This window comes from Ochotona curzoniae, unplaced genomic scaffold (genome assembly GCF_017591425.1).
Source record: "Ochotona curzoniae isolate NIBS_2020 unplaced genomic scaffold, NIBS_Ocur_1.0 contig_50, whole genome shotgun sequence".
Classification (NCBI taxonomy): domain Eukaryota; kingdom Metazoa; phylum Chordata; class Mammalia; order Lagomorpha; family Ochotonidae; genus Ochotona; species Ochotona curzoniae.
This window is the reverse complement of record NW_024466446.1, coordinates 3263991-3408169: the sequence shown is the minus strand read 5'-3', so window position 1 is coordinate 3408169 and position 144179 is coordinate 3263991.

The window sequence follows — 144179 nt, the reverse complement described above, 5'->3', positions numbered from 1 at the left end:
AGAAACAAGTGAACCCACAAGCCAGGTGCCCAGGCCTGAGTTCATTTCATCCAGTCCCAATTAATGCTTCTTTAGGGTGGCATTTTTGACTGTTCAGCCAGCACCTGGGTCTTCATACAAAGACAAGACAAAAATTAGCCCCAAGATCACAAACGCTTTCATTCATCATGAATCCATCATTGCTTGGTTCTACCCATGGTGAGTAATCACCGGGTGCTTCCCAACGTTCTGTTTGAGAAAAGAGCAGAGCGTCCTGAGCTCCACCGTATGTGTGCCTGTTCACGTCCTGGCTACTCCAGTTTCCATCCTGCTCCCTGCTTGTGGCTTTGGAAAGCAGTAAAAGACAGCCTAAAGCCTTGGCACTCGCACCCTCATGGGAGACCCAGAGGAAGAACCTGGCTCCTGCTTTTGGATCAGCTCATCTCTGGCCATTGAAGCATTTAGGGAGTGATCCAGCAAATGGAAGAATTTTCTATATCTCTTTATAAATCTGCCTTTCTAATAAAAATGAGTACATATAAAAAAGTAAGAAACCATAGAGCAAATTGGGCAAAAGAAATGAGCAGATATTTCTCAAAAGAACAGATTCAAATGGCTAACAGACATATGAAAAGATGCTCAGGCTCCCTAGCCATAAGAGAGATACAAATGAAAACCATGTTGAGGCACCACCTAACTTCAGTGAGACTGGTCTCAACTAACAGCACCTGCTGGCGTGGATGTGGGGAGAAAGGCACCCTCCTCCACTGCTGCTGGGAGTGTAGGCTAGTACAACCACTGAGCATTTTTCATCTACTTATTTACAATCTGTATGTCTTTATTGAGTTTTCCTGTTTTTCAGCCAATGCCTGATAACTTCAATATCTTCATTTTTGGTCTGTTTATATTGTTCAAATATTTTTTTCTTATTTTTTGAACACATGGTTTTATTTTGTAATTTGTCAATCTTAAACATAATACTTGGCCCATTTATTTAAAAAAAATATGGAGCTCTTTTACATCTCGGCAGTTGTTATCTTGTTTGGGATATTCTTTCGCCTTTAGGAGATAATATAAAGAATGATAACCCTGGGCCACACTATATTGATACTCGATTAAAGCCGGTGTTCAGTCTCAGGGAAGACAAGTCTGGCCCTTCTTCCCAGGGTGCTGCCAATTAGAGTCAGTATGTAAAAGTCTGGATTTACTCTGCTCCACAAAAAGTTGCCAATTGGACTTGCAGAATCATTGTTCTCCCTACCCTGCCAGACCGCCTAGGGATGTGCTTAGCTTCCCAGCCTCTTAGCTGGTGCTTTTTGCTTGAGTCCTCGCCATTTGGCTTCTCTGCTTTCAATCTTTTCAACTCCTCCGTTTCTTAGCTCCTGGACCGTATGCATCTTGAATCAGCAAATACCCAAAGGAGAAATGCTAGCCAACTGCCAAGCTTGTGTCCATGTTACTGTGTGTTCCAGAAGCTTGGATCCCAAATCACTATTTTCTGCAAAGAGTCCTATGCCTTCAAGAGGCACGTTTCTTACCTTATTTAGCTTTTCTTAGATTTCTCATCCCTTATCTGATCTTAATTTATTATTGAACTAGCAGTTCAATTTCCTTCAGCATCAAATTTTAAATTTGATTCTATTAAAATGTTTTATTACTAAAGCAAGAGTTCACCAAGACATCTCAGACAATCTTGTAATACCTGCAAAAATCGAACACATCTATAAACACAGACACAAGGAGGATGCAAAATTGCACCCAGTCCCGGCGCGAGAGGAAGGATGGAGCTGAAGAACTGGATTGATGTTTGCATTTTATTTCATTTATTGATTCAAGTTTCTATTGGGGCCATTTTAGCCAATGACTCAGTCTATTTCTGTGTTACTTTGGGGGAATTAAAAGGCAAGCTTGTTTTGTGAAAAAGCTTATTTTGTAAAATCTGTGCATGAAGTTTTAATAATATATCTTCAACAAACTTCTTGGAAGCTCCTTATATTGGTAGCTAGGAGAATACCCCGTGATGGGCGTCTCTCTCAACACATGTGTGAGACGGGGGCAGTTATTATTCTCTCACCATTCCAATCGTATTGCTCCTTAAACCCAGAAAACTTTTTTTTTAAAGATTTATTTATTTTTATTAGAAAGTCAAATATACAGAAAGAAGGAGAGACATAGAGAAAGATCTTCTGTCTATTGCTTCACCCCCAAAGTGGACACAATGGCCAGAGGTGAGCTCATCCTAAGCCAGGAACCAGGAGCTTCTTCTGGGTCTCCCACACGGGTGCAGAGTCCCAAGGCTTTGGGCTGTCGTCCACTGCTTTCCCAGGCCACAAGCAGGGATGGGAAGCAGAGCAGCCAGCACACAAACTGGCATCCATACAGAATGCAAGGTGAGGGCTTTAGACACTAGGCTACCACACCAGGCCCCAGAAACCTCTTAAAGAACGTTCCCTCCAACTGTCTAATTTTACAATTATTCATAGTATTTACATATTCTTTTCTCAATTACAATGGGATATTGGAAGGTCAAATTAAGTTTGAATTTGATAGGCCTTCACTCTCACATAGGCCTATCTGTAATTTTCAACTGGTTTTTTTTCTTGCTCGATGCCATCAATGTTTCTAAATTTGTAAAGATTGTGTTGATTTCTGAGTGATCTCCCAGTAAGAGAGAAGACAGATCTTCCCTGGAGAAACACAGGTTAGACCTAGGAATCAGAGCAGTGACCATAACAACACACTTCATTGATGCTCTACATGTAACAAACTCAGGGTGACTGAAGAAGAGGAAGAAATCGCTTAATTAAGCTTAGAATCATAAATTCTTTAGTTAAAATAAGTGAGAGAATGGCATAGTTCTTATTTCAAGTGCTTATAATTCTGCTTAGGTAATCAATATAACATAGGAGGAGTTTTCAAAAAGTTTGTGGAAATGTGCATTATTTTTAAATCCCAGGCAATCAAAGTAAAAGTGGACAAATGGGATTGCATCAAGCTAAGAAGCTCCTGCAGAACAAAGATTCCCTCAACAAAAAGCGAGCATCCCGCGGAATAGGAGAAATATATTTCCAAAATGTACCTCTCATAAAGAATTAATATTCAGTATCTATAAAAGGCCCAAGAATCAAAACAAAAAAAAAATCTGCTTCAGAAATGTGAAAATGACAATTAAAAGCACTTTTCAACTAATGAATATGCGATGTTAAAAAAGCAATGATGACATAATAGAAGAACATACTACTGATAAATCTGAAATGTACCAAGATGCAAGACACAAGCACATACACACCACATCTTTTTATGTATATGACAATGGTGACAGGTGTGAGCGTAGTAGGGAATTAACGTTTAACATGTGCCAACAACTCTCCAATGGCTTTAGTTTGCCTCACTCTGAATCTCTTTCCTCTCATGCCTTCTATCAAAATTCATGATAGAAGTTAATCAGCTGATTCTCTATTATGTAAGAACATCACTTCACATTCAGATAAACACACATTGTAAGACTGTACTCAAGGACAAAGGTCAAATAACTGTTTGCATTAATAAACGCTTACCGATGGGGCTGGAGTGATGCTGCAGCAAAGTTGCACCAGCATCCCATCTCGATGTTGATTTATGTCTTGGCTGCTCCACTTCTGGTCCAGCTCTCTGCTTTTGATCTTGGAAAGCAGTGGAGGACAATTTAAGTCCTAGGGTGCCTGTACCTTTGTGGGTGACTTGGAGGAAGCTCCTTGCTCCTTCCTTCATATCAGCTCAGATTTGACCACTGTGGCCATTTGGTGAGTGAACAGGTAGAGGGACGATTTCTCTGTCTCCCCTCTCTATAAAAGCCACCTTACAAATAAAAGCAAATAGATCTTTAACTTTTTTAAAAAGAGGCCTTAGCACAGTCAGTACATTCATATGTCGCTTTCTTTTCATTTTAATACTGTGTACACCAGAGTTAATTTTTATTATAACAGACGAAGAAACACAGCTGATAAGTGAAACAGTAGATCTTAACCCCGAGGACCAGATGGCCAGTGGTTAGTTGCCCAATACTTTGAAGATTCCAGGAACTGAAAGCCCAAAAGGATAATACATAAATCAATGTTTCAGAGAACTCCAGGTCCAGCTTAAATTGTAATTATTTTGAAGTGTTCCAAGTAAGAGAGGTTTAGTTGGGTCAAGGAGTTTTGGAACAAATTGAAACAGAAATCTGATAGAAATTAGACTTTGGCCTTTGGCTTTGAATGAGCATCATCAAATGTTTTGCCAAATGCAATAAGAAAAGTTGTCTCGGGCAACTGGCAGACAAACCATCAATCACCAGGGCACCCTAACCCCAGGGACATGAAAGAGCCTCGTAGGGCAAGCACCCATTCCAATTCCTGAAGTCCCTCCAACATACCTACCTCCAAAGGTCGCATGGAGTACCACTGTTCTCCACACTGACTTGACAGAGGCCCGGTCCCAGACATTCAGTGATATCATGAATTTTCTATAGATGACATCATGTGGCATGATGAAAATAAGTGTGAATTAATCCTTCTTAGCAACATGGACTCACATGAATGGAAGTTACTACGACTGAAGCCCAATGAACTCCATAAAGTTCCCTGTCATTCCAACATTTCCCGAATTATAACACCTAAGATCTCCAAGTGCGGTCCTCAGGGTTGTTAAGTTTGTAGGGCAAGGTTTTGTATTAATGATGGAGCAAATTTGATACAGTGTTCTGACTTTAAAAATTAAAAACTGAGATGGGTGGGCACAGTTCGTCAGTTACCCAGTTCTTTTATTGCTGAGTCTTCCTTTCTCATACATCACAGCATTTATATTACTATTCAATAAAGGTACTTTTTGCAAGATATTGGCCTTGGATTGCGACATAGAGATGAGATAAGCACATGGCAAACACAAGAGAGGATCTCCTAAGCATTGAGAAAAAGGAAAATGTAAGTTGACCTTTAAGAGGTCAACTATGAGATGAAGACACTTTCTATTCTTTAATTGAGAAGGGAAAGACAGAGCCACCTGTGACCGTCCTTAAATTATGCTTAATATCCCGGGAAATAAAGGTATGTTGCAGTGTGCATTTCTACTCTCAAGTAAAAGGATTCCCAATGAATCGGTTGAATACACCTTAACATTGGATAGGTTTTCTACATTGCCTATACCAGCACCGTGATATACTTCAGTGGCAGAATGTTGGACTTGGGAATGATACTGCAGGCCTATATGATTGTAATAATATGGTGGAATGGAAAAATAGGTGTGGAAGATGAGGAGGGAATCCCTCTACCTACAAAACCATATCATAGAAAATCATAATAAGATTAAACATAGCCATTCTAAGTAGTGAAAAAATGATTACACTGGCAATCATATAGGTACACAGAAAACAATTTCTAGGTGATACATTGGTGAAGAAAATGCACATTCTTATATTGTGAGCATGCGTGACACTCATAGTGTCACAGAAATGTTTAAACATTTGTGCATGCCAAGAGAGCATTATAGAAAAATGAGATTATTTGTATTTTAGTGGTGCTATACTATTTTTAAAGAAAATTAAAAGTATCCTGTCTCTTTTTCATTCTTCAAAAATTCTTTGGATTCCAAAGTGTGGTTTTAGGTTTTGTGCTTGCTGTTAACTTTACCTTTATTTTTCTTTCCTGAGAAATTATACCCAATTTGCTTATTATAGGATGCGCCAGGCACCTAATATCCACATAGGTACAAGAACATGTTACAGGAATGAAGACACGAACACGGCTACAGGTTAATTACTTTGATTGAACACTAGATTTGTCCATTTCTAACCCTGTACACATGTTTTCACTTTAAAAAAAAAATTGGGGTGAAGATTGGCTATAAAACACACATAGAAAAATTCACAACTAATACTTCTGATATTTAGACTGCTCAGCCTCAAGAGAGCATAATTTAAACAGATGCAATTTATTATAATAATTAAATTGCTTATTTGGCCTTATATTTTTAATTCAACATGTATCTTTATACATTAGGAGAACACCTTAAAATATTCTTACAGAAATCAAACTTTAAAAATGGGTGCTAGAGCAGGCACAGTGGTTCCAAAGGCTAATTTGCCACCTGCAAGCCCAGCATCCCTTATAGTCACCTAGATTCTCCAATGCTTCACTTCCGATCCAGATCCCTGCTGCTGGCCAGGGATAGCCACAGAGAAGGACCCAAGTCCTTGAGACCCCGCACCTAAGTGGGAGACCTGGAAGAAGCTCTTGGTTCGGGTTGGCTCAGCTCCAGCCACTGTGGCCGTTTGGGGAATAAGCCAGCAGATGGAAGATCTTTCTCTCTGTCTGTCCTTCTCTCTGTAAATCTGTCTTTCAAATAAAAATAAATAAATATTTTTGAAACAACTTAGGCATTTTCTTTTGGTGGAAAAAAATGAAATCCTTATATACTATTTTCATAGTATTTATTTTTCATAAATTTGTTGAAGTACCTTCATATTTGCGTTGGTTAATTTACCATTAGTCTCTCTGCCCTCCCCTAGCAGAAGAGAGATTATATTCTGCAGCTTCAAAATTTCATGTCCCCAAGACTGGAAACTGAAGGCAAGGCCCTGGACTTTGGATAATTCATCAAAGTGACAGATCCAACCACAGATGTGGGAAGGGCCATCAACCTTGTTTTGTCTATGTACACTTCTACAATTCACCTTTCATTGATTTCTCATTTTAAACTTCCACAGCAAAGACAAGATATTAATCAAAATTAGCATAGGGCAACTATATGATACACATGTATTCCAGATGCATTGAGACTATTAATATAATCATCTATTGCTGGGGTCCGCGCAGTGGGTGTGGATGACACGAGGGTGTGATGAGAACAACTCCCCTGTGCGGCAAGGCCCGGGGGAGTTTCCAGCTGTGTGGCAAGGCCCGGCGGAAGTCTCTCTGACCACCCTGACGCTGTTTTACCCCCTGGCTGCATGGACACTCAAGCACCCCACTAAGAATTCTGTAATCTATTGAGGCATTGTTTGCCCCTGTGGGATGGCTTTTATCACCAACGTGAGCTTGAGAGTTAATGTCATTGATAATGTCTTGGTGAGTGGGCCTTTAACTGCACACAGGAGCACAATTAAACCCATGCCATTTCTGGACACCTTATTGTGTGCATACCCATTGCCCTGAAATCGGGCCCAGACATATTAGTATGCTTTCTGGGAACTGGCTTGAAAATATCCTAAATATTAATACAAGTGATGGGAGTGAGAGCTGAAACTGCTATGGCAATAAATATAGTTATTGTTATCTCAAAGGCTAGCCTGTCTTTGCAATTTTTTTGGAACATAGAAAATGTAATTGTTTTAGCTGCTTTTATAATTTTTAGCTAGAGGAATTAAGGATGCTTTTATTAAAGAAAAATGCTTTTGATTATTGTCTTATTGTTTATGGGGTTGTAGGGGTCTATAGTTGTAGGGAGATTTAACATTTGAAGTTTCTATTTTAGATTTTAGGTTTTTTCCCTTATAACCTATTTTCCCATTAAATGATGGGTAAATTGTAGAAGTAAAAATGTGGTGGGAAAGTACTACTGATTAGCAGATAATCGCATGTGCCTTGGCCTTGGAGTCCTGACTGTTGCTCCATGGCTACTGTTGAAGGATAAACAATAGCTTGCTTTGAAGAATATGAATACAGTATTTTACAAAATTATCTTTAGGAGCACCTGCTTAGCCTTGAAGTGCAGACAGAGTGACCAAATGTCTGTACATGCCCCCATAATTTTGAAAAGAAAAAAAAATTAGAATAGTTACTTGTGCAGAAGCTTGAGAAGGGTTTTGAGTAAATAAAAAGGACAGTTTTTTCCTGAGCTGTTGGGAGAATGCACCAAATGTCTGTGTCTGTGTCTTTCTTTATCGCCGACTCCACGCACCCTTCCCGAGCTCCAAACTCGGCTGGAGCTGGACTCCGGCAATCTATGCTTGATAGAAACTTATAATCAATAGGGCTGGAGTCTTACTTTTATCTGAGAAGTATTTTAAAAGGATTGGAAAAAAATAAATGATGTCATTATTCAATCTGAAAGTTTCATATTAATATTTCCATCACCTTCTTTATCTGCCAAGTCTTACAATAATTATCGATGACAATTGAATGAGCATACCTTCATTTTGAATATAACACTAGTGTCCAAAACCCTCATGATTTTATAACTGTAGTTTGGGGGGATTTTTTTTTTCTTACACTGTCATCCATAAAAATCAGGGTTATGCACTGATAGGAGCCAGCTTCATAGAATAGAAATGAAAAATGCAAAGCTGATAAAATGCAGGGATTTTTCACAATGTAATGAGAAAGTATTTTAGGACCTTAAGATGTTATACATCATAGGAGACATCAAAAGTCAGCTGAAGCCAAACCATCGCCTTTCATCCATAGATAATTAAAATGACCCCAAGTTTCAAGACATAAGTCAAGGATTTCCAGGAGTACAGCAATCTTTAACAGCTCACCTTCAGGAAATTTTCTTCTCAACCTGGGAAAGGTGTTGAAAAGGAGCTTATGAACCAGGAAGAGAATTTAATGGGCTCTTAACCCATTTCAATTGAGGTGCAAGATGTGGGATTAGGAAATGGGGCAACTATTTAAGTCTCTTCATTCTATTTCTCACTCAGCTCAGAGTCCAGCTAGCAAAGCGCTGTCACTTGAAATTTCATGTGTGTTGCCTTCACTCCGTGCAATGCTGAACTTTCTCATGCATGAGAGTCCCCCATAGATATCTCTAGACAGGATAAAATCTCACTTTCCTACCTGTAAATGAGTGGATTGTAGCTATAGTGAAAGGAATGGTTATTAACATTGTAACAGGGTCAGAATATAACACGGAGCGAATGTTCCTGCTGGGCTGAGGGTGTATTATAATTAATAAGCCTACTTAAAATTGTAAAAAGGTTAATTTCTTGACCTTGAGTATGTTTAATTGTTACTGACGTGTGTTCTGCTAATTAAACATGCCTCCTCGATAATTCTATGAAGAAGCCGCAAAGCTTTTAAGACTCCTGCTAATCCAGCTCCCTCTGCTTGCCTGTTTCTGATTTGTTCATTTTAATGTACCAATTATGCGATTTAGAGCAAATAAATATGTTGTGAAAAAATCTCTCTTCTGAGACTCCGACGCCCCCAATGTTTAGAATCAGAGCAATCTCTTGTTTTAGCTCAGTTGCTCAACTTCTAGAGTCGATTAAAGGATTAAAAGGCTGCTTTATTGAATTGTGAATAAGCAGATAAATATGGAGTTCTCACCATCTTCCCTCTAAATTCTCAAGCACTAAGTTTCGCTGTCCTGAACACATCAAGCCAGGAATGAAAGCAGTTAAAAGAGAAACAAACTGCTATGTAAATTTTAGTGAAGAGGCCATTCCAAATCATGTTGATGCTAAAGCTGGAAGAAAAGGAATTAGACTGCTTGCATTAAACACTGTGGCTTCCGTCAATAGCATAGCACAACTCAGAAGAACACACTGTCCTGTATCTTTTTAAAGCAGTGAACTTTGGACAGGACTGCAGTGGGTCCCCTGTCATTTTTGTGACCTGCTTAGCTGTCCTGCGTAGTTCACTCTGTAGTCTCTGCTGAGGCCCTTGTTTCCTTCTCAGGATAGGAAGAGAGCTTTGCTTTCATATTTCGCAGCAGAATGGATGGAGGGCTGCAGAATCCTCACACGTTCCCAGATCACCTCGCAGATAACACCCTTTCTCGCCACCTAGGTTTCACGGTGTACCTGCCTGCCCAGTGCCTATTTAAAAAACAACCAAGCAAGCAAGCACTCATTCTTCTACGGTAAGTACGGTTGGAAAAATGAAAGATTCCTGGGCAAGAAAACTACACAGCTACGGAACCAATATGGCTTGATAATTAATTTAATCATCTAGTGTTCTTTTAAATTTTGATTATTCCTAACTCAGCAACCCTAAGAAGTCTTAATCACCTTTAATCCCAGGAACCACAGGATTTACTGAATAAATTTTACTATCATTTTTGCACTTATAACTTCTATTTTTAAACAAGTATGCAATTGTACTCCTAGCTACTTTACTTTGGCATTACAGCAAGAATGTTCAAACAGTTCTTATTTTAAGGTTACCCAGCACTGGATGCACAAGGTTATAGATGTCATAAATTTTGTTACTGCAGTGTTGTACAATGAGATTTTTTTCTCCCCTGGCCTCCTGTGATCACATACAACATTGCTCTTATCGGCCAAATATTAATCTGTCCCAGTAAAGCAATGTATTGTGATAGTTTTGATAGGAGGTATCTTTTAATATTTTGTGCAGATAGTCCCAAACAGGAAGTTGTCCGTAGCTTTCCCAATGACAACTAGAATGTTGTGGGTAACTGTGCACCATCCATCGAAGGACTAATTGAGGTAAGAACTGAAGTTTTCCATGTTTTTTTTTTCTTCCTACAGGCAGCCACTAATTCCAAGGTTACTGGTTAGTGTTCCTAAACATCTCTTCTCAATCGATAGTCCCTGAATTCCTATGAATGTCTTTATTTTGCAACTATCTCCCTCTGCCCAACTCAATGCCAGAATATACATCGAGCATCTCAAATTATATCTTTCTTTCACATCTGCATCCTCTACTAATATATATTAAGTTCTGCTTTTTTTTCCCCACTAAATCCTCCCCTAGGAAGCTTATATCTCTACAACTGCATAATATCAATAAGTAAAAATTATAGTTAATATAAGTGAACAGTCACTCAATGAATGGCCTTTATAAGTGCAACTCAGCTAAGGAGCTCAAGACAGATTTTCCCTTATTTTCTATGGGCCATATAACCTCGAATGACGTAATAGCCAAAGTCTTTGTGTTAAGGCACCAAGGAAAATGGACTCAAAGTTAAAGCAGAAGGCGATGTGATGGCAGAAGCAGAGTTCAGAGTCAAGCACTTTGTAGATGCCAAGGAATACAGGAAGCTTTAAGAAGTTTTAATCAGGGGGCAGATGTGAGAGAACATTTTCATGAACCACAACAGAACATCTGCTACTAGATACATTTGTAGAGAAGAGCTGTTTATCTAGCTCAAATTCTGGAGTCTGCACATCCAAGACGGGGCAACTCCACCTTGTAAATTTCTGGTGAAATGGGTTGACCCTTGTGTGGTCAAAGAACGTAAGGACAGACAGGATGAGCAACAAAAGGGAAATGGAGGCTGTGTGGCTGGGATTTCACGTTTCAATTCTGAGCAAAGTTTTCACCCTTTCCTGAGGGAACGTCATCTCCGAGGTCCCACAGCTCCACATCGCAGCATCAAGTTTCCACGTGAGTGTTGCTTGAGACAAACCATAAGTCAACCCCCTGCCAAAGAAAACAGTCTCTGTAACCATGATCCAGACACAGCCACCCTATGGGGACTGTTCTTCTTGGAAACTCAGAGAGGAAGGTGAGCTATTAGAAGCTTTATGGACACAAACTGAGGTGGTTCCTGGCTGTAAAATCTCCAGCCACGTTATTGAATCAGCAGCTCTATTCTCAGATTCTGTAGCAGCTGAATTATGGGACCGAAGTTGTTCTACCGCAGCCAAACAATATTTCTCTAACTTTTTTGAACACGATGATGTGTAGCTCCCACATTAAAATCTCAAGAGACTGCATTTTTTCCCCAGGTGTATACTTACTTATTATAGCAACTGAAAAGATGAGGGGTGGGGGGGAGGAAGTGAGCCAAAAGGGAGTAACTCATAGCTATAGCCACAATTCAAAACAGAATATTTGAGAAGTTGTAGATTTACTAGGTTCTTTTACGACTTTCTGCTATCAGGCTGTTTTCATCATAAAAAAAAAAAATAGCATTAACTGAATACCACTAAGACACACTAGCTCAAAGTACTGCAACACTGAAGAGCTGTGGAATTTTTAACCTGAGAGGCTTTCAGCAAAGGAATTGCATTAAGTGGGGCAGCAGCCTAGGCAGCCCTGTTTTCTTGTTTGGAAAAGTCATGGCAGTGAACTTCTGCTCCTTTAGGACAGGAAAAAAACGAAGGAAAAGGCACATTTCCAGGCACTAACACTCCTGCCTTATTGCCATCATTAGCTCCTGCAGTCACTTTGGGAGAGATGACCCACAAGTCCCATAGATGTTCTATGTAAGTTGTCAAGCAACAGCAGTGTCAGGATTTTTGTCAGACAATTAAACCTTATGCCAAGCCAATTCAATTTTGCTGCTGTTTTATTAAGCCCTGTGCAATGAAGAGAAAAAAAAAACTGTTCTCTGTGGGTAAATCCTGAGTTTCACAACATGTTTCTTAATACAAGTGTCTTGTTCTGCTATTTTGATGTATTCAATATCCAACAATGAATTTCTGGGGTCATAAATCTACAGTGATAAAATTAATCCTATTGCTGAAGACAAATAAATATTTTATTGCAGTTTTATGAGCTTTTGTTCCCTCTTCACTTGCAAGTAGATGTTGTTTAGTGGTACGGAGAGATTTTGCTTCTCTAAAATGTATTAGAAACAATATAGCAGCAATAGAATCCATATCTACCATGCTGCTGTGCACCCTCAAGATGCGAAATTCAAGTGCATCTCCCTCTAAAAACATATTAAAAATATCAACAGAAAATATCCAACATTGAGTCAATTCAATTCATATCCTAAAATTTTTATATTTCATTTGTGGACACTGATTCTATCATGTAACAGTTCTTTGTTTTATTTTTTTGTTTGTTTTGCTAATTTCATTTTTGGTATTAGTGAAACTTTTGAATCAAATAAAAGAACAAAGTATAATAAACTAAAAGCTCACTAAGACATAATTGTTTTTGTCCTCAAGAGTGCACAAAACAAACCCTGGAGTTCACAATGAACATATTATGTGGAAAACTCAATGAAAACGGGGTTTGCCAGGGCTGGGTCAGGGAAACCTCCCAGGGCAACGTGTAACTCTAACATTGGTGGCAGCTTCTATTTCGTTCAGTTGCCTTCAGAAAGTCTTGTGTGAAGACACAGAGATTCGGTATGGGAAAAATCAAGTCATTGCTTGCTCCCACATAAAAAGGAGCAAGCACAGCCATAGAGAAAGAATATGACTTATCTTGACAATATTTTAAAAATCAGACCAGTACTGGATAATCTGGCAGTCCCTTATGTGGTACCTTTTTTCATTACAATATATGAGTTACTAGATACTATACCAAAATTCTGCCACTTGAGACCAAATTCCTTAGACTTCTATCCTGCTAGACCATGCGTTTCCAAATCGTATTCATCAGAAAGCACCAAAAATGTAACAACCCCATTTATCAAGCCCTCAGAGAAGCCTATTGTACTAAAACATTGCTTTATATTTTTATCAAAAGCTAAAGTAGAAGAATAAAAAATACCTTTTCATACTCTAGGAATTAAAAAATAATGATTTCATTGTTTCTAATTAATGTGAAAATTATCTGATATAAAATAACAAAACCAGGAGAGTTTACTGATTTTGAAAAAAGGCGTGTTTTAGAAAGAACAAAAAGATAAACAGAATATGAAGAAAGACTTTGTACTAAAAATCATTCATGATTCAGTCAGTAATCTGTTTCTGTGAAAGACATAGAAATATTCAACAGGAATGCATTTATTCATTTAATGAATATTATTAGTCACTATCATAGGCTGAACACAGCATTTAGAATTGATGTATGGCAATGGATGGTCTGACAACTATGTTCCCTAATTGCATGAAACATGTATTCTAGTGATGAAAGGCTTGCTTAAAAACTGAACAAAAAATATATTAATATAAAATTACAACATGTGTTGGGTACCATGAAAGGAAAGAGAAGGTGGCAAAAGAGTCTCGTAGCAGACAAATTTTTCTATATTGACAGCAACATGGGGCTAAATTTCTAAGCAAGGCAGGACTGGGCAATTTTCCCAGGAATTGAGGAGGAAAATGAAAACAGAAGCTCATTTAGTTATCTTAGATCGTGGAAATGATTGGTAATAGTAACGAGATGTATTTCATTCATCTTGACTCCAATGATGCCTTGGGCTTGAGAACACGAAGTATGCAAGTGAAGTTATTACCTGTATACCTTCTGGTTCTAGGGAACACGTTCAAGCAAATTATTTTAAAAGAAATTGGAATGAGTGTCTACTATAAACTCTAAAAAAAATCAATAAAGTTATTGACATAAAATTATAATACTGATTTTACTACACATTGGTAATAAATGCATTTCCCATTACCCAGACTATCAAGGGCATTACCAATCCTACATTAATTAATTTATCTTAATTCCAAAAGAACACCAATGGCTACCAGGCATTTTAATATGAAGCACAATTGTAAGCAAGCACACACGCATGCACAATTATTTTAGACTGCTTTTTTTGTAGTGGCTTTTACATTCATAGCAAATCATCAGTTCCAAAACCTCCTTTCTGGAAGATGAAACTGTTGCTCAAAGAGGCTAAACACGCTGCCAAGTCATTGCAAACATCTGAAGATAACCAATGAATGCAAAACCACTCTCCTTCTGTGGTCATGGCTTTCTTGTTGTTGTTGTTGTTGTTGTTTTAAAGGTTTATTACTTTTTATTGGAAATGCAGATGCGCAGAGAGAAGGAAAGACAGAAAGAAAGAGCTTTCATTCACTGGTTCACTCCACAAGTGGACACAACGGCCAGAACTGAGCCGATCTGAATCTAGGAGCCAGGAGCTTCTTCCAGGTCTACCATGCAGGTGCAGGAACACAAAGCTTTGGGCCATGCTCTACTGCTTACCCAAGCCAAGCAGCTGAGAGGGAAGTGGGGCAGCCGGGACACAAATTGGCTCTCATATGGGATCCCAGCTGTTGCAAGATGAGGATTTAGCCACTAGGTCGTTGATCCAATAAGTACATTTTGAAAGAAAAAAAAAATGAAGAAAAAGAAATACTTCTGGGATATTTTTTGTAAGCTACATCTCTGCTAGCAAACTTTTTGTATTCTAATCAATTCAGTCTTCATTGCACCCCTTGTAGATTGAAATACCATTAACTTTAATTTCTTTTGAATAACCAAAACCCCGAAAGAATAGCTTTCTTAAATTTTGGTGTTTAAGATTGAGCTGTGATTGCAGTTAAGGCTCTTGACTTTTAAGCCAATACTGTTTTTAATTAAACTCGATGGTCTCTAAATCACCTTCCTGTTAATCAGAAAGGGCTATTTCATCAAAAGTCCATTTCCAATTCAACTCTTGTGAATACAGAAGAATTAATATATTTCCAGGTGACAATTATGTTACACGTTAGATATCCAAGTTCACTGTCACATGGCTTTTAACTTTCTCTAGATAATACTTCATACTTGGTTGTATTAACCCCTTTGTTTCTTGTTTCCCAGTTATCCCTGCATTACGGGGGCTGTATGTATGTACATACGTATATCTACATATATCTGAAATCACTGTAGATATTCATGCTAGGAATTACCCCTTTTGCTGCTGACCCTGGAAATGCTGCTTGTGTTGCACCATTTAGGATGAAGTTGAGCTCTTAAGGCCTGAGAATTTGGATGAAATAATTTTAACTGTTGAGTGATCTTATCTGCACCGAAAAATACCAAGAATAATTGGTCAAGAATAGCATCAGAGAACACTTACACTGGCTGGATTTTGCTGCTCTGAGTAACCTGAACACTACCCATCTGCTCTAGAGAATTACAATTTCTGATCCAAGACTGATGGGGACTGCATTGTCTCCAGGCATTGCTTGAAATTATTATCGCTGTTTGACAATAGTATGACCACAGGTGATGGAGGCCTCGCTGATGCTATCGCAGGGCAGCACCTCGCTTCATTTCTAGATGGAAAGTACACCAAGAGAAGCTTCTCATTTCATAAACCTTGAGTCTTACACTCAGTGCCAAACCCTGTCATGTCAGGCCATGTTCATTTAGGAGCAAAGTTCATGCTTCAGAATGAGGGCTGGATTCAGTGATTTCCTAGATTAAATTTCCTCTTCAAGGTTTTCCATTTGGCCAAATCTCACCAGGAAACAGAACCTTAAGGGCAAGAAAATATGTAAGACCAAATGTCACTAGACAGAATACATTACCAAAACTGAAAATTCCAGAATTAACAATGCAACACTTCATCCTGTACAGAAACACAAATAAAATGGACCCACCACTGCGAACTGTGAGCAAATGGCCTCACAGTGCCCCTAGCAAGCACAGCAAATTCCTCTTTACAGCATTGCTCAATTGTTATTATAAATCCAGTTCAAAAAATATCTTAAATCTCAACCAAGATATTTCTTGCTCCTAATCAGTACAGGAACAATTTGACAAACTATTGAAAAAAGTTTGGTGTTACACACTAACGTTAAATAAACCAACCAGCGTAATACTCATTGGTTAGAATCTGTCAGCATTTACTCACATCACTAATTTCTTAATCACTCCCGATTTTTTCCTTTTTTCTTCTTTCTTTTCTGTAAAAAAAAAAAAAGGACTTAGTTATCTTAAACCCATAGCTAATAAATGCAAAAAATGAAGCTAATAGAATCCAAGTTGTTTTCTCTCTTCTGGAAACACATGATCATCATCCAGTTCTTCCTATATTTTGTAAAGGACTAGCAGAACTTTTGCAGGCTATTCATCTTTCACTGTTTAATTGAATGCCCTCTGCCTAGTGTCTGGTTCCTATTCCACTGTCTTACGTAATGGACCTGCTCACATTTTCCTTCTGATTAAGAATAAGAAATGGTTTCAGGGAGTGAAGATCACAAGGCATTGCAATTTCAGTTTTCAACTTGGATGTGTCCTGAGCTGCTCATTCAGGTCAGTCGAGCTTCTAAATGCTAATTTCAGTCTGCTGTAAGTCATTACTCATTCTGGTCCTTTTTCCCTGCGAAGCTGCTGAAGGTGATGAAGGAGGGAGAAGATTTGTGACAACTAGAAGACAGAAGTATAACACAATACTGTTCAATTTCAGGAAAGTCAACAGAAATGTTAAAAATTAGCTAACGCTCCTGGGTGTTATAAAAATTGTAGGGTGGAAATAATAAGTAGATGACATTTGATTAAATATTTAATTAAGCCAAGTCCATACAAGCTTCATTTTGAAATGCTCTCTGTGGAATGATGTTCCACCAAAATTCAGTACCGAATTTTTAAAAACAATTCTTTCCTCTGATTATATTAAATGGCTTACTGATCAGAACCAGCGTGACAGCCAATATTACCTTGAAACCACAAAATCATATGCTATGCCACTAATTATTAGAGCCAGTTTTAACAGACAGGGTGATGTTCAGTGTACGAATTTCCCCTGCTTATTCAGAATATTGACTTATTAACATTTTGCCTTCTTGATTAATTTAAATGGCCTTGGAAAGGTTTATTCGTTGTACTCAGGGAGTAAAATAATTGCATTATAAGCTTCTCTTGCCAATGCTGACATTCAAGAAAAAAAATGCAATAGAGATGATGTTTTTCTGGGCAAAGTTAGGTCTGAAGGAACACAAGGATATGCAGGGTTAGATACTGAAGCTTAGGGCTTTGGAGTTCTAGAAAGTCCCTGAAGGAAGACCTAGCAACTTGCTACAGCAGGGTTCATTCCAGAAAATGCACTCACATAAACAAATTAGTATGGCAATGCCTATTTCCACTGACTCAGTAAACATAAGAATTCCATAATTCAAAGTCACTTAAAAAGTGGAGAAAGGGATGCATGAATGAAAACACTAATCGTTTTTTAAAAATGTGCTATTTTTTATTTGAATGGCAGATCCTATAGAAAGAGGAGGAGGGACAGAGGAAGGGGTCTTCCATGTGCTGGTTGACTCCCTAAATGTCTGCAATGATCTGAGCTGAGCTGATCTGAAGCCAGATGCCAGGAGCTTCCTCTGGGTCTTCCACATGGGTGCAGGGTCCCAAGGACTTGAGCCATCTTCCACTGCTTTCCACTACTTTCCCAGGCTATTAGCAGGGGACTGGATCAGACATGGAGCAGCCAGGACATGAACCTATGAGCACATGGGATGCAGGCACCGTAGACAGAGGATTAACTTGCTCTGCCACTGCTGACACCCTGATTTAGAACAGCATTTTAAATCATTTTAAAGTGAAAACTTTAAATCTCTACAAACACACGTGCAAGCACATAACTCAAAGTGTGTGGGAAATGGTCTCTGAGGGAGTCACATTGTTTCCTCGCCCACATCTGCTGCAACCCGTTATAATTCATGTATTAAATGCTCATGACTTCTGCCAGCTTGTAATTTCTGCAGGACAGCATACTCATGCTGTCTGTGTGCATCACAGATATATTTGAGACAATACAGTTGATTCATCATTACTTGGTGAATCGGGTTAAGCTGAAATAAGTTACTAATTATAAAAATCACTACCCAATCATTCAGCAAAGAGTAGAATCAGAGACTTCCATAAGTAAAATGAAGATGGATATTTTGTACAAAGAAGATTGATTATGTGGTTTTTATTTTTTAAATTATTGACTATTTCCCAGCATATTAATAATAGTTAACTGAGTCCACATTTCCCCTCCACCTCAAAAGGGCGGGGTCCATCCGTATACACCCAGCCTTTCTGAGCCAAAGCTTCTCTTTCCCTTTCCCCAAAGTGCTCTATACCTAAATAGATTTTTGCTTTATTGTAAGCAAATAATAAAGCACCTTTATTGTACAAATCCATATTACAGGAGCTATATTGTGAAGAGCCATTGACCTATAGATATTTCCGGAGCATTTGACACTCAAACAATTTTCTTGGTGCCTTCACACATGAGACATTAAGAAATAAAAAAGCATAATTGCAAGCTTGAAGCATGATCAAGCAAACAGGAATGCAAACACAATCAAAATAATGAAATAAAGGCACCGAACAAAAGAATTAAGAAATCATGTGAAGGCGGATGAAGTGGTCTGTGTCTTGATTAAGAGGCAGGTTCAAAGTTGGCCTTCTGAATCCGAGGAGAGAGGATTTGAATTAGGCTCTTTGTGTACCTGTGTGGGGGGTCTTACCCTGTGGCTGCTCCTCTTAGCACTGTGCCAGAAATAGGCTGCGGGGATCTAAGCAAGCCATGTGCAACTTAGTGTAGGAAATGACGCAGAATTGCTTCCAGTGTAACCAATAAAGCCTCAAAAGACGGGAGCCACTGAGTCAACATAACAGCACAAAATGCATTGCCCCAAAATAAAAACACTGTAGACAGGAACACTATCTATACATGAATCCCAAAGATGGAAAGTATCAGTGGTAAAATTGGGGAATACAAAATAATGGATGTTTACCTACTATGGGGTTGACCGTTTTAACACACACCACACACACACACACACACACACACACACAGTTCGCTTCAGTGTTAAATATTATGAAATAAAATGCATGAATGCCTAGAGTTCAGTTGAGATTAATTTTGAACATGTAATTCTGGTAGAATTTTTTTAAATTTTTATTTATTTTTACTAGAAAGGAGACTTACAGAGAGAAGTACATGCAAAGAGAAAGATCTTCCATTGCTGGCTCATTGCCTATTTGGGCACAACGGCTGGAGCTGAGACAATCCACAGCCAGGATCCAGAGGCCTCTTCTGGGTCTCCCTGGTGAGTGCAGGGTCCCAAGGCTTTGGGGCATCCTCGACTGCTTTCCCAGGCCACAAGCAGGGAGCTGGAAGGGAAGCGGGGCTGCCAGGATTCTAACTGGTGCCCATAAGGGATCCCAGAGTGTGCAAGGTCAGGACTTTCTCTGCTAGGTGAGGACTTAAGCCACTACCGCTAGAGCAGTAGGCAATTTTGTTTTCTCACCAATGATATTTTGTCACTTTTTGCTCATAACCTATTCTTAAATTGTCTTTCTACTGTGATCAAAATGTATAAATATAAATAATTATGCTGTACAATCTGTACTTGCCGAGAGAGTAAGATTATTGGCCAATTTATTTTTCATCATTGATACCTGTTGATATTTTATCAGTGATCTATTGGCATGTAACAAGTCAATGGCTAATGAGTATTAGTCATCTGTTGTCCTTTTAAATCTAATATGCCTGTGTATTCACACAGACACAGAAATCTACATTATATTTAATCCAATGAAATTTACTCAATTACTTCAAAAATAAAATACTAGCACCATAATTGAATAACAAAAATATAATTCACTATTTCTTAAAATGTTTTCTAGAAAAGTTAGTTATTGGAGCATAGTGTAAGAGTAATATAAATTCAGAATACTTCCCTTCTGGAATGTTGATCTAGTGTTTTTTCTTAATAATTATTTGAGGAAATATGGGAAGAAATGATAACCACGTCTTATAACCTCTTTGTCCATATGGTATTACTGCCTATCAAGTTAAAGCTTTTCTGAAGCAGCAATCAATAGAGTGATGACTTGAGATAATGTTTATTGGTCATCGCGGATCGATTTAGCTTTTTGATCACGATGAATGATTTAAGCATATTTCACGTGTGTGCATGCTTTCTCGCTAGAAATTAAAGCAAGTCATGACGCATGCGTCCTTCCAGCTCCTGTGCAGTGCATCCTCTGTGTGGACTGGGAACCTGAAGCCTGACATGAAAGTTTATGACAGAGTAACATTGTAAAAATGTATTTTTTATTTGAGACAATTTTGCTATAAAAGCACATTTCAGTCCTTTAAAATAACAGTCGGAAAGATTTACTGTATCAAATGTAAGTCTCACACCTCAGTCAGTGGTGGATTTCAAACAAACCCAAGCAGCCGAGCTGAAATTGACTTTGGAAATCTTTAACTTAGTTTGGCCCCAGATGAACACTAATTTTTTTTTTCTTAACTTGAAAAACCGCGCTTATCATGCAGCCCACAAGCTCTTTGATTTACATTTATCTATTTTATTATCCTCTTCGTATTGGCAGGGACAGGAGCCAAGTCAGTACTACATTAATCCAGAAACCGAAAAATAAGTGGGCAATATTGTGAATATTAATGCAAGGAACAGCTCTCAATTTTTTTTTTCCACAGCCCAACCTATTTTCCATTTGAACCAATTTGCACAAAATGTATTTAAAAATCAGAAACTTAAAGAGAACCAATTTTCGACTCATTGACCTGTAAATTTGCCTGTGATTGCAGTGCCCTTCTGCTGTGGCAGAGAAAATCAGAGTGGGTGTCTGAAATTGCACATCCCCTGGGGGGGGCATTATCATGTGCAGACAGAGCACTCGGGCCCTTTAGTGTCCAGAGTGGAAATCGGTGAACATCTAGCCAGTTTATGAGTCCCGAGAGAAGGAAGAAATGGATGTCAATAATTACAGAGCCTTGCTCTGTGGGAGCCAGTCTAGCTCTTGGCGAGAATGGAAAGCGTAATGTTTCCTGGATAGCTGTTCTCCCTCCGTCTCCTTTACTCACTTGTCTAACTAAGGCACAGAAAAACAGTCTTAAAAGCACACATACTCAAGAAAATTGAGACAAGTCCAACCCATCGGACCTTGGATTTCATTATCTGTCGTGAATATTTGCTGCTTTCCTTAAAACATAAGATGTACTTATTTATTTCAAATCCATGGTCATGCAGAAAGGGAGATACAGAGCTAGAGAGAGTAATTTCCAACTGCTGCTCCAAAGTGACCATGGTAGTCCCTGTGACAGGGTGAACTCAGGAACCAGGAGCTTCTTCTAGAATTCCTACAAGGGTCCAGGGTCTCAAGCATTTGGCCCGTCTTCCTCCACATTTTGTAAACAGGGAGCTGGATCAAAATTGCAGCAACCAGCTCTAGAACCAGCATCTCTCTGACCGGAGCCATGAAGAAGGTATTTTTTTAAAGGTTTTATTTATTTTTATTGGAAAGTCAGATATACAGAGAAGAGGAGAGACACAGAGGAAGATCTTCCATCCACTGATTCACTCCTCAAGTGACCGCATCAGCCGGAGCTGAGCTGATCTGAAGCCGGGAACCAGGAACCTCCCCCAGGTCTCCCACACAGGTGCAGGGTCCCAAGGCCATCCTTGACTGCTTTCCCAGGCCACAAGCAGGGTGTTGGATGGGAAGCAGAGCTGCCGGGATTAGAACCAGCGCCCATATGGGATCCCCGCACACGCAAGGCAAGGACTTCAGCCACTAGGCTACCGAGCTGTGCCCTTAATACTTTAGCTTTACCCAGCTCTGCTGCCAGCTTTTGGTTGTTGTTGTTTCCTCCTGGTGACAGGGAATATTTTCTAATTCTGAGGTTCTTTATTCTGCTTCTTTCATTCTGTTCTGGAGACTCTCCACGTCGTGAAGGATCCCAAGGCTTTGAGCCATCCTCAACTGCTTTCCCCAGTCAAGCAGGGAGCTGGATGGGAAGTGAAGCATTATGGATATAAACTGGCACCCATATAGGATCCCGGCACTTTTAGCCACAAGACAACTGTGCTGGGCCCTGAAGGATCTTATGTCTATGTATGAATCCTCAAGGATGCACAGGAGCTCCTGACCCCTGGGTTTGAGTGGCAGAGTAGCCTTGGAGGTGTATTTGCTTCAGTTCCAGACTCCAGAACAGCAGCTCTCCACTCCACTGCAGCACCTGCCAGTCACGTGTCCTGGGAGATTTTTTTCTTAACCTCAACCTCCCAGGAAAAATTATTATGGATTTATCCCCTTTTAACTAACTCATAAGGCTTCCTAAAGCACAATCAGTAATACTATAAACCAAAAGATCACACGTCACTTCCAGCAAGTGCCACTTTAGAAAAAAAATATGTCTAATTCTGTAATCAAATTTCTGTATTTTAATCATAGATCTTGTAAGGTTCAATGGCTTTATTCCATGATAGCTATATCGTCATTTTAAAGATGTATTTGTTTATTTGAAAAGGCAGAGAGAAAGAGAGAAAAAAAAAAACAGAAGATACAGATGGAAACCTTTCTTCCACCTGCTGCTCAAAGATGCTCATAACTGAGCAGGCTTGGCTCTGTTGAATCAGCTGCTGGGAACGCGGTCCAGGTGTAAGCACTTGAGCCATCAGCACTGCCCCCAGGGGCTGCTGCTGGAATCGCAGGTGGAACCAGCCCTGAGCAGGTGCACCCTTACACAGGATATGGTCATCCCAAGCAGCTCCCTGGGCTGCTTCAAACGCCTGCATCACAGGAGCACGAATCTTCATGGTGTTGCCCGCCGTGTCTGCCACATGACCCCTTCTTCTCGTCCGCAAACCACAGATCAATTTTTGAGGTTCTGTCGGTGGAGCCTTTCACACCGAAATTCATAGAAACACAGAGCTCATTTGATCTACAAACACATGTCACTCTCTGGAACGTATCTTCTGAGCGGTTGACTTTAAACTCTATCTGAATACGAGGGATTTGTTCACCTGATCTGTGGGATAGCTTACGTTCACAAACATTGCGATGCCCAACTTCCTATGCCCAGATGTCAGCTTCTGTCAGTATAACTTGATACTACTCATTTGGATTTTTAAAGTGAAACATATTTTAGCATAGCAAAAAAAAGAAAAAACCACAAAACACTGACAATTGAGGTTGCAATCTATTTCTAAATTTATAGTCAAATGTCAATACATCAGATTAAACCCTTCCATCAGACTTTTTAAAACATCTGTACATTTAATTTATGCAAACTGTTACATGTTAAATTGTTAACTTTAAAATATTATTCGGTAAATCTGGTAAGCCATTTCACCACCTCATTTGGTTATTTTATCCCATAATAGTGGATCGTTTGGTACTAGAACTTTTAATTATACCAGATATTAGTATAATTATGAATTTATGAATTCCTCACTTTAAGTCTTTGATTATACCTGAAGATTTGAAGAGCTGGAGGAAGTCCCTGGCTCACAGCTTTGGATCAGCTCAGCTCTGGCCATTGTGGTCACTTGGGGAGTGAATCATCAGACGGAAGATGTTCCTGTCTCTTTTTCCTCCTCTCTGTATATCTGACTTTCCAATAAAAATCAATAAACCTTTAAAAAAATACGAATGAAACTTATAGAATTCACATAACCCTTCAGCTACTTTAAAGACAGTGCATCTTATTTTGAGAAGATTTCATATTGTTTTAGTCAAACTCATCCAGCATACTTCCCCCAAATCTAAACTAATGTTTAGCAGGAAAGAGTCTACTCTACATCCCAACTTGCAAGCACTAAAGTGAGCCACAGACAACCGGCTTGAGGAACATGTTTCTGCCGACCATTTGTGAGCTATCTGACGCTATATTACAGTCAAAGGCATGGGGTGTGAGAGCTCAAAGTGACTGCCTGTGCTCCGTGACTCGATTCACATATTCTTTCCACACCACAGTCTTGAAGATCGTCACTGAGTGAGTTAGGATTTTGAAGCCGTAGAATTCAGGTCAGTACGTTACAATAAACCAATATTACTATTCTCTGGCTCTGACAATCTCCCCTGACTGACAGGTGAAGGAGAAGGAAGGGCAGTCACCATTAACTGGGAGTAAATGAAACTGGAATATTAAAGTTCAGTATTATTTGAGTGACTGAACTTCCTGGTACAATATGCTTCAGTTAAGTGCAAGGAAAGATTTATTTTGCACATGACACCACGACTGTATGTATGCAAATCTCCTGGCACAATTGTTTGGCTTGAGTTGTTTTCTTCGTTCATTTCAGTAAGCTATTTGTTCATTTTGTAGAGTGTATGGAAGACGGTTTGAATTTGCCATTTAATTTCCACTAATGTACTGTAGGAACAATGCTTTAGTCCAACTGGAGTGCAACAAGATTCCCCTTGCTCTTCCTGCAGGTGTTCAAATCATGCATCATTAGCATTCGGGGATCGTGCCAGTTTCAACTGTTTTGTCACACACCTTGCTTTTAGATTCAAAAACGTAGGAACATTGACCCATGGTAAAAATAAGAAGAAACTTTACAGGAGCCGAGAGGTAAGTGGTAGTAGTGGGAGGGAGTTGAACGGCTGGGAGGGAGGCAAGGGAAGGGAGCAATACTGATCAGACCGAGGACAGTCTCAGGGGGTTTGAAGGAATATGTGTTTATGATGTTTGGTGAGGATTTTCATATACCTGCTAGCCAATTTTATACTTTTTTTTTTGCCTGTGTTTAGTTGGATCATTGGTTTCTGGCTTATGCATTTTGTGTATTATATGATTTGCAAAATCATTATCCCAATGTTGCCTTTTAACGTGGTTGATTATTTCCTTTGCTGAAGAGAAGATTTTTGCTGAATACGATTTCACTTGTTTTTTTTTTTTTTTCCTGATTTTTGTTGCCTGACCTTTCGGTGTGAGATCTGAAACCTTTGCCACAGCCAGTATCTAGGAGATACTCCTCTGTCTGCTTTTTGTTTGTTGCTGGGATAAAGTAGAAAAGGTATTGGAGAATTCCTCAGAAAAGTCACTTTAAGATTTTATAGGAAGCTAGAAAAGTTGGAAATTTTGTTTTCAATAAAAATTCTACGCATTCTTACAGAAAAAAAAAATCATAGCAAAATTCCATGGAACATAAGTAATGAAATAAAAAAGTATATGAAGGATATTGCATCAAGTCGCTGCTCCTCAACCAATTTTGCTTTCTTAATATTGAGTATTTCCCATCAGATGTAGCATAAATTACCTGGATTTTCTAATATATTTTCGTTGAAGGATGCGGTAAGTTCTTAAGAACCATTAAAAAAAAATGTCCTTTTATATCCAGAAAGCACATTCTGTCTGAATTTCTGTGACATAAAGTAGAAGCAGAATGAGCACAAACAGGTCCCCACCCACAGAAGAGGCTTAAAGCTCAGAAGAGCTTCTGTTGAAGAACCAAGAGAAAAGGACTCATATCAGCTGTTGGGAACCAGAGCTGATCTTTCAGCAGGTAATCCCCTCTGTGAGCTATTGCATCCCCAGCAAGCCCTTTCTCTCTTCCTTCCCCCCTTCCTCCTTGGATTACATGGGTACTCTTGGACTAGCTGCACAGCACCACCAGAACGTGTTATGAGGGTCTGGGTAAAAAGTCTGTCATGTGCTGCCAGTTGCAGGCTGGCCTCTTCAAGTTGCACTTTCTTTCATTTCTTCCGTCAATAATTCACCCTCTTCCTGAACTCCCCTGGCCCTTCTCTGGTTAGGAAGAAGAGGAGAACTAAAGAAGGCAAATTCCATTTGCAGAAGGGAGGTGATCCCACCCTCTTGTGGCATTCGTCTTCTCGATCACATGCAACCTCTTCTAGCTTGGGGCCAGCTTCCCCAGCTCCGTGCAGCTTCCATACCAGAGAGCTCCTCTCTTTCCTCACCGCCTCCTCTCACCGAGTCTTATCCATGGACTCCAAGGCTTGCTGGACCATGAGAAAGAAGAGCACTTTGTAGAACCTCTGCTATAGGACCAGACACATGAAACTGACTTTTGATGAAGACACTGAACCAACAGAAAGAGTAGGCATGAAGATCGTTGCCCCCCAGGCTTCAATTATTTCGAAGACCTGCAGCAAACTTTGATAAATCTAACCTTTCTCTTTCTGGCAATAGCTGATTACACTGTGATGAAAACAAGTTAGAGAATGGAAAAATAATATTTGGGTTTCAGCAAAATAATGAAAATGCAGGGGCTGTGTTTGACTTTTGCAAGGTGAGAGGAGATTTCACATTTTGATGGTGTGAGAATAGGAAGCCTTTTAAAAGGCAGGCCAATCTGTATGATGCATCTGGAAATCAAACTTTCATAGATAACCATAATCACCTCCAAGATGGCTTGATCTTGACCTCTGCAGGGCTGAATGAACCATAACATTTCGTAGTGACACCCATGTAGAGAAGAAATTCTGCTTGCAGATGCAAAGAAATACTATTACTATGTTCAAAAATCTTAACAGATGAGCCTTTGTCTCTACTGAGAGATCAAACAATTATTCTTCAGGGCCCCATTCGGTAGGCTGGCTATTAAAGTTCTCACCTTGTACACACCCAGATCCTAGATGGGTGCTGGTTCCTGTCCTGGCAGCCCCACTTCCCATCCCACAGCTCCGTGACTGTGGCCTGGGAAAGCAGTCGAGGACCCTGCACCTGTGAGGGACCTGCAAGAAGCTCAGGGTTTCTGGCTTCAGAGCAGCTCAGCACAGTCCATTGCAGCCATGTAAGGAGTGAATCATCAGATGGAAGATTTTCCTCTCTGTCTCTCCCCCTTCTCTCTGTATATCTGACTTTCCAATACAAATAAATAAGTCTTAAGAAAAATTATTATTCAATTGAATGCCTGAGATTCAGCATTGCTTTTATGTGTGTCTCCTCTTTTCTCTGAAGAAAAGATTATAGTAGTGAAAGTTAATAGGAAGGTGAAACATACCTATTCAAATGTTACCTTGTTGCATTTGAATTGCAGAGATAGCCCAAGCTAACTGTTACTATGTAAATCTTTTTTAGATTGCACAATTTGTTATCAAAAGCTATCTAGCTCTTTTGGTTTCATGGCTTTCATTGGTCACTCATGAATCCCCGCTTCCTAGAATACCAACACATGTTTATAAATGTCTGCGTGAATGAGTAATTCTGGAGTCCAGTACGCATTTCAAAATATCACAGAGACTCACAAAGGACTCACTAAGCTCTTTGTAGTCAAGGGTTACCAGAGTCAGGCCAGCGCAGTCCCACCGCTCCACATGGAGGACTCTCCCCAGTGTCACGATCATTTTTAATGGAACAGTCATTAGAACGAATCACATGATGGATGAGATTCTTGATGACGTGTTTTATGTCATTTTCCTTTATCTCTACTTTAACCTTAAATATGATTTTGCACGAACATCCTTCTGTTTCCTTCTCACTCGTCCAAAGAAGATCTCTTCCAGTTCCTCTTCCCTCTGAAACTAAACAAAGAACCAATAACTTTGGCTCCTCATTCATCATTCTATTTTGATTGTTTAAAGAGAGAGAGAGAGACTTATCCTATTAGAACATTCTGACAATGTGCACTCTAAAAACTAACTAAAATCTAACAGCGAGGAGAAGTATATTGGATTAAGACACTGTGCTAGGGAAGCAGAAGCGTTGATGAGCCTCAGTGAGAGAAACCCTCCTGACAGGCCAGAAGGACGCGTAGCGCGTGACAGGTGCCTTTTCTGGAGGATATATTCGCTCTCTGAAAGCTTTGAAGTCCTTACCTTTTTCTGGATTAGATTCCACGTGAATTACTCTATCCACAATTAGATAATTAGCATTAGAATTGATGGCAACAATTTTGGCTGATTAGTTTTATCCTAATTTTTTATTCCATTTGACTGCCTGGAAACACCAGAAATATGCCCATCTTTGTATTCATAAAGAATATTGTTTGTGAGGGCCTGGCGTAGTAGCCTAGCAGCTAAAATCCTCGCCTTGAACTTGCCAGAAACCCATATGGGCACCTGTTCTAATCCTGCTAGCCCCACTTCCCATTCAGCTCCCTGCTTGTGACCTGGGTAAGCAGTTGAAGAAGGCCCAAAGCTTTAGGACCCTGCACTCGTGTAGGGAGACCTGGAAGAGGCTCCTGGCTCCTGGCTTCAGATTGGCTCAGCTCCAGTCATTGAAGTCACTTGAGGAGTTAATCAACAAACAGAAGATCTTCTCTGTCTCTCCTCCTTGCTCTATATCTGGCTTTGCAATATACATAAGTAATATCTTTTAAAAAGGAAAAGAATCCTATTTGTGGCTGTGGCTTGTATTCACATGATGAAAACTTCATTCATATAAACAATCATGAATAAAAATTTAACATGTACCATGTGGAGGACAGCATTGTAACACAATTGTAAGCCTCAGCTTGCAATCCTAGCAGCCATATTGAGGTGCCAGCTTCCATGCCGTTGTTCTGCTTCTGAGGCAATTTAGCTGGTCACAGTGGATGATGCCACACAGTGTGTGAGATCAGAGTGGAGTTTCTGGCTGTCTGGCTTCAGCCATGTCCAGTCCTATGCATTGTGGCCATCCGGGCAATGAATTAGAACATGAAAGATCTTTCTGGGTCTGTGCCTCTCTTTCTTTGTCACTGTCTTAAACACATGCATGAATCAAGCTTTGGAAAATAAAGAAGTAGAAATAATTCACATTTTTAGATGATATAAAGTAGTAATACTAATGGGAAAATGTAAATGATCAAATTTGCTCCCAGTTTTACTGACCTCTATTTTAACTAGGGATGTTTTAAATGTCTATAAACATCACTCATCAGTGTTATGAGAGTAGATTAGCTGGTGGTGTTGTCTGGCAATAAAAACAACACCAGTGAAACCAGTATCTATGTTGGTGTCAGTTCCAGTGCAGGCTGCCCCATTTCTAAACCAACTCCCTGATAATGGCCTGGAAAAACAGCAAAAGGTGGCAGGAGTTCTTGGGTCCCTGAACCTATGTGCGGGACTTGGAAATATCTCCCAACTCATGACTCCTGCCTTCTCCCTGGCCCAGCTCCAGCCATTGGATGGAAGATCTCTCTCTTTCCATCTCATTCTCTCTCTCTCTCTCTCTCTCTCTCTCTCTCTCTCTCCCTCTGTGTAAGCTCCAAATTCCAAATAACTAAAGAAATATTTTACAAAAGAAAAAAACATAATTTTCTATCAATTTTAACTATGTATCTTTTGGTCCTCAAAAGATGGTGTATATTATTTTAAAAGCACAGATTCTTATTACTGTAACAATATTTATAATAACAAGAATATTCTAGGCTATCTCTATTTTAAGGCAATGGATCATGTGGCATACTAATATTCCAATACTATCACCTACCTATCAGAGCTCACCCAGAAAGTTACCAATACAAATTCAAAAGCAAATCACAAAATGACTTGCCGCATATAGCACGCTGATAACAATATCCTGGGCCTCTCCCATTCTCAGGTAGCCGGAAATTATAACAAACCATCCTTTTCACCTTTAGGAACCACACTGTCTCTCCTATCTACGGTCTCATTGCTATTTCAGAGAGAACAGGAAATTAACCTGAACCTCATGCAAAAAATAGCGTCACTGACACAGAAGCTTTTGTTTAAAAACAATCAGCTCAATAGCGCCAGGGAATTTGTCACTGTAGTCTCAAATAACCTGCCTATTTCTCACATTTCATGCTGAATCATGAAATGTCATATTGTATCTGAAGCCATTGTGTTTTCAATGGCTCATTTTAAAGCTAAACAAATGCGAAAGAATAGTTTGGCTCAAAATCTATACGCCAAGCTGACTATGGCTGAGCAATCATCATAAAAATCAGAAGACTTGCCAAGTTGTTGGTGTACTGGACTAGTCAGTCTGTAAAACAGAAGTTATACAGATAAAGCCATGCTTGGGGAAAGGCTTGCTAAGAAATTCTGGTGAAGCTTTGGGGATGTCCTCAAATCTTACATGAACAGTTAATGAGTCAAGGCTAATAGTTGACGAATTGGGGCGGAATTCTATCTAATCGTTGGGGCTAGGTGATGGGATTGGTGGCAAGTCTTCAGGTCTTTAGGGGCTTGCCTTCAGAGATGATTCTTTGAAGATAGTTGAGTATTTCAACCAAAAATCAGCTTAGCTTCTGTCTGTGCTGCGTAATTCATCATAAGGTCATGCCTCCACACCCGATTCACAATTTCTAGCCCCCAACCCATACCTGAATAGTGGGCTGCCTGATGAGGAACCGCAAACCACGTACAGTTAGATTTTCCTTCCAAGGAAGCCTTTCCCTTCCCAAGAAGCTCTTCTCAAGCATCTTAGTTAGAATTACAAAAAGAAGACTTCTGCAAATGAAAATCTATTTCATGAATATCTTGAAAGCCTAAGATTGAGACTTTGATGAAAGGCACAGGACTGACAAGTAAAATACAAATCACACATACCGTGTAGTCAACGGGTCAACAGACATTCACTATCTGTACTGCCTCAGTAACACACAGAGCTCCAAAGATGTGAAAGCGGACCAGCTGTGTTCTGTTCCACCCATCCTTGTTTGTGAGAGTCCAGGTAAATGTCTTCAGCATTAAACCATCAGGCCTCTCATGTCCCCATCAACTGTCCTATCATTACCAGGTGTTCAATGTGAGACAGGCGGCCCTCCAGCAGGTCTATTCATCTGTCACGCTATCATCAGTATTTTTTGCTTTCCTTCAGGGTGCATAATCCAACAGTCACTTTCTCCCAAGAGTGAGGTTTTGGAAAAACTTGCCAAGTGCACACTGTCTTGCGGCCTCCTTCTTTTACCACACTCTCCTTCACGTACTTGAACTAAGGACACCTTGATTCGAGATGCTTGCCTCTAATCCTATGATTTTAAAATAAGGCTGCTCCTTTCTTGAGAGGTTTCTGCTGGACCCATAGGCTGGCAAAACAGCACTGAAGCAGATGCAGGTAAATTTCAGAATGACAGCTCTAAAAATATCCTCCCTTTTGTTCGCCTTCCTTTGCCCTGACACGTCGCCTCTGCCCCCCATCATGACTGCTGCAAAAGGGTTTCCAAGCACTGTTCCATTTGCTCTTGTATCCTGGTAGGAAAGGATTGCTCCCAACTCTTCCTAATTCCAAATGCACACTGTTCACACAAAAATCCATAATACTCCTTTTCTGTTCATTTCTGCAGTTCCCACTCGCTGGGCCACATTGAAAAAAATATTTTGTTTTAATAGCAACATGATCCTTTCCCATTTGCCTTTCCAAGTTTCATGTTCATGTCTCTGATCTCATTTCCAACCCTTATGAAGAGATGCATCACAAAATTATGAGAAAGTTCTTTGTGCTTTTCCTGTACCAGCCAATTATTCTAATTCATTCTGTGTGCAAAGGACAAAAAGGAAAAATCAAGACAAAGGCCGATTATGCGATGTGCTCCCAGGGAAAGAGCTGAAGGTAGCTTAGTGTGTTTTAAGGGCTGACAGAAGCAACCATCAGACATTATCATTTTTTCCACCTCAAATTACTGTTTTTCACCAGTCAGACACCTTTCCTTTTAGATAACATTTCCTTTAAGTTCAGAATTAGAGCTGGACAAAACAAAAGGGAAAACATAACCAACACATATGAAAGCACTAACGCAGCCATACAGCTATCATATTACCCTGAGAAAATCAGGTTTCTTTAAGGACACAATTTAGCACAAACCCAACAAGCCCAAAATGACCGCACAGTAGCTCAGAGAGGCAAAGGTCAAAAAGGATTATCGCTCAGCCCCAGGGAACAGTAGCCCTACCCCAAAGAGCACAGGACTTGAAGATCTAGAAGCCTCCATTCCCATTTCAGCTAGTCCAGCCACTGTTGGTGTGATCTCAGTGAACTCAGCAGGTCCTACTTCGTCCAGTTCCATCCTACATCATGCCCTCAACAGAGCGAAATAACAGTTCTAAAACACTGCACATCTTTTTAGTAAAGAAAACAAAAATTATGCCTTCTAACCAAAACTGAATAATTCAGCCAATGGAGTTATAACAAAACCCTGCCTTCCATCTAGATACAGGACAAGTCATTACACTTTTATGAAAATTATACTTCTGGTGTGACTATCAGGATAAGAAACCTTAAAGAAACCTAACAAAGTCAGCAATTATTTTGAAAATCAACTTCTTTCAGTCCATAGTCTAACTGTGACCTGTCCTCTCTCTACAAGGAACTGGGTAAAAGGTTGAAGATAAAGTATAGTATCTGGGGCCTGACATGATGACTCAGCAGTTAAATCCTCACCTTGCACACACCAGGATCTCACTGGGTGCTGGCTTGTGTCCCACCTGCTCCACTTCCAATCAGCCTCCCGCTTGTAACCTGAGAAAGCAGTAAAGAATGACCCAAAGCCTTGGAACTCTGCACCCGCATGAGAGGCCCAGAAGAAGCTCCTGGCTCTTGACTTCACATCGGCTCAACTCTGGCTGTTGCAGCCACTTGGGAAGTGAGCCAGCAGACAGAAAATTTGTCTGCCTCTCCTTCTCTCTGTAAGTAAATCTTTAAAATGGTTTTATGGAGATTATTTCATTCTTCAAATAAAGCATCATTTTAAACCTTCGTTTAAAGAACTGCCTAGATAGGATGGGAAGAGAGGATAAGAAATCAAGTGCTTAACTTCTATAATTGCCAAAGTGCTTTTGTTATGCAATGGATTGGGTATCTTTTAGGGGTCCACCACAACTGGACCTGTGATCCACAGGGTTGCACTACGGGAAGGCGGTGAGACCTCTGGGGAGGTGGAAACTAATGGGAGATCCTTGCTTTCTTGCAAAGACGGCTCACCTGGAGAATTTGTAGACACAGAGTCGGACCTATGAGAGTCATGGATGCTCTGAGCGAAGTCCAAGACCTAGAACAGGTAGCAGGCTATCAGGTGATGCTGACAAAACGGGTCAGGTGAGCAGATGTTCTAAGACCACCCTCCCAGAGGTCTGAAGTGTTAAGACACTAACAGAGCAAGTTCATAATAAATCTGCATTCTGCTTCCATCGACTAGTTGGGGAAAGGAAAGGGTAAGTTTTGTTCTTAGTTGTGTGTGTGTTTTAATGTATGTATGAGTTTCCTTGAATCACAGTGAAATTAAGAGAAGAAAAAGAAATACATAAACATATGCAACCCTTAGAGTGCACAAGAAATTGGTTCCAAGACTCAACCGATACCAAAAGACAAAGAAGGCTGAATCCCTTCTATAAAACCAAATACCTTTTCTATACATTATTATGTAGACTTCGAATAATCTTTAGATGATTTATAATGCCCAATGCAATGTAAGTTCTATGTAACTAGCCATTATACCGTTAGGGAGTGATTATAAGCTGTGCACATTTGGTACAGCTGCAACATTTGTTAAGGACATTTTTGATCTGTAATTGGTTAGACCCCTCGGAGGACACCTGTAGACACGGGGAACTAACTGAATCCTTTGGACACATGAGTTCATTCTGCGCATGTCAAATAAGTTTGTTTTTTAATGGTCCTCTAGCTTTGCTGCTTCTCTGAATTATCAAGAGAGCTTGATGTCTCACTGTTTTCTGAGTCTCGCCTTCCAAGATTCTGATTTAACACTGTCGGAGAGGGGTCTGGGCTTGGGGATTTTTTTTAAAGTTCCTCAGTTGATCCTAAAGAGCAGCAAATCTCTGAACTGCCTATTGACTGCAAGCCAGCTGGTGATCAGCTATCAATCAGACGCGCAGGCTATTCCTGAGCTCTGTTGCTAAGCGTAGTCCATTCTCTTCCTCCTACACGTTTGGTGCTATAGAAGGTGACTGACAAGTGTGGGGATGCTCTGAAATGGAGTAAAAATTCCAGTTAGCTGGAACAAGGGAGCGGACGAAGAAGATGCAGGAACGTGTATCATTTACTTATGGCCCTGAATGTCTGGGTGGAGGCTTTTACAATTGAGTTCTACTCTCCTCTTCAAGCTAACGGTAACACTTGTCATTGATGCATCTCTAAACTCTAGAAGGCCGTAAGTGGACACGCCACCCAGCTTCTGGGTGCTGCTCCTCCAAGCCCACTGCCTTCTCCCAACACACGCATGCATCCGTCAGTGCACTCAAGGGCAAAATAAACACATTGACCTCCGATTCTTCTCCGTTTTCAGCTTCCCTCTTCTCAGAAAGCCTCCGCATTTAGTGCAAGGACAAATGCTTGCCTTCTGGTGAAGAACGGAGACAGTGCTATCGAGAGACTAATAGCTCTGAGAGAGGGCCAAAACCTCTTTTATGAAGCTTGACGCTCAAAAGAAAGTAGTTTCAGTCATCTTGACTTACAAGTCAAACATCCAAAAATAAAAATGGCTCTTTTTAAAAGGGATACAATAAAAAAATTATAAAAGAAATTTTAGCTTTTCTATCTCATTCCAATTAGATTTTTTTTAATGCAAAAAAAAAAACAAAAAACAACCTCATAAGCAGTAAATTCTCCTTCCTGATGATAGGCTATTTCTCTTCTTTCCTACATAACTGGTTGTATTTAATTCTTGAAATAACAACTGGCTAAAAACAGAAGCTAACCTCCTGCCCTAGCGTGAGTTAAATCTTCTTTTTGAGTCCAGTCTTCACTGTGCAGCGTTGGCTTTGTCAACGTGATTATTTTCTCTCTTTGAAATAAGATGCCATGGTTGGTCTTTTCCATGTAGTCCATACAACCAACAAACATGCTCTGATGCCATGTTCGGCTGATGTCCCAGGTACAAGATCGGAGCGCTGGATCAGAACCTGAGCACTCTGATATAGAATGGTGGGATGCCAAATGGCAGCTTATCCCACTGCACCACAACACTGTCCCCCTGATTTCAGAGTGCTGTTTTTTTTTTTAAGATTTATTTATTTATTGGAAAGTGAGATACACAGAGAGGAGGAGAGACAGAGAGGAAGATCTTCCATCCGATGATTCCCCACCAACCCCTCAAGAGGATGCAAAGGCTGGAGCTGAGCCGATCTGAAGCCAGGAGCCAGGAGCCAGGAGCCTCTTCCAGGTCTCCCACTCGGGTACAAGGTCCCAAGGCTTTGGGCCATCCTCGACTGCTTTCCCAGGCCACAAACAGGGATCTGGATGGGAAGCAGGGCTGCCGGGATCAGAACTGGCACATATGGAATCGCGGCACGTGCAGGATGAAGACCTTAGCCGCTAGGCTACCTCATTTGGCCCCATATAATACAATTTAAAGGAGTTTTCATTAAGCTGAAACATTCTTTCACTAAGTAGGTTCACTATGTTTGGACAGAGATGTTTGGAAAAATCTCTGCGTTGCTACAAAGAATATTTGGAGCTAAGTGATGAACAGCCCTGCACAGCAGTGCTGACCCAACTGGAATACACAGCAAAGACAGGTCCTTATCCACGTTACAGAACGCATGGGCCTCCGTAGCTGCTCCCACGACCTTCATTTGAATACAATCCTGTAAACTTAAATATTCTTAATACTCTCAAGCATACATAGCACTTATATTCAGTAGGGATCTGTCAAAATATTATGCTTCTAGTCATTGATACTAAATCATATTTCTTGAGAATCTGGTAGCTTTATGCCTGCATATTGATTTCAAAAACTGTTCTCAAAAATGTAATAATACAAACCTCAGAAGATGATGGTGAAATCAGAAGATCAAGTCCCAGGAACATCAATTAAGAAACGATCCCACACGTCTTGTGAAAATGTTCTGGGGTCGTTTGCTAGTTGAACGGCATTTTTACTGTTAAATGAATAGAGAGATGGTAGCCAATTTTTTTTTTCTTTTACATTCTTACACATGTTAAGACTAGTTCCAGAGTCTGTCACACTGGGTGTCATTCAGAGTTCACCATTTGCCGCTTCACATACCTGCAGAGCAAGGTTTGGAGTGTTTTAGTAACTTGCTTAAAGGCGTACAGCAGTAAATCTGAATAAGAGTTTAATCCCAAATGTGTCACACTCAAGTTTAAGCTATCATTTAACATTAATAGAAAGAGTGCTGAATTAAAAACCTGGAGACCATTTCATGACCTTTGGGTAACTCTTTTTGAATGTGAATCACTTAAACTATGTGAGCCTTAGTTTTCGCAACTCTGGAAGACAGAAGCTAGATAAGCTCTATATGGTGTTCCAATTTTTAAAAATGTTCAATTAAATTTGCCCTCCTGTAATCATTGCCCTTGCAATATATGTATGCTGCCACCAAGTGGCAGTATTGAGTACTAGGTCTTTTTTTTTTTCTAAGTTGGGAATGTGACAGCAAATGCTTGTATCAGGTCATATTTATGAATATCTCTATAGGATAGCATATTACTTAGTAAAATAATTTAAATTGTACTCATGTGTCACATTGTAATACAGTGCAGAAGATTTTAAGTGTAGAAGTTCAGATAATATTGCAAGGCACTATGGGTCTTTGATAATTGGCATTTTGACTTGCAAGGGTGCTTCTGGAAGAGGCTGTTTCAATGCAAGCATAAACGAAGTGTAAGGGCCCCTTAATCTAGCAGTCAGCATTGCATAACTATGCTTTAGCTCACTTTATTTATGCGTACATACATAACATATACGGCTTTATCAATCCTGCCCTTTGAATGGATCAAATACTACTCATTGCAAACAACGTCTGACTCTTTTTTTTCTACTGACTTCAAGTCATCCTCAATCCATAAACAGGTGGTTTCCATAAACCACCTGTGTCTAACTCACCAGTACTGAAACCCCTCTTTCTCTTCTCTCCCTCAAGAGAACAGTAAACAACCCCTATACCCAAACACCTGGAGATGTGCGCATAACTTCTCAAGTCTTCAAAATTTGATACAAGACTTTCAAAATCCCTGCTCCTGCTCAAAGCAATACGTTAAACGAATAGTAAAATAAAATCAAAAGGAGAGTATAATCTGTTTATTCTCAGTTCACACAGAAGCAGCAGCAAGGTGTTGCTGCTTCGTCAAGCCCTATCTCAAACATTTTGACAATGTGGGGGGAAAAATTCCTAAAATCTTAGTTGTGACACACTGGTTTAATGTCACAGTTGAAACATGAATAGTAAGTATTAATGAGTGGATATCATTTCAATTGCTATAGGATCAGAATCTCTGGACAAACACACACATACCCTTACACACTCACTCGTTCCTCTTTGTAGAACATTTCAGCGTTAAAAAGGCTTTTTCATCAGTATCCATATGGGAGCCAGCACGTGAGGGTGAGGAGGATTCAGCCGTTGAGCCATGGTGCCAGGTCTGGATTTCTTTCATATGAATATTTGTGCATTTGCTGAGTGGAATATTATTCCACAATGCTCTTAAGTTCTCTTGCTAATGGAGACAGTTTGATGTTTTTTGGTTGGTGTTGTACCCTGCGATCTGGTTAAATCAAATTCGCTGGAAGAATTCATGTGTTCATTCTTAACATATCTTCTGCAAATAATGATTATTATTTTCCTGTTCCAATACTCTTCTATTTACTTTTTATCCATCATTAGTACATTCCACAAAAACCATATTAAATTGTATTATAATGAGCATTCCATATTGCTCACAATTTTAATGGAATCCAACAAAACTTTTCCCACAAATTTTAATATATCTTTTTAAACTTTAGTTCTCATGGCTTTCAGTATAAGAAATTCATTAAGTAGAGCAAGTACTGCTTAATTTCTCATATTCCCAGAGTTGTTTTCTTAAAAAAAATATTTTCCAAAGTGTCTTAGGAAACATTTATTAATAGTTCACTGGTAATTGTTGTGCTTCAGTAATAGTGGTCAGATTTCTCATATTAAATTGTTATTGAATTTGTGAAAATAAGTAATGTGTAATTTTTAAATAGGTAACCAGAATTGGTTGGCTGAAATGTTATTTATAACGTTTAGACTGTGTTTGTGATTATATGGTCATAATTTAATATTCTTACACTGTTATATGGTTTTGAAAACATATTGCCAAACAGCCCAACTGGAGGCCTGGTCTCTCTTCTCGGCTTGAGAAGCGACCAGCCTCAGCCATTGTTTCTCTGTGTCTTCCATAAATTAATAAATACATAAACTTAAGCACTTCTTAATTCGATTTTTAGCTGAGTAACTGAAATTTGGACTGCTTTTGTTGTTATGTAGTTTTATGTATTGAAGAACTTTTCCTTCACCTTCTGTTTCACTCAAGCTACAATGTACATCTTCTAAGATGCTCTCATTCATCCGTTGTATTAAATCAGTTTATATCTATTTCATTAATTGTGTGCATATGACATCGTTGGGAGCATGGTATTTGTGATTTGCCGTTCCATTAAAATGCGTGAAGATTTTCTTCCTGAAAAGTTTTCATGAGCTTAAGAGTTAGTGTTTGTTTCACGTGCTGTTTGCCCTACAGCAATTTAAACTTCTTAATCGCACAAGTCAAGCATACCATTCCTCGTGTTCCCTTGACCTGAGTCTGAGTAGCTAGCATGAAAGTATCAAGAGTTGTTGGTTTATTATATGCTTCCTCCAATCTTTGGTGGTGTACTTTATGCTCTATTGTTAGATGCATTTCCACCATTCCTGTGTTCATTATTCTGCATCTACTATTGTTTTATCAGCACTCATGATTTCCCTATGCCAGATACGTTATCATCAATTCTGTGTACTCTGTTTTTAATCCCCACATTTCTTTATTTTATAATTCGTGTTTATTTAACATGTCTTTTGAATATTTTATTATATCTCCTATTATTTAAGGTAGGGTTCATTGGTGTTGTTTTATATTTTTAATCCAGTCTTTGGATAATTTATTTCTATTAGCTGTAATTAATCTATGTAGTATAATGTAGCTTGCTTATAACTTTATGCTTTGTATATCTTATGTAACTGTACGCTTTCTCTTCCTTCTGTACAGTGATTCATTGGAAGGATTACTTGAAAATTGCACATGCTAGCCTTTTATTCTGACGGTTAAGGATGGTTTACGGAGATCTTCACTTACATCATGTTTTCATACAAATATTTCAAAAATCAATGTATAATGTCCCTCAAAATAATAGACAAAATCAAATATGATTGTGTCTTCATCTGGGCTCCTCTCACACACGTCATGAAAGATTTTCATTGTAATTTACTGTAGATACACCATTGATTTGAGCTTTGATGTTTTGTGTTTTTTCTTGCACATTATCATCACCATGCTTTCTATATATTTCATGCTATATGTACTTGTTTAAGACATTTTCTTTGTTTTAAGATTTGTTTATTTGACAGGCTGATTGACAGATGAGAGACAAAGAGTATCGGGGGGACAGAAGCTTTGTCCACTGGTTAACCTGCCAGTGCAGCCTGGCCCAGGCTGAAGCCAGCAGCCTGACAGCCGCCCTGCTCCCCACATGGTTGTCAGGGACCCAGAGACTTCTTCAGCCACACTTGAATGTTACCCTGAGAAGACCCTACTATTACTCTGCGCAGTTCTTGCATGACTGAGTTCTCCCTTGGGATTTAGTATTGGTTTTCCATATTTATATATATGCTCTTCTGTTTTCCCACATTGCCCTAATTGGAATTGACGGAGACAATCACAGCTCATGCCAATACTCACTCAAAGAACCCGAGTTTCTCACTGTGCTTTATTTTCATAATACTGTTGACTCTAAACAGCATGCCCCCACGGATGTAATTTCAGACACTAGAGCAAGAGGAAGCCCACATGCTAACCCATCATATATGAAAATATTTGAAATTTGTTAACTGAGGCTTCTATTGTGGTACAGGGTATTGAGTTGCTGTTGGTAATGCACGTGTCCCAATTCAGGCCACCGGTTTGAGTCCCGGCTGTTCTGCTTCTCTAATCCAGTGCCTGCTGATGAGCCAGACAATGAAACAGAAGACGGCCCCAGTGCTGCCTGTCGCTTCTGTGGGAGATCTGGACAGAGTGCCAGGCTCCTGGTTTTAGCCTGGGACAGGCAGAACCATCAGCTCCCTTTAGGGACTGAACCAGTGGATGAAAGATCTGGCTCTCTCTCTGGCTCTCTCACTCTGCCTTTCAAATGAAGAAATTCTTTTTAAACATGCATCAACTAACTAAATGTGTTAGCTCAATTCTATCCTCATATCCTAAAAATCCTGCAAGGGTTGGTTAAATCTTAGATGCCATGAGAGCTAGCCCTTTCCAAGTTCTCATTTGGCTCATGGAGGATAATAAAATTTACAGGGCCCAGTGTGAAATAAAGTAAGAGCACAAGGTGCTTATTAATAAGTTGAGAAAAGTTCCTAAGATATGAAATTTCTTCTCTAATATGTCTCTGTCTCTTGTTCTGTATATTTTATATTTACCACGGAAATAATCAAAAAATTTAAACTAATATAAATCTTAGATCCTCGTATCATTGAATAACAATTTAAATGCAAATATTTTGTATGGTAAGATATTTATATGGCACATTTTGTTTTGTGCGATGGCAGTTTTTATGTAAATATAGGTTCATTTAAATGATATGCAGAATCACCCAAGTTACATGATTTTTATTTTGTGGATCACACATGAATATGTATTTTATCATTATCACAGTAGCAGAAACATTGCACAACATTATTTCAATTCCTTTTTGGTTCATAGGTGTGCATTTGTTTTTCAGACGTACACACCTACCAAAAGCTTCCTTCTTGGGTGATGATGAGCAAGGACAGACTAAATGGAAAAGCGACTACAGCTCAGCTAAAACTCCTTTTCATTCTCTTGCTATCATTTTCGGTGAAAGTGGTTGGTGAATAAAGACAAGTAATCTAAGATAGGCTATCATGGGATTCTTGGTCATTTGCATGTCTTAGAAATCGTTGCTTTCTTCCTGTGCTCAAATTCTGATGCAAATGGACACATTTGGTCTCTCTGGCTGCATCAACTCCTCCGTAGTCACGCGCCTCACACCCTTGTTCTCGCTCTGAATCTCACCAAAGTGCGGTGTTGTTCACTGGGCTACTCGATCATGCTCACGTGTCCTTTTAGACTTTATTTTCAAAGTACGATTGAAAGATGAAATCACCAGCAATATCAAGACGTTTGTGGCAGTCTTCAACCAAATGTGCAACCCTTCCCTAAGCAAGTCTCCTTACTCATGAAATGAGTCCCATAAGCACCTGCTCTTCTCCGACCCGCTGGTTCCATACTGCGCATATTCGCGAGCGCTGTGTCTCATCACCTGCAATCAGCTGCATATTGGCCACCTGTCTTTGGGTAAACAGACTCGGGAAAGAGGACACGCAGGCGCTGAAAGCAGAATAGGGATGCCAGGGTCCCAATCTACCTGGATTATAGTTCAGACACATGGGCTCTGCTTCCTATGTGTCTGTCTCCTGGTGTCCATAATGACTTCATTCAAACACAGGGACATAACCAGAGCCCAACCAGAAATGGACCTCCTGAAGCCCCTGATAAGGACTCCATTAATGTAGCTCTTGGCTGGCTCCATCACTCAGCCAATGTTGTGATTGTTCTTTTCATTGATATCACAGCTCATCATATTTTTAACTTAACCTTTCTCATCATTTTCATATCATTCCAAGTTGCAGTTTCACTATGCTGCTAGTTAGAATGACCATCCATCGTAATTCACCTGCAAGGTCGAGTTCACCTAGCCCAAATGTGACAATGACCATCTTTCCTATATTCTAAAAGATAGGTGTTTCCTGTCCATTGTCATATAATGCTATTTAATTACGAGCCATCAAGAGTTAAAAAGTTTGATGTTGATTGATTTGACACAATATTATGGCTATTTTCAGTTTATTTTACAGCTTGTTTATGTATAGGCAGGAGAAGCTGTAACAGAGAGACAGAGATCTTCCATCCACTGGTTCATGCCCCAGATGTCCACAACAGCCACAGAGAAGCCAGGATAAAGCAAAGGCATACAACTCGATCACACGGGTCATGGCCATAAGCTCTACCCAGTGGAGTGTACAGGATGCTGGAATCAGAAGATGCTGGAATCTGACACAGGATGCAGGCATCCAGAAGAAAATCCCAAACCCTACACCAAAAGTAGGCCACAACATGAAACATTACAAAAATAAAACACCTCTCAAGAATTACATGACGGAAAGCAAGTGTCACATAGACCAAATAATGCCACAACAAAAGCTTTCATTGTCGCTTGTAGGAGATAGAGGACAGCTCAGTGACTTCCAGGGTTAAAACCCTCTCTGGTGAGAAGGAAAGCATAAATTGCCTTGTTGGCTACGACCTCATTTCAGTTTGCAAAATGATTTGTGGAGAAATTATTTTCCAAGAAAGGGATGGCCTTATTTATTTTGTTTTACAAAAATAAGGGGGAGAAAGAAAATGCACCACCTATAGGATGATGAAATACAGTTACAAAGAAAATTGTAAGGGTTTGAGATGGATTATAACCCTGCAGACGACATCAGGGGGGAAAAAGCATGTATTCTATGCACTGCATCGAATCATTGGTTTATAACGTTCTGTTAAACCCGTACAACACTGGAAAGGAAAATATCTCTTTGTTGCTCCAGAGACACAATATTAAAGAAGGACAGTCACACCAATTCATCCTTCAAATCATGTTTAAATGAGCACATACTCAATGCTGCGAACAGACAGGTCACCTCAATAACAGCAAATCGACTTTCTTTTTGGCTAGGTAATTGTAAACAGCTCCAACGCCTGAGAGATTAAAAGGATGTGTTGTTTATCCACTTAATAGAAAACAAGTATGGGATTCTACCACTCTCTGCAAGTCTCCCCCATGGCTCCGGAATTGAAATTTGTTGTTGACTGTATTAAAAATAGAACAGCATTTGCATCCTGTTTCCACTGGGGGTTTAAAGTGCAGTGGTGGTTAGGTAAGACCCAGGCAGCAAGCGGCTCTGCCTTTTTGCTCCGGATAATACTGTTATTGCCTCGGAATTGGGAGTCGGTGCATTAAAAAAGCAGACTACTAATTCTGCATAACACGCGTGTATTTACTTCATTAAGTAGCAGTTACATTTCCCACGCCTTCAATTAACACGGGTTTCATTTTAAATGCTATCAGTTAAGACAAGATGCGATAAGAAAACACTATCGCCAGGCAGGCATTCCTCAAACACGGCTGATTTATCTCTTTGGCAATTCATTAAAATGCAAAATATATTGAAATTGATTTTCAGCACTTTCAGGCAGAAATGTTTATAATAATGTTAATTTGCAAATTTCTTCTTCTTCTTTTTTTAAAACTCTCTGTGCTGTCGTCATCGTGTTTAGCCCAAGGCTATTTTTACTGTGCAGACAGAAAATGAACGGGGAACATTTATTTCTCATATCTTTCTGAAAGACCTGAGATGCATGAAGATATTTGTGCCGTAACAGGCTCAGTCAATCTCCTCTCTCTTTAGTCGCTGTGTATCAGCAGCCAACCATCAGGCAGGCCTGCTGCCAGCACTCTCCCCTGGGTTCCCTATTAACAAACTCCGCCTGCATCCTCAACAGAGGGAGAGATTGCAGATTCTTGCTTTGCCACTGCCATAGAAGAGGAATTATTCAAAGTCAGCCTGATTAAGAAGACATGATATTTGTTAAAACGACAGGCTTGTTCTCTCTCTCCACTGCCTGAGGATTAAACCTATTAAGGCTTAAAGCCAGGAGACAACAGAGCTCTCTCCTCTCTGGCACACGGGTCCTACGACAGGAATTTTTGACACAATTTATGTTAACTTGTCAATGTTCAAGCTGTAGGTACGGAATGTATAAATACCAGGAGCGCCGTGTCCAAGGCACAGCTCATGTAAAACTATGAATTGCCTAAAAAGAAAAATAATAATATTTTCACCTTTAGCAGACAACGGAAGATTTATTTTGAGGAATCAGTCACGTTTCAATTGTTATTTTTAGGAGGAATAAAAAAAAAAAATCCCCATGTTTGTGTTTTCTGGGTCAGTTTCAAGTGGATCAAATTGTGATGAATTATAAATTAAAAGTCCGGATATATAAGCTCTCAGATAACAAGTTGTTAGAACCTTGAAACAGAAGAATCCTAACAACAAACCTTGTTTTTCTGCGGATGGCAGCATCAACAATGTGATAAGGGATTGCAAATGAGCCAGCTGTTGACAGGCCACTACAGTGCATGAGTGAGAGAAGGGCACATTACAAAATAAAAGGAGATTGAGGGAAATATGCCTAGTACCCAGTCAGAGAAAAAAAAAAAAAGCCCACAGAACTCAATTTTTACACATTCCCAACCAATTTAACTGTGCTGGTGACTTTGGGGCAAAAGTGTAGCTTTTGAAACCAATGGTATTATTCCACTTTCAGATGCCTTCTAGTGTATTCAATAGCCCCATCACGGTGACACTTCTTTTCCAGCTCCCAGCTGCCCTCGCCCTACGAGATTGGTTACTGTCTGAGGACTTTCAGAGAAGGATTTGAATGCAATTGCAAAGGCCACACAGAGCGGCTTTCAAAACACCGCAAGCTTAGGAAAGCGGGGTTAGTGGCCCCGGAGGAGTGAGGGACCCGCTTGCTGTTTCTCAATTCACTTCAACTTAATGCACCTTTTGATCCTGACCAGGTGAATTTGAGGCAGCATGGGGTTTCTAATTGATTGACCCCGCCCACCCAAAGCTCTACAGAATGGCAATTATCTATAAATGCACTGTTGATGGCAGCATCTTGATTAGCCCTGGAGAATAGAGAAGCCCTGTGAAAACAGAAACATTTTCTCCTTCTACGGCTGATTAAATCACGGCCCACCCATGAGAGCTCTGCAGAACAGCCAACCTGCTTACGCAGGCCTGTGAGCCAACTGCCATTTTCTGCTCCTCAGGTTTGAATCAGAGGTGTTTGCTATGCAAAGATCTGATTTCGGGTTTCATGTCCTCTTTCCTCAGCCTGAACTAGAAGCTAGCCAACTGGTGTGCTGAGCAGGGCTCTTCTCTTAACCTTAGTAATGAAAACAGTTGCTTCACGGGACATTACAGCTAGTCTATTTAAAAATCCAATCCAGAAGATACTATTACCACATGTTTTATTTGCATTTTTCAGATAAGGTGCCTCACCTCTGGCTGCAGGTTTCTTATCTCTATAATGCTCATGGAGTGGGAGCTTTTAATTGCACCATGCATGATGCTGTGTAACCCTCAATGTGTGTTTTACGGCAACAGGAACCCATAATCCAGAAAAAGTCTATATTGTAAATTTATTTTTAAAGCCTGGATAGTTTTATTACCAGTGATGTCACGGACAGCACAGGCTACAAAAATGACCAAGTGTCCCGTTTGAACAAACATGCTGATCAGAGTTCACAGGACTCTGCACTTCTGGTTAGAACATTCAGAGACCTGACTCATAGAATCCTGGATAACTGTCTTACATAATCATTTGTGATTTTGTTCAGGCATCATTTTGTCCACATGCTTGGCAGGTCTAGAACGCAGAGGCATGCCACTAAATAACTGATCACTTCCAATTGAACATCGTCTTCTTCAAACATCCCACTCCTTGAGTTCCCCGAGACCTTGGTCCCTTGATTTTTCTTTTCATTCTCTTTAGGATGCATTTTCTTAACAAAACCTTAATGGATGGGAAACTATCTTCCCATTTTACAGGTCTGGGCTTGAAGAAGACATCAAAAGTCATGCAATCCCAAGGGGCAATGATTTAAACCTGAAAGCACCTGGCGGGAATCTGTGTTCTTAATCTTCCACCCTCCTGCCCTGACCCCTTCCACAGCGCAGTCCTGGGTTCCTCTTTTACCTACTTCATTTTCCCTAGCAATCCTTTCTTCTCTCAATGGTGTCTGACTTCTCCTGATGTGCCAACCCTGAGTCTACGGAAAAAGCTGACTTTCCAGGAATCAAGTCTACAAAAGTGCTTCAAAAAGTTAAGATTTTGGATGCATAAATTAAGTTCTATGTTGAAATGCCTCTATACATTTAGCATGGAAGAAGGTGGCTGAGTATCTGCTTCTGATTGCCAATGGGATGTGGGTAGTGATTTACATTCCCGAGTTGTTACCATATGCATTAAATAGCTCCTTATATATTTGAATAATGATTATTCTTAAGCCTTTCTTGGTAAAAAAAAAAAAAAAATTGTGGTGTATTCTTTCTGGAGCATCTAGGGGAGAAATTGTTTTCCTTTTTCCAGTTCCAGGAGGTTGTCTGCATTCCTTAGCTCATGGCTCTTTCTTCTGCCTTCTAGGTCAGCAATTGCAGGATGAGGCCTCAGCTCATTGCATCACATTGAACATTTCTGTTATCATATCTGTCTTAATTCTGTCTTCTTTGGTCTCCTTTCTTTTTCAAGAATTCTTCTGATTGCATTAGGCCTATCCACATAAACCAGGATAAAACGCACATTTTCCAGTCAGTTCTTAGTATCCAGTTGATTTCACTTTTGCAACCCAATATGCTCCCAGATCCTAGAGATGGGGAAATGATATCATTTTGCCTACAAAGTGCTCTGTCACTATCCACTACTCCTTAGCATTTACGTGAAGGAAGTGATGAAAGTCAAGGTAAATCCATTAATTGTAAAACGATTCATACTGAGTTAAAAATCTCCCTGCTATTCTATAAATGTTTTATTCCAACTTAATCAGCCATGGTTTGGGAGGGTTTTTTAATCAGATTGAATATATGAAGTCTGTTTACATGTTTTTAAGTAAGCTTTTACTGAAACAGAAATTCCTGTTCACATTCACATGGAATCAGAAATTTACACATTTAATTAAATTACATACACAGTGATAATCATACTTGGGATAATTCATGCAAAGAAACACAACCAATTGTTGGCAAATTTGTAACTTAGCAGGAGATGCAAAAACAGTTTTACGTACAGGCGCTCAGTATGCACCGAGCATCCACAAAAGTGCTTTGCAGAGGAAGCGAAGATTCCTCACCAATCCAGCGGCATTTGGAACAGCATTTTTCAGCTTCCTGCAAACAGTAGAATGTAGGTTCTGCAAGCAGACATGAATTCTAATTCCTTCACAGTCAGGTCTTCGAAGTTGGATTACCTTGAGCAAATTAATTGATGTCTGACAAGGTCTATGCTCCTCACTTGTGCCCAAGTGGTTCTCATGGGTAAGAAATTACTGCTATGTAGGTGACTATTCTATACACCACAAATATTTGCATATTATCACCATTCCTTCCTTGAATAAATTCCTAGACATGAATTATTGAATATCAGTGTTTGAAATTCTCGATTTTATGTTAACTCCTATTAACACAGCATCCAGAAATAAAAGCCAGGTTCTTCTAAAAGTAAAATGGGGGATAATGTTCCTTCCCACAGCACACTTGCTGCAACTCTTTGTAACTCAAAAATCTCCACTCAAATTGCCTAATGAATAACTAAGATTGTTCTTTGCATGTTAACGTACACAATTATTGCTTTGGGGCATTTTTTTATATTGAATTATGTTGACCTACTGAATTCTATTCACTGAGAGTTGCTTTTTAATATTATTACCTCATTTTAATTATTTTTTTTTTAGTTTTCTCATTGATTGACAAGATTCTGAAATATTAAACCTGTATCTTCTCATGGATTTGCAAGATTTTCAAAATTGTAACACCTGGGATTCATGCTGCTAATATTTTGGTTTTTCTGTTTTGTGTATCCCAAAGGTATTCTTGGAAGAAAATTCTGAAATGTATTCAGCCCTCTGTGGAACAAATCAATTTTAAAACATGATCTGCCCGAGATTTCCTATGGCTAATAAATTTCCTAATGAGTTTACCACATGCAATTCAATATTCATCAAAGAGTTCATTTGAGTGTCTTATAATTGTTGACTCTTAAAGATATCCAATCATTTTCATAAGTTTCCTTCCTTGGTTCATTCTTCTCAGACCTTAGGTAGCAGACCGACAGGCATTTGTGATCCCTAGCTTATTTTCACTAATCAATTTCTACTCTTTTTTGTTTTTCATGTTTCATAGGGCTTGCTTTTGTTGAAGCAACCTTACCCAAGATCACGATGACAGCACCGTCATCATCTGTGAACTAATGCCAAGCTCCTCAGCACTTTGCATTCTCATCTCCAAAAGCAAGGGTTGTTTGGGTGAATAATTCAGTGGTGAAAATCATCCACTTTGTGCACATTCAGAAGGCAGAGCACTTGTGTTGTTGGTCACAATGAACTGGACTCAGTACTGGTCAGTGTGTGTTCTCAAGTGTCCTGTTGAATGGCCAGGGGCTGAAATTGCCATCTGTGTGCATCTGGGCATTGTTTTTCTCTTGTGGTAAGAAGCTTCAGACTCGGGATCTTCCTCAATCACTGCAGGGAGAATGCATTTCCCCTTGTGGTTCTAAGCCTTCATGTAAGTTACCAACAGAGTGTCAACATCATCATTCAGGTCTTATGAAATCCTTACCTACAGCAATTCACTTCTGAGGTAGAGTGGAAGAGAAGAGAGAGGGGTTTGGCTTTTCCCATCAGAGACACATGGGTTTGAGTTCCACGTCAGCTGTTTACAAATGTCAACACCAGTGCTACTTTGATGACCTTGCAGAGCCTCAGCACCCTCCCCAAGAAGGTGGGAGGAATGGGCACGGCACGTGACATGGTGGCTTGTGTGTAGGGGTTGTTGGGCGTGAGAATTAAAAAAAAAAAAAGAACGGTTTTGTTTTACGGAGGCATCCATCTCTCTGCAGGATGATAGGTTTCTAGCTAACATTAATGGCCTTCTAATTAAGGCCTTCTTTACTATCGTGTTCATCATCCCTTTTGTTTCTCTACTAGCCATGGACAAAATGCTGAGTGCACCTACCCCTTTCCTGATTAACAACATTCAAGAGTTCTCTCGGTTCATGAGATGAAGTCTACATTCTCCAAGTTAGTCCACTTGCTCAGATCAGCCATGTGGAAATGTTCTTCATGTTCCCAAACCATTTCAGCTGGATGCAGTTTGATGGCCTGACAGCTTCTCTTCAATAGGATAATTCTGTGTGTTTGTCCATGTCTCAATCTCCCAGTCAGACGTCAGCTCAAAGGGACATGTCTACAAAGGTATATGGATGTCAAAATTTTCTCACCAGAGTAAACTTACCTTTTAATTCCATTTACCCTAAAGTTTGTGAAGAACCCACAAATATCTTAACATGTCATTAGTTGAATTGCAGGAAATGCATCACGAACATCTGATCACTTGAGTAAATAAGTGAATCAATGATGACAGTATTGATTATTTGGAGATACAAGCAGCAGGCATTTCAAAATCCTGGAATCGTAGCATCCAATCCCACGGTGACGGGGACACATGGGAATGGCCTGCGGCATATCCCAACTGCCTCTTTTCCAGGAGGACTCGAGCAATGATAGGTTCTACCTGAGGACTAGCTTTGGCTTCATACAGGATCCAACGCAGACATTGGGAAGATTGGGGGAGATGAGGGTGAAAATCAAGAACTAAAATTTGGTTTGAGTAGAAATAAAGTTGACCTGCGTGGGGAGGGTGGGAAGAAAGGAGGTACACACTCATACAGAAACAAAGCAGAGGGCTAAATATCGGGAAGTGACGGTTGCTTGGGAGGAAAATCTAAAAGAAGATGTAGAGGCGATAGCTTTGCATTTCAGGTACATCTCTGTAAGAGCGGAAGGTTGCACAGGGGAAAGGTAGGTTTTATTGACAGGGTTCACCGATCGCTGTCATGTGGGTAGATTGGGACTTCCCAAGCCTTCTTACCTGGGAAGTTCTCCACTTCCCCTGGTCTTAAATGTACCCTTTGTTCTGAGCAGGGCTTTCCACTGTGGTCCGGTATTTTTGCTGTACTATCAGAAGACATTATTCAAACCATCAACACATTCAAACCATCAACACAATCAAACCATCAACACAATCAAACCATCAAGAGAAAGTAAGATTTCACTTCTAGAATTGTCGGGATCTGTGAGGCATTCTTTCTCTAATCCTCCATCAACTCATTTCAATAAATAACTTTAGTATGTTCTAAATTTATTAAGCCAGCGTCCCTGTTAAAATTTGGCACCAATGAATAGTGAATTTCTGTCATGTCGCGCATGTCTTTTAATCAATGAGGGCAACAGAAATGTTGGCATTCAACATCGTTCATAAAAATAGTCACCGTTCTAAAACACCGATGGTTTCTAAAAATGTCAGTTGGGCAGAAGTTAGTAAAATGATCGCTAATGGCAACATAAACCCCAGTCCCTTGGCCTTACCTTGACCCTCAAGGTCAAAGTTCAATTATAGCAATTCACGCTCACTAATTCATTGAGCTGTGTAGGGATTAATTTTTTCACAGGAAAAAAAAATACCTAGTTGAAATCAGCCCCTGTGGCTTTTCAACCCGTGTGTTTTTCTAGTTTTTAAAGCAGAAAACTCTGAGTGGTGCGCTCACAGACTTGGTGACAATACTTTTTATTCGTTGTGTTTTTATAGTGGAACTTATGACCGATAGTGTTTTCTTGAGTTACAGGAAAAAAAAAACCAAAAAAAAAAAAAAAAAAAAAAACCGGCCACTGGTGGCATTGGTGTCCCTGGAAACAGCTTTAACACACTTTTGCACACTGCGTGGCATCCATTTAATAAAATCCCATTGGCCTTTCACCCTCAACTGTAAAATGCAGAGCCTTCAAAATCAAAGATGCTTGTTTGTTTTTTTTTAAAGAGCTGGTAGCATGATTGTTCAGTGACAAAACTTTATTTGGGATGATTTGAGATGGGCTTATTCGGGGCTATTTGTGGTCTACTTGTTAGTAAGACGCTCAGTGCTTTTCACTGAGGAAATGCTCTTGTCTTCAATGGGATTGTTGCTGTCATAACGCCCCACCAAGGGTCACTATACAATATGAAGTGTGTGTGTGTGTGTGTGTGTGTGTGTGTGTGTGTGTGTGTGTGTGTACATTGTATTATCTTTGCAAAATATGGGGATGGGCATGCACTTTCTGAAAATCTCAAAACCAATCTGGTCAAATCATTTTAGACAACATGAATTTGACAAAAAGAAAATGTGGATATTTCCTCAGATGGTGGAAAGTGGGTTTTGTTTTTGGAAAATTGCCTCCATATAAGTAAACATTTCTTACTATCATTTCTCAGGTATTCAGATTCTTTTTCCCTTGAGAAGATTCTGTTTGGATTTTTATTCTGTGTTATCTTTAGGAGTAATGTGTATGCTCATGAAAAAAACACATCCGGCAAATAGAAACCATCACACACACACACAAAAGCAGCCTTCCTGGGCAGCACCTCATGGCTGCCCACAGGGTCGCCCTTTTCATGATGAGACATTTATTCAAAAAATATTTTACGTATGGTCTCTGATCTCAGATGGTCAGCATAGGATCATCAAACAATTTATTTGGAGCAATACTCAATTCACATGCCAACTCTTTCCTTCTCATTCATTCCTACTGCAATTGCAAATCTTCACAGGATTCATACCTCAAATAATCAACTTGCAAAGAATAAAAAAGAGAGAGAGAGAGAGAGAGAGAAAACTTGAATTCTTCCTAGATGTGTTCTCAGAAGATTTTTTTTTTTTGCTTATTTGTGGTTCTTGTATTATTTTCTGCAATTTTCTTGGTCCCAGAACTCTAAAGCCTCCAGTAAGATTTCATATGGACAGTTATTTTAGTTTTGTAAAATTGGGTACCAAAGTATGTATGCTAGTTCTCAGAACAAAAAATGTGAAGAAGATTTTATCATTTTAACTATGATATTGAATGCAAAAGGTCAGATAGGAAGAGAGAAGAACAAACCCATTTTACCAAAAGGCAATGTTTTTTTTTTTTTTGGCAAAAAAAAAAATTGTTTTAGTGTTCATGCTATTTGAGTTTTCTGTCCATGAAGTCACTCCTGGGTGTGTAAATTCCTTTGAGAATGAGAGAGAAAGCAAATGAGAGGAACCTCTGTGGGCTGGGAGTGTTCAGTTCGAGTTTTATGCAACAGGAACCCTTACAGTATAAAATCCAACCTCACTGGCTTTATTGTTTTTACTGCAAATGAAAAAGAAAGAAGAATTTGAATTCAGTGTGTTTTCAGGCTATGGACTGGAAGCCAACTGTAGTTAATTTTTAAGTCAATGCTGAGAGCTAAACAAGTGGGAACAACAGTCTTCATGTGAGTGCATTTAAAATACATTTCGTTTCAAAAAGAACTCTAATAGAAGTCCACTAGCAGTATGCATCCTGTGAACATAGTCGTGAGCTTTCAGTAAATGGCTGGTTCTTATGAACTCAGTGGAAACCTCAGTAAGAAGGAGAGCAGAAACCACGAAGCCACAGGGATGTTACGACTCCCACGAATTAGTGCCACTTCAGAAGAATGACCATGAATCTTTTAAGGCTTAAGCAAAATGTCAAGTAAATCAAGCACTTACCATATGCTAAGCCTGTGTTATGAAAATGTTAACAAATAGCTAGGTATTATTTCTAGGAGGAAAATAAAACATGTTGTAATTGACAGCAGCTGGGGCACATGATTAAGCCCCCATATAAACCAGAGCTAAAAACTGATTTGGCAACGAGAAGTGTTTCCTGCATCTTCCTTTCAGAGTTACAAAATTCTTCGGAATATTTGCACTAATCCCTGAGACACAGCTGTGGTCTTTTAACCCGGTGTGAGGAGTTGGCACAAATTTATGTGGAAAGTGAAACAGCAAATGAGAGTGGCGAACACATCGCTTGCCTGGAGATTTTTATGAAGCACTCTTAGTGACTGGATTTGGAAGTGACAAGCATCCTGGATGCTCACCTATGTGTTGCTTTTTCATGTACTTTCCTGATGACCTGTAAGCTGAGTGGCCTACTTTCTACAGGGGGATATTAATTTTAAAAACAAATAGAGCTCAGACGGTCAGTTCTGACACACTATACTTTACTTATTCTTAACTACTTCGGGGTATTGCAGTTAAAGAGGATGTGTGATTGTAAATATCAAAACAGTTACATATAAACCATTATCAATGCTTGGTGGAATGGTATCAATCTGGACGCAACAAACACCACTACCTATTCATAAGTGAAATATCATCCTTTTTTTCTATCCTCCCATCCTACACCATCCAACGAAGAACTACTGCTGAAAGGTTCTGATGTCCATTTTCTATAGCTTTTTATACAGATCTTTTTGCAGTGTGCTACACTCTGATTCAAATTTCTCTCTTTTTTTTTCATATACCTTGGACAGAAATCTATGACAGCATGTCAGGGCACAGGTGGTACCTCAGCTAAAAAAAAAAAATGGCTCCGGGCTCACTTATCACATAATGTACCATTGTTTTCTTTTTTTCAATCATTGTAATTAATATCTACTAATGGGCATGCTACCATAGTTCTAGACTCTTGCTACTAATAACAAGAAACATTTTCTTTTCTTTCAGATGTTGGGCTTATAGGTAACATAGATGTCCCGAAGTGGAACAAACAGTGGGTCAAACAGTTCATAAATTAAGTATCTTGAAAGTCCTCTCTTCCAGATAGATGACCCAAACTATATTTCTATTAACATTTTTTTCCCAATTATTCCTTCTCAAAACCCATTTCAAGGTTTTAATTGGCTCGTGTCTCTCAGGAAGTTGTCCCACAGTTTCTTGTTCCCCTCTGCTACTTTGACTGAATAAAATCCCATGGCTTTGCCTGTGGCTGTACATGCAAAATTCCAGTCTGCAGTATAGATGTGACTTTTAAGAAGTAATGCTGTAGAACATGAGTGTAAAGCAGTGACTTAAGGACAGTCTCACCCCAAAAGAAGGTGTCACTTCAGCTCGGGAAGTGCAAAACCCTCTTAAAAGGCACAGATACCTTTAATTGCCATTTGGAAAAGTGTTTAGATCCCTGAGTAGCAAAACAGAGCCCCCATTACACTCATCAAATTCAACATACATTTCCATCTTGAGTCACTTCCTCTCCACCAATGCCTGCTATAACACATTAAAACTTCCCCAAATACTGAAACACAAGCTTTTATCCTCTGATCTCTTTTCTGTATATATACTATGCAAGACACCGTACAGACTGTATATCCCCATTGTGCCCAGTGAACTGCTAGGAAAAGAGCTCTCAGCATTATTGATCAGCCGTATTTGAACGAAAGATTCATTCACATGACTGGGATCTAAAAAGCAATCATCTGGAAAAAAAAAAGTTTTTAAAGATTTACAGAATCAGGACAAAAAAAATGGCCTGAAAAGCAATCATGCTCACCTTCTATCTAAAGCAATGTTACCAGGGCTCCTTGATCCTAGAGGGTGGACTGAGAGCCCATGCTGGTGACATTTCTAAGCAGCATAAGGCATAACTCTGTACAAATCACCATCAACAGGCACACCAGGGAAGCTGAAGGGGGAAGGTTCATTTCCCTCTATTTGACTAGCTCAAATGAGTTTCTTGGCACAGACCAATATATGTGGGACTCTGGGAGAAATGAAAAATTTGAATGTCCCTGTCTTCTTCCCAGTTCAAAGGAGATATTAGAAGCTCCCCTGCTTTCTGCTTGCTCCCTCAGCCTGTGTTTGAATGTATACAGGTTTGGCACACGCACACTTGGGTATTATTCTCAAATGCATGTTTTAAAAAACTGCTATTGAGGCTGAATTTTGCCTCCATTTCAAGGGCTTTCTTGATGCCGCTTCTTTAATCTGCAATTCAGTTGGATTTTTCAAAGTAGACGGCCAGACGCGTCGGCACATGGGGATTCAGCCCTACAGGGCCCAGGCTCCTCACCTCTGTGACGAAGCTTTTATTGCACTTCCTGTTCCATTCTGCTGTTCAGATCATGTGGAGAGCATGGCTCAGGGCCACGTTCCCTGAATCTCAGCCATCAGCCCTCACCGTGAGATTAAAAGCATGAGCCGCACAACCACACTGGCAGCCCGAGCTCAGGATTGAGACCATCAGGCACATCTTGGATGAGGGGTTTCCGCTCTTGAGCCTCAAAATCCTCCTTTATAAAATGGGATTTTCAGAATGAGGATTAAGTGAGATCACCTTTATAATCTGTTTAGAATAATACCTTACACACAGTATGCCCTCCACCAGTGTAAGACATTTTTACTTTTTAATTTCAGTCTTTCAGTGAGAAAACCTTTATCCAGGCAGAAGTAGTACGACACCACCCAACATGGAGAGAGGAGGCAACTAGAACACATCCCAAGACAAAGGTAAAGAGGGTAGCACCACAGCTCTAAATCACAACAGCACATATGAGCTTCCTTAATCAAGAATTAAGTTGGGTCTGGCACATTGGCTCAGTGGCTAAATTCTCACTTGCATGTGCAGGGATCCCAAAAGGGCACTGGTTCATAACCTGGCTGCTCCACTTCCCACCAGTTCCCTGCTTGAGGCCTGGGAAAGCAGTTGAGGTTGGTCCAAAGCCCTTGGGACCCTGCACCCGCATAGGACAACTGGAGGAAGAAGCTCCTGGTTCCTGATTTTGAATCAGTTCAGCTCCAGCCATTGTGGCCACTTGGAGAGTGAACCAGTGAATGGAAGATGTTTCTCTCTGTCTCTCCTTCTTTCTGCAAATGTGCCTTTCCAATAAAAATTAATTTTAAAAAGAAATCAGGCAGATAAGTATAGTCAGAAGCTCCTATAGGAAGCTCTTCTTTTTACAAAGGAAAAAAAATAAAAACAGTATTTTTAAAGCACAATGTGAGAGAGAGACAGAAAGAGTGGAAAAGATCTTCCATCCAGTGATTCAAACATCATCAAACAGCTGGATGGGAAAGCAGAACAGCCAGGACTGGAAACATTGCCCCAATATAGAATGCTATAATGGCAGAGAGAAGCTTAATCCACCACACCACAACGCTGGTCCCAGAATCTCTCATTTAAAGGGGAAAATAAACTACAAATGGTAGCGCTTAGTTTAGAAGAAAGCGTAAGGGGTGTTTGAAATGTGAAATAAAACACTGAGTATCTAAAGAGAGTTGCTGCAATTTCAGAACAAAACTGTTGGAGGAACTGTTGACGCTGAACCCGTGTTGGACAAGTAGTGTTTAAACACTGCCAAGCATGAATCTGTAAAGGCCAGGGCAATAAATCTTTGCTTTTTGTGGGACAATCTGTGTCCGGCAACTTCACTGTGTCATTGTGACATGAAAGCATTCATAGCAACAAGAAGCCAGTAAGCAGAGTTGTGTGCCAATCAAACATGATGTACAAAGCAGCCAGCTACCAAATTTGGCTGATGGGCCATCATTTGCTATTGCCTCCTTTAGAACAACAAAACTGGTATTAGTAGCGATTCTTATTACTAACCAAATGCTTAGGCATTGGCCTCATTTTTCTGCTTTTAATTTGTTTCCCATATCTCTGTAAAGAATGTGTTACTGTTGTTCTTGTTTTAGAGGTAAATAGGCTGTGGAAGTTGGTGCTGTTCTTGGTCTCACACAGTCATGGGCAGGGCTGAGGGTCTTAATTACTTCTTGTGAGGCAGGGAGGGGTAGTTACTCTGACCACTTGCACTTGTCCTAGAGGGACATTCTAACGACGGCAGGTTCTGCGAGATCCTGATTTATCTCTATAGTAAGTGTCCTTTGGGCTTCTGTTGGCCCCAGTTATGCTCTGTGTGCTCAAAATGCTGAACTCTTGAAGTGGTCAGGAAGTCTCTGACCGATCTGACACCTGCTGGATAGATTTGTATGTTAGTAGAAAGAATGCAGCAGCGCAAAAAGCAAATGGTAGAAAATGGAGGTACTTACATTAATGTCAAAATTATTTTAGCTTTGCTGAACACAGAAAGAAATAAGAGTAAAAAAAAAAAATGACTTGGAAAATCCGATTTCCATGAATGGTTTGAAGAACTTCGGCATTGTCACAAATTGATTCTGGCATTCTATATTCCCAGCAATTAGTGCAAATCCCATTCGCTTCATTTCCTCACCAACATTTGGTGCTGTCAGTATTTTTAACTCAAAATTACAAATTTGCATACACCAAAAAAATGAATTTAGACACTGCCTCAAACACGCACACACATACATACACACAAATTAACTGAAAATGGTTCATGGGCCAAAATATTGCTTCTAAAACTCTATTGTCAACACTCAGTATTCAGAGTAAATGGACTCTAGGGCCCCAACAGATATCAATTACTCAGGTTCCTTCTATAAATCATATAACCTACATATATTCTCCTGCATACTTTAAATTATTGAATGCTTATTTAAAATGCCTAATATAATGTAAATGCTGAATAAATGTTATGCTATATTTTTAGGAACTAAATCAAAAAAGAAAAATGAACATGCCCAGTACAGAAATTTTAAAAACTATTTTCCATGAATAGTTGAATGCACAGATATATATTTCAGATAAAAGAACCATTGGTAACATTTCTGAAAGAAATTAAAACATAAAACCTTGTGATTTTTATTTGTGCTGAGGTTTCTTAACATTCCACAATACCTAAAAAAAATCATTATGCATAAATGGGAAATTAAATTTGGACTGCACCAAAACAAAACACTTTCAAGCTCATTTAGCAGGTAAGAATGTGATCCATAGAATTCAGTAAAATATTTGTAGATCATGTATTTGGCAAGGGACATTGAAAGCTCACTGATAAGGTAAGTGGCACAATTTTAAAAATTGACAAACTACTTAAAAAGAAAAACATTGCCCCAAAGAAGACATGCAGTGCTAAACACATGAGAAGATGCTCAGTCGCATCCATCACCATGGAAATACAAAGTCGGTAACAATGAGGCCCCACTTGATGCATGGGCATAGTGGAGCCTACTTTACACCCTCTGAACTTGTAGACTCTACTTATCCCCACTACATGTGTACGGTCAGACAGATAGTAACAAGTATTACAATACTAGCCATTCGAGCTATACAATTAGATCATCAGTGTCGTAGAGAGTGTGGGGAACCTGAAGTATCATTTACAGGAATGTAAGATGTACAACCATTTTAGAAAATGTTTTGACAATTTCTTAAAGTCTGTCATCCATCGGTTCCACCAGTGCAAAGGAAAATGGGAGTGTGTATGTAAATCTTTGTGTTGACATAATTAGTCATGGTAGAAATGCAGAAAGAACCAATGACGTGAGCCTGCTGAGTAGATAACATTCATTTGGAAGAATACTAGCCGACATCAGAAGGAATTAAACAGCTCACATGGCTACGGTGCAGCCGTACCTTAAAATATTATAATAAGTACGAAATTTAGGGACAAAAGACTGTGTATTGTGGGCAAGAAGGGTGAGCCTATAAGTATGTAAAGTAAATTACTGATTCTCTGGAATAGAGGACCAGAAGAAAAATGGTCTCGAGGAGCACATAAAATTATATTTTGGTGCTAACTGCAAAACTCCAGGCATTTAGTAAAAAAAAAAATTCAAGTTTACATTTAAAATGGGTGAATTTCATGGTATGTAAATTATACCTCAATAAAGCTGCTGTAAAAAAAAAATGTTTGCACAAAGAAAACTGCAGGTCCAGATGGCTTCTCTGTGAATTCTACCAAACATTTAAGAAATGATAGATACCAACCAATAGACAAAGTGGCAGTTTTGTTTATAATAGTAAAAGCTTGTGACCCTTAAATGTCCACTGGAGAATATTCATTGAATAAATTATGATGCATTAATATAATGATCCAGTCACTAATAAAGGATATCTGTACATGCTGATAGAATGTCATAGAAACAGTGAAAATATGAGTAGAAAGATAAAAACATGAATATAGGGTAGCTTTAATGTTAAATGGTAATGCTTACGTGAAATACTGTCAGGTGGATACAATCTGATAAAAAGGGTTAATTCCGAGCATGGTTCTAGACCGGAAGACATATCTTTTCACTATCGCCTCTTTTATCATCTTCTTGCTTGCTGAATTTAATATGTTTTGCACACTGAATACTATTGACTAAGAATTGATTTGTGGAAGTTAATTTGTATTTGCTTTTCTGTGAACTGCCTAAATCCATTCCTATATTCGGGAAGGTATAAAGAAAATCAGCAATGCATTTTTGCTATACATAGATTACACCTCGCTTGAGAAAAAACATTTTGTACGCAGATTCACACACATGCGGAAATTGACATAGCCACAATATGGAAAAGAGTTACACTTATCTATATCTTTGTGCTATCTCCTTCTACGTGTGGGATTTATTTATAACCCGAGCAATAATTCAGATTCTTTTAACAAAAAAATAACTTTTGTTTTTATCAGTATTTTACACTACTTCAGTGTTATCTGAAAGAAAAGCCTAACGCTTGAAATTTCTAGTGCCTGCTTGCTTTATGTTGCTGCAAAGAATGGAAAGGAAATACTGTTTCCAAGATTAAAAAAAAATAAAGGTTGGCTGAATCTCTCCTTTGAAGGGTATAAATATAAAAGCAAACAATAGACAAATTTTCAGGTATCTATTTTGGGATTCCCTCTCTAAAATCCAGTATGTTATTTGATTTCACTTTTTATCAGTTGTTCATTTGGGGTCAAACTTTCTACAGTTCCATAATAGAACTTGCCACTCTATTTTCAGAGGCACAGATGGTGGAAAACCATTTCACAAGTAAACCATTTTATTTGAGTGGAACTGAATTAGCTTTTCCAACCCACAATTTCCAAATACGATGTCAGAAATGAAATATACCCTGCTACACCCTGGTGTTGTGCCTCTGGGAAAATCATGCCATCACTCAGAAATATAGTCTCCTCTGTAAAATGAAGGGCCCCATACCTTCATCGGTAGCACCGTGGGAATTAAATCAGAGGGCCCATCCTTCTAGAACTACCTTTAGAATGCCTGGCACACCTGGGAGGCTCGCAGCTCTGGACACATCTCAGCATCCTCAAATAGCACACTGAAGTGCTGACACCCAGTCCTCTCACAGGGCAATCAACACCCCCTGACCCAGAGCCCTGGGATCTGCATTTTCCAAAGCTCCTGGGGTGATTCTTGTGTGGGGGGAGAATCCATCGAGAGCCACAATCACTGCCCTCGAGCCTAAGTTATCCTCCAGCTGTAAAACAATTGTGACAATGTTCTAATTGAGAAAATACCCATGGAGTTGTGAGGATCTAAGGTCAACAAACCAAACGGTAATCTGATGGGGTCGGCGTTCATGCTCCTTGTGTGCCTGACTCGCGAAATATGAACTGTCTACACTAAGCTGCTGAGATGCTGCACCCTCAGCCTCTTGCTGTGTAGCAGGTGAAAATGGCATTTTAAGAGAAGACTAGGAAGAGAAGTAGGAGGAAAAGAACTGGTGGTTTAAAAGCAGAAAACCCACTCTTGTGCTGATGTAGCAGAAAAGACCTACAACAAACCAGCGTGCTACAGGTGTTTGTGGTTAAGGGTCAAAATCAAGCCTGGCTTGCCACACTATTTTCTACAACAGCAAAACCTACTCTTCTTCCTTAGACTTGCTTGGCACTCGCAATTTCTTTATTTACTCTCCACACTTGTCAGGTTTACTAACCATACTTTTTTTTTTTTTCTCAATTGGCCATATGGGAATACATCAAAAGCTTCATGGAAAAAGCAGATTACACCTACTCCACGCATGGAGTTTGAACATTCTTTACGCTGAAATAAGTATACATTTTCATTTCATTTTCCAGAACTTTTGAAATCCCTTTGTATATTTACTTTGGTAGATATGCTCCAAGACAGTAAGATTACAACTGCCTCTTACACGTTGAATTCTCCGCCGAAACTTCTCATTTACAACAGAGCAAGAACTCGGTTTTCCTAATAAAGAGAGATGATGCCATGCATGAAAATACAGCACAATAGAAAGAACACAAGAGGCCGAAAGTCACGTATTTTGAATCAATATTAATAAGAAAAAAACATGTTCTCCTGAATCTCATAAGAGGCATTCTTTCCCATACTTTGGTCTCGTTGGATGCAAATGATTCTTTTTTGCACAGTTTTTTTCCAAACCCCACAACACGTTACCCCTGGCATGCTTTAGAGGTCAGTGCTACTTGCACTGGTCTCTCATTCTCCAATATGACTGTTCCCTTTCTTTAATAAGTGGATTTTGATGGCTGGTTTCTAGCCTTCCGTGTTTCCTCTAAAACTAAGTAAACTTGTACAATATCAGATAAAGCTTTTCCTCCTTTTATCTGGACTTCCTTTTTAATCTTACAGAACATCTTGTTTACTCCTGAGGGCTACAACGAATTGTACTTTCCCAATGTTTATAGGAGGAATCATCTATGCGTGTTGTATAACAGCGTTTCGACACACCACTTTACGTGAGAGGGGAATCTGGCTTGCTTCCCACAGCTCCCTATACCATATTTAACCTTCTTAGAGTAAGCTGTGTGTGCACCTTTGGCCAAGCAGTTTCACCTGTATGGACCTGAGTCCCAAAATCCATTTATAAAGTGTTACAGAAGCCCATGTCAAGCTTCATTCTTCTATAGTTTACCATTGGGTTAGACAAAATTGATTTGTTCAGTGGAATTCATTTCTGTATTGAGACATGTACTTCTATCTTAATATGAACTTACGCATCCTACCCAGTGCAAAGATCCTCAAGGTTTAGGCTGACAGATGCACATAGAGGAGAGAGACCTGACTTTGCACAGCCAGAAAAAAAAAACAACCTTGGAAGACATCCTTTTCCACCGGTTAGTAAGTATACAGGCCTCACTCCTTACGAAACAGCCCTGAGTGTCGCCCCTAGCTTTTCACTCTTCTTCCTCTCCCATCTCTTCCACTATTTCAGGTCAGAGTTTTTAATGCCTCTGTTTTGACGGTGAGTATCCTCACCATGAATAGCCAGACTGTTACTGTCTTACAGAGCGCATGACTCAGCTTTGGCAATGCATATAGCACAGAGCGTTGTACGACAAATCATACCTGCTAGCGTAACTGGGAATGTGCAGAAGGAACCACTCCTGGGCCTCTGGGCTTTCTCTGTAGTCACTTTCCACCCAGGTTTGGCCTTTCACACCTCTGAGCTATACGCAGAGGTTGGGTTCTGCGTCCAGCCTCACACCCAGGAAGCAGATTCCAAACCCGCCCAAGAATTATTGTTGCCTGGACCACAAGACCAGCTCTCAGGGCGTGAAAGTCCCAATGTTCTCAAAGCCAGCTGAAGCCTTCAGTCTCCTTTTTGCACACACTGCAATATCTGATGATGGGGCTTGACATGGAGGAAGGAAGTGTTCCCTCCTTCCCAAATGGGAGACAGCTGAGGCCTCTCATCCATTTCTTTCAAAGGAAAATCCCTTCACCAAATCTCTTCTGGTATTGGATGGCGGCTGAAATGGGTTTGCACTTTCAGCAAGTTCTGTGAGGTTAACTTCAGCACTTTTCTTTAGAAAAGAAAATGTTTAGAAAAGCATTTTTACTCTTTATGCCCATCATATATTTAGAACTTTTGGCTGAAATTTCAGAATAAGAAAAAAATTCCCTTCTCGTCATGTTCCCTTGAACAATCTTTTCTCTTGTGTGCCATTTTTTGTAATGTTTAAAAGATACTATCTGCCTGAGATTATTCATTGATGCAATGGGCATTTTTAGGTCCTAAGTATCTTACTCTGCTCTAGTTTCAGTATATTATACAGAAAAACAAAGCAAAAAGAAATATCTGGCATGGTCATGATGAGTCAAATGAAATAATCTATGGGAATTCAAGGTAAAAACTATAGTGCAACTTGCATATTAGTTGGTATGTTTAACATAACATGAGTAAAACAGAAATTAAAGGTTGTGAACGAAGCATTTTTGACTTACAAAACATCTACCACTAGATAATTCTGGTAATGAAGACACATACATACAGACAGGGAGACAGGGCTCTCCACTCTGCTGGTCCACTGCTCAAGGGCCCGTCATCGCTGCAGCTATGTGGAAGCCAGATTCATTCCTGCCGTCCCACCTGGCTAACAGGAGCATGACTCCCTGGGCTCCCATGCCCACCCCCCTCCAACAATGTGCAGTAGCAGATACGGGAAGCAAGGACATAGCTGGGTCCTGAGCCCGGGAGCTGATCTGGGACCTCCCAAGCCACATCTTCACCCTCCTACCAAGTGCTCAGCAGCATCAGAACTCTGGGAGGAGTCACAAAACGTGTTTAAAGCATTGACACATGAGGGCTGCCTCTGTGGCTTAGCAGATCAACCGAAATGGGTGCTGGTTCACGTTCTGGATGCTTCTGCTACCTGGGATGCAGTGGAAGGCGACCCAAGTATTTGGGTCCCTGCATCCATATGCAGAAAAGCGCTTGGTTCCTGGCTTCTACGTAGCCCAGACTTGACTGTTGTGGCCACAGGAGAGTGAATCAGCAGAGAGAAGATATATCTGTATGTGTGTTGTGTGTCTCTCACTCTCTCTTTCTGTAACCCTACCTTTTGAGTTAAAAAAAAAAAAATCTTTAAAAATGATGTGTGGTACAGAAGGAGAAAGGGGAGTGGATGAGAAAAAGAATTATTCGAGGAAAAAAAATGCCACAGCACATGAGACACACTTTGACTACACACACACACACACACACAATGTGTTAAGGAATATGTTATCAACATGCACGTCTGTTCCTCTAATCTCTACTCAGATCTTGCTAATCAGCCTCTCTTTTATACAAGCATATCTAAATTGTTTCCTTGAAAAACACTAAAATTTGAGTTGGTACTATAGCAAAGTGTGTTGAAGCTCCACCTGCAGTGTCAGCATCCCATGTGGGCACCAGTAAAAGTCCTGGCTACTCCACTTCTGGTCCAATTCCCCGTGGTTGTGCCTTGGGTCCCTGCATCTAACTGGGAGGACTGAATGAGGCTCTTGGTTCCTGGCTGCTGATCAGTTCAGCTCCAGCCACTGGGGCCTCTTAAGGGAACAGGGTAGTAAGCCAGCAAAGAGAGGAACTCTACTCTGTCTCTCTTCTGTCCTGCCTTTGAGATAAAAATTAAGTCTTAATAAAAATACTAACATTTTCACTTATTTCATGTAGTGTTCCAACTATTCCATCTATTTGCTTTCGGGTCTCCAATTATACTTAAAAGTTGGGTGAATTTGATATTTGTTCTGTATCCTTTGCAATGCGTACTAGAGGGTCTGGACCACACAGGGTATGTATTAAATGAACTTTCCTTTGTCTTCATTCATAGCACAGTATGACAAAAACCCAGATTTAGACACTCTCATTTAAACCGACTCTAGAGGAAATGTCAAGATACTCAAGCATTGGATAGATCGGATAAAGACCTAATGTAAATGAGCAGTCAGATGTCAGAGCTCGGGAGGACCAGGGTTGTCAATGCTTCCTGTAAGACTGGAAATAACATGCGGTATTTTTGTCCTTGTGGTTTTACATCAGCAATTACGAGGAAACAAATCCTAGTGCTACCTAAACACACAAATACCTGCCAAGTGAAGGTGTATAGGTCATCATTTATTTTAGGAGATTCTTTTTTTTTTCCAGGTTTAGTTTTGATTTGCATTAATCACTTCATTCTTGCCTCCTTGAAAGGTCAGAGGTTGTAATTTATGGTGAATGGAAATGCAAATTCCTAAATGTGCATTGTAATAATGCAGTTTTTTTTTTTTTTTAAAAAATCTAACCAAAACAAGCTTTTAAGAAATTACAGTGAATCACTGAGGGCATCTTTCATTTTTTGAGGTCACAACACATCTGAAAAATAATCACAGTGGACCTTGAGGAAACAGATCCAGAGAAGGCAAACAGTTTTCTCAGGATCACAAAGCCCTACATGGTTACTGAGTCTGTTTTCTGATCACTAGTCCATTTTGCATCCACAAACCAACATCTCTAAGCCAAAGGAGGATTGGTGGTTAATAATCTCTAAAGAAACACTAGGGTTGTGCATAGGCCGGGAAATGATGAATTGCCATGTGGCCCTAGGATACTGCTTAGATTCATTCTGTGTGCCTTCACACCTGTTGCTTAAGTCACTTCTGTTTTTTATTGACTGTGTGTTTATTCCATTTACAGGACCCACCAGTTCTTCCCATGACATACATAAGAGACCAACTTCAGAGGAGTGAGTGGAATCTCTCAGGCATGGTGAATGAGAATGGGGGCAGAAGTAAGGAAGGATCAAAATTTTTAAAGACTCAGAAATGAAAACCACTGGAACTGTAACAAATCAGCTAGTTCAGATGTTCTGCTAATGACCCTCAGATGCCAAAAGTGCAGCTCAGCGTTCGCAGTCGGTCTGCAGCAGACTCAGTTCTGCAGCTGCATGTCACCCTTCTGTCCGACCTCACCAAATGTTGGTGGGACTTTTCCCTCTAATTCCCCTCACCCCGTGTGGTTGCCAGGCGCTTTCTTTCTCTAGCCACCACCTGCTCAGTGTCCTCTCTGCTTCATTTTCACTTCTGTTTTATCGGCCAGCAGGTGGAATTGAGTCCTGGTAACAACTTTTCCCACCACTACAAGGAATCTACTCTCCCCCAAATCTTCTACATGTGCCATCTTTAATTCTCACAATGACAATTTAGAGATAGAATTTTGAAAATGGACAAACCAGGAGATGGAAGAAATAACCCATCCTCTCACAGTGGTTCAACAAAGTGTGCAGGTAATAGTATACACCTAGGTTTTTCTGTTTCTCTCTCCCTCTTCCTCGCTTGTCTCCTCTATTCACTCAGTCTTCTACTCTCGTATCTATCAAGAAGCAGAGAAAAGAAAGAGACCACCCACTACTTATCTGTAACCATTCACCTGTATCCAGCATATATCTATGTGTTTGTATCTAGATACATATCACAAATCACTCATTGAAAGTTTTTTTAAAATAATTCACACACTATACAATTCATCTTCCTAAGGTATATAATTCAGTCTTTCACTATATTAACAGAGCTGAGGAAGCAACATCACAATCAAATGTTCATAAGAAATGGAATTAAAATATAAGCTTATCTTCATTTAAAAAGACTTGCCTTTCTAGACAGCATTCCGTGGAGGCACCAGCTCATGTCTCAGCTGCCCCATTTCTGATCCTCTTTCCTTCTAATGGTCTAGGAAGGCAGCCGAGGGAAGGCCCAAGTCCTTGGATCCCTGCACCCACATGGGAGACCCACATGAAGCTACTGGCTTCAGACTGGACCAGTCTTAGTCATCATGGACATCCAAGGAGTGAACCAGCAGATTGGAAGGACTGCAGTGGCCAGAGCCAGGCCAGACTGAAGCAAGCAGCCAGGAGTGTCATGTAGTCTACCATGTGGATGCAGGAGCACAAATGGTTGGGCCTTTTTCAACTGATTTCCCCAAGTAATTAGCATGGAATTGGAACAGCCAGGACATGAACCAATGCTCATATGATACACTGGTAGCAGAGAAGGCAGCTTAGTCCACTGCACCACGATACTGAACACTAGAAAAAGGTTTTAATATCACGCATATGAGGGTGTCTTCACAAAGTAGACAAAAAATACATGTTTTAAAAGATCTCTGAAATATTGGCATAGTTTTCTTCATAGCATGCACTTTCATTAACTTCTTGGGATAATCTTTCCCATGTATGTCTGGACATATTTATGTAAGCATGTGTACCTGTAAGTGTGCATGTTCGGAATGATTGGAAGCTTGATATATTGGGTAAAGTTGCTTCCAGTCAGATCAAGGCATCAACCCCAAACACAGGACTTCACTAAAGCAAGTTTCCTAATGTACTAAATTTGTCTTTTCCTAGGTATGATTGAGGACACTAAAAGTAGCACACGCAACTTGCTTATCAAAGAGCCTGCTGAATTGTCTGTAACTATTGGCTCAATTTTCTGCATTTATTAACTCATAATCAGGAGATCTTCCATGCATTGCATCATTATAAAATCAAGTTATACTTTCATTATTTATATATACTTATTTCCATACATATCCAGTTTACATCTTTGTTTTGTTTTTAATAGACTCTATTTCCCTCTACACCTAATTGTTTGCTCAACCATTTAATAGCAAGAAATATGTACTTATTGGAACATAGCATCATCGGTTTTCATAGCAAAATACTTCTCCTTTTGACAGAGCTCTGACCAGGAGCAGTCCAGGGAGCTACTGAGAGTCTGTGACTGTGCATCCCCTTCAAGGGCGGCCAACTCTCCCTCCTTGCTTCTGCAGAGCTCTTTGATTCAGCCCCAGCACATCCTACTCATCAAACCCAGGGAGCAGTAGAAATAAGCAGCACAAATTGGCAGATAATGCACCTTATTTCCATCTAGAAGCAGGTGCATTTTCCTCTGGATAAGTAGCGTGATGACACTGATCCGCTCTGACAGGCCGGCTGATCTAAAATTACTTAGCACACATCGCCACTGGCTGGAGAAGCTTCTCCCAAGAGCTTATTCTGAAACTCTTCAATCCCCTGGGTGCTAATTAAAATTTACTGGATGATAGTTGCCAAGCTCAATGACCCTAGTTACAGCAATAATCAGTTACTAAATGTTAGTGCCTGAGATGTCACCTGATGATTGGCTTTTTGTATGCAGGATCTTCCCTCCCTCCCCCGGCCCCCGGCCCCCGGCCCCCGGCTCCTGATTTTTCCTTTTACTTCAAGAAATCGAATGAGCTGATGTCTCAATTGACACTGGAAGCAGAATTTTTGTTTTTAATCATTGGACTTGTAGTCACCGAAGGACCTGGGCTTTAACACAAGTTCTTGGTTCCACCGCTGAGTTAAGGGAGTAACTTGAGAGAGAGATCTTCCATGTACTGGTTAACTTCCCAAATGGCCACAATTGTGTGTCTGAACTAAGGACAGGATCTAGGACCTCCATCCTGGTCTCCCACCTGTGCAGTCTTTGCCTTCCAAGCCGCACTAGCAGGTACTTCTACCCACAACATTTTTTTTTTCCCCTCTGGAAGTTCCATTGCAAATGTGAACATACAGAGATGGACTCAGACTTTTACAATTCCTAAAACTGCTTCATCTGCATGGATTCTTTCCATACCATGCAGAATAGAGTGTGAACCTTTGGTAAGGGTCTACTTGAAAAAAAAATAAAGTACTTGTTTTTAAATGTGGCTGAATTTCTTTTGGTAAATATTAAAATACGACATGAAATATGTTAAGATCTTCAATTGCTCTAAATGCATAATTTACAAGTGAATTCCTTGAGAGAGTTGAAAAACACAAATGAACATTTTATTGAAATGCCCTAGAAAGTCCTCAGTTTGATTCAGAGGTATCTGTGGTCTTCTCCAATGACAGCTGCAATGAAATATCAATCATTGTCAGTATAAGTCAGTATCCTGCAAGCAACCAAGGGCCTGCACTTCCACGTGGTGGTTAGCTGCCCACTTTTCTCCTGCCGTTAGTCCTGCCCCTATCTCCTGTATTCGGGGGAAATTTTTCACACAAGGTTGGTGTGAGACCTGCTTTGAGTCATGGTGAGGCATTGCTTCATTTGTATTCTAATTCAGCCCTTCTTGTGTGGGTGGTGCCCTCTCTGGCGAACCAAGGAACCAAATATTCAGTCATGTTCAGTGTGGAATACAAATCAATCTCTAGACAGCTTGTGCTTGCCTCCTTACCCTCATCTTCTCTATTGTAGCAATCCCAAAAGGACACTTGAGCACCACCATCTATTTGTTTCTGTGTAAACTACTTCTGTGTTTATTGCTCTATAATTTACAGTGCTGCAACCACATGATTTTCAATGCAAAGCCATTATACAGAGTGGACTGGACCTGAGTAGCAACTTTGACTCCAGCCTAAAATCCAGTGAATAAAAGAAAAATCATTTCATCATATTTTTGTAATGCTACTGAGATGTAAAAAGGACTGTCTTAAATGAACATGAAATTTTGATGAATTTCTGAGGAATGTAAAACTGATGTGAAGGAAATCAGAACTGACAGTTACATAAAATAGTCATGAAAATACATGGAATAAATAAATGGTAGTGAAATTACAGTGATTTTAATAGCATCCTTAGTAACAATTACAGAAATGAAAATTTAAATAGCAACAAAATATCATCCTTTGCATGAAGTTGGACAAATTATAGATGATAATATTTAATATTTGCAATTTTTTCAGGAAATGCACATCTCAATATTTTTGTTATTTCATTGAAGAAGTTTCTTCAGAGGAATTTTTGTCAATGACCGTTGAAATTTATAGTATGAATGACTTATTAGTTCAGTTTTTTCTACTCCAAGATAGTAATATCTAAAATGCAAAATGAAACATATGTAACAGCTGTTCATTGTAATATTTTTTGAACAAGTTTCATTTCCTGGAGATCCTTTTTCTAATGTATTTTCTTTGGGCCTTGGCCAAATCAGTTAGCTGTCAATAAGAGCTTTATCTCTGGGATTGTCCGTGAGTGTGTGTGTGTGTGTGTTTAGGCCAGTATCATGCTGTTTGCTACTCTAGGTTTCTGCTATGTATTTTTTTAGAGATTTATTTAAAGGCAGATTTAAACAGAAAAGGAGAGAAAGAGAGAAAGGCCTTTCATCCTCGGGTTCACTCTCCAAGTGGCCGCAACAGCTGGAGCTGCACCAATCTGAAGTCAGGAGCCAGGAATCAGCAGAGGAAAAGCGACCCAAGTGATGCTCTGATCTGTTGAATGCAGATTCATGCCTATTTCTTGGAAGGATGGGTAGCCATAATGAGAATGGAAACAGAGATTATTTCCATTAAAGTCACTGTGGGGTTGAATCTGCTTTGAGAAGGAGCTAGCTGAATCAAGAACATATAGGTACCAGGTATTTGGGAACTCGCCAAGACTGTAAAAGACAAGGCATTACCTGCACCATCACCGTGATATTGACCCCCTGCAGGGTTGGCATCAGAGCGTTTGGCATCCTCCCGCATAGACTTGCGTATAGTGAGCCAGACGGGAGAACAGCCCCAAGACAGTGGCCTACAAGATGATGTTGGAAAACAGGAGAAGCACTTCTAGAGGTCTCCTCAGAACAGATGACCCGGTGGGGAGGAGAAAAGGAAGACGCTGTTCCCATAGTTTCAGACCGAGCTGAGACAGAGAAATCTGATTTGCATTGAATTGTGACCTTATTTGTACTCCTTGGGTGGTGTGGCCGTGGGAGACACTAGCTTGCACCCTTGGCCTCCTTCCTTATATCTCCTTTCCCTGTTAAATTCTATTCCCTGCGCCTTCAGAGCACATCATTCCATATAGCACCGTCTGCTGTCTTTAATCTAAGAGGCTAGAAAGATGAATCCTCACCTCTCCCCCGCTCCCCCCAACAACCCTGCCATAGCCGAAGGCACAATCAATTTCAATATGCAGGGGAAACAGACCACACAGGAGCTATGGTTTCCCTACAGGGATTTGACATATTAACTGTTGTAATGCCTCTAATTGAGTCTATTTACTTTGGATAGGGCTGTCTCTCCTGCTCATCATTTTAACCTATACATCGGGCTGTGTCATGACTATTTTAGAGTGATGGGGGTGATCCTGGGGGCATCATCATGAGAAGCCTGATGAGGGAATAGCTACAGTGAGCCCATGTCGCTTCAGGGCGATGATGACTAATTCCGCTCCCGTCCCTCACTCTGCATTGAAATCTCCTGCCTTTTCAATTGACGTGTGTCAGAGGCAATGAGGCTCCGCTGGTGTCAGAGTTTGATGTATTGGTCCGGGGGAAGCACTGCTTCCTGTCATGAGCAGAGACGAGTGAATCGGGTAAAGAATGGCAGAGCAGTGAAGGGAGCTGGGGCCCGCCAGGGAGGGCCCTCCAGGAAGATGAAAAATGAGCAAGCAGAGACAGGAAACATCTTCCATTAAATGTCACTATTTTGGTTCAAACATTCTACAGCTTTTTCACCCTAAAAGAGAGATTCTAAAATGATCTCACCACATGCAAGTGATAAAAAAATAAATGCAATGATTCTTGTTAAGGAGTAGTGAGGCAGACTTCATCCAGGACTACTGTGAGGGTGTAGGGACAACAGAAATGGGATTCTGCAGTGGACAGAGACGTGGCTCAGCTGCTGTATACACACTGAATAAATGGGAACTTGTAATCAAGGAGCAGAGTTTCCTGCTGCCCAAATGAGCTCTAAAATCATGTTCTAGAATTGTGCCTTATCAGTCCTGGAGAAAATCCATAGATGGTCACAGAAAGAGCCTAGCAACACGAGTGACTAAAGTCAATGGAGACTTTTCTTTTTCTTTTTTAAAATAAGATTCATTATTTTTATTTAAAAGGCAGAATTATGAAATGAGAAGATACAGAGAGAAAGCTCTTCCATTTACTTGTTCACTCCCTAAATGACCACAATAGCTGATCTGAAGCCAGGAGCCAGGAGCTTCTTCTGGGTTTCCTATGCAGGTGCAAGGTCTCAAAGCTTTGGGCTGTCCTCCATTGCTTTCCAATGCCACAGAGAGCTGGATGGGAAGTGGAGTAGCCAGGACACAAACCGGTCCTGACATGGGGTTCTGGTACATGGAGGTAGAGAATTAGCCATTTGAGCCATTGTGTCAGACCCAATGGAAGACTTTTCAAGGACTTCATGTCTTTAGTGGGACAACCTGCTATATTTCAGCACAGATAGCTGGGGCAGGGAAATGCAGATAAAGCAAGTTCAGTGACTGCTCCTACCTCCTTAAGCTGGGACCATGAGTTAAAGCCCCTTGGCTTAGTTCCTGCTTTTCTAAAACATTGGGTGGCAATATTCATCAGTCTCAACTGATGGGTTTTCCCTGGTCATTGGGAAGACTCAATCACAAAGCAACACTGGAGATAAAATATCATGCCCTTGTTTGTCAGTCTTCCTTTCAGGACTGTAAGAATGGGTATTTTGCTTTTTTATCTTTAAAAGATTTATTTATCTTTTATTGAATAACAGAGTTACAGAGATGGGATTCACTTGCTAAATAGCCCCGACAGGCAGAGCTGGGCTGGTCCAAAGCTGGGAGCCAGGAGCTTCTTCCAGATATCCATTGTGGGAGCAGGGATCCAAGAACTTGAGCCATTCTCTGCAGGGGACTGGATGGGAAGTGAAGCATTCACCAATTGGATTGCTGCCTATATGGGTTGCCAGTCCCACAGGCTGAGGATTAGCCTGCATTGACACCACACCTCTCCAACTGTGCCCCACCGCCTTTTTCTTTCTCTTTTTCTAATGCTAGTCTTCTCCACTCTAATCAAAAAGTCTGCCTGTAGCAGTGGCTGCAGCGTTCAAATCCACAGACTTAGTCAAAATCGCACAACTAGCAAAAAAATAATAAAATAAAATAAAATAAAACAACAAGCCAGGGTAATATGCAGGCCCGTCTAACTGTAGGGTATGAGGTGACCTGCTCTGTACACACATCCTACCTCTGGCTGCTGCAGCATTTGGATGCCAGTGCAGGGACCTTAAAAAAGAGGAAACAACTTAGAAAAAAAGTGGAAAAGAATCATTTGACAAAAATAACAGCAATTTCGACAATATCACTACTTCTGCTGTGCACAGGATGGAGTGAAGAAAGAACCATTTATCGAAATGTTATGATGTCTCTTCCCTCTACAACCATAGAACAGCTGAGTGAAAGGGACAAATTGCCTTTCACTCCACTTGAATTGTGGTCTCCTCTTGCGAACGGATACTCGGGCAGATCATTTGCTAAATGCTCACTTCAGGTAGTTAATTCTCTTGCAATGAAATGGTTAGCAAAAGGCTGAGTCATATTTATGAGTTCATAGCAACAGCACTGAAAATATTGTATCTTTGTTCTTCATAATTCATGGAATGCACCTGTTATACATTCCTCTAGCAACCATCAATATTATAGGTGAAACTAAAATGAAAAAATCTTACCATCCCTACTTTAAGAAAATCAAAGTCCAGAGAGACTGATATTCCTGAAGTTATTCGGCTAATTAAAATGGCAGAGAATCAGCACTTAGTTGGGCAGTAGCATGACTTGGAGGTTCTTTAAAAAAATTTTTTTCTCTATATTTATTTTTGTTGGAAAGGCAGATCTACATAGAGAAGGAGAAAGAGAGAATGATCTTTCATCCTCTGATTCACTCCCCAAGAAGCCGCAACTGCTGGAGCTAAACCAGGATCCAGGAACTTCCTCTGGGTCTCCATGCCAGTGCAAGGTCCCGAAGCTTTGGGCCATCCTCCACTGCTTGTCTAGGCCACAGGCAGGGAGCTGGATGGAAGTGGAGCAGCCAGGACATGAACTGGTGCCCACATGGGAGCTCGGCACATGCAAGGCAAGGACTTTAGCCACTAGGCCCAATTTGGATGCTTTTGTTCAATTGTTTCTGCAGGAATGTACAGATAATAGCATTTGTAAAACAAAGCCAGAAGTATGTATAGCTGGGACTGAGCAGTGACCACATTCCACGATTCCATCTTTTAATGAACAGCCTCTATACCCATAACATTACTATTTTGACAACTGAAACAGAAGTGTCTCATATATGTTCTAATGTCCATAAACTTATTCATGCAAAATATTATTTGCACAAAGGTTATTGATTTGCAGATGTTACGTTGTTCATTAGCATTTTCAAAACTGAAAGTTGAACTCATGTTTATGATCATTTTCTCTATTACTAATCACACACAGAAAAAATTTCCAAGGCCAGAAGCCAAGTCTAATTAACCCAAGGGTTATTTAGACTAAAGAAAAGATGACTGAAAAGCAACTTAATGAGTCCAATTATTTCATTCAAACCCAGGAAGGGCATTATCAATGTGCCTCCCTTGGACACAAGCCACGTGGACCTTTTACTTGGCCTTGTTGAAGCCATTCTCCAAGCGAACAGAGACTTGGCTCAAGAGGAAGGGATATGATAGCTGTGAATATGTTATTACTGTGGTTCTTTCATATCATTTCCAAAGGGGAAAAAACATATATCAGGAGTTGGAATCATTGGATGCACAGAAGGGCCAAGATTGATTTTACAGGGGCTGATATTGTATCATAGAGTGTTCAGCGTCTACCTGCAACAACCAATATCTCTTATGAATGCTGATTCCTGTCCTGGGCTCCTCCACATTCTACATCCAATCCAGCTAACAGACAGCAGCCTGAGAACAGTGGCAGAAGATGGTCCAAGAGTTTGGGACCCTGCCACCTGCTTGGGAGACCCAGACGGAGCTCTTTGCTCCTCCCTTCAAGCCCTACCCAGACTTGGGCAGCACAACCATTTGGGGAGTGAACCAGTGAATGGAACAATACCTCTCTCCTTCTCTCTGTTTCTCTCTGTACTTTTGACTTTCAAAATAAATAAAAAATAAATGTCTTTTCAATAAATATTTAAAAGAAAGATTAGAGATGCCCATAACATTTTTTGTTAGCATTAGTGCAGATAACAGGCCGTGTGGCCATAGTGGCAACAGGGAAGTCCCAGGGCAGTGAGGAGTTATGCCCCAGTCATCTTGGCATTGCAAGCTCTCACCTTGTTATTGCCGGCCACCTGGGACATGCAGGAATCCCAGTGGACCTGATCGGGGAATAGATGCTTGTACATTGTGGGCTGGCACACCTTCAATGTATAACGGACCAAAACAGACTGACATTGCCCTGCCCCAAACTGGTATGCCATCTTTTCTTCCTGTATGCATAATTTGGTGAACTGGACTTTCTCTGCCACAAGGTTGCACAATGGTGTGTACTTGACCCTTTCCTGTATTTTCATTTATACTGGCTCCCTAGAACATCTGAGGGGAGGGCTTTTTTTTTTTTTTTTTTTTTTTTTGCCTTTTCAGGGAGGAACAAGTCCCTCCCTTCTGCCCAAGTGTCGGGTGAAAACCACAGAGGAGCTCTTGAGAAACCGTGGCTTCTGCAGAGGCACAGGGGAGCAATGAAACATGCATCCAATTAGGAAGGATGTCTATGTAGTGGCCTGGTACCTTTCACATCTGTTCATTTGTCTTTTTGCTTCCTTCACTACATTATGTCCAGGAATAGCCTGTGTCCCAGGATAGATCCACATTGCATGACACAGCAGTCATGCACCACAACTCCGCTGAAACCCTGGGATTAGAAGATTCTTTAATTGAGTCAGATTTTTTTCACAAAGAAAATCTGTAATGAAGAGTCAACCAGACAGTTTCAAAAGAGCATTATATTTATTTCTCCAGAAGGCTGCAGGCTGAGTTCTCAGGAAGCTATCTGCTTAATGAGGTGCCCTTAGGAGAAAATAAGACTTTTCTTTTCACAGTATCTCCATTTGGCAACACTTTCTCCCAACATCCAAGTTTCTCTTCATAGAAATAATCAAGTCAACAGAAAGCCAGGAAGCCAATTTGATAACTTAAGGAGGGATTTGTTTAAAAAAAAATTATACCATTATAATGAACAAGCTTAAGAATAGCCTCTCTCTGAAAGCTATTTATAGTAGATTTTCCACGATGAAAATTAGGTCTAAGATGTTGGTGAACAGCAGAATATTCCATATGGGAAAAAAAAGTAAAGTTGAAGAAAATTCAAAAAAATGTTTATCAATTTTAAATGAAAGTATTAAAACTTTATTCATTCACTCTTAAAGGCAGATAAAAAATTTAATACTCTTAAATAAGCAGAGCTTTTTGGTTTTTGTTTTTTTGTTTTTGTTTTATTTTTTTAGTTACATCTCAGTTTCCTGGCTCAATGGCTGCTTTGTACACTGGTTCGGAGGAGTCTGGGCCACCTCTCGAAGCTCCAGCCCAGTTCCAGTGACTGTCACATAGTTACTGTCAAGTCAATCTTTGTTACATAAATGAAGCAATATTATCCTTGACTGTGAATAAAAAAACCCAAGAATCTCTCCTTCCAAACATAAGGTCCTTTTGGCTTGCATTTATTTTAACATAGTGCTGCCAAAGCAAACACTCAATTGCATTCATTTCTGACACACACACACAAATCTTCAACTTTAAGCTCTGCTGAGTGACAACAAGCCTCTTACAGCGCCCTCCTAAGCCCTCATCCCTGCTACTCCCAACTCCCCTTGGCTGTTGGCTCCCACACCCCCACAACCTCATCACCTGCTAACAGACTTTGGCAATTGCCACATTTGTGCAGGTATCTGTCAGCACCTGGGGACCCATGTCACGGGAGGGGCGGTGATAACTGTAAGATACGTTTTGTCATCTTCCTTTCTAATCCACAGCAGCACAGAGCAGGAGACTGTCTTGACTTTCTGATGTCAAGGAATAAAAATGACAGAAGACCTGGCAAGGCTCCTAAGCGATTTAACAAGGAGCTTGTCTAAGGCTGAAATGGTATCTTAAACATTGCTTCCCTACCCGCTTCCCATTCATTCTGCTCTGTCATCACCAACATTCCCCTCACAAAGAATGGAGGAAAACTAGGGCAATGAGAAGCAGAGAGAGAAGGAGAGGAAGAGAGAAAGGGGAAAAGGGAGAGAGAGGGAGGAAAAGGAACACTCTGCAATCCAATACCCATAAAAAATTTGTTTTTAATTCCCTGGCTATCGCAGATAGAGGCTGCTGCTAGCATTTAAGATAAGATTAGTTGGTGTTGTGCTATCAGCACCTCCACATATTCTCTGCAGGGATTCCTTCTGACAGGCTCAACCTGGAGGCATGTCTCGGGATTAACAGGAGCTAATGATTATACACTAAAGCTTTGGAACTGTCGGACTAATAGGATTAAGCAATAGCAGATGCAGGTCCCCGTTCAGGTTAAAAATGCACTTTTTACATTACAAAGTCAGACAGATCCCTTTGAACATGCAATGAATATGGATGCTTTCAATTATCGCAGTCTTCCAGGGCTATACGATATGGTAAATTAATCCCTTTAGAACATCGGGAACAGGACAAAATAGCCTTCTTGAAGCTGAAATCCCTCGTTTTAGATTTGCTTTCATGGGGATAAGCAGCGGTGCACCTCACATAATTAATCTTATTACAAACAGAGAGAAAAGGGACTTTTTAAAAAAAGTGTGCAAAAAATTGTTTAAATATTTGAGAAACTTAGAAAAAAGCTCCTTCAAATCAACATCTCTTAATTAATTTTCAGTCAAAAACACAAACATAAGGCATGACAAGCCTGTGTCTAGATGTGTTTTTTTGTTTTTTTGTTTTTGTTTTTTTTGTGTGTGTGTGTGGGCTTTGAATTCCTCCAGGCTGGGAGTACAAGCAAGAGGAGGAAAAAGAAGCCAAGGTCATTTTTTAAAAAAATGAGCAAATATCTCAGAAAGATACGGTTTCTAAGATATAGGAGTTGGTCTGATCTGCTTGGGGGCCTGAGAAGGACAGAGAACGCAAAGGGCAGGAGAGAATGCTAGCGCTTTGCTTTTGCGTGATGGAAGAGCCGCTGTAGAGTGGATAAAAACCATCTCTCAGAAAAGCTCGGGAGTCAATCTCGTTATTGCAGTTAGATGGGGTGCACTGTGGCGACAGCGCACACGTTTCCCACGTTGGATGGCTGAGAGTTGGGGGACAAGGCATCGTCTATTAGAAGTTGTCCCAGAGACAGCTGCCGGAGCCGCCCACGGGGAGTGGGCGGGGGGTGGTCTTAGCACAATTAGAAGGCAGCACATTTCCCAGCTTTTGGTATGGTTCTTTGAAAATTCTAACGCCATAAACCTTTCTATGAGGGCTGAGCAGAGTTGTTCTTCAGCGTCAAGCCCAGGCCCTCCAGGCAGCTCCACATTCACTGTGGGCACCGACGCATCACACAGCCAGGTGTTTTCGCTGGCCAACAGGACCGCTATGGCTAAAGACATGCAAAATGGAAAGGAAAGAGGGCATCAGAGTACACCTGGCTTCTTCACTGAGTCTGGTTGTTTTTTTTTTTTTTAATTGTATCTAACATGATTTTTTACCTTGGAAACTGCTAGGATACTTCCATCCAGTATCAAATTAAGTCTGAATGAAATGAATAGTTATGCTAATCATGAAAAAAAGATCTTCATGTAAGCATTCACTCAGCCTTTACCATCACCAGCCAGTCAAAAACATTCAAATGGCAAAAGAAAGTTTAACTCCTTCAGCCTCTCTGATATATCAATACTGGATATCCATTGACCAGGCAGAATGTTCTATGCGAATCCGAAATGCAATGTGCCTGCCAAGGTAAATGCCTCTTGAACAGATAATATATATATTTTTAAGATTGATTTATTTAGTTTTATTGCAAAGTCAGATTTACAGAGAGAAGGAGAGACAAGAAGATCTTCCATCACTGGCTCACTCCGCAAGATGCCACAAGGGCTGTAACTGAGCTGATCAGATCTGAATCCAGGAGCCAGGAGCCTCTTCTAGACCTCCCATGAACATGCAGGGTCCCAAGGCTCTGGCCCATCTTTGGCTGCTTTCTCAGGCCACAAGTAGAGAGCTGGAAGGGAGGTGGAATAGCTGGGACATGGACTGACACCCATATGGGATCCCAGCACATGCTGCTAGGCTACCACACTGGGCCCAGACAATATTCTAAAACTAAAGATGTCCATATACATTATTTTCTAAACTTTCAATGGAAAGAGTCTCAAGAGAAGGAAATAAAAGAAATTGTATTACTTGTATCCCTTCTTTTTTGCTTGTTGTAGTTGTACAGTAAATTTCATAATATATCAACTGATTTTCAAGTAAAAGCTACTGTCCAAGTGAAAGTCTTCCTGAAAAGGGCTGGATGCAGGAACCAAGTCTTTCTTTGTTCTTAGAAGACAATGGCAATTGATTACTTGTTCCAAAGGACTTAATCTTCCATAATCACTAGGCATATTTCCTTGCCATTAGTGAAGACAAGTGCTACTAGGTTTTAATGCACGCGTAACTCACCTGGGAGCTTTGGTACTGATGCCCAAGTATTAGGGTGGAGGTTTTCATTTCCAACAAGCTCCCAGGTAATCACAGCCTGACGGTTCAAGCAAGCACACTGAGTGAGAGCAGGTGATGAAGACTCCATAGCCACTAAATGAGCGACGTGCTGCAAGAGTCGCTCGGATCAAGAGAGCCAACTCCATGCACAGGTTTTCTAGCAAAGCGTGTGTTGATCTAAGAGGGAAGGAGATGATAATTCACCCAAACATTCCATTTCTTGAACTTTTTCCCAACTTTGGCACATTATCCAATTCTACTAGGCTTGTTTTTAGTGGATTTCGTCATGCCTTCTCCCAAACTAAGCTGTGATAAGTTTGTCATGTGTGTGTGTCGCTGTTAAACCAACATCTTAATTCATGACTGGCCTATTATATAATTTTTGCTATTCCTTAACCATCCTCAAAATTGACAATATTAATTCTGCCACTGTTGAGTAATTCTGCAATCACCAGTGGAAGTGTTCTTTGCATTATGTTTGTTCATCTGCTGGATACCTATTAAAAATTCTCATTAGCTTCTACATTAATTTCAGCAGAAAACAAACTTTCAATTTTGATATCAGTAATGAATCATTTAGGAAATACACATCTGCTGATGTTAGCACATCTAACAACACTCAGCAGTATGATGTGACCTTAAGTGGTTTTTTTTTTGACACAGGAAGGATGACCTTGCACAAGGAAGCAGTGACACAATTGCACATCTCATGTTTGCCTTCATGTATATGAGGCTCAATCAGAACACAAAGATGATAAATCAGTCACACACACACAAAAAATAAAATAGGAGAAAGGTGATAGAGTGAATGGAAGCCAAGGGAAGGAAGATTGGGAAAGAGCCTGCTAGTACAGGGAGAAATTATCACAGAGACGAATTAAGTGACTTCGCGTAGTAAGATCAGAGACTTTGAGAGATATGGAGCTTTAGTTCAGCTCAACAGACTCCCTGCTGCAATGCATCTCTTGAGTAAAAAAGAGACAAAAGACAAGGAGATTTCTTGATTCCCAGCCACCACGTGGCTTTCTAGAGAAAGCTGTGTGACTGTGTGGAATTGTGTTTCTTTTGTAGGGTTGCTCCTCTGGTTTGACTGTGAGTCTGTGTGTAAAGCATTCATTTTACATAGGTGTTAGCTCACAGAATTCTAAACTACTTTGTGCCTTCTCAGAATCTAAGGAAAGACTGAGACCTGGTACAGCCTGGTACAGCAGGAACCCACAGAGTACATGCCTTCTGTACCAATGGTTTATGTCCATAAACGAGGTGAGCGAGGTGGGAAAGAGACAGTCCTTCCCACTTGCCTTAGGCTTTGGGGTATGTGTTAAATGGCAATCATAGTAATGATAATGATTTGACTTTATGGTTAATAGAATTCAGGAGTGACTTAAGAATTCATTCCTCAGGGTTCAGTATTGTAGCAGTGTACTAGCATGGCATCTGAGCATGAGTTCATTTTTAATTCAGCTCCCTGCTTCTGGCCAGAGAAAACAGTGGCACATAATTCAAGCCCTTGGGCCTCTGCACCCATGTGGGAGACTTAGAGGATTCTGATTCCTATCCCCAGGTCAGCTCAACTTCAGCCCTTATGGCCATTTGGAAAATGAAGCAGCCCATGCAAGATTTCTCTTTGTCTCTCTCTCTCTCCTCTCTCTGACATTCAACTAAAAATATGTATAATCTTAAAACAAACAAACAAAAAAAGAATCCTCGGTCACAACATTTTGAGGTCACCTCCTGGCATTGTAAGAGGGTATAAAGGTAACAGAAGGAGTGTGCTGTACTACCGAGAAGTACACATTAGATGTGATGGCAATGCAAAAATATATATAAAAGGGGCTACGGACTAGCAGATTTTGCAGTTGTAATTTAGAAAGATTCAACTTAAGAAATTAACTCCACAGATGGAACTCGCTGCGTGCTTTGCCTTACCATCAGCACGAAGTTTAATATAAAATCAGAAATAAGTTATTACATGTCTTACAATAGGCACACATTGGATATAATGACAATCCCCGCACAGTGAAAAGAAAGGTTATGTCAAAAAAAAAAAAAGCATTATTAGAGTTCTTGATGTATATTCAGGCACACAATTAGAATAAGAACTACACTCAACCACTTGAAACCCTGTGGTTAGGGTATGTCCTCCCGTCACAGGCGCTTTAATGCATGCAGTTTTTAAACAAAGTTTTATTATTAACCCATGTGTCATATTCCATTTGCCTAATTATCATCCCATTCTATTCTCACACTTCCCTTTGCAATCTGCCGTAGTTGCTGCATGCCTTTTTTTTTTTTTCACCATGAATTTTGTAAAGCTGGAAATTACTGAACCCTTAGTGATTCAAACCTTCAGAAGTCCATATTTTCTGGTGCCTAATTCACTCCTTAAATAGTTGGCAGACACCGAATTCTAATAACAGATGTTCCTTAAAGAAGTGATTCAAACCCGTGGTACATGGGGTTCATTGTTGAAGACCCAAGAAAGGGATATTAACTACATCGTCTCTGAAGCCTTAGTCCATTGCTAGCAAGGCGTTAAATAGTGCCTGGTGTCTTGAACTAGTTAATGATATTAAGCTTGTAAGTAGAGTGACTTTGACACTTGGAGAGAGAAGCTAGCTAGATATTATTTTTCCACGGGGCTCAAAACCTTTACACAAAAACCCAGCCAAATGTTCCTAATTCTAGGGAACATGTTATTTTAGCCTCTGCAATGGTGACTCAATACCGAGCTTCATTGCCGCGCAGGATTCCAACAGAGATGACACTTTACAATCCACCACGACAACATGTTCCCTGTCTGGAGGCGACCTGAGAAATAGCTCACTTCACATGGATCTCTAAACAGCTGTCAGGTCAAAATAACTTTAAGTCATTACCTATTTGAGCCGTGTTGAACCAGTGACTTCTAAGTGGTGAGAATCTCTGTCTCACATTACTAATCTCACTGGCCAGCAGTGGTTATGTCAACAACCAACACTCCTTCTTAGTAAGCAGGCAAAAATAATACACTGCTCATTATTTGGAAGTGAAGGGAGCAGTTGAGAGGTTGAAAAGTTCAGGAAGCTAGGATGTTGGAAATAGGACTCCTCAGAGTTTTGCCTCCAGCGTGATTCATGTCAGCCTTTAAATCACAACATGCCACCAAAAAATCCACTCCAACTCTGACCTGCTAGCAGTTAGAAATCAAGGTCTTTCCTACAAAGTCCCATAAGCCGCCTGCCTCTAGTCATTAGCTCAAGCCCTTGGACCCTCTTTCTTAGCCAATTAGCAGCTCAAGAGTCTAAAAATTAAAGAAAGAGGGGGCAGCTGTTAAGTCTCTAACTACACTTAACTTACAAACCCTTCACATCAAGTCTCAAACAGCTTCCCTATAGTTTTGCTCAATTGATTAACTCCAACTGGTTTATCACTAAACCACTCATTTAACAATCCACTAAAGCCTCAGATAAAATGCATTTCCTGTCCCTTTTCGGGCTTTTAATAATTACTGTGTCTACCATGTCTTTTAATCTCTTATTTAATGAGTGCCTCCAATCTTTAATAATTTAAATGGATATCAGGCCAAGGATCAATTAAAGAGGGCTGTTCCAGGCAGCAGAAACAATAAGTGTTAAGTCATTGGAGAAAAGCCCGTGGAGTCATGTTGCTTTCTATTTCTCAAGAACCCTTGAAAACTATGGGATTATTTCAAAACATTACACTTCACTGCAATTTATTTTAGTTAGCTTACAGGCAAAATTAAGTATAAAGAATAAGCATGAAGTATTTTGTGCGGATTCAAAAGAGAATCGAGCATGCACTATCCGGTCTCAGCCTCATTTCTGCACATATGATAATCTGTGTGACTCACCCCCACTGTGCCAGAACATTTGCTAGCTTCAGCTACCATGAGCTACTTGTATTTTTTAACCCTGTCCAATTTCTGGACCCATCTTAATATTCTGATAGTTCTATAATATCTAATCCATGAGATTGCTTCACGCTACTGCAAAAGTCATTTTTGGGCTTCATAAGGGATCTATATTGAACTTTCAATCCATTGCGGATCTTTCCATTTTGTTTGTTTTTTTTATTTGGTTTTGTCTTGGCTGTGGGTTGTTACTGTTGTTCCTGAAAGATCATTGGACAAAGTTGCCTCGAAGGGTTGTCTTTTTAAATGATCTGGCTAGCATCAAGGCGTCATGGACCCAACGGCAGATCAGTCATCTGAAGGGCACCTGACAGACGATCAAACTGGCCATCCTACTTCCTTGTCCAATCCATAGTGTTCACAGTCTGACTTTGCTGAGTCTCCCATTTTGAGCTTGAGTTTATTTTAGTTACACATTACCCTCCAATCTGCCTTGTCCTTTAGGTTTTACTCGGTGAATATGTGGCCAAAATGATGGTATGCCCATTCTGAAATAAAGGTATAAGATGCCTTGCACGTTTCTTCTTCCTTCCAAGCAAAGCTGGCACTGTTTCATGAACAAGTCTGCCGGAAGATGAAGGACTCTTGGAAAGAGTTCATTGCCACAGCCTAGGGCCATCCTAGGCAGTCGGGTGCCTGAACACAGACAGGAGCACTCCTCCCAGTGGCCGAAAAACCAGCTACACAAGCCCAACCCAAATGATTGATTCACAGCCCATGAGTCAAACACTGTTCTACTGTTGTCTTAAGCTTTTTAAACTTGTTGTCTTGAGTTTTGGAATGATTCATTATCCAGCAAAATTGAGTTGATACAATACCACAAATTCTACTTCTCATGCTGAAGTTTTCTGTGTAAACCAAGGCCCAAACTAACAAAGCACCACCACCCACTATCAACAAAAATGTTCAAGGGCCTGGCACAATAGCATAGCAGTTAAAGTCCTCATCTTGAATGCGCCGGGATTTCATATGGGTGCCGGTTCTAATCCCGGCAGCCCCGCTTCCCATCCAGCTCCCTACCTGTGGCCTGGGAATGCGGTTGAGGATGGGCCAAAGCCTTGGGACCCTGCACCCGTGTGGGAGGCCCAGAAGAGCTCCTGGCTTCGGATTGGCTCAGTTCCAGCCATTGCATTCACTTGAGGAGTGAACCATTGGACGGAAGATCTTCCTCTCTGCCTCTCCTCCTCTCTGTATATCTGCCTTTCCAATAAAAATAAATAAATCCTCAAAAAAATTTTTTTTCAAGGCTGTACCCAAGTTTCCAAGTTACCTCCAACCTTTCTTTTGCAACTTCTCAACTACTTCCACATGTTGTTACCATGCACACTTCTGTATGTCCCAAAATATCCCATTCACAATAACGATCTTTATTGTTAAAGAGTCTGAATTCTCATATTCCTGGTAAATTCCCTCCATTTCTTGACAAGTATATTAGGAATTTTTTTTTTATTAAAAAATCACCATCCGTGCAAATAACGCGAATGTTCTCATTTTTTCACTCGAATATCTTGGTAGCAGTCAGCAGGCGCTTATGGAACTTTCAAAGCAGAGGCCTGGTGAACACTATTAAGGCAGGCATGCACACGATGCCCTCAGAGTCTTCGTAAGCAACTGATGGGAGAGATAAGAGTAGCACACTTCCTCTTTAATACACCTGCCCCAGCAGATAACTACCACAGAGCTTTGACACTTTGTGATGACATCAGCAGATAAGGCCAGACACGCTCTGGGTGCCGTCAGACCTCTGCCATCCTTTGGCTGGCTTGCTGATGGAGATAACAGTGCTGAGACATCGGTCTGGATGTCTGTATTTCAGTATGTGAAGGGGTTTTAAGATGAAGGACGAACGCTTCTCCTGCCAGGGCTGGCATGAAGGAGTATTCCTGGCATTCCTGGGGGCCTGGGGCACCACGGGCTGGCCTTCCTCCCAAGCTTTCTGGGCAATGGCATCTAGGAAGTGACAAGTTCCCCGGATAGCTGCGATTTATTTGTATCATCAAAAATGGTGTGAGGTTGCTATCATAGTACAGGTGAAAAAGAAATCATCAAACATGGAATGGGATATCAGAAAAAAAAAAACAGGGAGGGATGAGAAAATAGCTATGCATGTTAAATTAACTCATCTAACTATTCAAAAGAAATTCAATCTTATTCAAAGCCTTTGGCAACTAAAATAAGATACAAAGCACAATAAATCAAATTATTTATACAATTGTTATGCATTTATTTGAAAGACGGTTATGAAGAGAAAGGAAGAGACCTCTCCAATAGCTGCAGTAGTCAGCTGGACATGGCTGAAGCCAGGAGCCTGGAATTCATCCTGGTCTCTCACACAGGTGCAGATGTAGGGGTCCAATCACTTGGGTCATGTTTTACCACTTTCCCAAGCTCATAAGCAGGAAACTGCATCAAAAGCCGAGTAACTAGTGTGTACAGGGGCTGCTGCTATTGTGGGTGGCAGCTTAACTCACTCAGCCACAATACTGGCACCTGCTTATGATCCCTCTACGACATTTTCAGTTTAATTACAAGTTGTCAGAATGTTACTCTTAGTCATTCATTTATGTCTAACGTCTCCTACAAATATAAGGATGCAAAGAACTTTTCTTATAAATTGGCTCTAGAATGAGCCAAGTAATGATGGTTTGATTTTTTAAAAAAATTTTATTTGTTTAAAAGGCAGAATAACAGAGAAAGAGAGAGAAAGAGAAAAAAATCCATCTTCCACCCTCTGGGTCATTCCCCACATGGCTGCAATTACGGGGCTCAAAGCCAGGAGCTTGGAGACCCACCCTGGTCTCTGAAACAGATATGTGGGTTGTACGTGGGCCATCTTCTGCCTTCCCAGGCACATTAGCAGGAAGCCAGATTGGAAGTGAAGCCACAAGAACTTGAATTCTAAACCCATGACGATGGTGTGATTTTGTGACAGTTCTGTGTTATCTCTGATAACAGACTCTACTCTGAATATTTACCAATAATGAGGTGATTCTTTGGAAACAGCATGTTTTAACATTGAGTAACTACATGATTCTCTTAATGGATAACTTGAAGGAAAAGAATAAGATTTACTGTTTTCAAGTGATGTCTCAGATAATAATAAGTTGATCCCTTAGAGTTCAGAATTTTTTTTAAAAAGCATGCCAATAAAGGCTATTTCTTGAAATCTTTCCAAAACTGCTGAATGGAGTTGCTTAATACTTGTGAAATATTCATCAAATAAATTTCCATATTTAACAAACAGGTAAAAGTGATTTTAGATAAATCTATATAATTTTCTTAATGGGCTTAAAGCCTTCTTTTAAAATTTTCTCTGAGCAGTTTTGGATTTATGAAAACTAACTGGCTAATAATAATCTAAGGACTTACACTCAGTCCCGTTACTGTTTAAAAAGTCTTGAACGTGGTGTGGTGTTTTGCCTAACAGTTAAGATGCTGTAACTTCTGTTAGTTGGTTTGACTCCTGGCTCTCTGGCTTCTAACCCCAGCTGCCAGATAATCAGACGTTGGGACACAGTGGTGATGGATTAAATTATTTGATTTCTGACCTAGAAGATTGGATTGAGTCCCTAGTTTCTGGCTTCAGCCAGCCCAGCTTGGACAAGTGCAGGCATTTGAGAAGTAAACATTCCTATTTCTCTAATTTCCCTCTCTCACTCTCTTTTCTGTTCTCTCTCTCTCTACTACTCTAATCAGATGACTTTAAAAAAAAAACACTGAAAACATAAAATAATTGAAGCAGTTCGTATAATTGCTATAGTATACCTTAAGTGAGTTAATGGTGTTTCTAAATTCATATAACAGGTAGATTTCTCATTTCAAAGTGACTTTCATTTCAGTCATTGCTTTTATAAATCACAGTACCAATGACACATCAATCTTTTGAAGCCAGTTGAAAAACTATTAACCCTCACCTTATTTATGTTTACCTATTTATTTTGGAAATCCTCCACCTCCTCTCCAATTCTCTGCTCAGTTCCGGCTCTTGAACAGCTGCAAATGAGAAATGGTAGCCAATGTTGGAGCAACCGCTCACCAGTGGATTCTATGCACAAACAGGATGATTTCTACACGTCAGTTAAAAACTAATTAAGTGATAATGAATAATGTTACAAAAGAGATCGTTTTGAATGTAACATTTGTGGTTCTATAAACCATTTTCATATTTTATTACAAAAAGTTATTCCATAAAAGACCACCTTTTTCTTTGTCCTTCTCTCCACATATGTATATACGTGTTCATTATGTAAAATCAATGCATAACGGTTTGTTATGCCGCTTCACTAATGATGTTTTGTGAGTGCCAGAAGACATTTGCATACCCATGGACCTTTAAAGTAACAGCTGGTGAGTCAAGGTGAGACCACAGGAGGCAGCCTTTGCCAAGACTGATGCCTTCCACCTCTGGGAGAAAATGACAGTCTTCCAGCGCAACCCTCGGTCCCCTTAGGCTCTGTGCAGTGACCAAGGTCAGTGGGTATTCCCTGAACTGCAAATGAACAGGAGTCACCTTTGCTCTCCAGAAAACCGGAGACTCATGGTCCCAGGCCATGTTGCTAGCCTGTGGGCTGCCCGCTGCCACAGAAAACAAAGGGATTCTGGAGGCCTGTCCTCATTGATGCTCCTCCTGGCACTCCTCACTCACTCTGGCTTCACTCAAAACTTCTAGACTCCAACAACTGCTCAGTTCAAGAACGGCTGTTAGTAGAATTATTGCTGGGAAGGGAGGACCACCAGTCCCCCACAACCACCCCCACCCCAGTACTCGTCTCTTCAACCAAACTTCCCCCAGGAAGGTAATACTGATTCTGTGACAATGAATGTGAGTTTGAATTTATAACTTCCTATTTCTTTTATCATATCTGTAAATATCTGTGAATAAAATTTAACCCAGCAGGGCAAATCATGAGGGCAACCATGGTGGAAAATCACAGAATCCAAGAATCAGATCCAAACCCTTCAAAACCTCTAAAACAAACAGAAAAGACACCCACAGTGTCAGTATGAGTCATGGAAGCCCAGGGTGTATTGTCCTATGAAATAGAATATAAACAAACTGGAGTTCTGTCTTCTTTTAAAACCTTCAGACAAATGCTTGTTTAATTGGTAGATTAATCTGATTTATTATACTCGGCCCATTTCAGAATGAATCTCTCATCCAAAAAAACCACGCCTCCTTCCCGAGATTCGGACGTAGTGATTCCAGGAAGGCAGGTGGTGCCTTCAAAGCTTGGCAAAACCTTTCCGACTCACGACTGTCATTTCTGCATCGTATTTTTCACCTGATTGTGAGAACTCTAAAGTCACTCTTACTTAGAATTGGTGTGGGAACAAAAACACTTCAAACTTTCTAAAGTTAAGGTTTTTTTTTTTTTTTTTTTAAAGAATCCAACTTTCGTTCCAGCTTCGGAGGGCCTAATTTGCATAAATTCCCTTACCCCCCCACCTTACCTCTCAGGGTGGAATTCTAAACAAAGCAATCATCCTGGCAGTTGAGTCAGTCTGGCTTATTGTATTGCATGCAAGCGTGTTAAAGAATGGTACCAGCTCGCTCTCTTGTTATTTATTGGTGTCAAGAGGTGCAATTTAAAAATCTCACGTTAATTCTTCTCTACTCTGACAGGCAGACTGCCTCCCCCAACACCTCTTTGAGAGATTACTAAATATTTGAGCATTAAGAAGCGTTAGTTTTTGCCTCTTAAAACTAGCTGGAAATGTTTATTTTAATGTAACTTTTTAGACAAAGAGAACCCTTTAGTTATGGGATTTTCAGGTTTTGGAATCAAATTTCTTCAAGTAAATTAACTGTCAAAATTACCATGATCATGTTCATAAAAGCTGCTAAAAATCATCACCTCCCAAGGCAAAAACTGCATATATGTATAGATTATGTTTTCCGTGACAGAGATTTCAAAATTCGGCCTACACTGAAACTTTATGCCTTTTTAACATTTGCAACAGAATTAATTTACCAAGAAAGTGACTAGTGCCACCACAAACCTTTCATAGTACCAGAATTTACGTAATTTATTTAAATGTGTTTTTTTTAATTATTAAAGGTCATCTTAAATATAGCTTACAAAATTATTTCATATTCAATCCCATCTGACTTCTCAGGTAAAGCAGAAGACATACTGTCCCCAAACACAGATAAATAACAAGTAGCTCTGAGAAGTAGCCATGTTCATTTGGGACTTAGAGTAGTCTTGACTCTGATCTGATTCCCAATCCACCGTGTCAATTTCAGCAAATTGTCTTCCTCCTGGGGTACCCTCTGCTATTCATTTCCATTGAACCTTCAGAAATTTCCTTCTGAAGGACGGGAAGCCTGGAGTGGAATGACGCAGTTTCGCATGAAGGTGTTTGTACACATCTGTGTCCACACTGCTAGGTTCAGGTTCTGTAAGTTAGCACAGCAACGGTGCCAGGAAGGCAGTTTGCAAATTAAACACTACGTAGGCATTGATTCCAACTCAGCCATTTGGCGTTAGTCCTTCAGTGACCAACAACCCTCACATTTTGCTTGTTTCTTTTCTTCTTTTTCCAATAAATTGAGCTGGTGTAATTGTGAGAATGAAAGAGCTGGCATGGAGAAGACTACTCTGGCTCCAGTAGTGCCCTGTGTGATCTGAAATTGCCTATGGGACTAGCAATAGCTTTCTTAAGATGCTTTCTTTACATGCTCCCCTCGCAATGCCCTACAAAAAGCAGGGATCCTTTCATGAAACGGAGAGCCATGCCACACCTTTGCAGCTGCTTCTCCATTTAGTGTGCAGTCAGCTGTGTATTTCACACAAACATTGCTGCAGGATTTCCACAGCAGGTAAGAAGACTGCTGGCGCCAGAACACTGCGTGGTAAGAAGCTGCACACAGGTAGCCCAGTGAAATTTAGCTTAGTGAATAATTACCATGATGATCATAATTAATAATTATCTTGTGCCAGTGGAGAATTGTACTAATTGGTAATCTCTTTTCTTAAAAGTCCTAATATTTTATTTCTGCTTATTGCTAACTATCAAGTGGAATGCTAATGGAAATGTGGATGACTGGTATTGTAATAATTATAACTGTAATCACATTCAGCAGCTAACCTCTAATTAAAATAAATCAGATGAGGTAGAGAATTGGCTACACAGAGTTGTGTTTCCAATAATATATCTTATTGGGAAAAATTATTTTATCCCACAGAAAGCCTTTGAAGATCAGATTAAAAATTATATGGATGTGTTCTATTTCAAAGGAGACGTTTTCTGTGGTCATAGGTAGGTTAATTGCATATTCATGAGGTGATGCAGTTTCAGGATAAACACAGTTAGCATGTAATAAATACCACTGTTTCTAATGAGATTATCATGTTGTACCTTGCAATTATACACAGGTCACTCCTGCTGTTCAGTAATGAATTATACGTGTGCAAATTGAAATAGTAAGATGAAACCATTTGCATGATTTTAAAAACATTAAGTTGTGAGATTTGGGAGAGATCTTTTTTCTTCTGTTTCTGAACATTGTTCAAATTATTATCATTAACATGCGTTGTATCAATTTACATGAATATGAATGCATGCATGCATGATTATATATTCATTTAGACAGATGGACAAACACATATCCCAAGCGTGGTCCAAGCGATCTTGCACTGTTGAGAGAGAATCACTCTCCATCACACAAAGGCAAGAAAGCCAGAATCCAATTAGTTTCAAGTCTACAGAGACAAGGGGCATTACAATCTTCTGCAATGACGATTCTGAGTGATAATTAAATTTTATATTTTTAGAAACCTTATGTTTTCCTCTAGCCCCGTATCTTCCTATCACCAGGCACATTTTCTTTCTTTTTCTTTCTTTTTTTTTTGATTTATTTATTTTTATTGGAAAGACAAATTGATGGAGAGAAGAAAGATCTTCCATTCTCTGGTTCACTTTCAGAGTTGAGCTGATCCAAAACCAGGAGTTTCCTCTAGATCTCTCACTGGGTGCATGAGCTCAAAGACTTGGACCATCCAGCACTGCTTTTCCAGCCCACAGGCAGGGAGATGGCAGGGAGGCAGAGTAACCAGGACATGAACCAGCACCCATATGGGATCCTGGGGCTTGTAAGGGGAAGACTAGTCAATTGAGTCATTGATCTACGCTCCTGGCAACATTTGACTTATATTCTGTACTTGTAAACTCTTTACCATCTAAATCCACATGCACGCATGTCCATGTAAGGTTTTATTCATTATGGAGAACAATGTGAAACTACATGGATTTTAGTCAACATGTGACTAAATGCAAAAGAGAATAATGCAAAGGGGTTGAACGAACCAATGTGGTTAAGTTTAAAAAACATAGTATCCGACGAAAAGAGACAAATTACAGAGTGACCTACCTTACTGGAAACCACTTGTACAGCTTTTAAAATGTAATAATAATAAGAATACTATTTCAGTCATACAGAAAAACACATCAGATCCCAGAGAGCAAATAAATGCACTGAGGCCTATGCTTCATGTGTCAGTCGAAAAGAAGCATCCCAGCACCTGTACCTGTGAAAAGAGAAACCGGGTATATAAATCAGGTGAGTGTCTATTCCAAAGAACAGGGAGGATTATCTATATGGCGTGTATATTTATAGATAGATAAAGGATAGATCTGTAGGAAGTTACATCACTATTGGGATTTCCTTACACATACCTTACAATTCCAATTTCCTCTAAATTTTAAACTTCACATGAATGATTGTTTCCACAATCTTTTCATTGGTGAGGACATCTTAATCTAATCCTGTAGATGCCTTTTCTCTTATCAACAGCCCTTGAGGAGAGATTCTTCTAGACTTTTCTAAAGCCCTTTGCAAAATGTTCTCTTCGCAGTCATCAACCAGCTGTGCCTTTTTTCTGTGTGAACCATGTGAGGCCCAAAGTCACTCCGGGAGCGTTGGGCCACGTGGGGCCAAATGCCTGCAGTCACTGGGGTGATACACTCACAGAACCGGGAGGACTGTGGGAATAGTGAACACTGGCCACATAGCCCGGGAGAATACCAAAGAGAAGGCAAAGAAGCGATTCACGTAGAGCTGCAAGCCGGGAGAACAGCGCGTACCCTGGAGAGGTTTGCCTCCAGCACAGCTCTTCTCCACGTTGCCTCACATCTCATGGAGGCTGCTCTTTGTTTTTTCCTTGGAGATCATGCAAGAAGCAAGTGCCAAGCGTGCCTTCTACCTCCATGCCATCTAATTATAGCCTGCGACACCCGGCAGTGCTGACAGTGCTGAGCCAGTGACTCTTGACACTCTTTAAAGTTCTTAATTATCTCTTCACAAAAGGCCCCTTTCAGACCTGTCAACTTCTTTGGATTGTTTACGAAGGGGGAACCAAAAAAAAAAAAAAGAAACATACTAAGATTTCAAGAATATGCACTGGGAGCAAAGTTGCATTTGCAAGCGCTCAGAAATGTCTATGCACTCACTCACACACACACACACGTGGAGGTGGTGGAAAACAGCTGCTGGGTGCCAATTCCCAGGCCAGCGTGCAACCAGGACAAGTCAACTTTATCAGACACGTGAAATTAAGTGTAACTTCTATCAGTCTGAAGTCATCTGAAATCCTTTCTCCATTGAAATATATATGCAAACGCCAAGAGTCTTCAAAGAACTTAATGGAAAATGTGTACTTTAAAAAAGCTATGCATGGAATTCGGAATGTGACTATACCAAAACAAACCCATTTTTAATTCTATGTTTCCACAAATATCTTGAAATATCCTCAGACACGTATTTACACACACACGTACACATATGACGGAGATTTACAAATGGCTGAAAATGGGTTTTTTTCGAAATTCATTTAAAATTTTAATCAGCTTTTAATTTATCCTAGGATTAAGCAATTTCAAAGAGATGCCCACTCATACTATACCCTATTTTAGAAATTACGTTTATTATAACTTAAGTGTTTAAGTGTCTAAAAATTTTTCACACCTCTTTTATCTGACTGGGTATTAAAATAAGCATACTGACAAAAAAAGAACTGTATTACTACTCTCTTGGATTATTTCAGATAAAAAGAACATAGCTCAGAAATCTAAAATAGTTTGCCCAAAGTCCTTTCATAAATGGAGAAATGACACTACATTTCAACTCAAAATTGTGTAAGTCCTAAAGTCAGTGTGTATGGCAAAAATCTCTATCAATCATGTAAATATTAGACAAAGATACACTGAGTTCTATAGTCAGAGCAGCAAGAAGCGGTGCTGGTGTTATAGGGCTTGCTGTTACCATTGTTCTATTTCACCAGCAAGAAATCTACTGTCATCCGGTTAGCAAAGAACTGGGGGGTTGCTTTTGGTTGGCATTTAGGCACCACGTGGAATAAACACAAGAATGACTCTTCAGATGTTGAAATGTTCACAGAGTGAGAGGGATCGGGTGGCGGTCAGAGATGGAGGAGGGCCTGGCACGGTGGCCTGGCAGCTGAAGTCCTTGCCTTGAACATTCCAGGATCCCCTATGGACACCGGTTCTAATCCCGGCAGCCCCATTTCCCATCCAACTCCCTGCTTGTAGCTTGGGAAAGCAGTTGAGGATGGTCCAAAGCCTTGGAACCCTGTACCTGCGCATGGGAGACCCAGAAGAGCTCCTGGCTCTGCAGCACGCACCTGGCTTCATGCAGCATGCACCTTCTATGGAAAGGGGATCCATCCTTGAAATAATAGTGTCAGACTAAGTCATCAATTCTCTGAAAATCCCACAGGAAATTAGCTTTCAAATTTTTTTTCTTTCCTTTTTTTGTTCATTTAACAAATGACGTTTCTGACCCTAAAGAGACTTGAAAGTTTCACATGTTAAAGCAAGCAGATAGGTTACAATGTTCCTGTATCAAGGCAACAAGAGGCCTGTAAGATGAAATGTGAAGGTGCCCAGGACAGGCACCTGCCCTGCCATCCGTTATTTCTCTGTCTAATGAGGTATAGCCCTGCAGAGGTCACTGCCTTCAGAGATGAAACACAGGACTACGCAGACAAAAGCCCTCCTCTCGCCCTGCCTGGAAAGCTTTACCACTCAGAACAGTTTTACTCTCTGGTTTAGAAAAGGAGGCCCACGTACAAGCGGGCAGAAGAAAGGTAACTCAGCCGAGTTCTAAAGACAGAAAGGTTGAGCCGCGAAGTAAGAATCTTAGTGTCAAGGTTCTATCCACCCTGCAGATATCAGCTCTTTCCAGAACTCTGTCCTGTGGAAACAGGTGCGTTCCAGAGCTGCTTCCTACCAAAGCTGTGTCATCCTAATGCCCTGCTTTCACAGGGAAGAAAGAAGCTGTTTTTATGGAGAATCTTGGGATAGTAAAAATACTGGAAATTAGGCACAATATTCGAAAGAAATGAGAGGACCCCGTGTATCAATAAGGATGATTGCTAGTATAAGTAAGCGGTATTTATTCTTCATCTCATAAAAAAGTGTTAAAATGTTTCCAAAGATGAATGTTTCAGGCAATATTTCTTCTTATAGAAATAGAATCACTAATAGAGGTAATTTTTGAGACTGGTCTCCCATGTCTGTCATACTCATAATGTATCATGTTTAACAATACACAGAGTACAGGGAATGGTATAAGAAAAAAAAAATAACATGAAGATAGATTTCACTGTTTTTAAATTTTTTATTAGAAATTCTTACAACATAAGTCAAATTTGTGGAATTGTACATTTTCAACTTGTACACTTCATTTATGTCATTAAAGTTCAATAAGACACTTTTCTCAAGTTTAAGTCAAGGCACCTCTTCCTTCTCCTATCTCCAAGGTCACATGACAAGAAAAAAAGATGATAGTAAATTCAAGTTCCCTTATCAGTCCTGGAACTCATAATATTATAAAGGTCTCTGTGAGCTAACCTCAAATCAAAATAAAATTTAAATTTTCATCTTTATCTCAGAAACTTGGCTTAATCTTCCATCAGCAATGACTCAGCCTCATTCAAAATTTGAGAACTGCCTGTGTCCATTTATCAACAACTGTCTCCTTTAATTTCTTTACTAATCTGTGTTCATCACAGAACAATCTGAAAACAAGGATGAGCAGTTAGGCAGGCACTGGGAAATACATTTAATCTTATCTCCAGAGATTCTTACAATAAACTTCTGATTTTTTAATTATAATTAGATGAGATAGATGTAGATTATCAAAAGTCTCATGAAAGCCCCAAATTATCTGTTATTTGGTTTGAGAAATTCCCACGCATTTGATTTTTGAATATTGGATAATTATTCACATAGCAAGTTGCTATCGTCTTCCTGCCTTAAGAAATCATGTTGTGATAAAGGAGCTGCTTTCTGACTCCTTGCGGACTGAAATATGTACCAGCTATAATTACTTTCTGAATTCAGTTTACTGCCTATACGCGAATGTAGCAACAGCACCACAAAGATGCCAGCTCTCTCTCTCTTTCTCCTCTCTCTCTCTCTCTTTTTCCTTTCTCTCTCTCTCCCACACACTCCCTCAATCAGGATGCCCTGCAGTTTCGTTGAACGTTGAGATCATTTTATCACTGAATTGTGATCATCCATTTATTTTATTTATACAAATGTATGGAAGCAGGCTTTATCACTATTCCTTTGAAAAATGCCACTCTCTCGTGGCATTTTTTTTTTTAATTGCCTGGTAAAATGAGGAAGGTGATTCTAATAAAGCAAAGAAGCAACAATTCCCTGCTCCTTGTCCTTGTCCAACTGTTCTGGTTCCCTTTGTTAATTTTTTTTTTTTTTTTTTGCTTTCTCCACTTCTTTGTCCTCATTATTTTTTCCTTCCCTGTTTTTACAAGAACACAGCCTGTTAACGAAAATTTCAGCTCCTTTACATAATCGGATTCTCTGATCTTTTCCAACTGTTGCTTTTAATTCATCACAGTCGCCAAAATAAAAATCACTTTCTCTGAACTTATCTTCTGTTAATTTCAAGGAGAAAACAAAATTTGCAAAAACACTTGTGTGCGTTCTACTTGTGTGTATGACTATTATGGGTTGGCTAGAATAGGCTCTGAGATCACAGACTTTTGGATGTGAATCCCAATTCTTCAATTAACTAATGATTCAGTCAGCAGCCTAAACGCACTGGTCCTCAAATTCCTCATTTATAAAATAAGTATGGCAGTGTAGACTTTATAGCATTCTTGTTCTTTCTGTTATTCTTCATAATACAAAGCAAAATTGGAACCTGAAAAAGTACTTTGGAAGGATCTTTCCTTGGCCTACCTGTGCTCACCAACACTTCTAGGTGGATCTTGTCCTCTGAACCATTCTTTGTTCTCCCCTCCCCTTTCCAAGTCCTCTCTGCAGCTTCTGAAATATCCCTGGCTCGCTCACTTCTCTCCTGATCTTGCCTCTTCCTATCTGCGGCTAGCCCAACCAGCAGCACTGGCTGGATGTAGAGCAGAGAAGGAGGCAAACCACTGGAGAAACCCACCGCACGATCCAAACATAAACTCTGCCAGGTTTACCCACACTTAAAATATTTGTACATATATCTATTTGAGAGACAGACAGAGAGAGAGAAAGAGAGAATGCTCCATCCACTGTGATTGCCCACAATGCACACAGCTGGCCCAGATCAATGCCAGGAAGCTAGAACCCAATCTACCGTGGTTGGCAAAGATCCCAGACCTTACCTGCTGCCTCTCTGGGTGTGCGTTAGCAGGACGCTGGACTCAGGAATGGATCCAGACTCAAGTCCAGGAATTCAAGTACGGAATACAGTTACACTGACCACTGTGCCCAGTGTCCTTCCCCAGAGATTCCAAGCTTTGCAAGTCACTAATCCTTTTCGGGTTGCAGTCTCTGTTACAAAATTAAATCAGTGACACCCTGCTTGCTAAATAGTTGTGGTTATGAGACACAATGAATATAAAACGCTTGGTGCCATACCAGAAACACAGTAAATACCAAATAATTAAAGTTAAGTCAGAATATTCTTAGAATGCCTGCAAGTTATTTTGTCCATTGACTCCAAATGCCCTATCACCTCTCTGACTTATTAAAATTAGTAGTAGGAGAGAATATCACATGAATAATAAAAAAAGAATTCATTTCTGAATTTGAAAAATGTAAAATAATCTGCATATGAATTATTGGATAGAAGGTAGTTATTAAAATTCAGATTTCCAGGTCACCATCATACTGACTGACTCAGAAATTTTTGCTAAAGCTAAGGAACCAGAAATATTAATTTATACCATATTTTTCTTTTAAAATTAATGTTCACTAATCTTAATGTATGAGCTTCTGTTAAGTTAAGCCCACTCACTGAGAATGAGTAATTAATTTAATTTGAAAGGTTCTCGGTGCATATAAGCATTCTCTGATAGTACATCTGACTTTTAAATAAACAAAATAAAATAGGCACAAGGGATAAAATTGTGTGGGAGACTATTGCTAATAAATCCACAGATAACATTTTTATAATTGCTTATGGAAATTTTGGCTGAAATACAATGACAAGGGTACTTCAAAGCATGTTGAAGCTAGAATGAAAGTAAGTTGATTTTGAAATAAAAATTTTTGAAAACACAGTGCAACAGCCTAGAATCCTCATGTTGCATGTGCTGGGATCCCATATGGGCACCGGTTCATGTCCCAGCTGCTCCACTTCCCATCCAGCTCCCTGCTGTGGCCTGGGAAAACAGTGAAGGACGGCCCAAAGCCATGTGGGAGACCTGGAAGAAGCGTCTGGCTTCAGATACGCTCAGTTCTGGCTGTTGGGACCACTGGTGAGTGAACCAGTGGAAGGAGTAGCTTAGAGTCTCCTTCACTCTGTATATCTGCCTTTCCAATAAAAATAAATAAATCTTTTTTAAAAATTCTAACACACATTTATGAACTTTTGGAAGACAAGGCATATGCATGCATTTCAAAATGATTTTTGTACCAAAATAACATTTCTTAACTGCATCTCCCACAAATATTTTGAAGTATCCTTTTGCCTTCACCAACTTCTCGTGGAGACATCACCCGTTTCTTCGTTGCTTTTCTCATGTCAAAGGTGAGAATACATGTCAGCAGCCAAGTTCTTTTTCAGAGATTCAGTTGAAGGGCCACCAGCTGGATTTGTTTCCTGTCTCCACACTCAAAGATGAGTCTCACAATGTCTGTCACAAATTTTGTACTTTCCTTCAAGACTTCTGCTGGCAATGGATTAGATGTTTGTTTTGTTCCGCAGGCATTCTTCTTGCACGCCCCACAGACTTTTCCTGCATGAGCTGTGTTGGACTTGGGGCTGACTCAAGGGCCATCTATCCCACTGGAACACCCAGCCTGCATCTCAGTGTGAGAGTCGCTGGGGCACGCCAGCACTGTCATGATAATAATTTACAGCTGGGGTTGCCACACTCTCAGCTTTTTTCATGCAACTGTGTGTGCAAGTATAAATATGCCCAGAGACAAGGGAAGTGTGTTCAATTATTTTATTGCATTATTTACAATGCACATCATGCCTCCACAATCACTGAAAATAGCCCAAGGAAACCACAAATAATACAAATCCTGTGATCATCAAAATGAGGACACAATTCAAAATATGCTCTTGGTTTGTGGTTGAATAGGCTTGAGTGGGAGATTATTGTCTCTTTTCATCTTGAGTCTGTTTCTTTTATGTTATGTTTAAATTAATTACACTTGGAAAGACTTCCACAATGAGATATGGTGATGATTTCCTGAGAACAAAGCTCCCTGGGAATCCCAGGATTTATATGAGGAGACATTGATGTGAAATCCTTCCACCTCTTATTTAGTTATAACTTTGAAATCTAACAACAAAACATTGCATGTGGTAATTCACACCGTCAGTCTTATTTTCTCCTATTGAAAAAAGAAGGGGGGAAAGTAAACAAATCAACACTGTAACATTGTAAAGATCAAACTAGGAAATGAATGTAAGCTCTATGAAATCTGACTTGCCAAGCCCTTTCTTGACTCAGCTGTTATACCTGTACTGCATAGCTTTTATTAAGCATCCTTACTTAAATATTCTACATACAAGAGCTGCCACAATGGCTCAACTGGTTAATCCTCCACTGCAAGTGCCAAGGTCTCCTACTGGCTGATGTCCTGGCTGCTCCACTTCCCATCCAGCTTCCCACGTGTGGCCTAGGAGGGCAGTGGTGGATGGCCCAATGCCTTGGGATCCTACACCCACATGGCAGATCCAGAAGAAGCTCCTGGCTTTAGATCAGCTCAGCTCTAGCCACTAGCAGAATGAAACACCAGGTGGAAGATCTTTCAGTCTCTCCTACTCTCTGTAAATCTGCCTTTCCAATAAAAATCAATAAATCTTGGGCCTGGAGCAGTAGCCTAGTGGTTAAAGTCCTCATCTTGCACATGCTGTGATCCCATATGGGTGTTGGCTCTAATCCTGGTGGCCCTGTTTCCCATCCAGCTCCCTGCCTATGGCCCAGGAAAGCAGTCAAGGATGGCCCAAAGCTTTGGGACCCTGCACCCGTGTGGGAGACCTGGAAGAGGCTCCTGGTTCTTCGGATCAGCATAGCATTGGCTGTTGGGGCTCACTTGGGGAGTGAATCATAGGACGGAAGATCTTCCTCTCTGTCTCTCCTCTCTGTATATCTGCCTTTCCAATAAAAATAAAAATAAATCTTTAAAACAAAAAGAAAAGAAAGAACCATGAAGAAATTCTTTATGAAGACCTATCTGAGAGGATAAAGAGCTCTCAGAGCTCTCACAAATCTAAAAAAAAAAAAAGTCTTTTCACAAAAAAAAAAAAAATCATTTATTATGCACTCCCATATATCTCTTGAACACGACACCCTGGGTAAGGAAGCCTTTGGGGATGGTTTTGTGCACAGGGTGTCCCACAAAGAAGGCTTATCCTGAAGGGACATGATTTGATGTCACCCTGAGAAGTATCCCCAGAGACACGGTGAACCACAGCGGTGAGTGTGGCCATTAAAAACAGCAGAGAGTAACAAGCCTTGGTGGGCATGGAGATACGTTGGAATTCTTACTGGTTACTAAAGGAATAGAAAATGCTGCAACCACTGTGGAAAGAGAGGTGGTGCTCGGGGATTTCATTCTCGAATAAAGCTGAGATGTCTTTTGGGAGATCTGCTTTTTGTGTCAGAGAGCTTAAGTCCCAGCTCCCTTCCAATTCCAATTTTCAGCTATGTGTGCTTCAAGAGGCAGCAGCCGATGACTTGAATATTCTGGTTCTTGCTACTAATTGAATCTGCGTGAAATTTTGAGCTCCTGGTTTTCAGCCCAACACAGCCCCAGTGACTGAAGGTATCAATAGATATTCTCTCTTCATTTCACTTAAGTAATGAAATAAGATTAAGAATTATTTTTTTCAAAAGGACATTAAAATATGTGTACTTGCATATTCAAAGCATCACTACTCAGTGTAGCTCAAAGGTGAAAAAAAAAATAACCTGTGTCTATCAATAGATGAATGAATAAAGAAAATGTCACTTGTCCACGCAGTGAAATGTTATTGAACCTTGAAAAGGAAGGAAATTCCAGGCCATGGTGCAATGTGACTGAAACTTGAGAAATTATCTTAAGTGAAATAAGTCAGAGAAAGACAAATACCACATGATGCCTGTTCCACTGCACACCTACAGTAGTTGAATTTATAGACACAACAAAAGTAGAATGGTGATTTCCAGGATGAGTAAGTGTGGGAGAGGAAAGGAGGCATGAAGGGTTCATGTTTGGAGGATGTAGGTCTTACTATGCGGAAGTTGAGAAAGACCTAGAAATGCTAACAGTTGCACAAGATGAATGTCATACATACCGCAGGACTACACATACATGGGGATAAAGTGATAAGTTTTGTGTTATGTATATTTTATACCTTATGAAGAAAAAAACCACAAGAACAAAAAGGTAGAATCAAAAACTCCCCCAGAAGAAATCTGGGAACTCTACACAGAAGGCCAGCCTTTCTCCTCATTGAGTCTTTTGAGTCTTCATTACATCTTAAAACTTTTTCTCTCTGACCTAATGCATTAGCAAAGAAAAGTTTAAATGCTAATGAGTTGGCCACTTTTTTTTTTAGATTTATTTATTTTTAGATTTATTTCTTTTTATTGGAAAATACAGCAGACAGGAGGATAAATTTGAGCCAATATTTTGTGTTTTACTATGTAACAATTTCCCAGGCAGGAAATTTCTTTAATGTAACTCCCCACAGTGTTCGGCTATTTCTTTCTTTTTCACCTTACTTGGTTTTCTCACTATTCTTTTTAGAATAATCATGACTTCCCAGCCTCATTTTTATAGGAGAGCACCAGCATTTGTACTACTGAGAGACAGGATCATGAACCTCATCAAAAACTTAGACATCTGTGTATGTAGAGAAGAGTTGACAAAAATGGATGTAGTTCAAGCAAAAATAGTAATTAGAGAACAGAATCTCACATAATGATTAAGAAGAATCCCGGGTTTTAAGCTCTTCTTGGCTGAACCTCAGTTGCCTTGCCTATAAACAACTCTGTTTGCATTGGAGCGAGGGTTCCATCAGGATTTTATTTAAGTACTCCATGAATTAAAAGTGTGGAAGAGTCGTAAGTGGATTTTCGCCATGTTGTATGAGAAATCAGGAAGGTTTCTGAAAGATCTCTCTGCAACAAACAGAATGTGTTTTTCATATTTTCTCAGAAGCCACAGATAAGAAGCTTTCAGCCTCACTTTGGCATAACTTTGGTATGAATTCCCTGAAAACGCAGTTCGAAGCTACAGACAGTGGTCCTGACACAGGTACAATCAAACACACTAGTCTCTCGGCTGGCGAGGTTGGAGCATTAGCCAGAGAACTGGACTGTGTGTTAGACCCCACATCTTCTAATTCTAAGAAAGATATCTCTTCAAATGAGTAATGCTAAATGGCTTTTGACATTGGAACTGGTTTCAAACCAAAAAGAAATGGAAAAACAGTTTGAAACAAAAAAAACAGCAAAACAAAATGTCTGAAGGATGCTAAGAGGGGAGGGAAGTAGCCTTCTACTTAACACTTCAGCCACAAGAACCTGAATGGCACTCACTTTCTAATAATTGAAAGCAAATAAACAGAAGGGAGATTATTTCTCTTACCATCGTCAAGAACAGAGTTCCCCCAGGGAATACTGTGTTTTTCATGACATGTCCCACATTCCATGGCATGTCCTGGAGTGTGGTCTGTGCCATCTCTCACTGGATGTGAGGTTCTTAGCACATCCCTTAAATTTTTTAAGGTCCAACATGCTCAGTCGAGAAATAGCAAGGAATAATTCATAACCTTTGGCCTAATTATAAAGCAGAAGAAGGATCCATCTTTGAGTCCCAGGTTAACAAATGCAATTTTAAAAATTGATGGAAAATGACTTTAGAAGATAATTTTGGTTCAAAATAATTTTGAAATCCATACATGTATTTTCATAACACACATCTTTTCTGAACATTCTAAGACACCTTGTATACATAACTTGTTCTAGCACACAGTTGGTCAAGCCTTCCATAGACATATTGAAGCAGAAACTGAGAGCTGCTCATGATCGAACTGGGCAGCTTGGTTCACCACTGGGTTCAGCTGCAGGCGGCCTTTACATGAGAAGCTGTGAACATTTGTACAACTGAAGCCAAGGAAGGTTCTTGGAAATGAAAGCCTCATATTGGAGTCACAAACCAAAACAGTAAAGCAGTAGCAATACTAAAAAATAAGTAAAACCAGAACCAAAAGTCACTATTTAGAGGGATGAGATAGAAGCCACAAAAACCCATTTTTAAGAGCATTTAAGGGGGAAAGTACCTAAAGCGTGACCGAAATAAAGAACTACAAACTGACCCATTGACAAAGTTCAGTCTTCTCATGACGCCTGATGTTGGAGGGTCTCCTGACTCAGCAAGAATGGTGGTAAGAAGAACTGAAAGAACAACACAGTATGGGGGTTACTCAAAACATTAGAATGTTAGAAGTGGGATCCCACAATCCCACTTCTGGGGTGTATCTAAAAGAATGGAAATCAATATGTGGAACTGATAGCTGTGTGCCCTTTCCCATTGTGACACTGTTGATAGTGGTCAAGGTACGGAATCAACCGCCATCCGTGCAGGACCAGATTGAGACAATGTGGGATACCCATTCTTCAGCAATGAAAAAGAGTGACCTGCTGTCATTTGCAGCAACAGAGTTGAGTCTGGAGGATATCACATTAGGTGAAGTAAGTCAGAAACAGAAAGAAAAATACTGCATGCTGTCCGTCCTCAGCGCAAGCTACAAGTGTTTATCTCATGGGGGGGAGCAGAATAATGGTCCCAAGAGCCTGAGAAGATGAATGAGGAGGATAGAAAGAGGTTGTTGATGGTACAAAACCAGGCAGAAAAAGGAGGGATCAGTCCTAGGGTTCTGCATAATTGGGAAATGATAGTTAGTGGTAGTTTTTACATATTTCAAAATAACTAACACAGGATTTGTAATGTTCTAATGATAAATGTTTGAGCTAGGTGGCATGCCAATTACTTTTTTATTTTCACAGCCTGTATGCATGTATTGAAATATCACAGCATATGCCATAAATATGCACAAGTATAATGCATCCATTAAAAATGTTCTTTAATGTGGTAACCAATGACTTTAAAACTCTGCTTTATCCAGAGGAGTGACCGTGTTTGGTGATATTTTCAACATTGTTGACAATAAAGAAGAAATAGGTTCCCAGGAAATGGGTTGTCCCACAGACAGCAGGAGGCCTGGGGGAGGAACTGTGGGCTGGGAAGGACACCGTTGCATTCAGAGGTGGGCAACGTCCCATTCAAGAGTCTCTATGCAATGAAGATCTTCATACAAACCCTGAACATATAGCAGAGTCATTTTTTAGAGACCAAAAAGTTACCTATCAGAAAAGAAGAGCCCAGACATAGGCACAATTTCTGAAGAATTTCAAGGTTTTCCTGATGCATGCAGAAGTTGACTGACAGAGCAAATGTTCTTTCATAAGGCGATATTCCCAAGGAAGTTGGCCTAGTCACATGGAATCGACAGAGCTAGAATAGTTAACGCACTTTGAAACCCCAAGGCTTCAACATCTTACGTTTGGTCTGACCTTCAAGTTTAACTTGAAGTTTCAGATTTATGTGAGTCTTAAAACAGATTCATGAGTTTCATTTTAACTCACTGTGATTTTCATGGGTTTCTTAAAAAGACATTAATAACGAATCACTCAGGGCTCATTTCATTCACACACCACTCTTTTGATACCTCGGCAACCAAAGGAAGCAAGGGAAGTGTGGGGAATTGAGTTTTAATGTATTTGTATTTTTGCCTGCAGACATGAAATGGGTTAGAGGAAACGAGTCAGACTCAGGATTGTGTGACAGTGGTTTTAAAGAACTCTCCCTCTGACTGGTACAAGAAATGTATGGATTGAGGAGAGTCCAACAAGCCAAAGAATATTGTAATTTACTATTTAGTTTGAGAATTTGCAAATGAACTCCAGCAATGTTTGTGTGAACTCCTACCATGGTAACCTTTCAATGAAATTAAAATTCTCCTTAAGATGCCTTCTAGACAGGGCCAAAAGAACTGGCTGAATTAAACATTTCAATTACCAGAAAAGTTACAGCAAAGAGTCAAAAGCCTTCCATTCATTGCTAAATTTAGTTTGGTCAAAAGATCATTTTGTTCGACACAGACTTGGAATTATGAAGTATCTAAGAAAAATAATGCTATGATAAAATTCTACATTTCTTAAATACCCAGAAAATTATGCACAGCATGGACACAGTCTTAAAGCAGAAAATATAAAACTTCATAACAACTTCTGGTAATGATAATAACAATTTCAGCATCTAGAAAGTTAAAAAGATTTGTGAAAATCATTTAGGTAAAATCCAGAATGTATCTCGTAGCACTCATGGACTGAAGTAATTTCCACAGCGTTAGACAAGCAACATAAGAGGAGGCCTTCTTCTAACAATCGTGTTTATTCCCAAAGTTGTGTCAGCTAGTTTTAATAGGATGAACTATGAGGATGATAAAAGAAGAATTTCAGGGAGACTGTCATTTCTCTGAAAACCAAATTGACTCTAAGTCAAAAACTCACTAAAAAAATAGTTATAAAAAACACTCGAACATGAAGTATGAGGAAGAAAAACGTGATGCCCTTTTTTGTTTGAACTGTTGCGTGTCTTCACATTCTCATTCATTTTCTAAATCAGCCAAACATGGCAATGTAGATAATGGACCGTGGGCACAGTTAATGCAGTAAGTACGGTATTTTGATGGACAATCACAAGTTTTCATCATTACAATAAAATAGATTCAGTTAGTTCTGATTAAGAGCTCGAAGTTCTCGGGGCTTAAGCTGGCCAGCAGCCCGCCTGAGGTCACCAAGGGTGAGGTAACGGTGTCCTTTAGCCAGAAGAACCACCTGAGACAGGCTGTGGGCAATGTCTGCTCTATTATTCACAGCTTACATCTTTTAAGGGAAAAGAAAGGGGAGGGCAGAGCCATAAGCTTCTTTCAAGTCTCCCATGCAGGTACAGGGTCCTAAAGCTTTGGGCCATCCTCTCCTGCTTCCCAGACCACAGGCAGGGAAGGGAATGGAGCAGCTGGGACACAAACCAGCACCCATATGTGATCCCGGCACATGCTAGACGAGGATTTAGTCACTAGGTAATCATACCAAGCCCACCTTACACATTTTTAATTACAATAAACTGTAAAAAAATTTCAATAATGTGGCATAACAAAATCCTCACTGTTCATCTTCAGTCACTCTGCTAGCCGCTCTACCATCCATGTCTGCTGTCTGCAGTCCCAGAGCCAGGAAGACATCGTCTAAGTCATGTTTGTGTCATTACTTAGAGCAGCCTTGTCAATACAGAAACTAAATACATCACCAGCTTGGAAAAGCAAAGTAAAAGAAATTATAGAGGATATTGACTAGCCAGAGACAAAAATGAAAATTAGTAGGTACAGACAGGGACTTAAAGTAAAGGTCCCTAAGGTTAAATGTTTCCTAAATAAGCCTTGGCCACAGCACTGCACAGTTAATCAGAATCAATTTATCCGTTGCAATCAATAGCCTTTCCCAGATAGACGATGCATTAGAAAGAGATGGAAAAAAGGCTCTGAAATTTGTCCAGGTGATATAAAGCAAGCTTCCAATCGCTGAGTGGAATCTTTTCTATTAAAATGGAACATCATTATATTACAGAAGGCTTCTGCTTCTAACCTGACATTCTACTTGTTGACATTTAAAATGAATATTAAAGTTTGTTGAAGGGACAAGGCTGACTTCTTGCTTAGACTATTTTTTTTGTTCTTCCATAGCATCAGCTTTCTTATCAGTCTTTTCTCCTTTCTCGTTTCTTCATTCTTCCTTGAAGTAAATGAAGGCAGAATTGCATAACTCAGAAAGCACATATTCATGCTATTAAATGACATGATTCATCAAGCAAATTATATGTTCTCTTAGTTGAAATATCTGCCAAAAGCTCAATGCGGTAAACTAGTGGCTAACATCCTCGCCTTGCATGTGCAGGATCCCACTTGGGTGTCAGTTCATGTCCCAGCTGCTCCACTTCCCATCCAGCTCCCTGTTGTGGCCTGGGAAAGCAGTTAAGGATGGCCCAAAGCTTCGGGATGTTGCACCTGCATGGGAGACCCAGAAAAGGCTCCTGGCCCCTGGTTTCAGATCGGCTCATGTCTGGTCGTTGTGGCTGTTTGGGGAGTGAATCAATGTGTGGAAGATCTTTCTCTCTGTATCTCCTGTTCTGTGTATCTGCATTTCCAGTAAAAATAAATAAATCTTTTTAAAAAAATTTGCCCGACACTCCTTGTATAGACAAAGATGAAAGATTGCCTTGGAGTATAGTAAGTACCATTTAGTGCAGGGATGTGTGCAGAACAAATCCTGGCTAAGGGATTAGCAGCAGTGGTTTGATTTAATGAACAAAAGCATGTATTGTTAGTGAAAACCTTTGGAGGAGGAAAGTCAAGAGTTTTCAAGAGAAAAGAGGGTTCTACGCAATCAATAGCTTATAAGATGTACAGCCAGGGAGATAAAACGAGACATACAAAGGAAAGCAAAACCTCAAGGACAAGCCACAATGTAAGTCTTTTGAGTTGAGAGACAAAATCTAAACGGTTTTTATCTTATCATCGCTGAAACAAGAACACTCCAGCAAGAAGAAGCTAGCATGGTGGTGGTGAGAACAGAAACATCAGCTCCAGGTGTGAATGCAGACATGGTCTTCAGAAACCATCTCCATCATTGTCGACGAGGCTGATTCACCAGGAGTTGGGCTAAGGATCCGTGCAGTGTGGCCACTCTGGTGTTCGTGCAGCTTTCACATGAGAGGCTGACTGAGGCACTAAGGATGAAGATACGCATTGAGTCCAGCATTGCTTCAATGGACAAGAATAGAGGGAAGCAGGTGTGCAGGGCTGCAGGGCGGAAAGAACATGAGAGGCCTACAGAATGTATAAGGCAATGAACCAACAGGCTCCTTCTACAAGCGGTTACTGACTTTCAAGAAAGAGATCAAGAATATAAATGTTGCCTATTAGCATATTGTAAGCCAATTACCCTCAAATTTCTTCATGTGAGAAGAATTACATAAAATTCTTTGTTTATAATATACATCCCAAGGCCTTCCTCATATAGAAACTAATACGATCAGACTCAGATACAGGAATCTAATTTGCAAAAGGAAGGGTGATTCTGCTGAGGGAAGTTCTCTGAGCACACTTGGGAAAAAGACTGCTATAAATACATCAAATTAACAGCCTCGGCTGAAGATACACTCTCTACGTGACACAAGCAAAGCAATAAATTTTGTCAACCTCACAAATAGTTGTCGATTTAATCTAACTCCCTCAAATCTTCAGTCCATTAACTGTCCCTCCACATCCCAGCCTTACAGCAAAATTTACAGCATTTCTGTTACCATTTCAGAAAGAACCAACAGTAAGTAGGCATCTCACATCATCCCTTTTCAACGGAATAAAATCAGTAAAGAAATATTTACACTATTGCTATTACTCATCAGCTAAATATTTTAAGCCAGGTCTAAATGCAATTTATTGTAAGTGCTGGAGACTGGTTATACAGTTATCTTGGTCTTACAAAAGTAGAAAGTAGTAGAGCTTACAAAATAATCTTTGCAGACATGAAGGAACCATTGTGGGAAATTTTGGGAGAAAGAAACGAAGGTTTTAGGGACAGTATCTTGAAAGGATTTGCATGCTGGAAAGTGAGGATGGCAGTATTTTAGCTTTTTTATGTGAAGCTATAAATTCTTTGCAGGAAGAATTTGAATTGCCTATAAATAAAGTATCTTACGCCCTCTCATTTTCTTGGCAAATATCTGAAATATTTCCACAATGAGTGATCCCAGAGAATTTCTGCTACACAGAAAGCAGGCGATGAATATCGCCACTGAAAGGAATTTGATACACTGTTTTTATTTTCTCAGACGTCTATTAAAATTATCAATGAATCGATTTGTTCATTGTAGATTCCAAAAGAGGTGCCACTAAGTGGAGGACCTGCGTGACGCAGGAATCATTTCTCATCATTTCTGTACAACCTGGAAAAATGTGTTCCTTTGTCCTATGAAATTGTAGCACTGGAATTAGTATTTATAATGAAATGAGAACAATAGTTTTAAAGGAGGAGTTTGAGAATACATTTCAAAATGTCACTGGCATAATCTCCAAAACAATTACCAATGTTGGCAAGGAAGGTTTTTGAAAAAGCATTGTATTTATTCTGGAATGATGATATAAAGTATGTGGAGTATTAAGCTGACCCTTAAGAAAATACGTAGTACTATTTTTAATGCATACTTCATTTTATTTTTTTTTCTAAAGATTTATTTGTTTGAAAGGTAGAGAAACAAAACGAGGGGGAGAGACACGCAGCGAGAAGAAATCTTCTGTTCGCGTTCTTGGATTGACTTCTGCATGGCGACAATGACTGGGCAGTTGGAAGCAGCTGAGCCACAAGCCTGGCTCACGTACCAGAGCTTTGAACAGGTTCAAAAGGATTCTTCCCAGCGACATCCAGAAGGCTAGAACTTGTAGAGAATAGGATATTTTGATTCACTATCTGAGTGCCACTTAATAATAAGTGACCACACTTATTAAGGACTGTTTCTTATTTATGCCTCTTCCATTAACATAGGACAAAGACAAAGTCAGAGCAGCAAAACAACATCCCTGAAGTCGGTATACATTTCTTCTTCCCTGAAGAAAACTTCACACACACACACAAAAATCTGCATATATAATGGTATCTCCTACCTGCCTTTAGGGAGAGGAATCAGGACCATTCCAAAGATTATTCATTATTAATCTATATTCAAGGAAATGGACTGAGTAGAAACAACAGAATCACACATATGGAATGATTTACTAAGAAGATTATTACCTATTCAAACACTTGTAAGTTATCAAAAATAAGACACACCACAAACTACATTGCCCGTTGAGGATGTTGTTTTGGAAGCACAGAAAAATGTGATGCCTTGCCGTATTCCTCTCGGTGAATTCGGTCCTGAAGCCTTCCGGTTATTTATAGCAGTGTGTGATGCGAGTGTTTGTTGCAGAGGTCTTTCCTGACCTCTGTCCCTGTGGCATTGCGCATGCCCTCCTGTCATCATCAACATGGTTTCTAAATTCCTTTTGGCTCATCCATCAGGCAGGTGCAGCTCTCCCTTCAGAGATTGCTTCTCACCCTGCCCTCCTGGTCTACTCAGATAACCCAGTGTGCCTCTGTGTGCCACTCTGACAAGCCTCACCACTGTTTCTCTACCACATGGATCACCTGCAGCTGCTGACGGCATCAACGCCCTTCCAATCACATGGAAAAGACATTTTGCGTTAGTTTTGATGCCTTCTATTGACCACCTCCATTTATTATTATTTCCTCTAGTATAATGCTTTCTACTCACCTTCTCTACTGGTAGAGAAGCATACACCCAGGAACAAAAATGTTCTATCAATAGAGTACATACAGCATTGCTTTTAAATTCTGACCAGTTCCACGTGTCAATGCTCTTGCTTAAAAAACATCAAAAGAGTTGCTCAATTAAAAAGTCCTGAAATTTCGGGCAGATAATGTGTAGAATTAGAAAAATGCATGAATCATTCTGTGTGTCTGTGTATACAATGTTCCTATTTTTAAAATAAATCCAACTTCCTGATTTTAAATAAAAAGTCAATTAAAATTGTTTCAGTTATAGAAGCAAATGAGAATCTGTTATTTTCTAATTTCTCACAGATGTATCGCTTTCCATTTTGTTGTACAAGATAAACCAATTAATTTACAGTATTCACATTTTTCCTTTGAAGAAAAACAAAATGCCAGGCTAGTCAAATTTTTAAGTTCAACAAAGGCATGTGGCTTGAGACAACTTACTGCTCTAATTTTAAATCTGCTTCAAATTTCCCAAATGTGAATATTTACAAATGAAATTATAATGACTTTGTGCCACGAATTTAAAAAATAAGTAAATAAAACTACACTTTACTTTGACAATGGCAAAATACTTAAAGGTCACAATTAGCAAGTCGGAGAAACATGTTGTACACGTCCAAAGGAAGAGAAAAGGATTTAGCCGTGGGAACAAATTCTGCTCCTGTCTGACTACAGAAATCTGGAAGACAAATCAAGTCAGATGCCCCTTTAGACGTTCACTCCATGGGGTCAGGGAGAACCTTTGGATAATAAGGCCAGCGAAACCGCCACACATAAAGAAAATGGTAGGAACAGAGACGTAAAGAATCCTACACCTACAGGAAAACACAGAACATTTGCTTTCTTGTTAATAACACCTTTCAATCATAGGAAAGTACCAAGATGGAATGACATAATAATTGGGCAGATATTTGATTTAAAAAAAAAATGTTTTTGTTTTTTTAAAGAAAAAACAGCCCTTCTTTGTTCTGGAATCTGGCTAGACCGTGCTGTAATTGTTAGCCAAAACTGCAGGTTCATCTAGATAGAGTGGGTTGGGCCTGGAAGTATGAGCAGGAGTTGCTTCCAAGAATACCAGCAACAAATGTCATAAATCATTCACACACTCATTCATCTAAAAAATACACATTGAACATTTTCTCAATACTCAGTTTGAAAGCTTATATTCAACCAATATTTATTGAGAAAGCTCTATGTGCCAGACAATATTCTAAATGTTTGAGATTCATTTGCAAAGTAAACAGACAAGGTCCCCGTTCTAAAAAGAGCTTACATTCTACACGGAGACTTATTCTACATGCAATCCCAGGCCGTAGGAAGTGCTATAATGAAAATAACAGCAAAGATGGATGTAATAGAAAAAGAACTAAGAAGACAGCATCTGAAATGGCAAGTCTTTCGATGAAGGGATCTGGAGGGAATATATCCTATGCAGAAAGTCTAACAGGTGCAAATGATGCCAGGCAAGTACAAACTTGATGTTTCTGAGAAAGGACACAGAGTACCACCCTAGGAAGAGAGTAGGAGGGGGTCGCAGGACAGTAGGCAAAGTACGTGGGGACCAAGCATGGAGGAATTGCCGCAGTGGGATTGCGTTCTATTAGCAATAAAAAGATATTAGATGATTGTATACAGAGTGGTATAATCATATTTATTAACGACACCATTTTGGTTCACACTTGGGGAATTGATTGCGGATGGCAAAAGGGATGAGGAAATTGGTGAGAATGCTGGTGCATAATCCATTGGAAATGGTAGCTTATAGTCTTAGACTGAAATATTAACAGTAAAAATGGGAGAAGAAGGTGGATTTCACATCTATTACAGACATTGAATTGCCTGGAAATGCTGATAGAATCAATTTGGAAGACAGTAAGAGAGAGAAAAATAAGAAATATCTTTTCGATATTTGGCATGAGCAATTGATAGATGGAGGAGGGAGAGAGTCTCTACTGATACAAGATGATGAAAAGAAGCTTATTCAGTGTCTTTTGTTAAATACAAAAAGTGTTCAAAAAGATCTGGGAAAATGCATTATATAGTTTAAAAATCTGAAAATATTTTGCACAAAAATAAATTTTTCTCTTAATTCCACGTTTCAATGAATGTCATGAGGTGTTGTCATATGTTAAGATGCCTATCAACATTTAAAAGCTCTCACGTGGCACTTCGTTCTAGGAGACTTGAACTTTTGAGAGGAAACTGGGTTGGAGATACATGTTTCCCAGCTCTATGCTTAGCTGTTGAGAATCAGACTCTGAGACACCTCCTTCCAGGGAAATGGTGAAGTCAAGAGGGAGCACCACAAAACCTTAAACCACCAAATATTTGAGCAAACAAATGAGAAACCAAGGCAAAAAACACAAAGTACACTGTTGTCCAGCCATTGGTGACCATGATGGCCAGTGTTACCAGTCACAGGAAGTGTTTTCTTCAACAGTCTTCTCAGCGTTTAGCTTTCGTTGTCTCAATGCAATCCCCTCGCCCTATCTGGAGTAAATGATGTTGGAATGAAGGTTGTTATGCAGCTGGGAATAAAGACAGAAAACAACGGTTTTCCTAAATTGTGCAGGGTCCTTTTTAAGATGTCACGTTCTTGCATCAAATTTCTGATAATTAGCAGTCTTTTCAGTCCAGAATCTTTGGGAACAGTGAGGCCACACTACAGAGAAGTAGTTAATTTCTGCCTTTTGATTTCTAATATACACATCTGTTACTCTGCAGTGTCAGATTTTATGCAGTTCTACTAAGACGTAATTTAACAAGTTTTCAAGCACGAAGTCTAGTTTATCCCTGTTTTCAGTTACGACATTTGAGGAAGATTGTATGATGATAATCTTATGATCGTATTGATGCTGGATTAATTCTTTACAACTGTTTATTGAAGTAAAGGTTTATGAAAATAATCCACTAGCTTTGGCTGCCTCTCTTTTCTTTAAGGTTCTTTTGAGAATTTGTCATGAATATTAATACTTGTTGTCACCAACAAATTGTGTGTCTAAGCCATTTCTTTCTTTACAGCAGCTTCTTTGAAATTCACAGGACAACACCTTCTCAGGAAATTCACCCGAAATAACTATAATTCTCAGAGCAAGGGAAATGTCCTGTTCAACCGAATTTTCTTATTAATAATGAGTTACCCCCAAAGCAGCGTAGACAAATGGTGACATACCCACCTCTTTACTAAAAGCACAAGTTCAGACGCAGAGATTCCTGGGTGCCTCAAGAGAAGGCTCAGTATCTGATCGTAAAGAAAAAGACATCCTTACTCTACCAGAATAGTTTCAGCATTCAAGAATTTCTTTTTCTCACGTAGCAAATGTCTGGAGGTAGATTTGGCTCTTGTTGGCTCTACATCCACATCTTAAGAGATGGTGCAACTTCCACCGGGCTCTCTTGGAACCCAGCCACAAGGTCAAGTCCTATCTACCAAGGTCAATTGCAAGGGAAGAATTATCATTGAGTACATGTTTTTATTTCCTTTTTCTAACGTCTCAGTCCCTGATACCATATGTATATAATGTTTATATTTTTATATAGATTATATTTATAAATAAAATTTTTATACTTACATACAGAATTTATATAAAAGGATCGCAGGTCTTGCTCACATTAGAAACAGTATCTGGAGGATTTCTTTGAAAGTCTTACGAAGCCTCTGCTCTACATGCGGTAGACACTATATCAAACACATTGACAATCAACCTTTCACATTCTATTTGAACATTTCCAACATCTGTTTAGCCCACAGCCAATGTCATTTAATTTGACACAACAACCTTATCAGGTAGATAATACATATTTCATGATCCCCATACCACCTCTAAAGCAGATACTGGACACTGTATGAAAAACACAAGCATAAAAAAGTACCTTTCTTAGAACAAAGTCAATCTCTCTTGAGTGTGGCATCCTTGTCACAAGGTAACTAATCCAAGTATGCTGATACTTCATGATCTTTGTTTCCAGGATCCAAGTCTTTAAGGAAGTGCTGAAAAGTAACATGATGAAGAAAAGCTTTTCACCTCAATGTAAATTGTCTATAAGGAATTTACTACATCACAACAGCCAGAACCTAGTATCCTTCTCGTATCAAGCAGAAGCAGCTGAGCCCTACGGGGACCTTTCCAAAACCATCAGGCTGCCAAAATGCTAACCATCAGCAAATTGCTATTACATTCACTCAACCTTCCACACTCACTCTAACTCACCACATCTCCATAAACTGGGAGAGAAAGGTGACCCTAAGACAAATACAACTCAGACATAGCTTTCCAAAAAGGAAAGAAAATAGAGAATCTCTTATGTTTCCTTTTGGCTCACTGTCTGACTCTCATTAGACCCACCATGGTCACACAACACGGACCAAAGAATATGTAAGACTTTCAGTTTCCATTTTACAGCTATGGAGACAAAACATAGCATTATGTTTTGTAACCCAGATGTAATTATGAAGATTACTGCATAAATGTAAAACTTAAGCTTGGTTTTTCACATCTTTATTAGTCATATGAAAGAAAATGACGATGCCTGCCTTCTATTAGCTTTGCTTTGATTTCTGTTAGGCCTTGGGAATGTGGAGCAGTGTTTGTTTTTGTGGCTGCCAACATTGAAACCTTCCAAGCATTTTTGGATTCGACAACTGAATGCATTAAACAGCTAATGCAGAACACACGGTATGTACATACTCAATCAAAACCCCACAGCAACTCCTAAAACACAACATTCATCATGAAACAATCATAAATCTGTTTAAAATCTTGTTTCAAATTCGCTTAGGCCTTCCTGGAAGAGGACGTTCTCTCAGAAAATAATTTTGAAAATGTTAGGAAACCCTGAACTACAGTGTCTGTTAGGGGTTTAGTAAGGCTAATCTTGCCATTTCACCCTTGGAGTCAGTACTCCTTCATTCACCCAGTGGAGGAATTAGATGAAAATAAGTCTTCCTTTAAAAAACAATGGAGGGGGCCCGGCGCAGTGGCGCAGTGGTTAAGGTCCTCGCCTTGCACGCCCGAGATCCCTCACTTGGGGAGTGAATCATCGGACGGAAGATCTTCCTCTCTGTCTCTCCTCTCTGTATATCCGCCTTTCCAATAAACAAAATAATAAAAATAAATCTTTAAAAAAAAAAACAATGGAGGGGATTTTCCAGTTCACAATAGAATGACACTTTTCTTTTTCATCCTTTTCTTCTCTGGACTTGTGCATTGCGATCTGTGCATTGCGGTCCAGCAGGACATTCGCTGGAACAAAAAGTGATCTGAAGGTTGCTCAGAAAAGAAAATGGCAGAAGATCAATAAGTTTTAGTTGGCTGGACGATCTATCGTGGTGAGGGGGTGCCATGCGCAAACGTCTTACACATGTGCTTTTGAAAATTCACATAATTAAAAAGGAAAAAAAAAAGCTTTCTGGGACAAAAAGCATAACCAACCAAAGCAGTTGATACTGTCAATGATATCTGAGTAGCAGAATTAATGATTTTTCTGCTTCCTGTTTGAACAAATGAATAGCAGGTCTTATAATGGCGTTTGATCCACACTGGCAAAAAAAAAAAAAAAAGTCCTGCAACATTTTAATGTCAAAATGGCTTAAAGATTCAATAATCATGTGGGAACTATAAGCTAATTTAACTATAAAATTATTGAGTTGAAACTATGCCTTATAGGTAATAGGGTCTTTTAGATTATCTTTTTTTAGCTTTGCCAGCAAATAAAATGTTGACCTAAATTGCATTCCCGTTATTATAATTCCATGATAAATACCTCAAAATCTAGCGGCAAAATAACAGTCATTTCCTCTCCTAGAGGAGAGGTGCTGGAGCCTCTCAACAGTTGAGTCAAAGAAGCATACTCTCAGAAGAGAATAATGTTTTGTTGCAGAACTGGGTTAGTTTGCAAGCAAATGGTTCTGCGGCAAAATCAATCAGAGTCCTTGGTTTTGTCTGCACTGATCCATTGCCCTTTCATTTCCTGAAGCGTGTGGTGATGTAGCCAGGGGTACCTTGCAAGACCATGGGACCAAACAGTTTGGAGTTTCCATCCAACATAATCATGGGTAAGCTAAATAAACCTCCCTCTGTTATACATCACCCAGACTCTGGTCTCTTGTTGTCACAATCAAGGAATGCTTAGAAGGTCTGGGCAGGGCGATGCAATTGTTCTCAAATGGCATAGTTTGATTTTCTTATCACCTGCTTTTATTTGGAATGAAGAGAGACCCCAAAATAAATAAACCGGCTTTGAAAAAAAATACTTGATGAAAATAGTGTTGGCAGGGCATGACTACAGCTGGCCCCCATGTCTGCAGACGGCGCTGGGGGTCGCCACTTCCCTTCTCCATTTCCCCCCTCATAAGTGAGAACAGCTCTTTCTTGTTGCCCGTGACTATTTAACATGAAATTCTTCAAGTACCGCTGCAAAGCATCCAGCAAATACACCCGCTCTAAACTTAGTCTTACATATGTAGCCAGAGACATGGATAAATATAGAGACCTAGAAATACACACAGAATGCCAGAAAAATGCACTCTGGGCTAGAAACATATTGCGAATATGCAGATATCTCCGTGTCTGGTACTGAAGCTTTGCCCTTTAGCACCTCTCTAACTCCATCTTTCCCTTTTTCTCTGTACCATGCCCACCCTCCCCCCCCACAACCACCAGTATCTTCCCATCTGTTTATTTTTTTTTTCCTAAATTTTCACTTTAAAAAATATGGTAACACCTCTTAAAAATAAGAAAAATATGGTGCCACAATTACCACTGCCAGGTGTAACATATGACACTGCTTCTGGAAGTTGGAGAACAAAATGTAGAAAGGAAGCGATAGCCAAATTTTCTTACAAAGGTTACCGGAAATGGGTTTTAACCATGTCTGAACTCTGTTGATTCTTGGTTAGATTGGGGTCTGCTTTTTTTACTTTAAAGAAATTGTATAATCCAGGTCTTCTCATCTGCCTTCTTAATTTATTTCCCTGAAATGACAGGCCTGGCAGAGGCAAGCGTGCTCTCAAATGTCTGGATTACAGTGTAGCTATGGAAACAGGTGTTAGAGTGCCATGGATGTCAAGTTACACTGGTACTTTGCACATCGTATTCTATATGGACGACGTGTTATTCTACATGCTGACCAATGCAACTGTATCTGCCTGTTTAATTAACTCCTGCGAGGAGACCCTCCCCAAGGAGCCCTACCCCCTCGATCTAGCAAGATTCCCCCGGGTGGAGAATTCGGTGAATTGGTTCTGTTATCTAAAGTTCTCTATTCTGCAAATAAATGAATACTCAATTAGATTAGCTTCATTAAATTAGAACAAATAAATGAGAGAGGGGAAGTGAAGTCAGTGCAGATTTCTTGTCCATGGTGTCATGTTTCCCTCTCACACATAAAAAGGAAGAGAGAGAGAAAGAGAGAACAACGTTGTAAAAAAAAATGCATTCTACACAAATTCATATATTCCATGATTTTCATGAATATTCTGTTGGCAGCACTAATTAGCCAGTGACTTTTAGCCTTCTTCTTTCCGTATCTATTTTCAATAATTTGCTCAAAACAATGTCCCCCATGAATTTCACCTTCCGAGATGGCGAAGAGAGCAGAGACAGATAACTGTGGAGTGACCACTGCGTGTGCCAGCCTGGCAATCAGACATGTGTTATTGTATTTCATTTCATCTTTAGAAACAACGCTGCAGGGACGGGATAATCCTTATTTTATGGGAAAGGAAACTGAGAGCCAGCGAGGTTAAGTAATAAGCTCAAGGCCTCAAGGTTAGAAGTGCAACAGCCAGAATTCAATCTGAAGTTTGTCTACAAAGCCCGTGTTCTTTACACGGAATCAACCTAGACAGTAAGTTTAGGGCATGGAAGGTCACACTGGCATAGCTTCACCCTGGCATAGCTTCCCCTCAGTTTAGCTCATTTAAAAAGACAAAGCATCACATCTCTGGTTGGGTCACAATAATTAGATGAGGTCCCCTGACACTCGAATTATGATGGCCTGGCTCCAACATCCATGTTAGTGTTACTCAATTGAAACTATATCCAAGGCTTGATGAGTGATTAAATCAAAATCATATTTGAATGGATGTTGAGAAATACTATACATAAAGTGGACTCTATTTGTTCCTTTTCTAAATTCATATTGTGAATTCTGATGCATGGTTGATCTTAGAATGGACAAACACAGCAACTAAAGGAGAGCCATTCCTAAATCCACATGTGCATGAAATAAGAAAAATATCGTTTTAAGTTTACGCTGCTGACAGATGTGATGAAAAACATTCGCTTGTGATTTAATCTGATTGTTTCACTGTAGAAAATGTCAAATATAGACAAAGCTGCATGATTGCAGCTGTACTGACCCAGCGATCTCATAAACAGAAGGAGGATAGATATGGAAGAATGTTTTGAATCGGCTCTGGGAATCAGCAACCACTACAATGTTATCACCAATCGAGAGTCCTTCTCATTCCTGTGCTTATAAATTCGTTTAAAGAACTGTACCAATTCATAGGAAACGAAACTTAGAGTCATGCTTTGGAGGTTCAAGTTCTAAAATTCAAACTATATCTCATTCCTTTCTGAGGAGTTGTTACCCCAATCACAAAAGAGCAAATGTAGTTGCAAGATTCAGCAATGCCTCTCTGGCGAGGCCCATCTTCTCTTTGCCTGGATTAGTGGTGGTTCCAGCCAGCGGAACCAGCGGTCTCAAAAAGCATATTGATCAAAGTAAGGGCAACCAAAGCTCAAGTCTCTAGATAGACAGCTTTAGTGTACTGTTTTAGCTCTGATTTGTCTTGGTGGGCACAGCTAGCCTTGAAGAAATGGAAACTCATTGTAGTGGTGAATGGTGTTAAGGACAGCTGAGCCTGCCACTGTGTGCAGTTTCTCGCAGCATAGGATGTTCATTTCACCAGTGTCAGAGTAACTGCCACAATCTGAGATGAAGGAGAGAACTCATCGTCTTAATACTCATTATCCCTTCAAACATTTCAAATACTAAATCTGGTCTCATTCATTCACAGAGCTATTAAGTGCAAATGCCAGGATTTGAACCCAGAGATGCCTGCTGCCTCCATGGTTGCTATTTTATTCTAAAACCATTGGGGACTGTCCATTCTGACTTGCCTAAATTCTGCTCATTCCAAGACTGGCACTGAAAATTGGTCAATGCCTAGAGATCATTTATTCATGCCACTGATATATACAATAATCGTATGTGTGGACATGTATCTTTTTTTCTTATTTCTTTAAAAAAATAAATTTCTGTAGTACTCTTGACGGAATTTTAAAATGTGTATTCTTCCCCTTTGTTATTTTTAAATGTGATGTGCTCTGGTTTGATTTTTTACTGACTGGGGATACTAGGGCAGAGGGAAAGATGCCAGTGTATAGAATTCCTGCGTTCTGCTGCTTGGGTCCCCTTCCATAGTTTAAATTGACCCCACTGGAGTTCTCGGGCTGACTTTCAGAGTATTTTTCATTTATCCCCTCAGGTATGACTGCAAACCTCGTCCTTTACACAGAAAAGCGCTTTGCTGTGCTGGTCAGATGGGAGGCTGCGGTGCAGCTGGAGCTTCCTGTTAAATGAATTATAGAAGCCATAACTCAGCTTCCCTGGCATTGAACCACGGAGGCCATGCATCAGGTTGGGGCAGACACACATCTCCTCCAGCATTCTCAGGCAGATGGAAATAGCATCTAGCCACCTGTCAGAACAAATAACCCGAATATTGCCCCCACCCTGGAAAGACCCCACGGATCGGTGGCGTTAGATCAGCAAAAGGCAAACCAAGCCAGTCAGCCATGAACCTCTGCCCCCACCCCTGCCTCCTTCCCTTATTCCACAGTCAGTGGGCCCTTCCCAGCCAATGGCCTCAGTTCTGACCCTCTTTAGTAAGAAACCCAAAGCGAATATGTTGCTTTTGATTTGTTTTGTTCGTTTTGCTGTAGTTTCAATCTCACTCTCTCCGGGCTTTATTGGGAAGAAAAAGAAAAAAAAACTCTCTTCGTTTTCCATCTTAAATCTAACCGTTTAACAATGACTTCCTCCAAGGAACAGTTTTGGCCTCCAAGGTGCTGCTCTTGGATGGCAAATCAGGCTTCAACCCTTAAAAATGGTTAAGATGATCACTTCCATACTGTATGAACATCTCCATAATTTTAAAAATCAATTTTTTTTCACAAAGAAAAAACTCAGATGCTGTTTTAAAGTTGTTTTTATTTTATTTGAAAGGGTACAAGAGGCACAGAGAGATATTACATATGCTGGTTAGTTCCGCACCCCGCCACCCCCAAAATTAGCCAGATCCAGGCCAGGCTAAAGCCAGCAGCTCAATCACATCTCTCGCTGCAGTGACTGGGATTCAAGGACCGAAGGCATCACCTTCTGTCTCCCAGTGCATAGAAGGAAGGTAGATCAGATGTGACAGATCAGCACACAAAGTGGCCACTCCTTAAGGGCATGCCAGCATCACTAGCAACACTGCACCATACGCCACCCTAACTTTGGAAAAATAAATTTTATAAAAATAGATAAAATTAGCAGGAGTACTAAGGCTTAAGGATGTTCAACTGTCTTAATTGTATCATATTTATAGTCCTCTTAAATGACTTCAACAAGCTCAGTGGTAAGGTAAGCTCCATTTTTCCTCTGAAACGTTCGCCTCCTATGAAAATTGTTGATTCAGTTTCTGAAGTACTGAAAATTACATATTGATAGTTCAATTTATGTAGTGTATAAGTGTAGCCAATTCCACACTCTGAAACGCCTAACCTCACATCACCCACACTAACCTAGAAATTACATCCAATCCATTCCCATGCCAGAAAGAATTTCTGCTCTACGTTTGACAGTTTCTAACTTGTTTTTTAATTGGCAGGCAGTGGGGCTTGGGGATAAATATTATCGTATCTCTCACATCTTGCCTAAGGAAATTTGGAGTGGAGGTTTTGTGGCACAGCTGCTTAAGCCTTGTTTAAGACCTGCCATTCCATATGAGCCTCATTGCACACTGGACTGCTCTGTTTCTAATCTAGCTCCCTGCTAATCCACCGGGAAGAACAGAGAAAGATGGCCCAAGTGGTTGGATCCCTGCCACACATGTGGGAGACCCAGATGAAATTTCTGGCTCCTGGCTTTGACCTGGCTCAGTTCCAATCATTACAATCAGGTAGGGAGTAAGACTGTAGACGGAAGAGTGAGTGTGTGTGTGTGTGTGTGTGTGTGTGTGTGTGTGTGTGTGTGCACGTGTGTACTTGTATAACTCCACCTGTCAAATAAATGAGTCTTTTAAATTTTTTTCTTTTATTAGAGAAATCATACCAAATAAAGCATATTTTTGATGTAAAAATATGACATTTTTTTGTCGCCGTTTCCTCCATCTTCTTTTCAGTAGCCCCATTTAATGTTTCTCAGAGCTGGTAAACTTGTTAAGCAATGAGCATGACCCTATAACACCGCTTTCTATAACACAGTATCATGTCCTCATCTTAGATGTTCAAAAGCCACTTATTTTATCAGCAGAACAAGGCAACATTCATTTAAAAAAAAAATCATTGGGGATGACAAAAAGAATCTTAGATGTAGCAGTGTTTAGACAGTCAAATGCTGCAAAAGGAGGCGTCCAGTAACATGAAGAGGACCCTTTGGTTTATACTCAAACACCAAGCCAGTGGGAGGAAACATCTGGTTGTAGGGTCAAGTCACACTTCTGGAGCTCTTATAAAGGTGATTAAAGGCTCTGGGTAACAGCTTACATTCCTCTACAAGTACTGCAAGAGTTTCTGCACTTGGGGACAAAAGACAAGCGAGACACATAAGCAAGCAGACACACAATCTTCTCACCACTAACATCACATAATGAAACACACAGGTCCTTCTCCCCCAGGACACATATTTCCTTCATTCTACTTCCTCCAGAAAAAGCATTTTTTTTTTACTTTGCAAAACTTCTATAGAACACTAGAAATGGCCCCCTTTTTAACAATCATAGTGAGAATTTTGAGCCCGTCCTTCAAGACCACGTACAGATGTTACCACAGAGAGTTGCTCATTTTTCAGCAAGCTGAAAGGTAGCTGTATTTAGTTCACATTTATTTAAATAAACTTGTGTCTATTTCTGCCTCCATGAGAAGCAGGGTTAAAGGAGAGAAAGCGGGAAGCAAAACGTCTTAAAAATCATTTGGCCCTACGGAAAATGAGTGGTCTAAGTCATCCTTCGTTTGCTCTAACCATAATCCATTGGACTTGCATTTTGTGCTCTATCGAATCAGCCCTTCCCCAAGGAAAACCTGATTCTTTTAGCCTCTGCCTGTGCTCTGAGCACACAGGGCACGTGGCCTCCTTCAGTAAGTCCCCATTACTGCCGACCTCACTGGTTTTGGAGCCAAATCCCAAGGGCACCAAAGATGGATCTTTCAATCTTTTGAGTAATCAATCCCTGGAGATGGCTGCTCTGGAGTCACTTGGCTGAACCCTGGGAAGAGCGGGCCTCAAGGCCAGGGCAACATCAGGCCTGCAAAGCAGCAGCAGCAGCAGCAGCAGCAGCAGCACCAATGCCATAACCAAGCCTCTTCCTCAGTCACTTGGAGGGGCGAAGAAGGTGTGAAAACAGGACAGGATGCTGGAAGAGGGAAAGGGGAGATTCCATCTTAAGCAGGCTTACCTTTAAAAAGAACTCCGGCTACTTGACCCTTTGCAAAAACCTCACACCGTGCAATGCCCTTCGGAAACCCAAACCACCCAACTATGTTGTCACATACGGAACCCACACCCACAGTGTTAAGTATCACTGGCTCCGAGACAGAAAAATGTCATCATCCCCTCCTCCCGGCTGCTGTCTTGAAATAGCTCCCTCTTCCTGACGGTGCACAGAGCGTTAATGTCCTTCAGTTGCTCTATTTTCAAGGATGGAAAAGCAGTTGCTAAGCATTTCTAAATGACAGCCCCAGGGTTCATTAAAAATATGGCAAACATTTGCTAAGCTCATTAAGTGCAATTTTTGTATGTGTGTGTATCAGATTCCTCCGCTGCATGTTCTGCGTGACCAAACATCTATTAACCCTAATCCCACTGATGAGTCTGATACATTCAAACCAGCAATTAGACAAAACAAAAGGGATATTTATGGAGAGACTTCTAAATGGGCTTCCTTATTGGTCTAAGCTGTTTCAAAACGACAGTTCAATCCCCCTCTGTTAATTCCTCGCTTCCAGAGAACTCCCTTTGTTTGATTATAGGCTGTCAAGTCTAGGGATTCTGATTGAATCAAAATTTGAAGCGAACTAGAAACACGTAATAATTATGCTATTTAAGCACTGTTGCCTACTGTAGAAGCAAAGGAAAGGCTCTCTGAGTGAAGACTCGGCAGCTCACAAAGCTTTCAGAAATGTACTTCTTGCGCAATTAGAAGCCATAGCATCTGAATTAGGTGGTTGTTTCCCAGATTCTTTAAAAAAAAAAAAAAAACTCCAGTGGACAAATTTGGTGGTAAAATACCATGCATTACATCTGTTGACTCGGCAAAAAATATTTTAAGACGGGCTCCCTCTGCCCTTCCTCCCTGCCACCTCTCACCTCTCGCCACCCCAACCACAGCTGTGGACTTGTCTGACCCAGCGTGGTTCATCTGAGCCCCAGCTCTCCTTCAGCTGTTCCAGCTTTCCATTAACTCAGGGCCACGGCGGTGCTATTATTAGAGGCGGAGAGGATTCCACACCACTTACACGGTGTAAAGCTGGACAAATAAACAAGTACTGACTATGGATGGCTCCCAATCGCACTGGGCTGCAATTTTTGAATGTGCTCTTTCAAATAGCAAAATGACTCTTCTCTTGCTTGTGAAAACCTCTCTTTGTTTTCCCTCAAAGAGTAGGAAACTCACCAAGAGCCGTGGACTTGCGGCGACAGAGTTCCGCAGCGTTCACACCATTTTCAAGTGGCTCTTGACCAGCTGAGCTTTTTCAAAGTGTAACTTTCATAGCCACAAAGGATCGTGTCTTACTTGGGTTCATTAAATTTCCTCTTACTTTGCGCAGCTGCTGGCACGAAAGCCAGCCCCGCACCATTCTACAGGCTGACTCAGCGCTGGTGAGGGCTCTGTTGGAAAACCTAGCCCTGATTGTGTGACTACCTAAATGTAAGGCTCTGCTAAAGACAAAAGAGAGAAAGAAGGAATTCCCTTGTTCCGGTGAGAAAGAAGTCTCCTTGGCTACCAGCAGGCGTTCTGCTGTTGCCTATAAGCCTGGCAACCCGATGAAAACCACTGAAACCAGATGAAAATCAGGAAAAGAGTTCATGGACTTACGGGGCTGGGTGTAACATACGCAGCCTTTGGAGTGAATGTGGGCTACAGGAGTGAAGTGGCTGCTTGGGGTGTCCAAATCCCATCACCAAGTTCTAGTTCAGTAGCGCACACTCCCAGAGTCAGCAGACGGTGACTCAAATGCTTGGTCCCAAACGCCCACATGGGAGACTCAGATGGAATTCCAGGCAGCTAGCTACCACCTGCCCCAGCCCTGGCTGTTAGGCACATTTTGGGTGGAAGTGGGGAGTGGTGAACTAATGAAAACTTAAAATCCATGCATAATGTTTTCATAATCCACAGGGGATTGGTGCCTGAGACTGTCACAGGTGATTGCCCAAGGATGATTGGTAAGCGGGCACAGCTGGGGAAGGCGCTGGGAGATTGGGGGTTACATCTGATTGGTGGACAGCTGGACTGGCGCGAATTTCATGAGCTGTGAGGAAGCTGAAATGGTGCCAGGTCCAGGGTGGAATATTCGAATAACTCCTTACAGTTTTACTATTTTCTAACCATGTGGCTTTCAGATGTCAATCACTCAGGTTCCCTGAATGGAGTTCTGAGCTCCTGGGTTTGGTTTGATCAAGTCTTGAATATTTTGATTGTTTGTGGAGTGAACCAATGACTGAAGATTATTTGTCATCTATCTATCTATCTATCTATCTATCTATCTATCTATCTATCTATCTATCTATCTATCTACCTTTGCATATGTGTTACTCTGTCTTTATCTAAATATATTTTTTTAATCCCAAATACTCATATAATCTTCTTGGCTATTCATCTTTAGCTCTCTCATTCTGGATAGGTGGCTGAGCCACACCCCATCACCCAACCCCCGGCCACCAAGGCTACAGTGAACATCCTGGGACCAGCCGTGTCAACTCCAAGCCTCGTAATTCTAGGAGCTTTTGGTAGGGAGACCTACACATCACACAAGAATGCTCTGTGAGTGACCTCATCTTTCATCTCTACTAAAAGAATGTGAATTACGCCGTCTTTCATTTCTACTAAAGCAAATGAGTTCAAACAGAAAATGATAACCTACAGGGAGTAACACCCACGCAATTAATGACTCAAATGATCCCAGAAGATGCAAGATAGCATTGGAGCTTTGCTTCGTAAACTTCCTTTCAAGGGGTTTCTTTGTCATCAGTAATTAGGTATGACTTTTATAGTCTGATTAAATATGCTCAATCTCCATCAATTTTATACTTATTTTTAAACTGTGTCCATTGTTTCTCTTTATTCCAATTTTCTTTGCCTGTGCACTTTTCATTTAATGCTTTTTCCCCCCTTTTGAGCTCCTTCCTACCTCCTGCTCACACCCACGTCCTAAATATCAATATCTTATCTCCTATGAGGAATGAGAGAATTCTAGGATGAACAGGGATCCTGTCACAAGGGCCGCCGTGAACAAACTCAGAGGAGAGAAGATAGGTTTACAGGGAACACTCTCAAGCACTCTGTAGCACAATGTATGACTCATTCCCACAGCCCTAGCCTTTCACTGGTTGTTAAAGACCTCTAAGCATAGCCAGAGGGAAGTTAAAGGCTGAGATAAAAGCCTCAGGACAGACCAGCAGCGGGAGCGGTACTTTAAAAACAAAGTGTCTGCCCCAGCATCTTCAGTCACGCTCAAAGACCACTGCCTTCATTAACTGAACATGGGCCAGACCTGCTGCCAGCCGCCACTCACACCCCCCACCTCTCCATTGTCATACATTATAAGTTGTTTCAATCCATCTAACATAATGAGACCACTTTGCAATTCCATTATGATTCACGCTCAAGTTTAAAAGCTATAGCCAAACCACGAGGAAAGAAAAGCATTAGGGAAGTGCAGTGACATCCTTTGGGGTCCCAAATGCTTCCCTGGCTGTCAAGCCAGCCCTCTGAGCATATAGGACCCACACAGCGTATTTGCCAATGTCTTCCTACAAGAGTATTAGTAAAAAAAAATCCGTAACTCCCAGTTGGATGCCAAATGCAGCTGCCACATTCCAAGTTGGTGCTAGCCAAGTACTTCATGTAGACAGCTTTCTGGGGCTACGTTAGCTCTTGTCAGCTTTTCAAGCCTTGCTCTAGCTGAAATCTTTTGTCTTAAAGCCAGCATCCACAGAACTAGAATGTGACGTCTGGTCAAACGTGCCTTTTAGACATCATGCACCCTGGGGTGTGGTGTGTGTGTGTGTGTGTGTGTGAACATGGAGAAATCGCAGTTGACTCTTGCTCATGGCACCAGGCATGAGGGCCCTATCTGGAGCTTATCTCTTCACATGGTGCTTCCATGTGCCCAGAATGTCACTTCTGGTTTAATAATGGTCCAGCCTTATCATCTCTGATTGGAGGCTGCTTTGGTTTAAATTTCTGTGGAGCTACTGACACAGTGTCAGAGTTCTGGTTAGTTAAATGAACCAATAAAGCTCTCCTCTTTGTTTTCTCAGCTCCAGTTTGTGTCGTCTACCTCTCCGGGATGGTGTTTGTGTAGTTCTGAAAGTAGAGCCTAAAGCATTCTTCCTGAGCTTTCTCCCACCACCATATTGAAATGGGAGTTTATGGGTTTCCAGATCAAAGCACTGAACTGGCAAGGAGCCTGGCTAATTACTCTGCTGGCAAGGAGCCCCTGGGGAGATCAGATAGGACTTCCTCACCTTCAGTGCAGTTCAGAAATGCAGACTTAAACACTGGATACTAAGAGGAATAATTCAGCACAGACAGAGCTGAACACAAGTATCTGTTGAAGGAGCGGGGCACAAGGGAGGACCTTGGCAACATATCTGAGGCTCACAAGCAACAAAGCAGACGTGGAATAATACTGGGGGCAAATGCATCCCTGGGAGAGGCTGTGGTCCAGTGAATGGGGAAACTGTCCTCTTGCCAGAAAGCTAGCAAATAAAAATCAGCAACACTTTTGTGTTTGAGTCATAACATTCCCTCTTGGTCTCAAGCTTGCGTGATGCCCTACACTTTAAATGCCTTTATGGTCTCATCTTTCCTTTCAATATGTGAAAGCTTATAAGAATTCCTTCCATGGGCAATCTATTCATCCTTACAGGGCTCTTCAGAAGTGAGATTACCGCTAGGTAAATGGATAGTATAAAATATGCCACTAATTTTATGCAGTGTTATATTTAGAAATATAGGCGGACTCTCCAAATTGTACTAATTTGCACTAAAATAAGAAGTAGGCTTTTGTTTAATTTTTGTGCTTCTTGAATAGATCTTCAACTCTTATTTAAATGGTTAAATTGAAAAACCCTCAGAAATTCCTCCTAATACCAACAAGAGATTTTAACAATATCTGAAAACCAGAACATCTTAAACCTTTCCTACGTCATCAGTGCAATCCCCATGTCCTCCCCCAATCCTGTGTTCTTTTGCTTGCTTTGTGAATCCTTCTATGAAATGCCGGGAAAATAAAAACCAGTTTGTAGAAATTGAATTAAACAACAAGACAAGTGATGCTTCTGAGCATCCATCATAAAGAAACGCTTCCTGTAAGAGGAAATAAAAATAAAGTAATGTGGCAGGTGTGTTCAAAGAAATTTTAGCTTCATGCCCAAGTTAGGAAATAACATCTTTCTGTATAAGTGCAGAAATAGCATGTTAGGAAGGAAGGGAACAAATAGTAGGATTTATTTGTTCTGTTTTTACTGCTAGAAGTGGAGCAGAAACAAAATATCTACATTCTAAGTTTGCTGCTCTTAGCCTGCCACTCCTCCAGCCCCTAATGCCTGTAGCCTTACTGGCTCCAGAGGACTGGGTAGACAGTCCCACTGGCTTGCTGAATCTGATGCTAGCAAGAGTATCCTTCAACTTGCTTGCTTCTCATTGAAATGCATATCCTATTACAATGGAACAGCAAGTTTCTAGATCTTGACCAGGCTGTCATTTTGCTCCTAAGAAAAACAGAACAAAATGGTCCACAAAGGGGCCATTGAAGCTAAACTGGCACAAGCTGAAGTCACAGGCGGCTTGTTAAGAGCCAAGCAGATGATCTGCCGTGGTTCCTTGAGCATGTGTCAGCTCCAATTTGCAAAGGCCGTAGGGCCAAACGGGAGGGGAGAATGAATGGCAGTGCCTTCCCCATAACCCTCTTTTCAAAAGAAGGGTTCTTGGGTCAGCCCTTTTTTCTTACCTAGAAAAAAACACAACCAAAAGGAGTTTTTTTTTTTTTTAATTAGTCTTCAAACGTTCAGCCTCATTGCTAACATTGAATCACATTTTCTGTAGCATTTGTTTCTCACTATTTGCCAAGCATTCAGGTTGAACTAGCGTTTACTGTGCACTGTGACATGCTGGCAGCTTTGCAAATATTATCTTGTGTCATCAGCCAATAAAACTACAAAATAGGTACTCATATTCCTGCTGTGTAGATGAAATATAAAATTTCAAGAAGATTAAGTGACATGCCCAAAGTTCACCGCTAAGGAATGATGGGATCAGGGTGGGGGACCTTGTCCTAAAGGCCATGTCCCACGTGTTGTCACCTACAACCCAGCTAACTGCCCCGTGAGGGCAGTGTTCCAGAGCAGACGCAGCTGCATCAGCAGTGTTTGAGTTCTGCCAGTCCTGCAGGTTATAAACTATCCAGAGGTTTTGCAAGGTTTTCCCCCAGGGCACCCATGAAATGTGAAGAGGCTTCAGATTGGAATTCCAGCTGTGGCACGAGCCATCCGGGGGATCTTATCCAAGTGTTTGTCCTTGATGCATGTCAGTTCTGTTCCTTCCAATTTGGGGATAAAAATTGGGACAAGACGGCAGCTGTCAGTTCTCTTCAGCCATTGGCCCTTTGTCTTCTCAACACTCCTGGTTTTGAGAGGGTTGTTAATATACAAGAGTGGTCCAAAAACTCATGCAAAAATTAAATTTAGAATTTTGGTGACCACTCCACAAAACTTTAACATCTATGCATAGTTTCTTCACAATGCACATTTTCTATTAACTTTTCTGAAGTCCCTCTCATGATTAGCAGTGTTGAAAGGCAGCCCTATAAAAATTAACTTCAACAAATTAAAAGTAAAATAGTTCCATTAAAATAAAATGCAATTTACTGGCTCGGCTGTGAAATAGTGGAAATTCATACTTGGTTTTCAGGGGAGAGGGAAAGAAAGATAAAGAAAAAAAAAAGATTGTATAGGTTTTAAAATATACCCATACATTCTTCTATAGAAACTATGTAAGTTTTTAAAAGGCTTATTTTCTTTTTTATTGGAAGGTCAGATTTACTGAGATGGAGAGGTAGAGAGAAACATTCTCCATCTCTGGTACACTCCCCAAGTGGCCACAGCGGCCAGTGCTGAGTTGATCCGAAGACAAGAGCAAGGAGTTTCTGGGTCTCCCACATGGGTGCAGGGCCCCAAGGCATTGCGCCATCCTCGACTGATTTCCCAGGCCACAAGCAGGGAGCTGGAAGGGAAGTAGAGCAGCCAGGACATGAGCTGGCACACATATGGGATCCCAGCAAGGTCAAGGTAAGGACTTCGCCACTAGGCTACCGTGCTGAGCCCAGAAACTATGGAATATATTTTATAAGTGAACAATTGTATGGTCAGAACTAGACATAAGGAACATTAAAATTTCAGTTATTAATATGAATGCTTTGAACAGAATTCACTAGCACAAAAGAATTAACCACCCTGACTAAGCAGGATTTATCCCTAGAATTCAGGCATTGGATTGGAAAATCTCTTAATATAATTATTCAAAACATAGGCTTAATAAGAAGAAAAAGATAAATCATTCAATTTAATCATACAAGCGTTTTAAAGGTATCTATAGCACTCACTATCCATTTATTATTTATATGTATGTATCATTTATACATATTCTTAAATCTTATAAAATTAAAAACAGAATTTTGGAGCACAATAAATACATATAGGTAATTCAAAAATGTAAGAGTCAAACAAAAGTAAGACAAGAGTATTGGAAAAAAATTTTTTTTTTACTGTTTTTCAATAAAAGAAAATCTATGCGCTAGTATTTATTCAGAAAGCCCAATCTAATATACAACTCTTAGGAATAATAATGTACAATAAAATTATAAGATAAAGATACATGTTCACTTGTTTTCCGAGAATATCAGCAAATATCACATTAGCAAACTGTAAGGAAACACAATAGCAGAAAAGGTTTAATTAGAATCTTGGGATTTTTAATATGAAGAAACCTAAATGTCTTTGAGAAAAATGAAAACTACTTGCATAACAAGATAAAATTTTGCAAATGTTTTATGGCATATTTCTATTAACAGAGCTACCTTCACCCTAGTCTAGTCATACCTTGACTACTCATGGCAAACAAAATGTGGCAAAGAACTTGAAGAACCATCTGGACAGAGGGCATTCCTTGACGCATATCGTCATGGGACAGCCGTGGCTCTCTGAAATGCAAATCTCCATATTGGTCACCAGTAGCGTTTAAACTGGAGATTATATCATCTTCCCAGAGTCTACATTGGAAAATGTGATTTATCTTTCCTGAATTAGACATTTTACTCATTGTTTTAAAACACTATTATTGGTGTGGTGGACTGCTCAGAGATGTCTTTGTTTACAAAATTATCATACTGCATCAGTTTGATTTCAACGGTAGGCTTTGAGAAACTGATATGGACATATCAATGCAGATGGGGAGTGGGGTTGCCGGAGACTCAAAATGATCCTACCGACTTAAAGACAAATCTTTAGAAACATCTAACTTGGATTAGCACGACACAGCAGGAGTTCAACTCTATGGGGGGAAAATGCCCAGACAGAAATTCAACTCCTGAGGCATTTTTAGCACACAAATGTCTCCTGTTCTATCTTGGATGTTTTGCAGCATAAGGCTGTGTTGTCCAACTTCATCCTGCCTGTCCTCAACATCAGCTCTACAGAACTCGAAACCCACCATCACGTTAAACTTGCAGTGAAAACGCACCACACAGAAAAAACTGGGGATGTGGTTGGGGAGTGGTTGAGAGTTGAGAGATTAAATAATATTGCTTTGTTCCACAGACAGGTCAGGGGTCAAAAAGAGAACTGTCATTTGACTCAGTTCTTGAGGAGGCCCAAGATTTCTGTGTGGTCCAGAGAAACTAGCAAAGTGACACAAGGAATGGACATAGCAACAAGAACCCATACTCAGAGTGCATTCCTAGGGAAAGAGGTCTTAGAATTATGAAGAATTTTAAAGAACAAAATCAAGTTGGACTTCCCACATATCTCTTTAGGTCTTCTCATCTCCAGCCCAGTCCATTTCCCTTTAGTGCTAAGTACGACAGACATTTCTTTCATTTCCTGAAACGAATCGGCAGGGCAACGTGTGCACAACTGTGCAACGGAACGTTTGCAATCCAAAGCAAGGCTCGCTGACAACTGATCTGAATATCTTAACACATTCTGAAAGCCATGTGGCGAATTCTGTGTGTAGAAAAGCAAAGAAAACAGATTTTAGCAGTGTTGTCCAGCACTATTTAGAGTGCTAAGAGGACATGGGCAGAAGGGCGAAAGTACTCCTGAGCTTCGGAATTGCTTTCAAACAAAGGCTGTCTTTGGCCAACACTCCTCAAGCCAGACACTGCTTTGGCTCTGCAGTCACATTCCCCAAGAATTTTTTTTTTTAATTTTTTTGTTTTATGCAATTTCAAAGTATTTGGATTGTCATAGCAGCTTGCCAACTGCAAGAGAAAGTGTTATTTACTGATAGGAAACTAGGGATTCTCTTTTTTTCTATTTGATTTCTCATTATGCATTAGTAAGCTTACATTTTAACTTATTTTAGTGCCTTGTAAATTCACACCATATGATTCTCACCGAGTTACATTTCTGGGTGTGGGAAACTACAACTCACCATTCAATTAATAGAAATGGAGTAAATCTGCTTGTGAATGACACATCCCCTCGCCATATGTATGCTTTCCAATAGTTAAAGAAACTCTGCTCGTGTAATTTTTGAAGGACACAAAAGGGTCAATCAAGGTGGCAACCATCGCAAAGATTCCAGTTGTTCTCGGATAACTTCCTTTCTTTCTTCCATCACAGCTTTGGAAAAAACTGACCTGGGCTACGCCTGTCTGAGTATCTTTTGGCAATTCTCGACTTCCGCTTCATTCCATCCATTATAGAGAGCAGGAGTTCTCAGATGTTGACCAGCAGACCTCAGTGTCAGCAGCATCTTAAAAGCTTGTTAGAATTTAAGTTCTTGGGCACAACCCCACCTCCAGACCTACTGAATCACGAAGACTGAGATAAGGCCCAGCGATCTGTACTCACGGGTCTTGTTGCTGTTTCCAGTGCAAGCCAGGGCATAGCAGATTGTGATGGCCTTCACTAACCACAGGTGTCAACAGTACCAGTATCTTCATACTACCACAATGAACTTCCTCTCCCTGCGGTATTTTTTTAAGTGCAAGGTCATTCATTTAAACTGATCTGTCTCTTAATGTCATTTGTCACCATGAACAAACCAAGTTGCATGCCCCAATGGGAGAAAAAAAAAATCAATCACCACTGTTTGGTCTTAAGCCAAGAAAGCATTACGACATACATAGCTAACTGGCTTCTTCAGCTCAAAGGCAAACCAAAATCTAACTGAAAGATGAAAATAACTTCTCATAAGAGGTTAAAAAAAAATGTTCTTAAAAGTCCACTGAGCAGGGTCTAACACGGTGGCCTAGTGGGTTAGTCCTTACCTTGCATGTTCTGGGATCCCATGTGGGCACCAATTCATTCCCTGGCTGCTCCACTTCCCATCCAGCTGCCTGTTTGTGGCCTGAGAAAGCAGTCGAGGACAGCCCAAAGCCTTGGGACCCTAAATCCAGATGGGTGACCCAGGGGAGGCTCCTGGCTTCTGGTTTCAGATCAGCACAGCCATTGCAGCCGTTTGGGGAGTGAACCGGTGGATGGAAGATCTTCCTCTCTATCTCTGCTTCTCTTTCTAAATCTGACTTTCCAATAAAAATAAATAAATCTTCTTTTTTTAAATCCACTGAACAAGATTCCCAGAGCTGTGAATGTGTTTTACCTTATCTCTTGATCAGTGTCCTCATCTCCTTATATCATTATAAATTAAGAAGGAAATTCATCTAAAAATTACAATTCTTCATCAAATATCAAGCACAGCTCTCGTTCCCTAACTATTTTTACCTGCCGACTTCTATCAAGTTCACTTGGAACATGGTTCTGTGCCTGACATATTACATGAGGTTGACATACATCAGAGAAAGTTGAAGGAAAAGAAATTGTTTTAAGTCAAGGGCTCGCTTTGTTCCCTACGCCTCACTGAAGCGTGCCAGCAACATGGGACATGAACCACCACCCACGTGGGGATACACTCATGGGATCTGGTGCTGACAAGGTGGAGGATTCGCCAATCAGGCCTTTGCACCAGGTCCCAGATTTGAAAATATTTTAATCACAATATTCTAATTCAACCACAGCCTCCATTATTTCCAGTTGTCTCAAATTTATCATATGAACACATTCACTTGAAAACTTTGCAGATATTTGGGTCTGAGAAAGCATCTCACAATGACTGTTTCTTACTTTTATTCTTGAAATATTTTAAATTTTTTTCTTAGGTAAAACTTAGCATTTTTTAAAAAAAATCACAATGCTACAGGAAGGAGAAGAAAAGAAATCAAAGTCAACTTCATCAAATTTAGCATTTTCTACAATTTCAGAGCAAATTACAAAGAAAAGCATTTCCAAAGAAGAAAGTGGAACAGCAGGTAGGAGGGAAGAGTGAGAGTAGGGAAAAAGAAACAGAGAAATCAAAGAAAGAAATCCCACAGTAAATTCAGTACTTAGGAAATCTAAGTAAGCTTGTCTGTGCCGTGACAGGCCATCCACAAAGCCAGTTTGGATAGCCCAAATACAAAATATTTGTATCACATCCCTACACAGCATGCAAAAAAAAAATAATAATAACAAATATGACCATAAATTAAGAGACTTGGGAATGGAAAGCAATCCTGCCTCCCAGACTGAGGACTAAAATAAAATCAAGTTGTTTATCTAGGATTTTCAATCTAGGAAAAACATAAAGATGTCAGCCTCACAGTGTTGTGAATGGAGGTTGAGAGTCATTGGTCAAGGAAACAAGCATATGTCATCAAAAAAGACCCGATGAGCTTGAGAAATACATTTCCGTATAGCAAGAAAAATAGGAGAATGGCACTGTGCGTGGATGGTGCGGGTTGCCAGAGCTCCAGAAGCGTTCCTGAAGTGCTGTGGGAGCTGTAGAGGTTGCATTTTAGCAGCAAGACTCCCCCTTCCACTGGTGGTGGTCCCTAAGGCCTAAATTATGCAGGCGTTTGGGGCAGATGTTTGATGGAACGCCCCCAAGCTGCTGTAGCCCAGGCATTCGGGGTCAGGCAGGGGTAGATTCCTCTGGGTTCAGGCCGCTCAGATGCTCCAGCTGAAATGGCCATAAAGAAAGCCTTCCACTGCCCTGAAATAGCTATTGAGTTCTCCACTCTGCTCAACATTTATTTTTTTTTTCCCCCAGCCATCTGACAATTGTTTGGTTTGGGATGCTGGCTGCTGGCCATTTGCCTTGTCAAAGCGCTGCTCAGAGAAAGCTCCACGTTATAAATCTTCTTGGGTGGGCCTCGGCGCTACTGCCTCCACATCTCACAAAGGCATTTTTCAGGCCTCTAAGGGCAATCAATGACTGAAAGGAAACAGTCAGGTTTAGAAAAGAAACTTATAGCTGGGTCACTGAATGTTAAGGAGCAAAGGAACTGGAAAGCTAATCCTGTATGCCAATAGGTAGAGTGCTTTGCCCAGTGAGGCACAATCAGTCTCCAACGGGCCCAATGTGAAAACTGAAGACCCTTGTCCTTCAATGTAATGGGGTAGTGTGTTTGGGGGAACAAAGTATATAATTCTGGACAGCAGGGTGGGCCACTCCACAGCTGTGTGAGTTTGGTTAAGTCATGAACCCCTACCCCCACTGCAGTGTTTCAGTTGTCAGGCCTTGAAAACAGAGAGTGTCTGCCAGCATGATTTCTGAGGCTGTTTTCAACCCCCAATGCTGCTATATCTTAATGGTTGTCCTGTCCCCCTATCAGCTGTCCCCCAGGCCCTGCCACACAAGTACACAGACTTCCATGTGGGTATTTTCAGATAGAGTCCCCTGCTTGATTTTTTTTGCTGGACTGAGCTGTATCAAAGGCGTCTGACATTTGCTCAGTGGATCGTGGGGAACCATGAACTTTGTATGCCTTTAAAGAGGGGTCAACAGGGACCTGCTTTCCAAGGAAATAGCCTTCTGTGAGCCTCATCAGTTTATTCTGAAGCTAAAGAGCTTGAATTCTGTCCAGTCTCTTGCGGGTTGAGTTGTTGTAGAGTTTGCCCAATGGCATTAAGCTCCCCTATTATATTTCTAAATAGGTAAACTCAGTATTCTCCCTTATGAAAAAAAAAATAGGAATGGGATGTGCATCGTAAACCTTAATTGTGCATTTCCAATTTTCTTTTATTCCCACTTTCTGACTCTTAAAAATATCACTGAGAGTGGTGATAAGGCAACAGTGATGGAAATATTGGCTCTTATTTAACTTACGTAGCAATCAAAATTATGTGTGTGTGTGTGTGTGTGTGTGTGTGTGTGTGTGTGTGAAATAGAGAGAGATTTATATATTCACATGTTTAAACAATTAAGAAAATTCTCCTGTATTTGGTAGGCTTTAATTCAACATAATCTCTACATGCTTTGTGGTCCAGCCTAGAGGTGTAACTGTATTCTAAAACAAAACAAATTGGATGTATTTTTAAAGCAAAATGGGTTGTGTGGTCACAGACATTTCGGAGGCACTTCAGCAACTCCAGTGGAGCTGTGACACTGGCTTTTATAGGAAAATATGAATTACTTCTTCCTGTCTAGAAGGTAACAAAGGGCACCAACCAGTTCACTGAAGGAGTCAAGTTTTCAGACAGATGAAATGAGCCAGAAAGGGAGAACCAAGACAGTCTAAAGGATATAGGGAAAAAATAAAAATATATCTAGATTTGATCAGAGAGCTAAGGCACAATGAATGAGAAAGCTAGAGGAGTTAAAGCCACACACAAAGGCCTTATTTACTGAAACACACAAACTAAACCCAAATATTAGCAAGGTTTTACCAAGTGGATGTGCAGGTTGGGCAGTGCCCAACTCTACAGGAAACCATTAACCATTCATATACTCAATCATAACAACTTTCCGGTAGTTGACAGTAAGTGTGTGATAACAGGACTTTTTCTGAACCACTCAAGATGTAGTATGTGCTGATGGCGACCTCTGATCTTAGAAAAGGAATAAGTGAGACCTGCTTTCCTCAATTAGCAATGGACGCCATTGCCATAGCTGATGGCCAATTAGAATACAAAGGAATATTCAACCTCATTAAAAAGAAAAGAAATGCAAATTATAAAATTAAGAGGAGTATTTTTTTCTCTGTCATCTGGTGAAAATGTAAATGGCTGTTAATATTTTAATGTTAAGAGAGTATCAGAAAACAGGAAATATAGTGGGAATATCAATTAGCATAACCTTTTCGTAAAGCACTTCAGCAATGTATATCATAATTAGAAAAGTACCTACCACTTGACCTGTCATTCAAACTTAAAGATTAGCTGGAAATTCTTACACTCGCATAGTTACCACACACTTACATATTAAACATGCACTAGCATGTTCATCATAGTATTAGTTTTCATGGTGGAAAAAAAATGTAAATTCATGCATAGCTCATTTACCAAGGGCTAGTTGAATTAACTTTGATATATGTAAACTCTAGCTCATCTGCCACACCATGTAGCATGAATGAGATTCTTTTGCAAATATGCTAGAGATATTAGTACAAAAAATGTTAAGAGGATTACAAGTAAGGGCGTACAGGATAGTCTCAATTTAGAAGAGAGATGGGAGAAAGAAGTGAAGGATAGGATTTAGAGAAGAAAGAAAGGAAATAGAAAAGAGGAAGTAAAAAGCTAAAGGAAGGAAACAGGTCAACTGTTACCAGAAACAACACAATTACCTAAAATTTGGCCTTGTATCAGTGACCAGTTCTCTCCACCACAAACTCCTTGGGCAGCTTACCTAAACTCATCCTACCTGATACACCTGCTTGTGGCTGGCAGGTCATAAGCAAGCATCAAGAGTAGACACAGGTTTACTGTAAAATCCAGGAAACTTACAGCCTCTCACTCACTTGTGTAGACGCCTATCAACTTCAAAGAAGACTCAGGGAGTATGAGCTGTAATACTGAAATGTTTGTAAAAGAATTCCAATGTGTGTAAATTTTAGAACACGCCGAGCTTGGATCCATCCCAACACAAAAAACAAACCAAAAGTTGACCATTCAAGTTACCTAACATAATAATTTTCAGAGATTTCTTACTTTATTTACTCCTTGCAGTGACAAGTATCATTGGATGCTGTTTCCACTCTTACCATTCTTACCCATCCAGTTTTAAAGGCATTCCGCTGTTGCTATTCTCAGAGGTATCAACAACCACCATTCAATATTATTCCAGATCCTTCCTGCACCTCTGTCTGTGCCACCTTTTCAGTGTCCGTGTTGAACTCTGCTGAGTGACTCTTACTGGAACCTTGCCTGGTATATAGCCTGTATGATAATTTGCCTGAAAAGATTTAAACAAATACAGAATGTCAGGGCGCAGTTACAATAAATCACACTGATGAGTTAGGCTTGTCCAGAAAGCTCTAAGAAAACACCCATCTCGGCGGTGGTGTTGTGAGCCCTTTTATTGCACATTCCCATTAAGAAGTGACATTCCATGCTTGAAGGCCCCCCACTCAGCTCCAACTGTGTTTTCACTATGATTTGGGGCTTAATGGGGAACATTCACTCTGACCTGAAATCTGGCTGTGTCAAACCTACATTTATCCTTCATTGAAATGACCCTCCCAAATACAGATAAAAATGTTATTTTAGGAGGGTTTTTAACATGTATGTTAAGGGAAAAGATATACAGCAATTTGAATACTATTATGCTAGTTTTGCTAGATACATTAAGCACTGAAAATCTTTCATGTATAGGACGAAGAATTTTACAAATTCTGAAACTTGATTAAATCACTTAATATTTATAATTGACCTTTCTTAAAAAAAAAACTGACACATTTTCCTAAAAATGTTTCCTTTATCTGGTGCTATTGATCTCACAACATTAAACATTCAAAGGAAAGAAAAAAAATCCCGAGTAATAAGTTAGAATTAATAGTAGAGCTAGAATTCAAACCCAGGTGGGACGCATGCATCTTAAATAATGTCTTCACTGCTGGGTCAAAGATCTGCCTCACTTATTCTGGAATCCGAAGCATAACTCTGGAAGAATGTCATTTTGGGGGATAATGCAATTTCCCTGACTTTTTAATTTAAATCTACAGCATTGTCATCCACATGCCCTCAGACATTTTTCAAATGTTTTCCTTGTCTCTGAACTGTAGTCTTGTGCATTCGTATTTTATAAATTATACAACTATTTTATAAATTATACAAGGAAAAGTATGCAGTTATACCCAGGGAAATATTCTTTTTCCACCAGCCTGACTGCTGTGCAGTCTGTACAGTCTTGATTTGGCTAAGAGGCTAAGTGAATGCAAGGAAACTATTTGGAACATGTGCTCAATAGTACCCATTGTTACGTTATCTGCTGGCAAAATTCATCCACTACTGGATCAAAGACAAATTTACTCTGAAGCTAATGGGCTTCAGCTTCGGGGCATCTCTGAACCTCAGACCCGAGAGTGCCAAAATTATTGGAACTTTGTACTGTTGTCTGTGGTAGGGAATGCCAAGTTGTAAGAAGAAATATTTCTATGAAAACAGTTCTGGTCGGTTGCTTAAAAGAAGGGGCATGAGTCTGTTAGGTTCCAGTTATTTTGATGTGGTTTCTTTTCTTTAAATATTTATTCTATTGCTTACTTTTATCTGGAAGTTTGTATTATTTTTCTTAAAGAGAAACAGCAGTAAGTGGTATACGCTGCAGACACAGCACCATTCCAATCACATTTCCCAAACGCAATCTGGCTCAGAAATTTGAAGCTTACAAATTGCTTGTACAAATGCAGGAAGTTTTTGTTTGTTTGCTTGTTTGTTTGTTGCTGAGAACTTGTGATTTAAGGATTTTGCCATCACTCAACAAAGAAAAAAAAAAAGCACCGCTCAGAAGGCCTCAACTTTTTCAAATTAATAATGCTAATCAGAGAAATTCCAATTAAAACTGGGGCAGCAAGCACACCAGTGCCACGCCATCCCCACACGCTTCTCCTCCGCCCCATCTTACAGGCCAAGGGCAACCGCAATAAACACATGAGCAAATGAGAGGTTTTATTAGATATCTCGTGAAATGTACTTCTTCACTTAAGATTAACTTTTTCGACGTATTTGGTCCTTGTAAAGTACCAGACATCAATAGAATTTTACAGCCTCTGGCTTCACAAATGAATCTGAAGCAATAAAATACAAATAAAAAATAAAATCTTGTTCTTGGCAAACCCTTACAGACAGCCAAGAGTTTAACTTTCCTCCTCTACTTCATTGTTTCACACATATCAAGTATTTAAACATTTTTGTCAAATGTTGCAAACCTACCAGAGCTTTCCATGACTCACTCCCTTGAGCATATTCATTCTGTAATATTGATGTCTTTGTGTTGCTATAGCCTTCAGTTTTCAAAATAATTGTGGTAAAAAATTATTTTGTTTATTTCCAAATAAATATTCAAGCATTTGCAAGTACTTCAAAAATAATGAACATATGTGTTTAAATTGAGACAGGATGTAGCGGGGAGCCCAGGAAAATACATACTCCAGCAGCCATTGTGAGGCCTCTCTCTCTCTCTCTCTCTCTCTCTCTCTCTCTCATGTTTGCCAAACGTTGAAGTCTGGGCGAGCATCCCATTTCTGCAAGTAGCTGATCCACGAGACAATGCCAAGTCATCCAAAAACGGAGGGATGAGATTAGGTTCTGCGCCACACAAACACTGCAATCCTATCAATACGATCTAGCTGCCATCCTTTTGTTTGCATGTCTAGCAAACGATTAATCCTGTATTTCAAAGCTGGAAGAGTAGGGAGATAACAGTAACACAAATAGAAGAAGTTATTACAAAGAGGAGCAGAAAATCCAACATTTGCTAATTAATCATGTGGATCAACAGGATGTTGTCTCCTTCTATGGGAGCTAGTTTTGTCATTAAAATACATATCTTCAAACAATTCTATTTTGATGAGGATATAAACAGAAGAACCAAAAAGTATACTCTTTGGTGTTGTTATCGAGATGGCCCCTTTCCTACCAGAAAACAATGATAAAGAAGTGCCTGTTTTAACCACACTGTAATGGGAAGGGTAACAAAATAAAGCATACGCAATTGCCTTTATTATTTTCAAAGAGAATGCAGTTACACAACATTATAAATGAGTTCATCCGTTTTCTAGTGATCTACAGTGGGCCATTGCTCTAAAATGACAATTCCACCTAGTCTTGGTCAATTTTAACCTAATGCTCTGGGATTCTGGCACAGCACCACAAATCATCCCAAACGTGGTAGTGTCAAGGGAAGACTGCCTTATGATGTTTACTGCTTCTGTTGTTCCGTCATTCAGATAGGACAGCGATGTCTGGTAAGACTCAAGTGACTTCATCCGATGGTAACGGGGTTTGAGTCATTGGGAGGCTTCTTCACCACCCTATCTGGAACCTGAAATGGAATGGCTCAAAGGCAGGTGTCTTCAATGGGACAGTCACCAGAAGTGGCTGGGCTGTCCAGAGCACAAGGACCCTGCCTAGCATGGGAGATGCAGGGGAGCTACTTTGTGGGAAGTAGCTCAAAGGACATACGGAGCAAAACTAGATTTATGAACCCCACTCTACTCCAGCAGCAGCAGGCCAACAAAACAGGTAGGAGCTAACTGCATGGCCACCGCCTGAGGGAATACTGGTAGGTGTGATCTTGAAGGTGAAAGTTGTCATATTCTTGAAAGGCAATAGCAGCTATGACAGCCAGAGGCTGGCAGTTCCAACCTGGACCACAGTCCAAGAAACATACCTGTGATTACAAGCATACTTGTAAGCACTGTAGAATGAGTTTCCTAATGGTACTGGGTGTGCATCTGCTGGTTTGCATCTCTGTGTGGAATTGAGAGCCCACACTGCCTTTAGCTTAAGGTCTGCCCCAAAGGACCCAGCACTGCTCTCCAAGAGAAAGTGTTTTCTCAAAGACAGCCTCCTGCGACCTAGATTAGGAAACACAGCCCCTTCCTGCTGGGCTCTGCTGGTTGAAGTTTTGTTAATTCACTTTGGCTTAAGTGACAGACTTCACCACCTGAGAAACTAAATGTCCAAGAATGGAAGGCCATGTTTTAAAATCCCCACAGGTATGTGTTCCTGAATGCAAATAGCATGAGGGTAGACACTACTAGGTATTAAATGCCTACTGTTTACAACATGCACTTAGGAGCTCCAACTGCATAGCCTTATCTACTTTGTACAACAGCTCCAAGTAAAAACCATATCACCCCCACTGCATCAAAAGTTTCTGAGATACAGTCAAATATCAACAACATTCTCAAACTCCGATCTTCTGACTCCCAAATGTTGATACTGTCACTTGTTTCTTAAGAAATCACTCTACATTTATTTATCTTAGCAGAAGTAATTTCCAGCCAAAAGAGTTTTATTTTTCACTAATTTGATAGAAAATATAAAGGATTAGCCATTGCTTTGGGGTTCATACAGAAGCCAAACCCTATTCAAAATAAAATCATTGCTGTGCATTTTAGACACTAATTAGTAAAGAGACAGTATGATTTTTCAGTATTGGTATAACAAACCGTCTTGCATTTGGTGGCTCAAAGCAATGGATTTGTTGCAGAGGAATTCAAATGGAGTTTCATGGGCAACAACCAAAAAGGAAAATGAAAAGACCCAAGGACTGGCAGTGCCACTGCAACTCTTGGAGGCTGCGGAAATCACTTGGCCCACAGCAGCCTCCATCTTTAAAGCCAGCAATGCCAACACTTGGCCTCTACTTCTGCCCTCACAGGTCTTCCTCTTTGGGGTTCTCCTTTGCGGATCCTTGTGGCTACACTGGGCCCCTGTGCAGGATCCGGCAGACTCCTCGCGCAAAGACGCCTGGGGAAATAAACCTGTCAAGTCCCTTTTGTCAGAGATGCATGCAATCACATGCAGGAGGGGGTGGGACAGCAGACGTCTTTGAGGGCCATTAGTCTACCCAGCCACAAGGCAATTCCACCAGGATAACGTAAGGGCACACGTCACCTATGTCCTCCAGTGAAACAGCCGTGTCATCCACTCCCACCCATGTGTTATGTTTACCAATGATCGGGATGTTAATTACAACATTTCCTCCTTGGCATTTAAATTAAGCATCTCATCAGGCTTGCTACGATAGTCAGCCACCGGCACTAAAAGCTGCACAAAGCCTCGAGCTTCCGCAAGAGCAGAGCCCCGTGTATGGGGTGCTTGTCAGAAGCACAGCATTCTCCCATCCCACCCCCAATCCTTTGACAGGCAGGCACACCTGTGTACCCAAACTTACCAACTCCAAGTTCACCCAGGATTTGAAGAGGCACATTAACACCTCCTTTTGCAGCACAGAGCATGTCTGATTATGCCCAAAAGGTGGTGAAGAGATGAGAGCTTCCCGGCGAAGTGTCATGTCTAAACATGACAGGTGAGTTCCTTGCCCTTTTTCCACACTCGCTGTCATCTCTTGTCAGATGTTGCTTCTCACTCCCCACCCCCCACCCACACACCCCCAGCTCCAATCAGAAAGAAAATGCGGTAAAAAGTCAAAAGGTTCACTCCTCATACCTCGATTTTCATGCAGACATTCTCATTTGTTCGAGTTTAGCATTGAACCACGGGCCATGACTGGAATTTATTAACTTGCTAAAATTGATGTGCTGAGGTCTTCAGCCATTGTATAGTGACTGTTTGCTTAATTATCCATAGCTAAAGAGTGGCTTTGGCTGATCTGTGGGCTTGCTCAGCCCCTCTGTGCAGTAGCAGCATGGTTCATTGAGTACCTACTGAAAAGTGTGCCCCAGAAACACCTGAAGGGCCCACCAGGCTGAGCCTGGTGCATCCAATATTCACAGAACGCGTGGCCGCTTGTGCAAAATGAGGAATCCTCTCTGGGTGGGCAGTGAAGGGTTCAAAAATGCCGGAAAATGCCAACGAGAAGCTGGGTAATTTTATTCCAATTATACGCTTAGCGCCGTGATGTCACAGCATAAATTTGTACTTTTGCATGCAGCTCATGCTGGTGTGATGACAGCTCTTAAAATATTGAGTGATTGTGGGCCCGTCAGCATAAAATTATTCTAACATGGTGCCTTTATTAGTGCTTCAATAAATGCCATTCTTCTTGTGTTCTGAGGTGGCATTTGCAAATGAGCTAATTTCTCTGCAGTAAAATAATTGTGTTGCATTTATTTTGCGGGGGAAAAAAACAGTGCTATTACATAAAGGGGGCTCTTTTTCCATCAAAACCACATACGCTGTAGTTAGTCAAGTTTGAAAAAGAATGCATTAACTAAATGACTAGGTAATTATTTAAATGAACTTGCTGCTTTAAAAAGCTATGGTTGGGATAAACACCTTAAAAACTCAATTATTATTATAAAAAGATGTCACAAATTAGTCACAAGGATATCCATGCTGCAAGTTGAGGTGGAGGGGGGGCAGGTGCTTGTCAATAGGAGGACATTTTAGGAGCTCATTACGAGTCCCTTGACTTCATGACATGTAGGCCCCATTTCCCACAAACAGTGCAATTGGAAAAGGGGAAATGGGTGGGTAGTCTTTAGATTTTTTCCCTACATGTTTTGTTGTGTACATCCATTGGCCTAGAATTCTAGAGTCCTCTTGGAAATTACCTGGTTAAAGTCTCCTCGGTAAAACGAAAACCCGTAATGTTTAAAGCAGGATCCTGTGCCCTGGTGTCTTGCTGTCTCCCTCAGACCAAGGCATCTTTCCACGTCCTCTAATAACAGAATGAAATGGTATAGCAGGCCTTGCCAGATGTTAATCACCGGACTCAGGACTCATTTCTTCTCCTATGAGGACCAGCATTGTGCTGGAGTG